This window comes from Ochotona curzoniae, unplaced genomic scaffold (genome assembly GCF_017591425.1).
Source record: "Ochotona curzoniae isolate NIBS_2020 unplaced genomic scaffold, NIBS_Ocur_1.0 contig_2318, whole genome shotgun sequence".
NCBI classification, from domain to species: domain Eukaryota; kingdom Metazoa; phylum Chordata; class Mammalia; order Lagomorpha; family Ochotonidae; genus Ochotona; species Ochotona curzoniae.
Genome location: NW_024465419.1, coordinates 15,603,879 through 15,719,240, shown reverse-complemented (window position 1 = coordinate 15,719,240; position 115,362 = coordinate 15,603,879). Strand labels below are relative to the sequence as shown.

General features: G+C 45.7%; 1 protein-coding gene across 1 annotated transcript; it reads right to left on the bottom strand.

Annotated features, from left to right (window-relative positions):
- Positions 1-48,070: 48,070 nt before the first annotated feature.
- Positions 48,071-98,540, bottom strand: BAALC (BAALC binder of MAP3K1 and KLF4). The gene is made up of 3 exons (XM_040972738.1): positions 98,381-98,540; positions 61,032-61,198; positions 48,071-48,398 (listed from the first exon to the last, which is right to left on the bottom strand). Exons 1-3 carry the CDS (start codon positions 98,538-98,540, stop codon positions 48,288-48,290), a joined length of 438 nt encoding a protein of 145 aa, XP_040828672.1. The 3' UTR covers positions 48,071-48,287.
- Positions 98,541-115,362: the final 16,822 nt, after the last annotated feature.

Sequence of the window (115,362 nt, the reverse complement as noted above, 5' to 3'; positions counted from 1 at the left end):
CCCACATGGGATCCTGGTGCTTTCAATACCAGGACTTGAGCCGCTAAGCCACAGTGCTGGGCCCAGCAGGCTAATTTTTTTAAAAAAGATTTATTTATTTATTAGAACGTCAGGTATAGAGAGAGGAGGAAAGACAGAGAGGAAGATCTTCTGTCCGATAATTCACTCCCCAAGTGAGTGCAACGGCTGATGCCATGCCAATCCGAAGCCAGGATCCAGGAAATTTTTCCGGGCATCCCACACAGGTGCAGGGTCCCAAAGCTTTGGGCTGTCCTCGACTGCATTCCCAGGCCACAAGCAGGGAGCTGGATGGGAAGTGGAGCTGCCTGGATTAGAACCGGCACGCATATGGGATCCTGGCACATTCAAGGTGAGGAGTTTAGCCGCTAGGCCACGCCGCTGGGCCCAGGCTAATTTTTAAGTTGAGAATTTTGCATGCTTCTACTCTCCTCCATGATGTCATAAATATCCAAGTGATCCTTGACAGAGAAAAGGTTCCCCAACCCTGAAGCCTGTTGCTCCCACACCACAAACCTATGCAATGTATTACTTTTCTTTAGGCAACTGTACCACAAAGGAGATAAAGATACTACTTGAATAGGGCACTTGCCACAGATGGAGCTTGAAGACAGGACGTTGCTCTGAATGAGTGAGTGGGGAGTGCGTATGACTGTAGACTTTTATACACATGGGACACTTAGGGTTTATTCAGTAAATACAGTTAAACTTTATATAGTTTTCAACTCATAACAGCTTCAAATGAAAACATTGTACAACTGTACAATATCTTTACCCTTATTTTACAAACATCTTCTGTATCAGTTTTTCTTTTACTTTTAGATTTTTTCATTGAAGCTAAAACATATGTGAAATTGCTGCAAGTGAGTTTCCAGAGTGAAAAAGACAAAACTAAGATACGCCCTCACACATACACACTCAAAAACACAGACACATACACATCGGCCTTGGTCTACATAGGGCCAAGCTATTCAGCCCCTGTCTTCCATGGTACCTTTTGTCCTGCTGGAAGGCCTCCAGTCAGTAACCTGCAGGGAACTGTCATCTCCTGGGATAACTTCTGTCCTGAGGCTTTTGATCAGGTGTCACTTTTTTCAGAAATGTCTATGAAGGTCTGTTTGTTTTGTTTCTTGTCCTTCCTTTGCCTCCTATGTGAGCAGGTTATGCACCATAAACATTCTTCTCAGTTTATGGAAACCTTTCAGAATCGGAGTTCATGTTTTTAGACTTTCCAAGAAGCGTGTGCTCTGGTTTGGATATGATTTAAGTGCAAAGGTTTGTGTTGGAAATCAATCCCCATTGGTGTAATAAGAGGTTCACCCTTAGCTCAGACTATGATGTTAGAGGTGGGGTGGTTGGAAAGTGGTTAGGATTAGATAAATCCATCATGGTGGAGTCCCCAGGATTGAATACTGGATGCCACATAAGAAGGGAAAAAGATCAGAAGGAGATAACAGGTGATGCCTTTCTCTTTCTATGGGATATCCTGTACCACCTCAGAACTGAGACAGCAACGATCCAGTAAGACAACACCCTTGGTTCTCGCACCTGCAAAAGTGGGAGCCAAAGCAAACCTCTTTTCTTTATAAGGTTGTCCAGCCTTGGTCATTTTGTTACAGTAACAAAAAAACAAGGGAAAAGCATGTTCACTGTGAATTGTGTTTTGGAGGGATCTTCTTTTCCCTCTTGCGGTTTCCTATTCTCATGTCTCTTCTTTAGCTTCTTAGTCCTGTCTCAATTCCTCTATAATCATACGGGATCGTCATAATATATGTGATTTATCATTGACCAAAATGTCATTATGCAGCACATGATTGTGGTTAAAATTACGGTTCACATTTATCAAGCACCGACTAGGTTAGCATAGGGCTAAATCCTTTAAATGCATACATCTAATTTACGGGACCTTCCTATGAGGTAGGTAGAATTCTACGTGAAGCAAGTAAACCTGTGGAAGTGCTTCACTTAGAAAAAAATGCTACTACATTTTACATAAAAGCTATTCTCATCTCAAAAATCATCCTGCAGCACAAAATAAAAGTGATATTTGAGTACCTGGGATGAAGGACCTCAGAAGTCAGAGTATTAAAATTTACTAAACATCAACATGGGGGAAAAGGCTTGAATCTGGAGCTGTTAATTCCTCTTCATTTTTACCAACAGTTTGGGACTGATGTTAGGAGAAAGTTAGTGCTGAAGACATGTTAGCACCATTTAGAACTGGACAAGTTATGTGTGGCACAACACATTTCTATTTGGGAAGAATATTTCTCCTTAGGTTTCTACATAGGAAGAGCATTTCCACTTCTTACTTAAGTCACAAAACATTCTGTGATCAACCTTGTGTATTTGAATTTTGAGATGACATTTTAAAGTGATACTGGTTGAAACTCAAATTAACTCATGTTATTTGATTTGGGAGGGCAAAATGGCAAAAGCTGACTCATGCAGAAGTAGTCCTGTCTTTAATTTGCATTTGCTCCTGTAGGCAGTAGTGATGAATTACAATGATTTTGTGTCCAGGTGTTTGGACTCTAAGCAATTATCCACATCACCACTTTCTTCTAAAAAGTTTGTCTCAATAGCATAAACATAACAACACAGGCTCCAGCATTCCAGACTTAGCTGTAACAGTTACTAGCTGTGTGGACTCATGTCTGACACTAATTTGGGGGACATTCTCAGCTATTATTGTTTCAAGTATTTTTCCTGTTCCATTTTTGTCTTTTCTCTTCTACTGAGATTACCATTATGTATGACTACACTTTTTAAATTATCCCTCAGTCCTTGGGTCTTCCGTTTCCTTGGTCCAGTCTTCTTTCTGCTTTTTAGCTTTGGAAGTTCCTGTTAACCTAGTCCCAAACTCAGAGACTCTCCACTCAGCCAGGACCAATCTGGTAATGAGCCTTGCAAAAGCATTTCCCATTTTGGTTACGAGGTTTTTATGCCCTGAACCTCTTAACAGTTCCCTCTGATCATTTCCATATCTCTGCTTGCATTACCCATCTATTCTTGCATGTTGTCTGCTTTGTCCTTTATCACTCTTTCCCAAAGGAATCGTACTTATTTTAAATGTCCGATCTGAAAGTCTAAATTTAGTTCTGAAGTGTTTTTCTGTCTCTTCAGGCAGTAAATTTAGTTCTGATGTGCTCTGTAGTATGCCTTGTGAATTTGCTTTTGTTGTTGCTGTTAAGATCTGAGCATGATACAGGGAGTGAAAGCAATGATGGTGGATAGGATGTTAAAGCTGGGGTGGGAATATGGGGGCTGGGAACCATTCTAGAGAACTTCAGTTAGGTCTCAGTCTTCTGGAACCTGTGTCCTGTGCTGTGAACTTGGCTTCTCAATTTTCCCCATCCTTACGTGAGGCAAGATGGCTATCAGGAGCTGTGGCTGGATATTTCCTTTCTTCTGGGATAATAGACTCTGATAAAACACAAATAGGTGGGGCTCTGTTAAAGCAGTTTTCCTGGGATCAGGCAGCTGGTGTTAGTAGCAGAATGTGCTGGACTGGCACAATTGCTCAATTGGCTAATCCTCCCCCTTCAAGCACTGCCGTCCCATATGGACGCCAGTTTGTGTCCTGCTCCACTTCCCATCCAGCTCCCTGCTTGTGGCTTGGGAAAGCAGTTGAGGTCAGCCCAAAGCCTTGGTACCCTGCACCTGTGTGAGAGACCTGGAGGAAGTTCCTGGCTCCTGGCTTCGGATTGGCGCAGAACCGACCATTGCAATCAGTTGGGGAGTGAATCATTGGACGAAAGATCTTCCTCTCTGTCTCTCCTCCTCTCTATATATACCTGACTTTGTAATAAAAATAAATAAATACATAAGAAGAATAAATCTTAAAAACACACACACAGAATCAACAGAATGTGTTACCCTACTTCAAAACAGTTCCTATTCCCTTTGGAGAGAAACCAAATGTCATCCTATTGTTAAATCTCAGAGAAGTGTCTCTGGTTCCCAAAGCCTACGCCTAGAGGGAGCTTTAACTTCCAGACTTGTCTATGTTGAGCCTCTAGCAATTCATCAGGAAAGTGTGAGTTTTTCCCCAGCAGTGATTTCCTTGGTGGCTGTTGTGGGTGGACTTTTCCTCTGGAAAGTTTGGAAAGGATCTTTCTTTACGTCTCTCCAATCTGGGGAGCAGAAATTGGCTTTCAGCTTGTGCAATGTTCTGCTTATTGTTAGGATAGAGTCACAACTTCCAAGGCCTTTACACACCGAAGTAAAGGGAATCCCAACTGATGCTTGTGACCACTGATCTAGTGTTTAGACTCTAAGGAGCTTGCAGAGCAGACAACAAGTAGAGAAATGCCAACTGGAGAAGGCTGGGCTGACCCAAAGTGCAGAAGAGAACAAGGGAAAATAGAGAACTTATGGAGAAAGCTCTTCAGCCAGGTCAGCCCCTCCCCTGCTGGTGTTCTCTCCAGAGCCTTTCTATGTTTAAACCTTGGAAGCTCTCCCCAAAGCTCCAGGTCCCCCAGGTGACATGTGTGAATTAGTCACACATTGAGTTAATTTAGGGAAGTCTTTAAACATGACATGGAGAACAGCCTTTATTTAAAAAAAAAAACAAACAAAAAAACAAAGAAAAACCTCACTTTGAAATGCATTATCATTTGCTCCCTACTTTAGTGGCTGCTGTGCTTGTGGTATACCAATTAACCTTTGAGTTGTGGCTGTTGTGGCTGGCTAGAAATATACTTTCTAATTATCACCACTGGTTTTACTGGAAAAGTAATAAAAAAAAATTCAGCATAGTAGTAACATGACACTGAAGGAAAGAGCCACATATTTTAATGACAGTTTGATGTGTAAGATTGCCTCTTTGGAGCTCTGGTATTGTCATTTGCAAATAGGGACATTCACAATGATAAGAAAAAATAGCTTCCGCATGGCTAATGCCTTGCCTTGGCTTGTTCATGTGAGCTTACCTTGCTGGGTTTGTTTGTAGTGACTTCAATACCTACCATCTGCTCATCTTCAATATTTAATATCCTTCCTTCTAGCATTATATCATGTTAGGTTAAATTATTATCTGGAAAAGAGTTTCTTGCCTCAAATGTAGTAGTTTAGATGACAGCTAAATTTTAGTTGACATACACAGTCAATTTCACATATGGGCTGATAGTGACTATACGTGATCTTCAACATTGCTTTAAAAATGAAAACACATAGGAGAAATTAATATTTCTGAAATATTCATACAACCCAAAGTTATCTATATATTCAATGCTATTTCTATCCAATTTTCAAAAAGCATTTTTTTCAGACACAGAAAAGAAATTCTAAAACTTGCATGAAACCACAAAAAACCCAGAGTACACAAGTCTTAAGAAAGAGAAATTGGATACACCACACTTTCTGGTTTCAAACCATACTACTATAGTATGGTGCAGTGCTAAAAGCAGACACACAAACCAACAGAACAGTGCAGAAAGCCTAGAAATAGGCCCATGAATGTACACTCAGCTGGTCTTTGACAAAGGCACCAACAACACACAATAGTGAAACCACAGACTTTTATAAGTGGTGTTGGGGAAAATGCATGCAAAAGGACAAAAGCGGATGCTTAGCATTCACCACAAATAAAGTCCAAATTGAAGGTCAGGTCTAGTGGTACAGTGGGTAAAGTTGCTGCTTGGGATACCCACATTCTATGTTGGAGTGCCTGCTTAAAATCCCAGCTCTCTGACTTCAGACTTAGCTTCCTGCTAACTTAGCTTCCTGATAATGCCAATGGTGCGTCCCTGCCAGCTACGTGGCAGACCTAGAAGGGGTTTTGGAGCTGCCAGCTTCAGCCTGACCCAGTCATGGATGTTGTGGGTGTTTGGAGAAGCAAGCACTGGCACGTGTTACTGTCTCAAGTCAGTGGCATCTGAGGCACAATCTGACGTGCCAAGGAGACTCATATTTCACCTCCTCTTCCCTCATATCAAGTATGTTACTTAAAAAAAATTTCTTTTTTGAAAATACAAATCCCATAGTATAGGACTATAAAATGGCAAAAATGAAACAAAAACAGCTAGGGGAAAAGACAATATGTTACTCCTAGACACTTTATTAGATTGACCAAAATCAAAACTTAACAGCACCAAAAGCTGGAAGGGATGTGCAGCGAAAGGTACTCTCACTCATTGTTCCTGGGAATATAAAACAGCTACTTTGAAAGAGGAAATGACAATTTCCTGTACTCTCACATAAGCCAGCAAATGTACTCCTTGGTATTTACCAAAAGGAATAGAAAACTTATGACCATACAAAAACTTGCACACATTATTTATATCAGCTTTATTCTTTTTAATTTTTTTAAAATTTTATTTGAAAAGCAGATTTACAGAGACAGAGAGAAGAGCGAGAGAGATATATCTTCCATCTGCTGGTTCACTCCCACAATGGCCAGAGCTGGGTTTATCAGAAGCCAGGAGCTTCTTCCAGGTCTCCCACGTGAGTGCAGGGGTCCAAGGAGTTGGGACATCTTTTGCTGCTTTCCCAGGTCATTAGCAGGAAGATGGATGACAAGTGAAGCATCGAGAACTGGAATTTGTGCCCATGTTGGATGTTAACTCCACAGATGGAAGCTTAATCTACCATGCTATGGCACTGGTCCACAGCTTTATTGTTAATTGCTAAAAAATAGATGGGATATCCTTCATTAGGTGACTGTATAAATCAATGATGATACATCCAGATGATAGAATATTTTTCAGTGCTAAAGAAAAATGAGCTCCCAGGCCACAAGACGCCAAGGAGGAAATTTAAAGGCATATTACTCAATGAAAAAAGGCAATCTGACAACTCTACATACTAAATGACCTTTTGGAAAATGCGTATTTATCACATTCTGGGACATGCAAAACTATGGAAGCAGTATATAATCTGTAGTTTCCAAGGATTGGAGGATAAAATGGAGGAATAAGCAAAGTACATACTTTTATTATAGTGAATTTACTCTGTGTGAGAATATAGTGACAGGTACAGATCCCTCTGCAGCTGTCAAAACCCACAGCATGCATGGGGCCAAGAAGGATTCTTACTCTAATGGAAAAATAGGCAAGGCAGAGGAAATTTCTAGAAAATGATATGTATCTCCACCATATTTCATCTGATTTGACAAAAGGAATTCCCATTTAAGAGACCTCACAGCAGAGCAGGATAAACCGTTAGACTGTGTGGAAAATATAGAAATGGACACATTCCTTGGCTTTTGTCTGTTGGATTAATTATGGTAGAAGTGTTGGCAGTCCAGTGTTTTCAATAAGAAAACCAGTGATTTGAAACATTTCAATAACTATTCCAAGCTGTAGGGAAACTCTGAGAAAAAGAAGAAAGAATCATCTTAGATATTAGGAATGTTTATTCAATCTGTTCTGATGAATTTATTCAGCATTAACCTGCGTAAGCCTTTTTCCAAGACTGTTTCATACACATTTCCAACTCTGAGTGGACTGGAAACTCATATTGGAGAATTCATTCTCTTGGAGAAGGAGTGTGTCTTCGCCTTGCTCCCATGCTTTTTGGTAAATGTTTTCAAAACTTTTTTTCCCCCTGATCACAGGTTCCAAGTTTCAGAAAACATCAGAAAATACTTTACAGCTATCAAGTCTAAGAATAGTTGCTGTAGACTATCTTCTTTTTACTTCAGAGAGCAAGAGGCAGTGTAGGGTGGCTGAAAGCAAGAGACGTGGTCACAGTGTTTCTGGGTTCAAATTGATAGCTGCCCCGGGCACTGGAGGCTAGGGGCTGGTCTGCTCCGAACCCAGCTTGTCTCCCAGGCTTCAGCCTGGAACATGGGTTGGGGGTGGTGGGTGCAGGAGCCAGTTACGTCACCGACCTGGTGGGATTCCAGTTGGCCAATGGTACACCTGAATGGACATTCCTTACATAGTTGGGGCACAGACAGCCCCTTTGCCTGCCCACGTGTCTAGAGGAGTATAAAACTCCTCAACACGTATCTCAGAGGCCCTTTTAGCCTCCATCTTCCTTCCCCTCTGTGAGAAGGGGGCCCAGGAACGGATTTTCCAATAAAGCTTCCATTACTACTCTGAACAACTTGCCGATATTATTCCACCAGCGGGCGGGCAGTCAGTGGTCACCACCTAACACAAATCCAAGGCTGGATTTTCTCCCAGCTCTGTACCTTAAACTCTCTGCCGTGGTTTATATGTCTGCAATTAGTTGTATAAAAAATCATGCATATCTCACTAGCTGTGAGGTTTAAGAAGTAGTATAGTAAGATGTCCAGTTTATGTTGCTAAGTCTATGGCACAAACTTCCTGAATACCTTCTCAGATGCAGGCAGATGAGTGATGTGATCTATTCTTATTGGAGCATGAGGCACACCCCGTTATCTTACTTTCATCTCAGAGTGGGTCTTTGAAAATCGCACAACAACTAGTTGTGATTGTTGATGAGCTTAAGGTCATCTTGGTGATTCCTCTGGCTGCAGTTTAACTCCCTTGTGAACCTGCGTCAGCTTTTGGTTGGCTAGGTGGAGGATATTGGATGGGGTGCTGTTCACCCTCCAGTGAGCTGGTCTATCAAGGGTTGTTTGCTTAGTAGTTAAACCCAGGGTTTGGGGAGAGAGATCAAAATTATGCAAAGCTTTTTGAAGCCTAAATTCAGACCTGGTATACTATTGCTCTTACTACCTCCTTTTGGGCCAAGCAAGTCACAGGCCAACCCAGTTCCAAGGAGTGGGGGTGGGAGGTTGGGAATTGGGGGTTGGAGGCCAGGAATGCCAGCTCTTAAGAAAAAGGAATTCCTGGAAAGGGTCTAATTTCAGCCATTTTTGGAAACTATCTTTGACATTAACCAGCATAATAATTTCATCCTTGGTGGTCAGTCAGTGTTTTACTAGGCAGCCTTCATGGGTGGGATGTTCTTCCTAATTATGACTCTATAGGCATTAATGCTCATAGAATCTTTAAATAATAGATTTGAAGGTCATTCAGGCAATGAACTTTTGCAACCAGATTTTTATACAGGAAACCGCAGGAAGTCTGCAATTTCCACTGGTTTATCTCAGGCCTACCTTTTGGAATAAAACAAAAAAGATTTTTTGTTTGTTTCTCACTTGTTTTTAAGAGCCTAATCAAGACCTACTTATGCAGCAGGCACATACTCCCTTCTAACCCCTATTCATTGAAAATTTCACCCATTTTTATTATTATTTTTTTAAGACTTATTTATTTAGTTTCATTGGAAAGTCAGATATACAGAAAGGAGAGACAGAGAGGAAGATCTTCCACTAGCTAATTCACTTCCAAAGTGGCCGCTATGGCTGGAGCTGAACTAATTTGAAGCCAGGAGCCTCCGCCTGGTCTCCCACGCAGGTGCAGGGTTCCCAAAGCTTTGGACCGTCCTTGACTGCTTTCCCAGGACACAAGCAGGGAGCTGGATGGGAAGAGGAACCGCCAGGACACAAACTGGTGCCCATATGGGATCCCAGTGTATACAAGGTGCATGCACACAGACACGCACAAATAATTCCTCCAAATTTTAGCAAACAATTCATTTCAACTTAATTTCCCCTGACACAACAAATAGGCCTGACAGTAGAAGGGGAAGGTGGCAGAATTTTGCTCTGGTGGGATTTTTTTAATCTAATGTAAACAGCTCCCACTAGTGTTAATAGAAAATCCAGAAGAAAAACTCAGAGTAATCCACAAGCTTGTGGGGTTTTAGTAAACAACTCTGTGTGTTACTGGGCACGTCATCACCTGTTACTGGAAGCACCTTGCTGTAGTTGCCTGCTGGCTAATCTTGTTCATTGTGGGGTTACTCTCCATCTAGGACTCCCCATTCCTTTTATGTTTGCCCTTTCCTCAAAACACTCTCTTGTACATTGTCTAAGAAATGTTCTGTGTCCAATGATGTAGCTGAGCAATGGAAATACCTGGCTGATGCCTTTCCTTTAACCTCTCTGAATAATGTCACTCCCAGGTGTGTCTCATTAACACAGTTTCTGATTTGAACCAAGATAAGATTCTCCTTCAATGTAGTTGCCAAAATGGCTCTGGGTTGTGAAACACCTGCTGCTTCAATTGGAATACTGTTCTCTAAGCAGTTGACAATCTGCCGGCCCGGGCAACATAATTTGTGTAAGAAGTAAGCAGCAAGATGCTAGCCTGCTTTCCTAAGCCATTGAGAGAACAAAAGAGGTTGTGGGAGAGTTGACTAGGTTGGGCACGAAATACCACCTTCCATAATAAATGAAGCCTCTGTTATGTGGTTAGCATAAATGAAAACTCTTATAGAATATTTGTAAGCATGTATGCTTCTTATCTCTAAAAACAGGATAAGGAAAAGTCAGACGTAAGCATACAGTGCCATGTGTTGTGCTAAAAGCCACTTAGCATGTCATAGCTATGGTAGATTTATCACTCTTGGAAGCAAAATGGCAAGAAAATGTATAATTCTTCATCAGATCTAACAAATGCTGTTTTGACTTAATTGTGAACTTGCATCACATATAATAATTATGTAAGTTTTTCATAATAGTATGGCTAGGACTCAGTGCTATGGCCTAGCGGCTAAATCCTCACCTTGCATGCAACAGGATCCCATGCGGGTGCCAGTTTGTGTCCTGGCTGCCCCCTTTCCCATGCAACTCTCTGCTTGTGGCCTGGGAGAGCGGTGGAGGATGGCCCAGGGCCTTGGACCCTGCACCCATGTGTGAGAGAGCTGGCGGCAGCTCCTGGCTCCTGGCTTTGGATCAGCTCAGCTATAACCATTGGTGCCGCTTGCGGAGGGAACCAGCGGAAGGGAGATCTTTCTCTCTGTCTCTGCCTCTCTCTGTAAGTCTGCCTTTCAATAAAAATAAACAAATCTTCACAAAAAATAGTACAGCTATAATAGTATGATAAGTTTAAAAAACTACTGTAAGAAGAATAAGGAGACACTAGCATCACTAGACAAAGAGTAACAGAAAAGAGAGAGAAGAAGGGGAAATGTTAGGAAGTACATCCACGGAATTGTAGGCAAGAGAAACACCAGGAGAGGAATTGCAATTGTCCCTCCGTGTTCAAAATCTTGGCAGGATTTACTGCGGATGACAATGATAGTGGGCATTTATTGGCCACTTTCTATGAGTCAGGCATTGAGTAAGTGGTTGCAACACATCTTATTTAGTTCTGCCAATCACTACAATCCCGGGGTGGGGGGGAGTGAACATTATTATCACTGCTATGTTCACCAGTGACTTCCACCAACGGAGTGACTTGCCCAAGGTTTCTTAACTTGGGAGAGCCAGAGTGGGCCTCCCGCCTGTCCTGACCCTCCACAGTCCTTTGCCTGCTTGCCCCAGTGTAGGCCTTCCTTCCACAATCTGCTCTGCATGGCAGGGGCTGAGCTGGTACTTCCTAATACAGAAATCACCCATCCCATGTGGCTCTTCAAGTTCAATTAATTTAGAATTAAATAAGATTTGAAGTTCAGTTTGCAGTTATTGCAGGCACTCTGTAGCCCCGAGGTGACTAGAAGCTACTGTATCAAGCAGCAGCAATTACAGAATGTTTCTATCACTGTGGAAAGTTCTATGAAATAGCACTGTGTTCTAGACCCTGAAAACAACAGTCCCTCCCCACAGACTGCCAGTGCCTATGAGAAGCATTTAAGGAAAGTGAGAGAAGGCATGGTTCTTCCTCTAACAACCTCTGAATCAGTGGCAGTGGGTGGCAATGTATGACAGCCAAGGCTGCTGGGAGCCCAGTGGTTCTAGCAATAACAAGTAGTAACAGCATTGATAGGCCTGGTGACTTCACTTCCTTCCTTCCTTCCTTCCTTCCTTCCTTTTTGTCTGGCCTTGAGGTGCTAGCCAATTTTCTGGCTGCTAATCTCTAGGGTGTTTATCTCATTGTTTTATTTTTGCTTCCTCTAGAACTTTCATAATTATTCTTTCGTTTAAATCCCCTATCAGAAATATGTAGATCATTTCTTTTTTAAAAATTTGTCTTATTTGTTTATAGTGAAAAGATTTTCTATCTGTTGGTTCACTCCCCAGTTGCCACAAGGGCTAGGGCTGAGCCAGGCTGAAGCCAAGGCTCAGGGGTTTCTTCCAAGACTCCAGTGGTTGTAGGAGCCCAGGCACTTGGCCATCCTCTGATGCTTTCTCAGACATATTAGCAGGGAGCTCAATCAGAAGTGGAGTAGCTGAGGCTTGAATCAGCACCTATATGAGATGCTGGCTTTGCAGGTGGCGTCTTAACCCATAGTACCACAATGCTGGCCTCAGTGTTTCTGAATATACTTCAGCTCTGAGAGCCTAACCAAGCCATGATGAAAAGGAAATGGTATGAATTAAGATCTAACAATAAAAAAGTGACTATTGTCTAGATCCAAATTAGAGTGGTTATTAACTAGAGGAGTAATTATTAACTGGAGTGAATCCCTGACAGAGTCAAAACTACTTTGGGAAGGAGAGATAGAGCCCCCTTTCCTAGGATAGACATTTCTTACTCCATAATCCATAAAATATTTTTGAGACCTGCAGTTAGAGATTTACCCTTGAACTTTACTCCATAAATTTTTGTCTTCCAACTTAGGTTCAGATTTCTGAGGAATGCTAAAGTAACAAAGCAAGTCAATCCTGTGGTTAATCAGCTGATTTTATCCTCCACCAAAGCTGCAACTTATGGTATGGTAAGGTTATCAGAGCAAGACAAAGAGAGGGCAGACCACTGTCAGAACAGGTTTTTTCCTGTGATAAAACCTGAGAGGGACCCACAACCAGGGAGGGCAGAGAAGCTCTGTTCTTTTAGCCTGGGGTTTAAATAGCTAAGGCAGCTGAGGGTCCTGAGTACATGAGCAGTAGGCAGAACTGAGCTAGCCTGGGTGGGCACAGGCTAATAACTGAGGGAAGTTAACAGCTGAAGCAGGGTTGAGGCAGATGTAGAGTTGGGGCCTGCTCTCTAGGCAGGCAAGGAACATGGAATACTTTAGATCTGCTTTTGTTCTCACTGCATCACTTATGCCTACTGTACTGAACAGACTCAAAATTAATATTCCTCTTTAGTGACTAATGAGGGGATCCCAGAATATGCACGTTCCTATTGTCTATTCAGCGCAAAAAAAAAAAAGACATCAGTCCATCTGTTTTCTACTTGCTCATGCCCTTTCTTCCATGAGAAAGTAAAGAGGATGAGATGGGACTTCCAAAATGATGGACTTAGGAGATTGATTTATCCTTTCACCAACAAAGCAACAAAATAGCGTGAAAATGATAGAAATAATTCTTTAAAGTCTTTGCAGATTGTTTGGAGGGTATATGACAATGGGAAGCTATTCATGTGAGAAAATCTATTAATTTTGTTTGTGTGGAAGAATGTCCATTTGTGAGATTTAATCTATAACTGGCTACACTGCTCTCTCTTCTGCCCCAGCTCTGTGTTAGGAGAGCCCTGCATCAGGTGCATGCAACCAACTTAGGAACTGCCTTCCTTACCCACTGTGAGGAGGGAGGGGAAACAGTGGCTGCCATATAGCTGTAATTAATTTGCAGAAGACTCTGTCCTGCAGAACGAGAGCTAAAGTGGAGGCAATTGCATACAGCCCAGACTCTGCTCAACTACTACGAAAAGCATGGCAGCAGGAGTGCCAGCAGGTATGGAGAGAGCAAGCTGACGGGGAGTCTGTCTGAGCCACAGTTCTGCCAACCGTGAGGCTGAGCCCATGAGGACACCTCCACGAACTCTGTTTCCTTATAAAGAACAGCAAGCTATCCATTTCATATAGGATTGATTTTTAAAATCAAATGAACATAGTGGAGGGCTACATGCACGTGCATCTCCAAGCCATCTCCTTAAGAGGCTTGTCACCACTGAGATTTGTTCTCTGTAGTAGATGCTGTCAATTACCCCCCTCCCCCGCCCTTAGCCTTTCCATAGTCACCCATTGTTCCTTTACATATCAATGACCTCCTACTGCCAGCACCTGTGACTCTATGAGGGCTTTCTGTTGGCCCAAGGTTTGGCAGGCTGGCAGCTTTGGGAAGTTAACAGTTCTGAAAGCAGTCCCCAACCAAAGGCCAGGGGGAGATGCCAGATAAACACCAGTTTCCTTGCTCCTGGGAGGGGCCAACTCTGTAGCAGGTGTTTCTCACCTCTGAGCAGTCCCCAAGGCTTTGAGCACAGTTGTTCATGGCACTAAGTTGATCATGAATGCATTCTATGTTGACTAACTCTTGAGTGATCTGGCAAATTCCCAAACAGTGGCAAAGGGAAAAATCAGATACAAAATTTTATCTATGAATTTCTTTCAGATACAGGCATATGTGCATATCACATATATCAGATGAAATAAGGAAGACACCAAGTGTCTATTTTAGTGGTTATTTCTAAATGATGAAATTTTAGGTGATTTGTATTTTCTTTCTCATAATTTGATATTTCAAAAATTTTTAATATATCTTTATTGCTTTTAAGTCAAAACAAGTCATCATATATTATTTAAAAATACTTGTAAAACTGATGCAAGATTTGCCTTTACTCTGTTTAGTTCATGCTGTCTGGGCAGTGTTTCTGCAGAGTGAAGCCTGGACCAGTAGCATCTGCATCTCTGCATGCCTGTTAGAAATGCAGATTCTCAGACTCTGCCTGGGACCTTCTGAATAAGATACCCTGCAGGTGGGATCTGTGATGTGTGTTTGCAGAAGCCCTGCAGGTGATTTTGAGGCACACTAAACTCTGAGAACTCTTGGTTTGAAGACAGTTCTTGTTAGACAAGTTCTTACCTGTTAATTCCCCACTAAGTTTCTGTAAGTGGAATCTTAATATTTTAGTCACGTAAAATACTGTATTGGCTTTTGTGGGGTTAGTGAATATACTGTGATGAGCCCACTGGGGAGGATGACAGTATACCATGTTATGCTGTCTGAATGGACATAGGGAAAACCATTGGGGGTTGAGAAATGTATTGGCTGGCAGAGTATTTGTGCACTCATGGTGAGACAGAAGGCTAGACTAACCTAATCCTACCATCAGGCACAGCACTTGACACTGACATTTCATGGGAAGAACCTTCATGCAGAAGGTTTAGTTTTCTTTTCTCCTACCCTACTTGCCTGATGATGCCTCTTCAAGTTTTAGTTTTCTTCTTTGTAATTGTTTTTTCCTCTGCTTCCATAAAGATGGTACATTTCAGGGGCTGGTGCTATGGTGTAGTAAGTTGGGCCTCTGTTGTACCATCATCCCACCATTCATGTCCCAGGCTGCTCCACTTTCAATTCAGCTCCCTGCTAATGTGCCTGGGAAAGCAGCGGAGGATGGCTCAAGCCCTTGCATCACTGTACCCACATGGGAGACCCAAAAGAACCACCTGGCTCCTGGTTTTAGATCAGCTTAGCTCTAGCTGTTGTAACCATTTGGGGAGTGAACCAATTACGGAATATCTCTCTGTGTCTCCTTCTGTAACTCTTTCAAATAAAAACAAAATTAAAAGAAAGATGGTGGGTTTAAAGATGGTAAGTTTCAATATTTTGCGGAAAAGGCCAGCACCTACTGGGATTTGAAGGACCCTGTTTGATTTCCCCATGGAGTTTTTTTGTTTATTCCAATGCATGCCATTTCGTTGTTTATGGGCCTCTCATCTTCCCCAACAAATGCAGGACTCAGGCCCTGCAGGCGATAGGACTGTTATACTTTCTTGCATGCCTGATAGAAAGACACCATAAGGTCAAAATGTATTGACTGGATGACTGAATGAATGAATAACTTATGAAACATTCAGTTATTCAGTATCAAGTTTTTATATAGCAAATTTTAATTCAAAAAGTTTATGCCAGGAACCTAAATTAATTTTAATATGTGATGAATACATGTACTTAGAATAAAATGTGCCATCTTATTTATCTTTTTGTTCATCAATTTTTCAGAAACTTCCAGCAGATGGCACCAATAAATACTATCAGGGGACTGAATTGGAAATTGCCTGATATTTTCCAGCATAAACCTGAATACAGCTTCCTTGGTTTAAGTAATAATAATAACTGTCACTTATTTGGCATTTCCCCATTTATTCAGTGTTCATAAATCCTTGTTTCAAAACTGTCTCAAATTCTATTAGTATATTAAGAAAGTTTTATTATGGACTTCAAACTTGTTGACATGTCACTTAGTCACAGTGGTAAGGTAGGCTATGCTAGCTAACAGCAATGCTGTACTCCTGTATTGTCAATATTTTAGAGAACAAAACTCTATGAGGAAAATTTGGGCATGACCTCACATGTGAGATCTGAACAGGAACTCAGACCACTAATAATTCAGTGAGCTGTTTCTACGGCTCATTAAACAGTAATGATTCCTCCCGTGTGTATGGCGTGCTGTGTATACAAAGTACTTGCACAGACACACCAGGCTTTGATCCTTGCCACAGCCCGGTGATGGGAGCCAAACAAAAATTATTTGGTGCACAAGAAGAGGTAAATCGTTTCCTCTCCTTCTCCTGTCCCCCTTCCTCTGCCTGGAACCCATCACCAATCTCCCCAGGTTGGCTGACTCAGGCCTAATTATTTGTAAGTCTCAACAAAAGTTCAGGTGATGTTTGAGTGGCAAATAATATTAGTTTAACGTTACCAATGACAAGGAACCACCCCAAATTTTCCACTCCCCATGACTCCTAGAAACCATGAGCCTACGTTTTTGTGTGTATGAATTTGCCTGTTCTGAACAATGATGTAAATGAAATAACCCAATATGGCATTTTTCACAGCCTTTTAACTTCATTTAATGTAGTATTTTCAAGACATTTCTATGTGTGTTGGGTTTAGTTGGTTTACAGTGTTAAGGATTATTTGGGTTAATAGATATCAACATAGAAGCTAATCACACTAACTGAGCTTTGCTTAATTGCAGAAGGCTCTGTAGCCAGTTAATTAATGGAGTAGAAAATAATTTTCTAGTTAAGCTGTAATCAACCAACTGATTGATTAACTAGGTTGTAGTCAATAAAGCTGTCTTCTATTTCACAGACCTGTTATTCTTTAAATATAGTCTAATCCCATGGCTGCCTAGAATTTACAAAACTTTTCTGGTTCTGGGAGCTGCTTCATTTGTGAATTATTTTTGTTTTGCTTTGCTTTGCCTACATAAAATCTAATAAGTATAATTAATCTAGGTTATTTTCTTTCTTTTTTAAAAAAGGAACGGTTGAGACATAAACAAAGGGGGAGAGAGAGAGAGAGAGAGAGAGAGAGATCAATCTTTCACGTGCAAGCTCACTCCCTAAATGACTACAACAATCAGGGCTGCACCAAGCTGAAGCCAGAAGCCAAGGGTTTCATCCAGGTCTTCCACATGGGTGCAGGGACCCAAGTCCTTGGACCTTCTCCCACTGCCTTCATAAGTGGGCCTGGTGCAATGGCTAAATCCTCTTTGCAAGTGCCAGGATTCCCTATGGGCAACAGTTCTTGGGTTTGTGGCCCAGGTGCTCTACCTCCCATCCAGCTCCCTGCCTGTGGTCTGGGAAAGCAGTAGAGGATGGCCCAAGACACTGGGGTCCTGTAGCTGTGTGGGAGACCCGGAGGCAGCTCCTGGCTCCTGACTTTGAATCAGCTCAGCTCTGGCCATTGCAGCCATATGGGGAATGACCCAGGGATGAAGGATCTTTCTTTCTATCTTACCTCTCTGTTAATATGATCTGCCTTTTCAATAAAAATATTTTAAAACAAAAACAGTGCATTGCAGGGAACTGGCTCAGAAGTGGAGCAGCCAAGACATGAACTAGAGTATGTATGGCATATCAGCCTCTCAGGCAGTGGCTTAACCTACCACACCACAACACCAACCCCAGGAATTTTCCTCTTAACAAGAGTGAAGTTCAAGTATTTCCTTGTTGATTTTCTTCCAGGTTGAACTGTTACTAAAAGTGAGGTATGATCTCCACCGCATTCCTGAATTATTTTTTTCCTTTCAATTTGATCAAATCTTGCTTCTTTTGGGGTCCATTGTAAGGTGCATATATTAAAAAAAATTTTTTTTTGCTGCATTGATTCTTTTACCATTAAACAGTATCATGATTTGCCTCTAGTAAAAATTCCTTCTTAAAATTTATTTATTTGAAAGGCATAATAGAAGAGAGAGAGAGAGAAAGATGTGGGCCAGGCTGAAGCCAGGAGATAGAAGAGTTCTGCAGGTCTCTCACGTGGATGGCAGGGGCCCAAGTACTTGGGCTGACACCTGTTACCTTCCCAGGCATATTATCAGCAGCTAGACTAAAGTACAGCAGCCCCCTAGTAGCAATTCTTCATTTCTGCGTAATATCAACATATTGACTTCAGCACTCTTTTGCTTACTGTTAATATAAAATCTTTTTATTTTTTAAACTTTCTACCTAGTGTATTTGTGCATTTAATTCTTTATCATCATCATCATCATCATCATTTTATGATACAGTTCCATAGGTCCTGGGATTTCCCTTATCTGCTCCCCAATTCCCTCCCCCATCTCTGAGTTCTTTATATCATTACTATAGTATAGTTCTTCATACACAGTCATATGTCCATCATTGCGGGCATGGACAATGGCAGAGAGTCCAGCATCCTATTAACAAGATATAGTAAACAGTTTCACTGGGAGTCCATCTTTGTCTGGAAGTAGAGATGCATACTGCATTGTATCCTCACATCTAGATATGATAGTTTCCATTACAAAATTACTATTCATCCTTTTAGATGAAAAGCCACAAAAACAAAATCAACAACAGGAAGAAAAAAGAAATTAACAATACCATGAAGTTAAATAACATGCTACTGAATGACTAATGTGTTGCTGAAGAAATGCAAAAGAAAATCAAGAACCTTTTTGAAGAAAATGATGCTACTGTATAATCTATGAGTCACTGAAGAATTTAATCAGAAGAAAGTGTTTTGAAGAAATGAAACTGACAAAAAAAAATAAAAATTCATGAGATATAGTTTCCGCTGATCTTCATTAGTGAAATATGTTTCCTGTAGGCTACAAATAGATGGGTTTTGTTTTTAAAATCCAGTCTATAAATCTATGGCATTTGATTGATACGTTTAAGCCATTTACATTCAGGGTTAATGTGAATGGGCGGTAATTTGGTCCTGTCATTTTAGCAATGGGTTGTTCACTGATTTAATCTTCTGTTGTTATTTTACTGGGATGTTCTTCTCGTTTGCCTTTGGTTTTGGTAGGTGCTATTCCTTTTCTCTGTCAAGAGAATATCTTTAAGTATCATTTGTAGAGCAATTTTGGAAGAGGCATATTGTTTTAACTTTTCTTTACTGTAGAAGAATTTTATTTCATTTTCAAAGACAAAGGAAAGTTTTGCTGGGTACATTATCCTGGGCTGACAATTCTTTTGCTTTTAGAATCTGGAATATGTATCTCCATTCTCTTCTGGCCTGTAGAGTTTCCTGTGAGAGGTCTCCTGTGAGTTTAATTGGCATTCCTTTATATGTCAATTGATTTTTTTCACTTGCACATTTAAGGATCCTTTCTTTATGTTCAGTTGAAGAGAGCTTGATGATCATGTGTTGTGATGAAGATTGTGCATTTAAATTCTAATATAAACCTCTCATAGATAGATGTAAGCCAGATCATGACTTTAAAAAAAATTCTGAGTGAGGGAGGGCTGGAGGGTGGAGTCGGTTGGTTTGAGTTCGACTTCAATGCCCAATGATGTATACGAGAGTAGAATGGGCTGTGAGACAGACTGGACCAGTCCACTGTACATGCTGGCAGGCACAGAAACCAGGGCTGGGGTCTAATCACACTGGGCCAGAGATTATTTTCTTTAAAAAAAAATTGTATATTTATTTATTTTAAAGGCAGAATGACAGAGAAAGATGGATAGAGTTAGGAAGACCTTCCATTTCTTTGGTTCACTCCTAAAATGGATGTTACAGCCAGGGCTGAGCCCAGCTGAAGTGAGCAGGCTGGAACTCCACCAAGGTCTCCCCCACGGGAGGCAGGTGCCTGAGTGCTTGGGCCATCATCTGCTGTCTTCCAAGGTACGTTAACAGGAATCTGCATTGGGAGCAGAACAGATGGGACATGGGATGCCAGTGTCACATTGCCAGCCCCAGAGTATTTTCTGTTCAATACTATTACCTATTGAAGAAATGATCTTTAACATTGAATTTGTGTTTTGTTTGTAGCACTTCTTCATCACTTTCTCCTACCGCAGCAGAAAACTACAACTTTAATTTAGATGATAGTAGAGAAGTCTGTGGTTTACTTGATGTTCAGATACAAAACTATTAGAGTCCATGGAGAGTGGAGACTCATCTACCTTTCTCTATGCAACATCTTAGACATCTCAATGACCTAAGTATTTAAAATAATGAAAAGTAGACCCTTTTCATTGCATTGATTTTGAAGTGTTCTTTCCTAAAACTTTCTTTTTTTTGAAGTTAAAAAAGTTTCAACCATAAGAAAAAAAGGACTCTGACTGCACCAGCAAAACTGATACTGAAACCCTATGTCCCCAAGTATTTGGACTGGTGTCCATACGGGATGCTGGCATCTCAAGTGGCTTTACCTACATACCACAACACCAATCCAATTGAGTTTTTGTTTTGTTTTATTTTATTAGTTTTACTTTTTAACTCAAGAATTTTTTATTAGCACATTTTGATGATCTATCTCTTAGACACTCTTTATTGGTAAACTGTCCTCAAGTTTTCCTTTAAATCTTTAGACTTAGTTTCAGGAAAACATTTAAATAGGTTTTAAAGTCTTCATCTAGTAAGTCTAATTTTAAGGCTTCCTTGGGAGATGCTGCCAAAGACCATCTCTGAAGAATTCTTAATGACACATTTTTATTTGAAAAGAGAGAGAGATCTCCTGTTTACTTCTGGAATGCTTTCAATGGCTTCGGCTGGGCCATGACAAACTCCAGGAACTCAGGCTCAGTTTCCCACAGGAGTGACAGAGATCCAGCTGCCTGAGCTGTTTCTGCTGGTTCCCGTTAGCAGGAAGCTGGCTTAGGGAGCAGAGCCCGACTGAAACTCTAGCACCCATACAGAATGTGAATATCCCAAGCAGCACCTTAACCACTGCACAAAAACCCGCCCCCTCCATGACTGTTTTTACTTCTCTTTTGTATAGGGGCTATATATTCTTGTTTCCTTGTACCATACTTTCTCTTGTTGAAAACTGGAACTTTTGGACCTGGCACAATGGCTCAGTAGCTAAAATCCTTGCCTTGCAAGCACCAGGATCCCATATGGGTGCTGGTTTGTGTCCCAGCTGCTCCACTTCCCATAAAGCTCCTTGCTGGAAAAGCAACAGAGGATAGCCCAAAGCGTTGGGACCCTGTACCCATGTGGGAGACTCAGAGGAGTCTCCTGGCTCCTGGCTCCAGTTTAGCTCAGCTCCAGCTGTTGCAGCCACTTAGGGAATAAGCCAGTGGATGGAGGATCTTTCTGTCTCCTTCTCTCTGTAAATCTGCCTTTCCAATAAAAATAAAAATAAATCTGAAAGAAGGAAAGAGAGAAGAGAAAGAGAGAAAGAAAGAAAGAAAGAAAGAAAGAAAGACAGAAAGAAAGAAAGAAAGAAAGAAAGAAAGAAAGAAAGAAAGAAAGAAAGAAAGAAAGAAAGAGAATAAGGAAGAACAGAAAAAAGATAATAAAGAAAAGGAAGGAAGGAAATCGGATATCTTCGGTCAAGCGTTGTCGGTCAAGCGTTGTGGCACTGTAGGTTAACCTACCACTCGGGAGGGAGTCCAGTTCAGCTTCCTGCTGGCACACCTAGGAGGCAGCTGATGAAGGCCCAAATGACTGGGCTCCTGCCTGTGAGAGACCCAACGGAGTTCCAGGCTCCTAGCTCAGCCCTTGCTATCATGAGCATTTGGGAAGTGAACCAGAGAATGGAAGGTTCTCTCTCTGACTTTCATACAACAAAACAAACAAACAAAACAAAACCCCCAAAAACAAAAACAACAACACTGGACAGATTATGGAGATTCTCAAATGGGAAAAGCAGGTGTCTGGAAGATGCCCCGTGTTTTGAATGCTGCACACAGGAGAGGGATGTGGCTGAAAGCAAACCTGGGCGAGCAGGCGAGATCCAGGGAAGCTGTGTTGTATACCAGGGAGAAAGAGGGAGAAGCTGAGAAGGGAAGGGGAAGGACAGCTAAGATTTGCCAAGTGCCAGGCATCAATCTGAGGAGTTTATATTTATAGACTCAGGTTCAACTGTAAAGGGGCTTGTTTCTCTTCTGATTGCAGCAGAAACAATGGGGGTCTGAAGCAGGGAATGAATGCCCTTTCATCTCCAAAAGGGCCTCCTGCTGTGTTGAGGAAAGATTGGAGTGTGCAAGGTACAGATAAGGCATCCCACTCCCAACTACCCTTTGCTCTTAGCTCCACCACTGGAAGATTTGTAGTAACTGTACAAATCCCGTTCCCCTACTTAAATGTGGTACATAAATTTCCCCTGATAAAGGGATAAAGTGATTCCAGTAAGCTCATGGCTAATGCAGCAAGGAAGAGAAACAGAAATAATTACATAAAAAGAATGATCTTATATTTTGCATGTGGCACTATGGGTGGAAGTTTCAGCTAGGATAAGTGTTCAAGTTTTGCAAGGAAAGAAAAAGCAAAGCAAAATGAAACAATAAACAGAATGCTGACTCCTTGGCCTTACAAAAAGGGGAGTTGATGGAGTAGTCATCAGGTTCACTCCAACAAGAACAGTTGTAATTATCCAATAAGTCAACATAGCCTTCTTTTTCAGTTTCATTTTATATTTGACAAATCACAAAATGTGCTTATCTGTGGGATTTTAAAATGAGCCGGGGCCCAGTGCAGTAGCCTAGTGGCCTTCCATGCGCCAGGATCCCATATGGACATCGGTTCGTATCCTGGCCCGTGTCCACTTCCCTTCCAGTTTCTTGCTTGTGGCCTGGGAAAACAGTAGAGGGCAGCCCAAAGCCTTGGGACCCTGCACCCACGTGGGAAACCTGGAATAAGCTCCCAGTTGTTGCTCCCAAGGATTTTTTTCCCTTCTCTCGGCAAAATCAGACTCTGCAATAAAAATAAATCTTAAAAAAACAAAAAAAACCAGAGGTGACATAACTTGGAATAATGGCCTAAGAGAATCAGTCCAACATAGCATGCTATACCTCTCTTGCTGCTTTGGGATGGGACGCCCAAAGCGTGTGTACCAACTCCCCAAGACTGGCTAGACACGCTGCTTAATAAGGTGAAATATTAGTTGTAAGATACAACACTGACTCCTTACAGACACATAACCCAATTTCCAAGGTATAATTGGTATGTCTGACTTAAGCAATTTCATGGCTTACTCCTTCCCTTTCCACTCGCTCGATTAAGCATTTAGTGACCTTGCAATCACAGCAGGTGTTCCTTTTTTTTTTTTTCTTAAAGAAAAATTCTACAGGGACCAGCACCATGACTTACAATGCTAATCCTCTGCCTGCACTGCCAGCATCCCTTATGAGCATCAGTCCTAGTCCTAGCTGCTCCACTTCTAATCCAGATCCCTACTTATGATCTGGACAGCAGCAGGGATGGTCCAAGTCTTGGAGCCCTGCATACATGTGGGGGACCTGGAAGAAGCTTCTGGCTTCCAGCTTAGGACTGGCTCAGCTGTAGCTGTTGTGTCCATTTGGAGACTAAACCAGCAAATGGAAGCTCTCTTTCTATCTCTCTGTATTTTCTCTCAATATAATTCTGATTTTAAAATTTAAAAAAAAACAAATCTTGTCAGAAAGAAAGAAGAAAGAAATAAAGAGGAAGGAAGGAAGGAATGGAAAGGAAAGGCAAGGGAAGGAAAGGAAAAAGAAAAGAAAATATGAAAAGAAAAGAAAAGAAAAAAAGAAAAGAAAAGAAAAGAAAAGAAAAGAAAAGAAAAGAAAAGAAAAGAAGAAAAATTCTGGTCCCAGCATAATGGCTCAATTGGTAAATCCTCCCCTTACAAGGATCCTATTTGGGCACCAGTTGGTCTCCTTGCTGCTCTACTTCCCATCCAGCTCCCTGCTTATGGGAAAGCAACAGAGGATGACCCAAAGCCATGGGACCCTGTAGTCATGTGGAGACCCAGAAGAAGCTCCTGGCTCCTGGCTTCGGATCAACTCAGCTCCAGCCATTGTGGCCATTTGAGTGAAACAGTGGATGGAAGATCTTTGTGCCTCTCCTTCTTTCTGTAAATTTGCCTTTCTAATAAAAAAAAAAGTAAATCTTTTAGGAAAAAGAAGAAGAAATTCATAGAGATATCTTGGAAGTGGATGTCTTAGAGATAAGTGAGAATTTGGGGACTTTTCTTCCTGACAGTGCTTAACCTCCCTGGGGGCCAGGACATGGGTCTCTGCTCTTCATGCCACTATGTGGATTTTACTGTATCTGGTAATGTTCAAAATTGTTACTCTCTTTCTAAAATTTTTATTTATTTATCTGAGAGAGCAATAGAGGGCAGGAGGGAGGAAGGAAAGGAGGGAGAGAGAGGGAGAGAGACACACAGAGAGAAAGAAAGTGTTCCCTTCTGCTGACTCCTTCCTGAAATGTCCACCCTTTTGGCTGGAGCTGGGCTGGGCAGAAGTAGGAGCCCAGAGTTTGAACCAGTGTTGCTGCACGGTGGCAATGGCCCAACCACTTGAGCTGTGACTTCCTTCCTTCCAGGGTCTTCATTGGTTAGGAGGCGGAGTCAGCTGCCTGAGGCAGGAACAGAATTCACTCTCATGGGGTGCGTTTCCATTGGCATAGTGCGAACCAAGCCAAATGCTCCTCCCGTATTTCTAAGTTTTTAGGGTAAGATATTTGCATAGATGGAGGCTCACTGGAGCCCAAAAAGGTCAGTATCAGCTTCAAGTCCATTCACTTCAGCTCGTTAGAGAAACACGTTTTACTTCTGCTGTTTACAAAATACAGGCCAGGCTTATTGTTCTCACGGGGAGGCGGATGAGGTCATCTGCCGCTGGCGGCGGTCACTGTTCAGGAATGCATTGATGCGGTTTCCAACAGCTGGGTTTGTGAGTGTTTTTCCTGTAAATGGCCAAGGTGGACAAGGGTATCTTTGCCTAGTCAGGCCTATGCACTCACAGGAAATCTCTTTTTCCTTTTCTAATCCCTGAAATGTGCATAAGCTCCCCTCCCTTTTCCTCTCCCGTTTCTGTGGCCTGGGATCCTATGATGTGCCAGTCAGAGTTTAGCTATCTTTATAGAACATTTTTTTCCCTTTGCTGGCTTCAGCAGAGATGAATTTACTATTTTTAAAAGTTCTATAGGAGTTTTCTAGAAGGGTTGGAGAGGCAGGATATAGGCTTGACCTCGCAGGTCAAGTGCAAGGGACTGGCCTGACCAAGAAGCACTTGGGGAGGAGGAAGGCTTCATTTTGGCCAAAATTTCCTTTGGTCTTGTCATTGACTAAGTATGTGAGTCAACATAATCATTTTATTATGTCAATGCTTGGGGGGAAAAAACAGCTGTCTTAGGTCAATAAAGCATGATCCACCCGTGGGTAGCAATGTACCCCCTGGGGGTTTATTATAAAGGTAACCTGTTGAGTCCCCACCCTCACCCTCACTGAATTAGAAGTTCCAGCAATGGTTTGGATACAGTGGTGGTGACCAGTTAGCCTAGTTTGCCTGCTACTGTTGAAAAGACTCCCGGGATACTAAGACCAGAGAGGTTCTGAACAAGCCACAGCAAATTTTTTACCTTCAGTGCAGGGAAAGTTGGGAAAAGCAGATGCTCGTTGGCAGGGATGGGAGAGTGTGTGAGTCACCCACAGGAGGTACAATATTATCACTGCCCTTTGGTTGGACCTGCAAAATGTTTGTTTGCATCCCATTGAAGAAAGAAGGTCTAGTGTTTGCAGCTGAAGGGCTTTGTAAAGTGAGATCTGACACATTGAGCGAGCTTGTTTTGCTGACGAGTTTTCGTAAGTCATGCACCCAGTTGTGCAGAGGAAATTTTCTCTAGCAGAGCTTGAATCACAAACCCACGTTCTGCCTGGTAGCATGACTAGAGCCCAGCCTTTTTAAAGAAAATTCCATTCAATGTGAATTTCCTTATTCATCTCAGGGCCTTTTTTCCCCTTGATCTATTTAGGGTTCTCACCACCTGCTGTTCCCTGGGCTCTGTCTAAATTCTGGGGAGTGTGTTCTTCCCCCATGGTGTTGGGGGAAGGGGAGCATCTGTCCCCGCAGGCATTGGGCATCACTGGAGACATGCCGCATCTCTGCAGGACATATCTAAGACGTCTGGTTTCTCCATCTGGTCCCTAAGAAGAGGTCTTGGGAAGGTCACCCTTCATCTCCATTTCAGAGCACCTGCTGTCCCTCCACGCAGCTCTTGAGCCCCTCCTACAGGAGGAGAGTGCAGGGCTTGGGACATATGGTCCCGCTGCCCTTGCACACCTCTCATGGTCAAAGCAACTCTTGTACTGCCTTGGGCTCTGTCTGCCTAGACATTTCTACTGTGACTGTCTCACCAGGAAGGTCCTTGGTAAGGCTATGAGGCTTAGCACTCCCGGATCCTCTCCTGGGAGCAAGGCCCTGCTCTTCTCTACCATAGTACCCTCTGATGTATTGGAGGTTTCCTGTACCCCCTGGACAATGCAGTGATGAACTGCAGGGCCTAAGGACCTGCTTGGGGTCCCACACCAACTACCTTCTCACTTCCTTTCTCCTATTCGCTTCATCCCTCAGTCCAAAGAATGTTTATCTCATCTGAAGGTGCTCTTACCTAATTGAGGATTGTTCTCAATTACCACTTATGATATCTACTTTATGTCTGCAGTCCTTTATCTATGAAGCAGAAATTGATATTTGCAGTCCTATACCCACGATCTCTTTCTGCTTCAGCAAGCAAGTGACTCATTGAGATCAGCTGTGTACTCTACTAAAAGATTATTTTTTTTCTGGTTCCCTTGCAGCTATACATGATTGTCCAACCACATTCTGACACAGATGAAATATAAATATTAATGAGAAGATTATAACTGGCCTGTCTCCAAGGGAAGGGGGACTGTTGTCTCTCCTTAGTTCCTATAGCCTCATATATGCAAATAATGGCTGGATCTCTAGCAACCATCTTGTAGCAGGAGGGAATCTTGAGGCTTAGAACAAAACAAAATGCAGATCAAGTCTGTCTCATGACTGCACCTGCATGAGCCTGTCCACCAGACTTCTCACATAAGGAAACTATTTTCAAGTCTTTCCATTTTTTAAAAATATAACTCTATCAAAAACTTTAGTTACTTCTCAGAAACCCTTTTGTCTTCAGTGATTTTTCTTGCCAGCAGTTTCAAAGCTCTACATTAAAGCTCAAAAAGCTAATATATCTTTGCACTGATATTATAAAAATCCACTTCTGAGAGCCAGGACAAGGAGCACCTGTTATTGCCTGGAAGGATAAGGAAAAATAAACAAATGTTAGTATTCAAACTGATCTATCTTCACACATGAAATTTATCAAGCAGCTCCCAGGTCTTAGATTAAAGCCTGGAATTTAGAGTTTCAAAGATCTAAGATAAGCCACATTAAAAAGGCGAAGACTTTAACCACTACGCTATCACGCAGACCCCATGTTTGTTTACTAATCTGGAGTCTGTCACGTTCACCTTTCAATAAGTGCCGCAAGTCTATTTATTTATGAAAAACTTTATGAATTACACAGCTCTCTGTGTTGACTGGTGGAACAAGTTCTATTCCTTCTTAAGGAAATGACAGTCACAGCTAATTATCTCAAACTTACTGAAATAGTTATATTTCAATACGGCTTGTCCTTCTTAATTAATTAAGTTCTTTTTGGTAAGGTTATGACTAATTTGGTTACCACGTTTGGTGTTCTAAACATTGGTTTACTGTTGGGAACCTAGGCAAGCAGAATTAATCCCAAGAAAAATCATTTAGGTTCTGTTTCCAAGAATGTATTCACCCCTCTCATTGGAAGATAGACACTCCTCTTTTTATTAGATAATCTTAAGCCTCAAATTATAAGCTTTATTGTATCAACTTTAAAACATCAAATTAATGCTTTGATCAGATCCCATAGGCGCAGCCGATTTTGTTTCATTTATTTGCTTGTCCTGCATTGGAAAAACAATACAGAATCATTCATCAGAATATACATCATAATTTCATATAAAATTCAAATATAGGATTAGAGAATGGCAAATTAAACACACAAAAAGACACATACACACAAATATTTCAAACTCAGGAACCTGTTTTAGTAGTTGTTTATCAACTGTCTCAAAGCTTCCTCAAGGCCAAACAAGGGGGAGGCATGGGGGTCACACAAGTGTCCAGGTGTCATTGTTAGAAAAAGGAAGCAGATAACTTCCTCAAGAGGTGTGCATTTTATCCTGGCACTAAATTCTCAAAAAAAACAAAAAACAAAAAACATCATGTAAGACTTTGTAGAGGCCCCTGAATTGCCTAGTGGCCAAAATTGTGACTCATTTTTCTTATACTTTCTTTTTTTTTTTTTAAGATTTATTTATTTTTATTACAAAGTCAAATATATAGAGAGGAGGAGAGACAGAGAGGAAGAGCTTCCATCCGATGATTCACTCCCCAAGTGAGTCCAACGGCCAGAGCTGTGCCGATTTGGAGCCAGGAGCCAGGAGCTTCCTCTAGGTCTCCCACATGGGTGCAGGATCCCAAAGCTTTGGGCCTCGACTGCTTTCCCAGGCCACAAGCAGGGAGCTGGATGGGAAGTGGAGCTGCCGGGATTAGAAACAGCACCCATATGGGATCCTGGTGCGTTCAAGGCGAGGACTCTAGCCACTAGGCCACGCCACCGAGCCCATTTTTCTTATACATTCATCAAGCAAAAGAGCAATTTTTCTGAAAGATATTAATAGGAATGTCATGGAAGAAAGTTCCTTCCTCAAGTAAGTTTAAGAACCACTGAGTTTACCAAAATCAAGCAGGTTTCTTTCTTTTAAATTTTCTTTATTTTTACTTGAAAGGGAGATTTACAAAGAGAAGGAGAGACAGAAAGAGATCTTCCCTCTGCTAGCTTACTTTCCAAATGGCCAATGGCCACAGTTGGACTGATCTGAAGTCAAGAGCTTCTTCTAGGTCTCCCAAGTGCATTCAAGGGCCCAAAGACTTGAACAATCCGCTACTGCTTTCCCAGGCCATTAGCAGGAAGCTGGATCAGAAGTGGAATAGCCAGGGCTAGAACTGGTACCCATATAGGATGTCGGTACTTGGAGGGGGAGGAATAGTCTACTATGCCACAGAGGTGTGGGTATGGAAGAGGATAAGGGATAAACAGTGTTCGTTGTGGTAGGATCTCTCAGAAACTTTTGACATGCTGATGTGCATAACGATTCTTGACCAAAAGGTGTTACACAATTCAATGTTTCTAGAACTAACTTTTATCATGAAAGCCTTTATTCTGGGGTTCATTCATTGATAATCTCTGAGTTTCATGATACAGGACATGGAAAGAGCATGATAAACTGAGGCACATACAATGATGTAAGGACTGTGCAGCTGCCTTTGTGGTTAAGGGCATACTTGGCTCTACTAGCCCCTACTGCTTCAATGAGTTTGGAAAACCTACTCAAGTTTAGCTTTTTTCATTCATAAAACAAATTGTATCAATGAGAAATGTGTTTGGCTTAAGAAAAAAAGAAAGAAATATATCAGAGTGCTCGTAAAGGTTATGTTTCTGATATAACAGAAGCTGCGGTTGGGTTATTCAGGGCCAATGCAGCTCTTCATGGATGTTGTCTTGGTCCAGGATTATCTTGTCTTTCTTATTTGACATCCTTAGCATGGAGGCCTCTGTCTTCATGCTTGTTGATGTGTGATTACAAAAGAACTGCTATGCCCTTATGCTTACATGAACATTTTAGTTTTAAAGAAGGAGAAAAGTGATATGAACTACTTTTGAGTGGCCAATGCAAAGCATGAGCCATAAGGAGATCATAAAAGAATCTCACCAGTTACTTTAAGGATTAAGTGAAATAATAAAAGTGGAGTGCTTACTAGCACTAATGACTACCGAGTAAACTTTAGTTATTAATATACATATGTAGCCTTGGATTCAGTGCTTTTAAGTCTAGCATTTGGAGTACCTAGAGGGAACAGCACCGCACATTCTTTGGTCAGTGAACAGCCTTTTCTTTTCAGTGGGGCTCTTTTCTTTCAGTGGGGCTTTGGATAGAAGCAGAAAGTTCCACTGTTTGGTGCTCCCCTCTCATGCAACCTTCTAGGATACTGGAGACAGCGTCGCTGTTGCAGAGGAGATGCCCTAGAGGCAGGGGAGTAGGAGGAAGGCTGACACCTGCTGCACCAAGGAAAAATCCATCCCGACTCCCTCCAAGCAGAGATTCACCTGAACTCTGCATGGAGGCACACTATGGGCTTCCTAGGCCGGCACTGTTCAGGAGGCAATGTTGATGACTAAGCTCGGTCAAGACATACATCCCTGTATCACAAAACGTGGTCCAGGTGATTTGAGGAAGTCTCAGTTCTAAATGTTCTGTCAAGTCATCAGACCATGGATATGACGCTGGTTATAAAACATAATAGCTGTGTAGAATAAAGATGTTACTTTAAAATGTCAAGTAAAACATATCAAGTGTCTACTGGGAATCCAATATTTTCTCATGGTTGTGTGGAGCTGGTGAATATGTTTTTGAGTTACCTGGGGGAATATTATGATAGCTATCATTCCTATTAGGAATTTATTGGTAATTAGAAGTTAAAGAACATAAGGAATCTCAAAAGCTACTAGGACCAAGCATCATCATAGATAATGACAACCAGGTTGATGAGGATGAGAATGAAGGCAAATGGATGGTGATGGTTATATCCTATTCAGCACCTGTTATGTGCCAGGCACCATTCAAAGTGTTTTGCATAGCATATGTCCTCAGCTGAAATATGCAACGTTTCCCTGTTTTTATCCCCTAGTGAGTTCACTTGGAGTGACTGTCCAACACAAGTGCTTTGTTTTCACAGCAAATTTATAAGGGAAACATGGTTATTACACTTGTTCCTTAGAGGAGAAAAGCATAATTTAACAAGACAGTATGTAACTAGCAAAGGCAGAATTGAGATTTGAATAGACATCTATCCTGCTCCTGGGGCCAAGCTCTCAGACCACACTAGATAACAACAAATGCTGTACTTTTATTGACACAGTAACATTATAATTTCAATCTATTTTCTATTAAAGATGTAAGAGGATACTTCAAAAGCTAATGACAATGGAAATAAAAAAATAAAATTACACGGTCACAAAAAAACCTCTTCTGGGCTTGGCGGCGTGGCCTAGTGGCTAGAGTCCTCGTCTTGAATACACCAGGATCCCATATGGGCGCCAGTTTTAATCCTGGCAGCTCCACTTCCCATCCAGCTCCCTGCCTGCGGTCTGGGAAAGCAGTCGAGGACGGCCCAAAGCCTTGGGACACTGCACCCATGTGGGATGCCTGGAAGAAGTTCCTGGCTCCTGCCTTCGGATCGGACGTTGGGCTCACTTGGGGAGTGAATCATCGGATGGAAGATCTTCCTCTCTGTCTGTCTCTCCTTCTCTGCCTTTCCAAAAAAAGATAAATAAATCTTAAAAAAAAAAAAAAACTTCTCCTGAAATCCATGCATAAAAGAAATCATTAAAAGTTCATGGGCAATGGGTATTTTAGAAAAATAAAATTATGCATGGATTTCAAAATTGGTTGTACCAACAGAAACTTGGGCTTTAATTCTGCTTTCCAGGAGCTTTTCTAAGTACATGTGTTGACGAGTTGGGGATTTATTTAGAAGTTGAGTATTTCTCTGCTCAGAGGCAAAGTCAGACTAAATGGCCTAGGTTTCCTTCTCTAGCCACATGATTTTTTTCTCTGGCTGGGTACCTGATATCTACATTCTTAAGACAAGAGGAAGCAAAAGCAATGAGGAGGCATCCCCAGTGCTAGTGCCAAGAGGAAAAATGTGATCCAAATCATCAGAGTGTTAGACTCAATTCTGCAAAATTTTTACAAAAGCAGTTCATTGGGTCGTGTTTTACATTGCCTGATTTATCGGCCTTCTTTTTTTTTTTTTTAACCCCCTACTCTCACCAAACATGCCCTCCTTTGCCCTCTGTCCTTTGGATGCTCAACTGTGCAGGGTTTTTCTGGCATCTCTAGTTTATTACCAGGCGAGGTCACGTTGAGTCATGTTCTTGCTCACAGTTTTCTGTTGTTTACTGATGGCCTGAATGGCAGCATTTCCTCTGTAGCTTTCACTTCAGGACATCCAGGGAGCAATCCTAGGGCTATTTCTAGCTAGACAAAACAGGAGCTTAGGTATCTTTTGCCAAAGTAGCAGAGTCGAACTCATCTTGTTCTGCTGGAGATTTCATTTTAAATTACTGTCAAGTCATACAGTTCCTGAGACAGCCACCATTCAAGAGACAGCAAATTACAAAGTACATGGAGCAGCATGTTCAAGTCGCCTGTGATGTCAAAAACCACCTCAAAAAAGTGTATTAGAGACTTCATACAAAATACAGATTCTAGAGGATGGTACCAAAGGCTGAAGGAAGCAGACAAACCATCCCAGGACATCTTGAGGGCTGGGATTACATAGCTGTCATTTACAAGCCTCAGGTGATTACCCAAAGCGGCAAATTTCAATTGGACCTAATCCTCCTTACCATCTGTTCTGATCAGTAGTCAATCTGTCTCCATGTCTATTCTACATTAGAACATCTGTGGGGTTGGCTCCTCATTCACTAAAGGATTATCCCTTGAATATATTTTTTGAAGATTTTTTTTTTAATTGGAAAGGCAAATCCACAGAAAGAAAGAGAGACAAAGAGAAAGATCTTCCATTCATTAGTTCACTCTGCAAGTGGCTGCAATGGCTAGAACTGAGACAATCAGAAGCCAGGAGTCAGGAGTTTCTTCTGGGTCTCCCACACAGGTGCAGGGTCCCAAGGCTTTTGGCTGTCCTCCACTGCTTTCTCAGGCCACAAACAGGGAGTTGGATGGGAAGTGGAGCAGCCAGGATATGAACCAGTGTCCACATGGGATCCCAGCACATTCAGGCAAGAATTTAGCCATTAGGTTATTGTGCCAGGCCCTCTTCCTTGAATCTTAAGAACCCTCACTGTCGAAGGGGAAGACCTGCACAGGTATTTGAAGCATTGCTGTTCTGTGTCAGCCAATTCACACTTTATATAGACTGGTTAGTTCATTTCTTCTCGACCGCATGTCCATTATATTTTACTCCATATTCCCTTGACAAAGAAAAATAGGCCTAAAATCACTAAGTAATCTATCCCAAATCACATAACCAGTGGCTAGGATTCCTGTGTCTTCTCTACCAATGCTTCCATTAGGACCCCACTTGATTTTAATCACCTGGGAAATTTTTCAAACAATGCTGATATTAACTCCTACTCCAAAGCAGTTGAGTCAGAATCTCTAAGAGTTATGCTTGGTTGTTTTTTTTTTATTTTTAACTCTGCAGATTATTCTGCAACTAGAGTTGAAAGATCTCTCTGCTACACCAAACTTCACATTAAATGTCAAGGGTGGAGAATGAGCAAATTGCTACAGACTCAATGCTTATCGGTGATTTATGTATGACAACCCTACTGATTACGATTAAAAACTATTTTGACATTTGTACCAGAAGCATCCCAATTTTACTTGCTGTCTCTGAAAATATAACCTATAATGTTCTCACTGATTTGAATCAAGAAGAAGAAACTGAATCCAGAAACTCAAATTATTTTCCCCGTTTTGCTTTAGTGACAAATGAGAACTTGGCAGCAGCAGAAGCTTTTCAGTCTACAATTAGTTAAAGAGGATGGTGTCCCTTGCAAAACTAATCCTGAAAGATAATCCAAAAGCAACACTATTAGCGGGTGTGGCCTTTGGGATAAGACTAAATCTGGAAGATAGAGCCCTCACCTAGACTAGCATCTTAATGCCAGAACTTGAGGTTGAAGAAAGTGCTCTCTTGTTTGCTGTGAGAACTCAGCAGCAAGGTGCCATCTTGGCAACAAGGAGAGCAGTGTTGGTAGGGAGCTACACATGGCAACTCTCACTTTTGAATTTCCAGCCTCTAGAACTGTGAAAAGCAGGGCTTTTTGGTGTTTTTTGTTGTTGTTGTTGGTGGTGGTGGTGGTGGTTTTTGTTTGTTTGTGTTGTTTTGTCTTGTTTTTAGAATTTAGCTGGTCTGTGCTGTTATTAAAGCAGCACAAATGGCTTGAGACATGGCCTTTGGTGCAATCCCCAGCATCTCCAATTTTTCTGCTATCAGGGGCCCAGTGTATACTAGTACCTCAATTTCAAAGCCCTGGTTGGCAAATATATCTGAAAATTGGAGTAAGACCAAAATCAACTCCCAAAGAATGCAGCAAATATATCTACCACTTAATTTCAGCACCCATAGCTCTGAAAGACTTTTAAAAGGCTATGAAAATTATGCCTCAGCCTGTTACAAAGGAGGAAAGAGCTAAGAAGTTTTATCAGTTTTGAATGCGGAGTTGAAAGTTCTACCATGCATGAATCACCAGAATCAGCAAGGTACTGAAGTTTCTCGTGCGTCATCCTTCAAATTCAGAATCTTCCAACCCTCTTAGAACATAGGTACCAAAGACCCTTGCCATGATTTGAACTCTGCAGCATGGAGAGGAGATCAATGAAAGCCGGAGAGAGAAATTACAGAGGGAGAGAGGGAAACGAGCATCCTGGTTCCTTTGTTCAGCAGGTGCCAAGGAGAGATGGAGAGCATCTCCAGATTAAAAATTAGCACTTGAAACTGTCAGAAATAAGAGAAATGACAAAAGCTAAATGAATTGGACTATGAATATTGTGAAATATGTCTCAGTAATACTGTTTTTTAGTCTGTTTTTGAAAGAGAAAGTCACTTAGATGCAACAACAGAGTGTCATCCACCAGTCCATGAGCTCCTCCTCCCCTCAAGTCATGTGGAATTTTCCTGCCTTTGGAGTTTTAAAGGTATAGGTCTCTGAAAGGAAAAAAGGTCAAGAGAACCCTAAGATAAATTTATAGGATTGGAGTAAGATATATGGGGATATATATGGTTTGACTATCAGTTTGGATGTTGGGAGATGATCTCCTAAAACCCACGTGTTAAATGTTTCATGCCCAAAGTCTTATGCTAATGGTGCTAAGAGGATAGAAACAGTCCAATTGTGGCGGTTACACACAAGGTCTAAGAAACGATTGGGTTGGGGCATTAAGGAGATCCTGTGATGACATTCTTAAAGCTTACTAAGAGGCAATATATAAATAACTAGACATGAGGGTTCATATGTATTGCTCTGTGTCATTACAGGACCCTGTCAATCACACCAAATCCAAGATTCTTGCCAGTCTTGGACTGCAAACTTCTAGCATCTTATGCCTGGCATATCCAGGACTGGGCTGGGCATACACCAGGCACCTGGGAACTCCATCCAGGTCTCCAACATGGGTGGTAGGGACCCAAATTCTTGAGCCATCTTCTGCTGATTTATAGGGTATGCCTCAGCAGGAAGCTGGATCAGAAGCAACGTAGCAAGGATTCAAACCAAGAACTCTGATATAGGCCACAGGGCTCTTAAGCAGTGTTCTAACCTCTGAGCCAAATGCCTGCCTCTAGCCTTCCACAACTCTTTCTAACTGCTTGAGAACCATAGCCTAGTAGGTTTACCGACAGTACAAGCACATTCACCACCCAGTGCTTACAGTTCTCTGTACCACAGTGTATTGAAATGGTTGGATGAAACCTAATGTCAGTGGATCGATACAGGCCAGTCACTGGCCTTGGCTCCTTTCTCAAGGCCCCTGGTTGGGGCTTCAAAAGGGAATGGCATTTTCAAAAGTAGGATTTCAGGGTGAGCATTTTGTGTTTAGACTTCAAAGTAGACATCCTCTCCTGGATTGTCACCAGGAACATCTTACCAAGTTTCCTGGTTGAATCACTCCTCCAAATGTTATCCTTTCCCAGATTCCTTTGATGTTGGTCTTCTGCCTGGGAGGCAAATTCCCACAGCTCCAGATCAATAGATCAAGTTCCTGGAATACATACCTGCACAACAGATTGCTGCCTGATTGACATCTGAAAAGTTGCTATCACAACAAGTTAATATCTGACAGTTCTGAGTTTAAAGACTGCCTCAGAATTTCTAATGAGATGACATTACGCAAGTTCTGTAACAACTCCCAAGTTTCCTCACCCATAAGTAGGGATTAGGCTGATATCTCACAGTAACTGACAGTGCAATAGTGTGTATACATTGCTGATCAACAAATAAACACTTCAACAAATAATGATTCCTTGCTACTTTCCCCCCAAGTTATGGCTGGGTTTCTGTACCTGAGCTGTGGGATTTTAAAAGGATTTTAGTGGACTCTTTCATCATTGTCAGTAATAATAAGGTATTTTTACTCATTCATTTATCTGTTGATTTTATTTTTTCTATCACATTATAGTTTAGCTTTCTGGCTCTATTACAAGATCATTCACACCTAAAATTCTCTCTATATCTTCTGCAGGCACTGTAGCATGGCAGTTACAATGCCTGTGTTCTATATCAGGGTGCATGGGTTTAAATCAGCTGCTCTGCTTCCAACTGCCTACTAACACACCCCATGGGAGGCAGCAGGTGGTAGTGAATCGAGCACCAGGGTCCATATCATGCATATGGGAGACACAGATGGAGTTCTGGGCTCCTAGATTTGCCCTGCCCAGGTGTCCCCCTTGGCCACTTCACCCTAGTGTTTAAATCTTGAGGGTGTAAGGGTTATGGTTAGGCTTATTTTTCATTCTGGAAACATAACCTCAAAAGAATGCAGAGCCAGCATTGGAGATGCAGGAAGGCTGAGCAGTGAAGAGATTCTGCAGACATCTCGGGGATGTGGAGGCCTGATTTAAGGTGGCGGCTGAGAGGAAAGAAAATGTGTGAGAGGCATCTAGGGAGTGTGTGAGGCTAGGCATGGCAACCAAAGAGATGGGACGATCAACGGTGTCCTGCTAAAGTTCTGTTTTGAGCAATGTTGCATATGGAGGATCCCTGACAGTCAGACACAAAGCATGATGGTGAGGACCGATTACAGGGCTGAGTCACTGCAGTGGTGTCAGTAGGGAAAGATAAAAGCAAAGGGGCAGGAGAGAAGGGGCATGATGGCATCGGAAGCGGGAGAGTCTGGAGGAGCAGATGCTGACCTAAGTTTGGGGCACTTTACTGTCTCCTGTCTTTTTCCCACCAGCTTCAATTTCAACTTCCTCTTAAGAGTTAATCATGTGAGGGCCCAACATGTTGGCCTAGTGGCTAAATCTTCACCTTACATGTGCTGGGAATTGCATATGGGTACAGGTCTGTGTCCTTGCTGCTGTACTTCCCATCCAGTTCCCTGTTTGTGGCCTGGGGAAGCAGGAGAGGATGGCCCAAAGCCTTGGCATCCTGAATCCATGTGGGAGACCCAGAAGAAGCTTCTAGCTCCCAGCTTTGGAGTGGCTCAGTTCAGCGGTTGCAGCCACTTCAGGCGGTGACCCAATGGACAGAAGATCTCTCTGTAAGTCTACATTTCCAATAAATAAAAAAATCTTAAAAAGAGTTAGTCATGTGACACCATCAGAGAGATGTCTTTTCTATCATGTTGATCCCCAAAAGAGCAGAAACATGTGATCATCACTACCCTGTCATTTCTTCTTGGGAAAACTAAACTTTCTTCAGAATGAATATAACAGTTCATTGACATAGGAAAAAAAATTGAAGAACAGAATGAAAACCCTCTTCTCTTGCAACTGAGAATACACAAAGTCACTCACTATAATCACTTGTCTCACCTGCTTGTCACCAAAAGAGCAAATAGTTGGATGATCATTGTTCTAGGAACAAGGTGACCAGATTTTCCTGGGTTGCCTGGGCTTGGCATGGTTTTGGCATGCAACACCCCTGAAACATCATAGGAGGATGCGTGTAGGTGCTTCTGCCAGGGCCTAGGAAGGTGGTTGTGTGGGCAGCAGTACTGGCAGGTGGTGAAGGGAAGCATCACAGACGTGGTCCAGGGCTGTGCTCGGCAGTGATGAGGTACCTGGAACTCATTCAAGATCTCTCCTGTGTGTGGTAGGGACACAAGTCCTTGGAGCCAACATCTGGTGCCAAGGATATCTCTGAGTCCAGAACAGTAGCATCCCTCCGGCCTGGGCCGTAGTCTCCCTGACAACATCTCTCTAGCCCAAGCTTCTGGCTAGGGTATCCCTGGCAACAAACCTCCCCGCCACTCCCTTCTCTAAATATCTGGCTGAACGTTCCCTACAAATTAAACTTGGGCACTGAGCTAGCTGAAGCCTGCTCCTACCATCTCAGGGTGTGCATTGGCTTTGTGGTTCCGGGGTGCAGGCTGTGAGTTGAGTCTTAGATTCCAAGCTGAGATCCCAGGCCTGTCCCAATCTACTTGTGAAGTGTACTTTGCTCTAATAAATTTCTGTTGCCTATAAAGACAAAGGGGGGCATTGAAGCTGTGGGCTCTGATGTGGGCAAGGAAGTGTGTTCACTTCACTCCAGGTGCTTATTATGTACAGACACGCAGTCTAAGTGCTAACATGTACAAGGTACACAAAGGAGTAACATTTTATTGAAAAGGGGAGAGTGTGCACACACACACATTGAGCTTAAGTTGCCCACATAGCGACATAGTCATCATGAGTGAGAAGACCACATGACAGGAGATGCCGTCGGGGAGGGGGGACAGAGAGCTCCCAAGCAGCACCTCCAGCCTGGGTTGATGGTGCAAAGGAACCCCTCCCTGTTACTGACTATTTTACGAGGTGATGCCCCAGGTGTGATTCCATCTGGGAATTCCAGGGTGAGAACCTTCACAAATTCTACAAGCAGCTTCATATCCACATTTTCATAGTATCCCCTTTTTCGGTCTCAGATGAAAAAAATGCATCCTGGGCCTGGCACAGTAGCCTAGTAGCTAAAGTCTTCACCTTGTATGTGCTAGGATCCCATATGGGTGCCAGTGCATGTTCCAGTAGCCTCACTTCCCATCGAGCTCCTGGCTTGCGGCCTGGGAAAGCAGTTGAAGATTGCCCAAGCCTGCACCGGCTTGGGAGACCTGGAAGAAGTCCCTGGCTCCTGGCTTTGGATCAGGTCAGCTCTGGCCATTGTGGTCACTTGGGGAATGAAACAGTGGACAGAAGATCTTCTCTCTCCCCTCTTTCCCCATCTTTGTATATCTGCCTTTCCAGTAAAAATAAATAATCTTTTAAAATCTTAAAGAAAATGCATCCTAGGAAAGGGTGCGTTCAGATTGACAAGTCGGAGAGAGTGACGTAGGGCAGGGGGCAGGGAGGGTAGCTGGCAGGTGCTTCCAGCTCAGGAGACACTGTCTAGCTGTCCAGGTGGTTTTACCAGCTTGGCTTTAGTTTTGGCACTGAAAGTCCCACACCTTAGAGTTGCATTTGGATCCCAATCTTGACTGTCTTAACAGGGAAATCTTGGTACACACTTTCCGGAGTAGCAAGGAGGGCCTCACATGGAACATTCTCTCCCATGACAAGCTCATGAGGCCCTACGAATTTAAATGTATGTTGACAGGGGCTTCAAACCATGTATCTTCACACAATGTGTTTCTTCAAAATGCCTGACCATCTTGCTCACTCCTGACCTGCAGATTTGAGCTTCCAACTGCCTACTCCACATCTCCACTCATGTGGCTTGTAAGCACTGAACAATTTAATACCAAAACAGAACTCTCAATTTTCTCTCCCAAATCTGCTCACATCCAACCTCTTTTTCTCTATAAATGATGCTATCAACCTGCCATCCCCTTGAGCCAAATATCTAGGAATCATCTTTGATTTCCTAATGTGTTCTCTGTGTAAATCCCAAGCTAAAAATGTTCCGTAGGCCGAACCTCTAAAATGTGTTCCAAATACATCTGCTTCTCCAAATAGTAGCCACAGGGATTGTAGAAAGAGTCCTGGTAACCATCCTGGATAAATCTACCTTTTCCTTTCTATATCCTCAGTGAGTGACCAACCTATACATTTGGCACTATACAGAAAGTACATCTTTCTTTCCTTGTTACATCCTAATTGATAGAAGTTACCCACTAATCTTGAGATGGATGTGGATATTTGTTGAGCAGATGCAGGCCCAAGAACTCCAGGGATTAACCTTAGGAAAGGAAGCCATGTATAACCACGGGCCATGAACGGCCAAGCATCCTATTAGAGAATCCTGCAGCTGGTTGGCATCAAGATGGCTACCAGATCAAGAAACCTCTCTGACAACAGCCCCCACCCCCAACTTCCCTTTTTTCTTTTAAAAGTTTCCTACTACTTTGCAAATTGGGAAAAGTGCTTCTGAGACTGAAGGGGTTTGTTCTTCCTGTAACACTGCTACTAGCCCCTTGAGTCTGCCTGTTCTCTCGCATCAGCTCTCACCTCCAGTGAACTGGCTGTGTCGAGTAGCCCAGGGTTAGTTTTAACCTATACCATAAACTCTTTGCTGCACCCCCCAATTGCCTCCCTCTTCCATCTCCCCTGCCTCTCTGGTCCTTCTCTTTTTCAACCCTAACCACACTGGTTTTCCCTGGTGTTTAGTTGTCTCTCTCTTTTTCTGGGTAGGTGAGAACATACACTAACATGCTTCTCACAGGCCAATTCTCATTGCATATATACATCTCTCCTTCCATGGCCAAATCCAGACAGGGACCAAAGCCCATAGCCAGGAACTCAGAGCAGGTCCCCTGTGCAGGTGGCAGAAATGCATCCATGTGTGCCTCTCAGGGTCTCTATTGATGAAGATGGAATCAGAAGTCAGAGCTGATTCCAGGCCCTCCAACATGGGCTATGGGTGTTTCAACTGCTAGACAAGCACCTGTTCCAGGATGTTTCATTTTGTTTTGCTTTAAAATTTATCTCATTGATTTGAAAGGTAGTTTACAGAAAAAAGAAGAAAGAGGAGGTGGAGGAGAACAAGAAGATGAGGTGGAGGAAGAAAGGCAGCGGGGGAAAGATCTGAAAGATCGTCCATCTACTGGTTCACTTCCAAAATGGCTGTAATGACTAGGGCTGGGCTGGCCAAAGCCAGGAGCCGAGAACTCCATGCAGATCTCCAATATAAGTAGCAGGGGTCCAAGCACATGGGTCATTTCCACTTCTTAGCCTGACACATTAACAAGGAGTTGGATCGGAAGTGAAATGGCCTGGAGTTAGAACCAGCATCCCAGGTGGTGACTTAACCTGTTGCACAGTAATGGTGGCCCCAGGATGTCTTCTTAAAGAAATTTAATTTCCAGTGCCTATTTACATGACATATTTGAACTTGGGTCTTCTCTGAATCTGTGGGGAGATTTTCTGACCTTGTCATACTGCCTGTGTTTTGATGTCAGTTCTGTACCATTTATTGGTGCTAAAGAAAAATGTGAAAGCCTCAAATCCGTTGCTCTGTAATTCTTTGCATAAGATTCTTTTACATTCAAATTCATATCTCCTTGCTAATCACCCATTTGGGAAAGTTCTCTTCCAGAGTGCTTGCAAATTAAAGATCTGTTAAGCTTGAAGGGAGAACGCAAATTCTTGAGCCTCCAGAATCTTCCAAGGAGTTATCTTTCACACATTATCCTGAGCCAAGGCGTTTGCCCAGAGCCGAGAAGAAACACCCTCCTTCAGACGACTGCTTGAAAGTGTTGATTTTTCTCATCCCAGGGATGCCCAAGGTACATTTTGTACCAGAGAAGAAGTGCTTATCTGGAGAGTTGTTGCTTGTGTGAGCACAAAAAGCTTCACTAAAGAGCCAGTCTTGTGCAATGCTTATCCTGGCAGCTGGATTTTGTAGGTCAGATCTTGCTCATGTTCCAGAGATTTCAGAGCTGGATCACAGTTCAATATCAAACATTTTGTGTTTGCATTCCTATGCTAGGGACCAAGCTAAGTGTTCTTTCCCTACCTCCTTAAGCAGCCTCCCGATGCTCTCAGGCGCTAATAGTCCCATGGGTAAGCAGGGACTGCTGGCAGCTAAACAATCATCTCAGAACTAACACACATGTAGCAGGGCATCAGCTCAGCCCCGCACAGGGCATTTCTGAGACATCAATTATGTCAGCGATTCACAACCCTGGCGATCCAGCAGAACCCTCTGCAGGAGTACTTGATGTCCAAGTTGTACCTCACGCCAATTACATCAGAATCTCTGGGTGGGGAGGACAGAATCCAGGCAGGACAGAATCCTCCAAGCTCCCCAGGTGATCCCAGTGTGCAGCCATACTGACAATCTGTTGCTTAGCAACCACAGCTCTCACTATCTGTTAATTTTTTAAAATGAGAAACTAGCTCTATTCCATTTCCATCAGCAAAGGTGGAGGAAGTCCTGATGTGCAGGCATGCAGCTGCTCTCTGAACCCTGGAATCTCCTTTTTCCAGGGGATCCAGAAAGCCCAGGCCTTTACCTTCTCATTCTTGGAACACAAAGAGAGGAAGGAGGAATTGTCGTGGTCCTTCTGTCATGTTTAGGTTTGCAAGACATTTTTGAAGACTCCCTAAACAAAGGTGAAACTTCACAGATTTGCATTTATGGTGCTGAAAAAGATCCTGGGTTGTTGCTAACACCTTGTGGGTGCTGAGATACTGGTCCTGTTAAAAGACCTGAGAGGTGGCTTGCCCACTGTCAGGACAGGAAACCAATAAGCATTTATTGAGCACCTGCAGGGCAATGGACAGGGACCTCAGGTCTGCAGTTGCGAAGCTACATGGGTTGTTTCCCCATCTGTAATGTGGAGTTGATACAGCTCCCCCGGTTGGACTATCCTACCTATTAGGGACTATAGGAACACCTGCTGTATACTTGACACATGTGATCATAGTTTTCATTTGCGGACACCATGACAGCTACACTGATTATGTCATGTGACCTAGGCAAGGCACCCTCAGAAAGATGCTGTTGTTTCCAAGGAAAGGAAATGAGTCCCTGGGAGGCCCCACCATGGGCTCCAGGCAAACCATGGAGGACTTCAAATTAGGATTTGTCTTCTGCACCTAAAGCCTACACTCTCTTTTTCAGGCCACGGGCATGCCACCTCTGCTTTCAATCTGCTTCAGCAAATCTTGGCTGATTTGTCTATTAGAGCAGGAGGAGCGAGTGTTTGACCTAGTGGTGAAGATGCCACATCCCACATCAGAGCACGTAGGTTTGATTCTAGGCTCAGGCTCCTGATTGCAGCTTCCCGCCCATGAAGACCTTGGGAGGAGATGGTGATGACTCAAGTAATTGGGTTCCTGTCACTCATGGGAGACCCAGAAGCTATTTCTAGCTTTGTCTCCAGGTTTAGCCTTTGCGGACATTTGCAGGGGAAATCAGCAGATGTGAGCTTTATCTCTCAGCCTTCCAAAGAGGAGGGGGAAATGAAGCAGAGGAAAAACAGGAAGATGGGGAGAAAGAACTAATATATACATCCATCCCTGCAATGTCTTACCCTGTCTTCCCAAGAACCAAACAAAAACCAAAAACTTAAGAATTCTCCTGATTTCACATTGTCTTCACTTCCAAAACCCTAGTGTTTCCACTTTCAGAATGTGCTTAGCAGCCACACACTTGGACTCGTCTTTACACGGCCCATCACAGGCATCTCTCGTCTGGGCAAGAGGTGTAGACTCTAAAGTTCTGTCCTCCTTCTGAACCTGTCTCCCTCCTGACCCTTCTGCTAACAGGCTTTCCAGCATTCTTCACTATCTGAAGTCACTGTGATTTCTTTATGTTGCTGCTACCTCTCCTACTAGCACACCAACTCCATACAGACAAGGCCAAGTCTGATTCATTCCCAACTCCTGGCACATGGAAGCTTCTCAGTAAATATGTCTGGAATAAAGGAAAGAGTGGGTGAATTAATGTTTTTAAATATTGGGTCATGTTTGTCATTTGCCTGCTCAGAAACTTCTCTTGAGATGGGCTACTTCTAAGACAGGTAGGCTGGCGTGAAAGGACATCGTTTTGATGATTCCTAAGAAGAAAATGAAAATGAGTTACCCGGGGACACAGTTGAGAGCAGGGGCTGCAAACTCAAATCTCTCAGGCTTGGGTGAGTGACAAAAATGAGCTTGTGACTATATGTAAGCCACAATGAGTGGTAGGCACTATCACAATGTGTAGACCCTGCTCCAGCCAAACAGATTAACCTGCTCCAGCTGACTATGGCCAAGTAGCAATGAGGACAGAAGAGCTAGAAATCTTCTAAGAAGAAGATGGGAAGTTTGTATATCAATGACAGTTATGTTCGACGGTAATCATTTGAAACATTCTAAATGAAATAGGATTATTAAAGGAGGTCTTGGTAGGGACACAATCTAGGTTCACAGATGCTCAGTGGGATTAGGGACCCAGGCTCCTTCTAATTTGTGGTTTAACTGGCATGATGTCTGGTATGAATGGAACAAGATCTGGCTTCCCAAACTCCTGCAGGAATTTGAGTCCTGTTATGTTAACAGTTGATGAAGTAGCACGGAGTCTCGGTGTAATCATGGCACCCAGCAGTGGGCCTGGGGCTTATCCTCAGAAGGCAGTTCTCAGCAGGTTGGTGAAACAAACTTGCTGTACTTCTTAATGTCTCTCAGGGTCTCTCTGGGCTTCTGTGATTTCCTCAGCACATTCCCTTCATGGTTAGCCTCTACCAGCTAGACTACTGGGGCTGTCTGATGTTAAACTTTGAACCCCCAAATTACAAACTGAAATAAACCTTTCCCTTCCCAAGAAGCCTCACTCAGGTATCAGCTGATCAATGTAGCTACCATTGCCAAGTTAATTCATGGATCAATGGACTAATGTCGCTCCAGCTGTTTCCTCCTCATTCAGAGGAGCGAAGACAACAAAAAGAAAGATCCAGACTACTGTCTTACAAAGAGCCTTCCAGGAAGCTTCCAGGTATCACTTCTATTTCATTTCTTTGGCCAGAACTTAGTCCTTAGCTAGTCATAGCTACAAGGGAGGCTGGGCAATACACTTTTTATTCTTAATGGATATGCACCTAGCTTTAGAAGAAACCAAGTTCTAAATGAGGGGTCCTCTGTTAGAGCTGGCTTTCCATTTGAAATTCCAAATATTTACACCACGACAAAGCATGCCTGTTATCTGGATTCAGGAATGTGTTCAGGTAGCCTGGGAAGTGGAAGTGGGGTGTGAATGTGGGCAGTGGGGGAGGCAGAACAATCCACCTGTGACCAGCAGTGGGGCCCTGGCACTAATGAGGATGTCTGAGGCTTCCCTCCAAGGAATACAATTTCCATCTCCTCTAATTGTGACCCTCATCAAGTATGCCCTCCCACTCATGCCAGGCAACCCTCTGGAAGCACAAGCAATCCTGGGCCGGACCCAATCACCAGCTCTTCCCAATCACCTAAATCACTGTGTTTGGCTTGCACTGAGCCCAGTTTCAGGCTTGGTGGCAAATCCTTCCCAAGTCACTGAGTCTTCCAATCATGTTAGGGTCTCTTGTGGAAGGCACCATACTATGATGCAAAAAGTCCTGGATTCACGAGCAGACTTGAAATTAGTGGACCATCACTCACCAGTTCAACGACCTGTTACCTGCATAGTGGGGCCAACAGCATTCTCCTTACTTACTCCATAGGCTTTTTTGAAAGAGTGACAGGGATCACTTTTTTATTTATTCTTTTTGCTAAAATAATAATAATAATAAAGTCTAAACAGCTCTACACACAAATGCAGGGCTCCAGTAAAGACTTTCTGTAACCACCCGTATGTTTGAAATTAACAATTTTATTGACACAAACTTTGCAATGGAAAAGATTTTCCTAATAGAATAACAAGAATCCATGCCTGTCTCATACACACATGAAGAAATTGCCAGATGAATTTCTAGTAACACAATTTAACCCCTGGTCACTATCTCAGATAGATCAAGATAATTTTGGGGACAGCTTCTTCAAATGTCTTTCATTACCATCTCCCTGGAGGTGAGAAAGCTGTTTCTGGATCAGCAGAGGCACCTTCTCAAGCTGGTAAATTCCAAATAATATGCAGCAGGAAAGCAAGGTGAAAACAAAGTGTTAAGGAGAAGCTCGGCTTAGCCCATGGCTCACAGAACACTGACTGGTGAAAGAATGCTTTACACAGAGCAAAACACATATATGCCTTGGGAGAACAAGCCCTTGAACTGGCAGGACCATTGCCAACCTTTAGAGTTGGGGACTCCTGCTGAATAATGCCATTAGGACTTAGGAGTCACAGCTTTTGCTTGAAAAGAATGAGAGTTACAAATTGTTTTAGAATGTTAAGTCCTTAAAAGCCCTTTCTCAAGGAAGCAAAGCAATGGATAATCAGGAAAACTGTGGTTGCGGGTATGGTGAAGGCTTGTACAAAGATGATAAGAACACCCAGATCTGCCATTTAGTACACACCTGCCCTTCATATGAAAGTCAGACACTACTGCAGAGTAATTCACAACACACATTGCATCTTGGTGTCTATGTCAGTAGCCTCTTGTTAAGCCCACTGGTAGATTCAGAATATATGGTCATGACAAGCCAGAGCACAACTCACTCAGTATATGTACATTAACTGGCATAGGCTTAGCACTGAATATGTAATGAATTAAGTATACAATCCATTAACAGAAGGAAGGCAGGAGGGAAGGAAGGAAGGAGGGAGGGGAAAAAGGAAGGAAGGAAGACTTGGGACAACAGTAAAGAATGATTCAAAGGAAAAGAGGGAGGAGCAAAGGAAGGAAAGTAGGAGGAAGGGAGGGTGGGAGCAGGGAGGAAAGAAGATACTACCCTCTTGTGTTTGAGGAATAGCAGAGTTAGCAGATACAGGATTGAGTAACTGAATTTTCTAAAAAAAAAAAAAAAAAAGATATTTATTTATTTTTATTGGAAGTTAGACCTAGAGAGAGGAGAGACAGAAAGATCCTCCATCCACTGATTTACTCCCCAAGCAGCCACAATGGCTGGAGCTGAGCCGATCCAAAGCCAGGAGCCAGGAGCTTCTTCCCTGTCTCCCATGCTAGTACAGGACCCCGAGGCTTTGGGCTGTCCTCTACTACTCTCCCAGGCCACAAGCAGGGAGCTGGGTGGGAAGTGGGGCAGCTGGAGCACGAACCAGCATCCACATGGGATCTTAGTGCATGCAAAATGAAGACTTTAGCCTACTGAGGTCAGTTTTCAGGACTCTAATGTAACACACACCAAAGTTGGAATCTGGTGCAACTTTAGTCCTATCTTTCCCAGTCCCAGATGTTGTTAACAATTCTTGAATAGTCATGCTACTTTACTATGGAAGAAAATACTTCCAACTGAACATACTTAAAGAAATTCTAGACAGTTACCTCTACCAAAGCATCACTTTGCTGTGTCAACTACACAGTGTACATCAGTCTAATGTCAGTGTGAATACACATCAACCAGGCATTAGCTCTCTAAAGTAGTTCCTTTGCAAATACCAAAACACCATAGTCCTGGGCCAGAAGACAAGATTTGTGTGCTGCCACAGGTTCCTAGACTAGCTCTTGTGAGCAGCATCCTGTGCTGGATGAATAATTCCAAGTGACCCTCAACTGGAAAAACTACTGGAGAAACTACTAAGAAGACAAGCAAAGAGAACAAGGGAGCTAGGAGATATGCAATGTCTGGCTAAGCCCTGAGGGGTGCCCCAGGTCAGATGGACAGTCACCTTACACGACATGATGCCACCAACTGATAGAATGGGTTGGTGCCATCAGAGGAACAGGTGTGACAGCATCACAGAGAATTCTCAAGGACACCACATGGGCCTTGCTTGGTAGAGTCAGGGTGTGAGATGTGGGGCCTGATCTGTCTGATTTCGAGCTAAGGAAATGAAGAGTAGTGGGGAGTTGTCCTGTTTCCTTATTTCCCATCAATCTGGGTGTATAGTTGGAGGAAAGCCAGCTTTTAGGTGAACATGGTAATGTTTTGTGACGGTGACTCTGAACAAGAAGGAACAAAAGGATAAGGGGTAAGCTTGCCTGAAACTATGCACTCCCACAGCCAAAAAGATCTTGGTAACAATGGGCAACTCTGTCATCCGAGAGATCCACTGCTTTCCTGTTTCACAAACTTGGACTCCAGCGCACCACATTATACCACTCCCAGCAACAGGAGTCGTAAAGAGGCACACTGAATGGCACATTTACCATTTATTAACAAAGGTGAGGACTGCCAACGTGATCATGTGCTTAACAAGGGGCTCAGTCAGGCGCTTGCTGTGGGGTCCGTCAGTCTCACAAGGCCTTTATGTCAGCAAGTGGCCCCCACTTCTTCCAGTCTCTTGGACAGACACCAGCATCACAAAGGTCACCCAAGAAGTCCATCCACGCTTGAGTTTGGATGTTTGGCTAGTTGACGCAGTTCTTTGTGATTCTTTTACTCCTGTCCACCTGCCGGATGCTGTCTGTAACGTTGATGGTGACTTCTTTTGCAGACATTCGTTTAGTATCTCGTTTAGCCTGTTCAAAAGTTTAAAACACTGAATTGAGTGACTTGAAACCATCCAGAGCCTTTGAATTTGCATTTATTCCTTGAGATTCTTACACACAAACACACACGAAAAGGGAGACACAGAAGACATGCACATCAGCACTGCAGAGGTTTTCCTGTTGGAGCCTCGGTACCAACCCAGCTGGGCAGGCAGAAGACATGTTTGGGAAAACCTCGTGGAATGAGTTAGCAAAGATCAAAGAGCAACAGGAAAACCTTCACAATGGGCCTATAACAGAGTGGGTAAGTAGTTGAGCTTTGGAGTCAGACAGACTTGGGTTCAAACTTAATTTCTCCATGAGTAAGTTTTTTCTAGCTACTCTAACCTTTAGTTTCCTAACCTACAAAATGGGGAACACAATATTACCTACCAGATAAAGTTTTTGTGAGTAACAAAGAAGGTAACGAATATAAGATACTTAGCATGATATTTGTCACCAAATACAAATAAGAAAAAAATTAGAGCTTTAAAAGTGTGATAGATGGGGGCCAGTGTGATGGCATATCAGGCTGACCAGCATCTTATATAGGGATGGTTCAAGTCCCAGCTGCTTCACTTTCAATCCAGCTCTCTGTTTATGGACTGGGAAAGTAGTGCAGCTCAAGTCTTTGGGCCCCTGCACCCATGTGGGAGACCCATAAGAAGCTCCTGGCTCCTGCCTTTGGACTGGCCCAGCTCTGGCTGTTACAGCCATTTGGGGAATGAGCCAGCAGATGGAAAACCTCTCTCTGTCTCTCCTCCCTCTGTAAAATCTCCCTTTCAACTAAAAATACATAAATCTTTTTAAAAAAAGGGTGTGTGTATGTGGAATTTTGGCACAGTCGTTAATTGCTTAGGGCACCTGGGCCCTATACCAGATGCCTGGCTTTGAGTTCTGACTCCACTCTCAATTGCAGCTTCTTGCTGGTACTCACCCTGGAAGGCAGCGGGATTGGCTCAATACTTAAGTCTCTGAAAACCAATGGGAAACCTGGATGGAGTTAAGAGCTTCTAACTTTGGACCAGTCCAGTCCTCGTTCCTGTGGCCATTCAGATCTCTCTCTCCTTTTTTTGTGTTTCTAATAAACAGCAATAAGAAAAATTTAAAGTACAAATTCAAGATAAGGATAAGGCCAATGAAAAAGTCCAGTATTAAGATGAAATTCTAAAGCACCATCTAAAATATAGATGCTCCGGCAAAACATACCTAGTACCCCATCCAATATCCCCAAAGAGAAAGTAACTTTAGCTATTGGGTTGGGGCTGTTGCACCTCAGCCTCCATGCTTACAACAAGCATGGGGGGAGTTTCTGCCAGCGAGTGGGAACAGCGATGTGCTGCCCAGGTCTTGTTCCAGGAAAGACCTACAGCCTGTCTGCAGGGAGCATGTCTGCAAACAGACTTTACAAGTCCCTGTAGCAGTGACTTCACCTGCAGTGAGTCACCTCACTCCAAGTTGTGCCCTTTCTAGGGGACTCCACGTTGGAGTGAATGGAGGAGTGGAAAGGGCTGGCTATTTGGGACCAAAGCATGCTCTGCCTTGGTGACTCATTTAGTTCTAAGGTACTCCCCAGGGCACAGTGAGCAGAGGCTACTATCATCCTGCATTGTGGATATCTGCTTCTCCCTCAGGCCACCCCTGCCTCCTTCTCTCCCTTCCCCATGTGTGCACCTCAAGTGTACTTCTTTTTTTCTTTTCTTTTTTTTTTTTTTATTATTTTTTATTGGAAAGGCGGATATACAGAGAGGAGAGAGAGAGAGGAAGATCTTCCGTCCGATGATTCACTCCCCAAGTGAGCTGCAACGGCCGATGCTATGCCGATCCGAAGCCAGGAGCCTCTTCCAGGTCTCCCACGCGGGTGCAGGGTCCCAAAGCTTTGGGCCGTCCTCGACTGCTTTCCCAGGCCACAGGCAGGGAGCTGGATGGGAAGCGGGGCTGCCAGGATTAGAATAGGCGCCCATATGGGATCCCGGGTGTGCAAGGCGAGGACCTTAACCACTGTGCCACCGCGCCGGGCCCTCAAGTGTACTTCTTAATGGACATCCTGTTTAATGATATCCCAAGAGCTGCTTCCTAGAAAACACAGTCTCTGGGTCTGTGGGAGTCTCTCACCGGGTATGAGCAGCTCCCTGCGCCGGGTGTGAGTCCAGTGCCAATAGATGCATGTGTTTCATGCAACACGGCCCCGCACCCAAGCCAACTGTATCATCTGTACTGCATCCAGAGAAATGGTGGACTCTTTGTTCCACTGGCTATCTTTCCTAGCAAGTGATATGTAGGTTTCTAACAAGTCAACATTTAACAATGCCAAGTACTGGAGCAGCCACTGGTGTTGCCAGTCTCCAATTTGCCTTTATGTGGCTGTGCATTTGTCCTCCCCCGCCCCTCTGTCCCAAGCTGCTGGCAGTGCTGTCAGCTGGCTACTTACAGCATTGTCCTCCTGGGAGTTGGCCTCATCTGACTGCACCCAGCACACTCCCACACATTAGAATGCCAAAGAAGTTAAGCTCCAACTCCTCTAAAAGGTCTAGAGCCAGGAATTTCCGCTGGATCTCCTATGTGGGTGCAGGGACCCAAGAACTTGAGCCATCCTTTTCTGCTTTCCCAGGTCATAAGCAGGGAGCTGGACTTGAAGTGGAGCAGCCAGAACTAGAACCAGCACCCACATGGGATGCTGAGGCTAGCGGGTGGAGGAGTCGCCTGTTAAGCCACCAGGCTGATCCCAAGAACAATTTCATTTCTCTGTGTTTAGCCATATCCGTTCCTTTCCTTTTATGCTCCCAGTGCCCAGCACAGTTTTCAGAGACAGGAAGCTCTGAATTTAACTTTGGTTGAATAAATGAGTGAGCAACCTCAGAGCCTTAGGACAACATCCTCTTACTCTGACAACTGGTCGTGCACAGTAACTAGGGTTCAGTTGTTCTGTTAGGTTCTCAGAGCCTGAACCAACATCAGAGTGAGCAGAAATTTGTGTGGGTTTATTTTTGCCCAAAAGCAGAGAACTCACAAAATGACAAAGCAATTGACAAATTGAACACCTCTTGGTATTTACCTGTAACTCCTCCTGTTACACACACACACACACACACACACACACACACACAAATATACAAATACACACAGCAAAGAGAAAGGCAACAATTCTATCCTAAAGAAATGTGCACTGATTAGATCAACCCCATCTGATTTCCAATTCTGGTGTTATTACAGAAAAGCTGTGGAAACTGGGACATGGAATACAGACACAGAGGCTGTTTTTGAAACGAGCCAAGTTGAATGGCAGCATTTCTTTCAAACTCGTGGGAAGTGAGAGTTTTCCAGAATGGAAATGTAAACTTTCTGAACTCTGAAAGTGTTTTTCTTTAGAAGAGGTTATTGGCAAGATTTCACAAAAGGTTATTAAAGTTTACCCACAGAAAATGCGTTGCTCACTAGTCCTGCCTGCATTTCCAGGCTCAAAAGAAGAAAATCTAAGTAAAAATCCAGTAGTTCAGTAATTCTTCATTTCTGAGCCCAAGTCAAAAGTTACAAAAGAGCCATTCTTAGAAGAACCTCAAAATGACTGTGATTGTAACTGTACTTACAATGGGAAAACTTTTAAATTTTGTTTACTATTTGAGGGACGGAGAGGGAAGAGGGAGGGAGGGACAGGAAAAGGGAGTGAGAGAGAACATACAAGACAGCACTGTCTTCTATAGGTTCATTCCCCAAACAGCTAAAACAGACCAAAGACAACAGCTGGTCTCCCATGTGACTCCTGGGATCTGCATTGACAGGAAGTTGGAGTTAGGAGCCCAAACCAAGAATTGAACATAGGGGGGCCAGTGCTTGTGGTGCAGCAGGTAAAGCTGCCTGCAGCACTGGCACACCATTTGGGCGCTGGTTCAAGTCCCAGCTGTCCCACTTCTGATCAGGCTCCCTGCTCATGTGTGACGCCTGGAAAAAGCTCCTAGCTCAAAGATTCTGACCCAGCTCTATTGTGGCCTTTTATGGGAGTTATCCAGTGAATGGAAGATCGATCTCTCTCTCTCTCTCTCTCTCTCTCTCTCTTTGTGTGTGTGTGTGTAACCCTGCCTTTCAAATACATAAATAAATAACTATTTTAAAACACACACACACTAGAGCACAGGCACACTGATATGAGAGGCAGGCTAAATGACTAGTCCAAGGCTAGTCATCAAGCCTGAATTGTCATCACAAACTTGCAGGAAATAAATGCTTCGAGCACAGCTCTGGGACCACAGATAACTGGATTGAGCACCTTGCTTTGCCACCCATGGGCTATAATAAGCAATGCCTGCTAGATTCAGTTCCTGACCCTGGAAAATGGGGAAATAATATTGTTTCTTAAGTTCTTTCAGAATTGAGTGCATTGCTTAACGCTGGTAAGTTGGTGAACATCTCTCTGTTCGCTGCAGACAAATCTATTTTCAAAAGTCCTACATACCTAAAAGCTCCTTAGGCCCTAGCAAAATAGGAAGATTACTCAGCCCTGTTACACCCATTACACATCTATTTCATTTGCAAAATGGTGGTTGTCAGTCAAACATTTCAAATGGGAAATCTTATTTTCCTAAAACTATTGCTATGACCTGTAACTAGCAGACCGGACAAGAGAAATCACAGACATCTAATGGGTATGCTTTTGCCTGAATAGTACACTGGACTCCTTTATTCCTGTCACAAGACCAGAAACTTCCAAGCCAAACACTATGGCCCTGTATCACGTTCAGCAAATGAAACCAAGAGAACAACAGCATGTTTTCTTGGAAATGTTTTAGGAGAGAGGAACTTTCGAGTCTGGAGCATCAACTGAAAAAGACCCGTCTTTTGTCCTTTGAGCAGCTGTGAGGACACACAGGAGGCCAGTAGTAGCTGCAGGCCCCTTACAACTTAGAAACATTCCATAGGCTAATAAGAGGTGGGGGGTGGGTTGAGGAGGAGATCAGAAAGACAACTACAATGTCAGGTATTTTCTCCAGAAATTTTGAGAAGTCCGTTGCTTTGCCCAAACAGCTTATTAGACACAAAAGACAATTGTACTATTTCATCCCTCCTGACACTTCATACCATGTAGGTTTTTCCTCCCCCAAGATTTGGTTTCAGCCAACCAAAGCTTTTTCTTTTTCATCCCTCCCCCTTTTTTAATAACAGGAAAAGAGAATGTATCCCTATGATAATTACTGGCTTAAAGACAAAACACAACTCGGGTTCCCAACGCCATGATGAGATAAAGCCATGGGCTCCTTCTTTGCGGATGTCTGCTGCTAATTTAACCTTTCTTCTACTGCCAGTACTCTTGTTTTATCACCACCAACCCACTTCACTTGCTCCCATGTCGTTTTGTTACAGCTGTTCCATTCTTCCCTTGCCTCCTGTTAATTTCTGCAGGTTTAGTGCCCTGTGAATTGTAGATTGGAGTCCTCTTGATAGTGCCTCTTTAATTAGAAGTAATTTATTGGCTGTCATCTCTCAAGAAGAACCAGATTGGCTGTGATAGCTTCTTGGCAGTCTCCAACCAGATGGACTTGTTTCCCTTGGGTGCTCAGATGCCAACAATCTAGTTCATTCCCTGCGGAGGTAGGGACAGCTTGGCTCCTCCCAGGAGACCAGGACTGAGGTAGGACTGTAGCTAAATCTGCTTACTTTCTCTCCAGATGGAAATGAGAAATGTTTTTGGCACTGCTTGAACTCTAAGAATATATCTGTACTCAACCTGGGATGATGCGAACCTTCTCAAAGTTTTTCACAGACAACAAAGAAAAACCAGGATGACTAGGCTCATGGATCTCAGACACCAATTTTTTTTTTTTTGCATAACTATTATTTTACAACTGTAAAAGCAACATATAATCACAACCAACAGACGCAAGCTAGTGGAGGTGAACACACTGACAGTATCATTTGGCTCCTCACTCTGGGTCTTCCCTAGCAATAACCACAGCTAATAATTTTCCAGCACAGCACAGCAGGAACTTTCTAAGTACATATAAGCTTTGGATGCTGCTATTCGTTGCTTTTCTCTCTTCCTATACTCTTTTCTTCCTTCCTGGCTTGTAGCCACAGTTAAAATTATGTATTTGCTTTCCTGTTTATTTATTTTTTTCTTTCTCAGCAGATTATGAACTTCAGGAAGGTAGAGAAAGTCTGTTTTGTTCACAGTGGTAGCCTTATAATCTCAGTGTCTGTTACATGTTAGACAGACAATTAATACCTTCATTAAGAATACACACATGAAAGTAACTCTTCAGAGAGAAAGAAAGCTAGAGAAAAATCCCTGGGAGCAAGGTCTGTTTGCATTTCCCTGCCAGAATGTTCTACAACTGTCCTCTGGGATTTCAATTACGTGCATAATCAATTGTTCCTTGCACCATCCCTGGGAGACAGGTGGGAATGTTACTGTATTCACTTTCCCACTGAGGCAACTGAAGTCACTCAGGCTAATGCAATTTGCCCAAGGCCAATGTCAATATAGGTGCTGAGTCAAGCTGAAGACCGGTGGCCCCAGGTCCCACATCCAGTCTCTCACAATCAGGTTCTTTCCCATTATGCTTCAGGCATCAGGAAGGATGAACATGGGGTCTAGAGGCAGACAGACCTGGGTTTGAATTCCAACACAGCCCAATCACCACTCTTCGGAACACGCTATCCAATACTGACTTTCTAAGCTTCTGCTTCCCCACGTGGGGCATGACACTACTCCCCCTTCAGGGCTGTGCGAGCTATAGTGTGTCTGGTACAGAACAGGTCTTCCAAAATATTAGTTTTCTGCATCTCTCCTTCCCAAAATATTAAAGACTAGAGCTTTGTCAATTGCAATTTAAGACATCTGGATTCTTTTTAGAAGTGTCTCTTTGAAAAGGAGCTAGATAATAACAAGTGTCTAGTGGTTCCCAGATTCCATTAATTTATTTGCTTCTGCTTCATGAATTTTTATGGCATTAATGCAAGGTCAGTCAGGGAACTTCTGATCTCAACAGCTCCACCAAGAGGGCCAGCTGGATCTCAGAAGGCAGGGATCAGAGCATCCTTCACACAAAACTATGATGAATTCCTCCAAGCCTGCAGCAAAGCCTGTGTGGACCACAGTGCATGCCCAGCTCTCACTCAGACTGGCTTGGCCTAAGGGTTTTCACTGAGTGCCAAAAGGAGCTATTGCTTTCCAACTTGAACCTCAGAGGGAAGATCAAACACAGGGAAGGCAGCAGAACCTGCTTTAGAAAAGCAGTGAGGCTACTTCAGAGTAGTCATCAAGTGATGGCGGGTGAGTGCAGCAGGGATGGGTGGGGTAGAACCCATGGGAAACCTTCTCTAATCTGAGTGAGTTACAAGGCTGTCTCACTCAATCAGCATGTAGTCACTGAGCATCTATCTACTCGGTGCAAAACCCTTAAGTAGCTCAGGGAGTCTGGACAAGAATGTAAAGACAAAATAAGATCTGTGTCTGGACAGCTTCTGCTCGAACTGGTTGTACTGCAGATCCTACTTGAACACTGAGTCTTAGAGACCTCTACAAAGGGAGACTCCAATACTAAGGAATGCATCCCCAGAGTGCGAATCCCTTCCTTTCTCTCAGGTGTGAGCTAGTGATTGCCCAAAAGTGCCCTGACAATTTGCCCTTTCTTTGGCTTTCTGCAATGGTTCCTTTGGTTCTCTCTATCCCTTTAATATCCTACTTCTGTTTTTCCAGCAGAGATCCCTATTTACTTCCCAAGCTTATCCCTGACATATCTCACATTCCTGTTGTCCAGGAAAAATTCTGGGGGACTCAAATCTTCTTTTTTCCGGATACAGTCTCTTTGGGGTTTCATTCTTCCTTCTTGGATTATTGACTAGACACTGGGAGTTGGGACAGAGTGAGGGAGGGGATGCGGCAGAAGAGGCAAATTCCTCTGCCAAGCCTCAGTCCAGGCATCAGGAAATTCCCCCAGCATGGGCTGCTTTCTTGGCCAAGGACAGTAAAAGCACTTGGAAACAGGCAGCTGCTGGAAACCTGAAGGTATCTTGGGAGGCCAGCTGCATGTTCAAAGTCTACAAAGGGCTGTATCCACAAACACACTGCTTCTGCAGCTGAAGCCTTAGTGGATGGTTTGTATTGTGTGTGTGTTGAGGGGTGGTAGAGGGCAGCAGGAGGTTGCACCAAAGTTTCAGGGGGATGGTGTGACAAAGACGGCTTACAATGTTAGGGAGTTAGTATTTGGAAGCAGCCCAGAGTGCAATTCATGAGCACAGGAAGACAAGAGGCTACAGGACAGTCACTTGTGCTGTTGGTAGGAGCTGGAGATGCAGCCCAGGATGTGTCTGACCCTCCAGGGTCAAAAGGTATCAAGGACAGAGGACACTGAGGCGCCACCAGGAAAGAGCACCTCACTGAGACTGTTCCAAGTTCAAGGAGGAGGTGGGGTTTGAGAGGAGGTGTAGGGAGGAAGGTCTCGGGATGTGGGATACTCTGACTCATGGTCATTAGTAATGTGAGCTGCTCCCATAACCTTTAGGCAGCTATGCTACCATGGGGCTAGCATTGGTGGTCCATAGAGCAGTTGTGGCCATCAGCAACTTTCACAGCATCATTCACAGTCTATATTGGCTTCAATTATTTTTTCTCTGCCAAATGACACCATATCCTCATCCCATGGCAGTTGCTTCAGAGCAGACACCATGCCTGCTGTGGTCACACCTGGATGGCTGGCACTGACTGGAACATTGCCTGGCATCTGGACAGCCCTCCATGGATACTTGATGAATGAATCTTAAGAGCAGTTACAGGAATAGAGCAGGACCTCTTCCAGCTCTAACCAGTATTGCTTTAACACACAAATGGAAATTAGAGTGGGAAAATGGCCGTGGCCTTATGGAGGAGGATGGGTGCTTCATCAAAGGGGTCTTTTGGAAAAAGAAAGGTTTTGTTTTTTTGTTTGTTTGTTTTACATTGAAATTTTTTTTCTTTTTTTTAAGATTTACTTTATTTTTATTGGAAAGGCAAATATACAGAGAGGAGAGACAGAGAGGAAGATCTTCCATCCGATGATTCACTCCTCCCGGGCCACAGGCAGGGAGCTGGATGGGAAGCGGGGCCCATATGGGATCCCAGGCATGCAAGGCGAGGACCTTAACCACTGCGCCATCGCGCCGGGCCCATAAAAGGAAAGGTTTTTAAAACCAACCACCACAACAACAACAACAAAAATCAGCCTGGCAGCCTAGTGACACACAAGGGGACACTGTGAAATATGAATACACATGATCCTTGATTCAGGACGGAGTCTTGCCTTGCCCTGCTAGCCCATTGTAAAGTGAAACCTATAAATCAAAAATGCACTTAATATACCTAACCTATGAGCATGCGAGCTTAGCAGCCTAGTCTATGGTATGATAATGGTGGCTTCTGCTTTTAATCCTGAGGCTGTCCAGGCCTGCTGCCACTTCCCAGAGTCACGAGAGAAGAGCCTACCATGTACCATTAGCCAGGGCAAACCCCAAATCCAAAGTTTGAAATTGCTTCATTGAATACATATTGCTTTCACACCATTGTTAAGCTGCACAATTATAACTTGGAGTACCACCAACAGGTCATATTGGGGATGCAAAGGAAGACCAAAGGGAACCAAAGTGGATGCTATCTGAGTCAGATACTGAGTATGCTCAATGCTTTTGCCCAGAGCCTAAGAGATAAACTAGGAATAGACAGCACATCAAAGGCCAGGGAGGGACCAGGAAGAAAAGTTATTTCTTTGGGGGTGATCTTAGGCAGTTGAGAGCCTGCCTGGGTGTTGATATCAGACAGCTGTGCCCCAGCAAGCTTGAATCAGAGGTAAATGTCTTTGTAAGCAGACACCTAAGACAGAGAAACGTGTGCCTTAGCCTTTGGGGGACTGGGTCTGGGACTACTGAGGGCCCTGAACATGAAGATCACTGATGAACTTGAGCAAGTGTCTGAACACTTCAAACTAAAGCTGTCGGCTCCCTGATCTTACTTCAGGAATGGTTGCAACCTGGCCATTGTTCACTGAATTACGACAACAGAAGCTGCCTGGACTGTTACTGACAAGCATCATCTGCCTCTAGTTGTGTTGGTCAGGAATGTGTGGCCATCACTCCCCTGCCACAGTGCCCATGGCTGCTGGGGCCTTGTGGGGACTGCCTCGACCTAGCTCCACTTTAACAGCCACATAGGTATGCAGAAAGTACAAGATGCTTGGAATTTAAAAAATATGTTTATCTTGGTGCAAAAAAAAAATTTCTTTGGGAGGATGGGCATTGTAGTATACCAAGTTGAGTCACTGTTTTACATGGAATACAGATACCATTATTCCATGCTAGAGTGTCAATCTAGGTCCCAGTTACTCCTTATTTCTGATCTACCTCCTGTTAATGTGCCTGGGAGGCAGCAGATGATGTCCCAAGCACTTGGGTCCCTACCACCTACGTAGGAGACATGAAAGGAGTTCCTGGCTCCTGGCTCCTGGCTCCTGGCTCTAGCCTGGTCAAGCCCTGAATTTTTCAGACATTTGGGAAATGAGCCAGTAGATGAAAGATTTCTCTGTCTCTCTATCTGTCTGTCTCTCTCTCTCTCTCCCTTTCAAATAAAATAAATAAAAAGAAAACTAAAATCCATGCAAAGTTTTTTCATAATACATATTTTCAGGAATTTTAGGAACTTTTAGAAAATCCCTTGTAGACATGCATTTTAAAACTTTTTTGTACAAAAATAAACTCATTTAAAAATTTGCTTCTTTTTATTGGAAAAGTAGAGCTACAGAGATAAACAGAGAGAGAGAGAGATCTTCCATCTACTGGTTCACTCCCCAAATGTCCACAATGGCCAGAACTGGGCCATTCTGAAACTGGGAGCCAGGATTTTCCTCGGAGTCTCCCATGTGGGTGCAGGGCCTCAATGCCTTGGGTCATTCTCCACCACTTTTCCAGACCATTAGCATGGAGCTGTATCAGAAGTGCAGCATCCAGGACTCAAACCAGAGTATTTATAGGCTGTTGGAACCAACAGCAGAAGTTTAGCCTGCTATGTCACTATGCCAACCCCTCAAATAAACTCATCCTTAATATCACTTTGCATGGACTTTCTGAAGTACCTTGCATGCATGTGTGTGTGGTACTGGGGAGTGTTTTCTTTAGCTATAGCCGAATCTCAATTCTTAGCTATAAACTGGAGACAACAGTGGCAACATTTGAAAGTTATTGTGACAGTTAAGTGATATAATATAACACAGTGCTTAGCCTCTTGGGTTGCAGCAGAGGCCATCTAGTACCTTGGCAGAGGAAGGAGGGAATAACAAATTGGACAACCCTCCTGGCCAAACTTTGACAGCAAGTACCTGGGTGAGTGTATACTCTAAGTTAGACCTTGGAAGGATTTCCTCAACCTTGGAGCACGAAATCAACAGCGTCTCAGGACTATCTAAACCACTTAAACAGTACCATTGGAACACGCTCCACATCGGGGACCCTGGGATGACATGAAGTGGCCATTCCCCATCTCTGGGTACGGATGTGGTTGGGCTGCTGGGAGGGGCTCTCTCCCCTTCTTTCCTCCCTTCCCCTAGATACAGCAAGAAAAAAATTGGAAGCAATTATATCATTCACTTTCCCCCATTTCTTGACCCTCCTCACCTTAATTAATGGCCCATATGGGTATGTATCCTTCTCAACTATGTAAACATCATCAAAAATAAAATAAATTTCCTAAAAACCAAAATTTTTAAAAATCCACACAAATAGTTACTATGATAAACCTAGGGAAGACTAAGCACAATGTGCTGATTTTTAAATATTTGTTAAATGAACAATTCCTTCTTTTTCCAAAAATTTACTTGAATGGCAGAGATTCAGAAACAGGTAGAGATCTTCCACCCACTGGTTCAACACCCTCAAAAGTCCACAAAAAGCAAAGCCAGGCCAGACTAAAGTTAGAAGCTTAGAACTCAATCCAGGTCTCCCCCATGGGTAGTAGGACCCCAGGTACCTGGGCCAGCACCTGCTGCCTCAGAAGGTGTTTATCAACAGGAAGCTGGAAGCAGAAGCAAAATCAGGTTTCAAACTCAAGCACTTTGATACAGCATGTGGGTATCCCAAATGGCATCTTATCCACATGCCAAATGCCCACCAGTGATTTTTAAATTCTTGTATTCTAACCACAGAACACATCCTCTGCTGACTGGAGTATAAAGTGGTACCATCACTTTGGAAAGTGATGGAAAAAATCAAATACACCCCTATCCTGAGCCCTGGCAATTCCACTCCTAGTTATATACCCCTCCCCTCAAAAAAATGGATGCCTCCCAAAAGGTATGGTGCAAATGTTAATTGCTCTGTTGTACACAATGGCCCAAACTGGAAAGGATCCAAAATGTCCATCAAGTAGAATGACAGTACACTATACATGACAATGAAAACAAAATATTTCAGCTCACAACAACATGGATGATTTGCACAAGGATTATGTTAAGCAAAAGAAGCCAGACACAAAATCTGCACTTAAGCAAACACACTTTCTGTACAAGGTCAATAGCAAAGTCCCATTCCTGCTGATTCAGCAAAACGCCCTGCAGCAACCTCCACCCTCCCACTCTCCGGTTCCTGGTAGATTCTGTTGTTCAACCTTACCTCTCCAGTTCGAAGGCCATTCTGCTTCTGGGGCTGAGGGCCTGAGCCAAGGCTCTGGGGATTTGGGCACTGGGTCCCACAGCTCATCTTCTTCTCTGGATTGGATATTCCACCTGGTGCTGAAGATCGGGGTACACCATTGGAGGGCAGGCCATCTTCCAGCGCACCTGCAGGAGGGAAGCAGAGGGTGGCACTGGAGCCTTGCACTTGGTGCTTATTGCAAACAAGTCCAGAATTGTGGAGGAAAAGACAGAGAAATTCAGCATCATCAGAAACCCCACCGCACAGAGCTCTCCTTTTCTACTAGAACGTGTGTGCTTTTTCATAAACATGAAATTTTAAAAATAATTTTGTAACCTGACAGGTTTGCTTAATCATACATGGAGTGTCTGTCTGTGCCATCAAATGTTTCACCATGCTACTTTCTACGCGTGTTTGTCAGTTTGTGGATGCATCCCATCGACCTAACCAACCTCCTTTGGTTGGATATCTGTCTGCACCTCTTAATAGTGAATGGCATGCAGTGAAAGCTTAATTCATAATTACTTCCTTGGGACAAATTCCTAGAAGTGAAGTTGCTGGCAGGAAGGTTGTGGAGAGATCTTTGCATAGTTGCACCTCAAAGCGTGGGGCTGCATGTGTTTCCCTTGTAACAAACACTAAGAAATGATAGAGAAAAATTTCTAATTAACCAGTCATGCCGAAAAGCAACAGGAGGGCTACACTACACTGAGGAATTCACAGGGATGACAAGTATCTATCTGGAAAGAGGAAATGCAACCCACGAAGCATAAGCAAGGATGCTGAGTGGGAAGCATGAAGCCGACAGAGGCCCTGCAACTGCCACAGGGAGGTCAGAAGTGGCCAGGTGCAGCTGCCATTCTACTCTCCACATGCTGGAGACCAGACTGCAATGACAGAAAAGTCTGTTAAGGGAACTGACTCAGAGAGGGGTGGTGCGCTTAAGGGCATGGGACATCAGAGAGAAAGAGAAAACCCAGGGAAGAAGACCATGCGGCTCCCTGGAAACAATGCCGAGAACTAGGCCAAGAGCTTCCTCCCCTCTCTGCCCTCGCATGGGCTCTTCAAGAGCTGCAGCTGACAATTCCAGCAGGAAGCTTCGGATCTGAAACCTAGCAGAAAAAGCAGGATATGAAAGAGTTGGGCAGCTGCAGCCCTAACATAGGGATACATTGAACTGCAGAAGGTGGGCATGCCAAAAGGAAAGGTAGCTAATAAGAAAAGCAAAAAAGAAAGAAAAAAATTTTAAATAAACATGACAGATCAAAAAATAAAGATTTATTTAGACACATATTGGAATTAATCCTGACTATTAAGATGGAAGCAGCAAACCTCAACAGAAAAGCTATGTAGCAAGGTGGCTAAAGAGCAGTTGAGTGAGTTGGAGAGGGGAATTAAGGAATTCTCCTGGAGGACAGCTCCAAGGAGCAGTGGGATAATGAACAACACAGTAGGAAACTCACATGATAGAAGTCCAGCAACCTTGATGTAATAGGAGTTTTAAGAAGCAAGGGCAGAGAAAGAAGATTGAGGGGGCCAAAGAGTAGCAGAAGCAGTAGGTCAGGAATTCTCAGAACTGAGGAGAGACAAGAAATACCAGTCTAAAATCCCTGCGAGGCCCTTGACAAGATAAAAAAAAATGGAAACCAAAATGTACAGTTCTTGGTGACATTTCAGAATATCAGCAATAACAGGAACATTCCCAGAAGGAGAACGATGCCAGTCTCTCATCAACAACCCTTAGAACCACATCACCACGACTTCAAAGACTTCATAGTCTTGCAATGTATTCCCAGATTCACCTCCATCAATCTTTCTCCCTGTTGTCTTTTGGCCAACAGAACAGGAAGGAGTAACACTCCCTAAATCCTCACCAATGGGGAGTATTCTCTTTTTCTGTTTTTCATCTTTGCTGATTTAATAAACAAAATAAAGGATCTCATTGCTTGAGTTCATGCGTTTTGATTTAGTACAGATATTATATTACTAACTGCTTATTAAATAATGGTATAGCTTTTTATAATTATTGAATCATCTACCTTTCCTTTTGGGTCTTTGCCTTGGTTTGCTTTTAACCAGACTTGAAACAAAGCAGATCCTCTCCTTGGGCACTGAGCAATGAGCTGCCATGAGGCAGGTATCAGAGATCCGGTGTACTTAATACTCCAAGGGTGGGGAGAAGGATTGGCTGAGCAGGCCTGATAAGGCTGCAGTTCCCACACAGTTAGGACAGCAGAGTCCATAGGACACACATATCTCTGTGTCACCTGCACTGCCATATGCTAAAAGGCTATTAAGATCTAGAAATCAAAGTTTAGGGGCTGACACTGTGGTATAGCATATTAAGCTACTATCTGCAATGCTGGCATCCCATATGGGTGCCAGTTCAACTTCCACCTGGCTTTAAATTCAGCTCCCTGCTAGTGCTCCTGGGAAAACAGAGGAAGGGTTCTTGGGTTCCTGCACTCATGTAGGAAACTTGGAAGAAGTTCTGGGCTCCTAACTTCAGCCTGACATAGCTCTGACATTGGAAGTGAACCAGTGGATGGAAAATCTTTTTTTTTTTCTCTCTCTCTCTCCTTCACCTTTCAAGTAATAATAATAAAAACTTAAAGAAATTAAAACTTAATACATTGAAAATCACAATAGAAAATACCTGGTCCACAGCTTCTTAACTAGCAGGTCCCCCCCATTCCAGATGCCAGAGAACTGGATGCCTTCTCTTCTTATCCTTTGTGGTCTCCTTCTTCCACCAGCCACAGTCTACCTCCCCTTTCTTCCCATCCCCTCTCTATCCTGTTCCAAAAGAGGTCAGCATTGCACAGGCATGAGTACCCCAGCACAAGGGTCAAATCTCTAACTCCCTCTTCCCTGCAAGTAATTGCTTCTTGGCCATCTCTTGGACCTAAGAGAGTGCACACTTGCAGTATGGATCAGGAGATGAACCCCATAAAGACTCTGGAAGCAGGCTTGAAGTGAACCGGATTAGGGTCCCAGCAGCTGCAAAAGAGCTTGGTGTTATTAATTAGCCATGGAATAAGTGTTAAAACTGTGTGCAAGCATTCAGAAATTTCTGTGCAACTTGACATTGCTGAACATCCAAGCTTGAACTTGTTGGATTGGACAAGGTATAAGGTTATCTCAGGTGCTATCAAATTCATGTGCTATGTCACAAGTGGTATTACAGTACAGTTATACATTTGTCTGTTCTGGATTTCAGGATGGCAGTTGGAGGGGAAGGAACCAGTCCTAAGGGAGGGTTAGGAACTTTGGTAGGGATCCCAACGGTCCCTGGATAACTTGTCTGTAGGGGAAGGGTGTAGCTAATCGGGTGAGAAGGGCAGCTGTTCCTCTTAGCTAAGCCAACAGTGGAACTGCCTTCAGTACTTGGGGCTGGGAAGTGGGACTCAAGGCTGGCCAGTACTGCCTTTGCCATTCACTACAGTGTACCAGACTTGGGTTGAACATGGGTGAGAGGCCCCCACCACTATAGTTTGGATGTTGAAGGTTCATTAAAGGCCCAGGTGCTAGAATGTTGGTCTCCAAGTGGCACTGTTTGGAGCTGGTAGAACATTTAGGAGGTGGCTCCTGGTGCAGGGTCCTTAGGTCATCAGTTGTGTAGCCTTGGAAGGTGCTTCTCATGTGACCTCTTATTGCCAAAGTCCAAATTTGGGCCCCTCTACTCTCTCTCTTCTTCTTGGCTCAGTATGTGATCTTTCCTCTCCGCTAGCTCTGTCACCTGCCACAGGCACCTGGACTTTTAACTTCCCAAACTGTGAGCTAAATAAACTTCTCTTTTCTTGGTAAGTAACTTGCCTCCAGGTTTTTGAGGCAGTGATGTAAAACTAAGGAGTGTGCCTACTGAGTCATCCATTAAATGCACCCAGATCATTTTGGATATTCTCAAACCTCTCTTTGTCCAGAGAGACAAAGGTTGATCACTGAGACAACTTTAGATCCTCACCAGCCCAGAGACAGACAGCACCAGATGACATGGGATTAGGAAGTGCCACTAACTAGTCTTTCTCCACAATGCCTTCACTTTCCCTCAGTGCGCAGCCTCAAAAATCCTTCTCCTTTGCTCTGTGATGTCCCTAAACCTGCACTTCCCTTGTGAAAGATGCTGTATGAGTTGGAGTTCTCAACCCCATCGTTGGATTTACTCATTCTCCGGGGATCTCCCAATTCTGTGTGAAATATACATATCTGTTAATTTTTCTCTTATTTTGTCTTTCCTTATAGGGAGTCCATCCCAGCTGGGAATTAAGGATGCAGGGAAAGATTAATTAGTGACTGGCCAGACCCTGCCACTCTGCTCTCACTCTTCCCCGAACTGCAGCAGTTGCTGGCTTCTAATGACTCACCCAGCCCCCTTCTCCTGATGCTGGCCACTTGTATCAGCATCAGCCGATGGCCAATGGCAAAGATCATCAGAAAGTGTGTGTGTGTGTGTGTGTGTGATAATACAGGGTTAATAGTCTTTTGCCTCTGAGCAATCCCTGCTCCTTAATTCTAAAGCACCCCATGGGATCAGGCTGAGACTTTGACTTACCCTGAAACCTTGTCACTGGTCAGTTCCTGCTCCCACCCCTTCCTGCTTCCTTTGCACTCTTCCTTACATGGGTCTCCTGCCAGGAATCCCTGGTGCCAAATTCCCATCTCGGGCTCTGTTTCCAGTAGAATGAACTCAAGACAGAATCTGCACCCTGCTTGCTGGATTTCTTCTGCCCCTCCAGACTTCTCTTCCTGTTCTATCCCCCAGGAGACAGATCAGTTTGTACATTGCAAAAAGCTGTTTTCCCAGGAGTTTCTAGCTGGGTTGGCCAATTGGAGGCAATAGTGAGTGAAGTGCTGGGTTGAGATGAGGTCTTTATTCCCCTAGCTCCTCCCCTACAAGTTGTCCTCTATACACTTCTACAGCAGAAGAGGTTACAGAACCAAGAAAAGCCCAAGACATTATGCAGCTGGAAGTTTCTTGATGACTCCAGCTTAGGGAAGAAGGGGTGACAGAAGAGAGGGATCCACTTTGGGGAGTTCAGAAACTGTGTCAGAGCTCTTAACTGCCAGTGACAGAAATTGGCTGGTAAGTGAAAGCAGAAAAGGGATTCATGGAGGCAGTCTGGGGGGCTGACAGAATTTGTGGGCAGGCTGAGACACAGAGAACACCCAGACCTGCAGAATGCTCTTATGAAAGCTGCAGTGTCAGACCCTGGGTTCCAACTTGATGTCCACACCCAAGCACATAGTAAACCTGGAAAGTCAGAATAATTACACTTAATTCCTTCAAGAAATTGAAATTTAAATCAGGCTCTGTTTTCAAAGCCATGGTACTAACAAATATTTCCTTCCAAGAAAAACACCCAGGTAAACAAGGCTCAAATTTTAGTTAGAATGAGACCACCCAGAATGTTAAAATGTGGATCCCTATGCCCACTACGCCAGAACTTCCCATTCAGTGGGGTCCCAGGAATAAAAACTGCAACAAGTTTCCCCACACTGACACTGGAGATGTAGAGGTGTGCCTATAGTATACAAATATAGATATGTACAAACCTAGCTCTACCTCCATCCATCAATCAATCATTTAAATGTTGGGCATAGAGCAACATCCATGCTAGTTTTGAGTTGCACACAGAATGCTTGTTATGGTTTGAATGTGTCCTCCAGGAGTTCATGTGCTGAATCCCCATTGGGAGGTATTGAGAGTGTAGATTTAATCCAACTATGGTGCTTAGAGGTGGGGCCTTGGGACGTAAGATTTGATAAGATCATTAGACTGGAACCCAGTGATTCAATACTGGTGGCTTCATAAGAGGGAAAAAAAACCCAGAAGGAATACACACACATACATGCATACACACACACACCCATGTGTGTACATGTGGATGTTCCCTGTCTCTTGTCATGCGATGTCCTGTGTCACCCTTGGCATCTTATCAACCAAAACAACCATTACAGTCCCTTGATCTTGGACCATGAGCCAAAATAAACCTTTCTTCTTTACAAAGTGACCTGGCCTCAGATAGGTCATTATAATAATAGAAACAGGACTAATACAATGTTTATATATTTTCACAGGAACTTCTGGAACAGTATACTAAGAGACATCTGTGTGCCCCTAGAGAATGTCTTTTATTAACACTCCTCAAAATTTTCTTTGCATCCCAATGAAAAGCCAAATCATGGACTGCCTGAAAATAGAAAAGAAGCTCTGCCCAAAGCTTGCTGATGAACTGCAACCACTGACTTCTTGCCAGCACTCCTTGCTAATTTAGAACTGCAACTGCGCAGGCGAGCAGAGTACAGGTATTAATAATGGCAGTAGGAAGCCATATGGAGAGCAGACCAAGGGGCAGGTCCTCCTTAACCCAAGCACCTGGCTTTTCTTAGTGAAGGTGACCATGGAGTCTTGGCCAAAGTCATCAGAAACCACCTCTAGAGCACTCCTCTCAATGACAAGAAACCAAACTATTCGATATTAGCCCTGTATTTGGGGGCACATGTTCTAGTCAAGTAAATTCAAATTTTGATTTGCCAAATGCTGTCTGAGTTCAGATCTGATCACATGGTTGATGACAATTCTGTCTGAACTGAGGTTACAAATTAAATAAAAATGATTACTCACCCACTGAGAATTTGTCTCTTCATCTTTTAAAATTCATGAGCACAGAAAGGTGTCTGTCATTTCTTTAATCATATGAATAATTTGTCTAGCACATACCCTGTAGACTATGAACGTGACCTTTGCATGCTTATTTTTAATCATTTTAGAAAATAGGAAGTAACCTTTACATTTATGCTAAGTGGATTTTTAGACAAAATTCAACGAGGAAAGAATAACTTTTCAAAAATTGTTCTGAGAAACGTGAACATGTAAAAGAATGAAGTGGAATGCAATCTTGACTTAAGAAAATAAGGCTGCAGCAGCGTTGGACTTGGGCGAGACTGACTAGTGTGTGCTTGTGCGACTCTTGACAACTGCAGTCACATTAACAAGGAGGCAGCTGTTCCCATGATGGACCACCAGCCTGGCAGCTGTGCTCTTGGCCCAATAAGTTCTTTTAAAAAGGTATTTGTGTCCATTTCAATTAGAAGGATTCAATCAAAGTGTTTTAATTTTTCAAATGTTAGGAAAAAATTAAAGCAAGCCATCAACTCTCTAGCATCTCTTGGATATTAAACCTAACTCTATGCTACAATTTGGGCATATGAAACATTTACCTACCCAAACCCTTTATTCTTCTAAAATTTAATCAGGAGCTTGTAGCTTATTAAACAATTACTCAAACACAGAGCCATGCAGAATTAAATCATAATGCATAATTGCTTAGCCATTAGAATATTAAGAGCTGGGATATCTGGCAATATTAAATGTTCAAAGAGCGTTCTCTCCCATATTGCCGGTAGGAATACAAATACAACTATTTGTTCAGGCAACTGGCAGAATCTAATCAAGTTTGAAATGGGCACACCATTATGACTCAGCAATCTCAGTCCTTGGTATCCATACAGACTCCTCACCATCACACAAGCAGGCGTGTTGAGGATGTTCTTTATACTGCCAACCTGGGGGAAATGCACTCAGCCCACACATTCAGCAGCTGGATAACTACTAAACCAACTACGGCTTGCCTGGTCTATGAAACTCCATACAACCACTTAAAAATATGCAGCAGACTTAGAAAGATGGAAGCTGATTGTATAATGATTATAGACATGTACAGCATAGAGTACAAGTACATAGACAAACGACAGTTTTTATGCTGAAAACAACATTATATCTTAGGTTGTTATTGTTCTTTCTTTTAAAACAAAGTACATATATGCACACACGTGATATATATACATATATATATAGTGTGTGTGTGTGCACATACCCTGCAAGGCTCTTAGTGGGCTCTCCTGCCCCTTGTGGCCTCATAGCTTCATTCTCTGTCATCTGCGCTCCAGTCTTACAGGACATCCAAGTCACCCACTGCCTTTATGATGGAGTCCCAGCTATTCAGACGTTCTGCCTTAGGCCTTGCTAATTCTCCATGTGACCTCTTAGGAGGGGCCCTCTCACTGTAGGCCTCATTTTTCAGAGTTCTCGTGAGCTTCTTGAAGACCTGTTGCATCTCTGTGAAACCTCTCTCCACTTCCCCCAGTCTTTTAAAAGCATGGGTTGAAGAACCCAGGGAATTAACCCGGTGGGGAGGAAGTCATTAACAGGATTGATTTCATTGGGCTTGTGGGGAGAAGGGATGGAAGCAGCCACAGAGCCCTATAAGGCAGAAAAGGAGAGAGATCTGGGGAAATCTCTACCTGCGTTAGAAGAAAGTTCAAAAGTAAAATGTTTCAAAGAGGTGTTGTTGTGCCATCAAAATAAAACGCCTTAGAAATTTCTTTTGTGACATTTTTTCTTATAGGACGCAGTAGGATTGTAGTTCCTTTTGTTCTTCACTGTCCCATCTCTGAATGTGGACTCCACTTATGACAGGATCTCTGGGGTTCTGGGCGTCTGTGAGTTCATTCTGAAACTCATGTTCATTGGACATGCATCATCGGTGGCAGGCTTGCAGTGGGGCATGCTTTTGGAGCTGGGCATGCCTGGGTTCAACTACCAGCTTCACCCCTTGAAAACTCTACTATCCTCCCCTAAACTGCCGGTTTGAGCCCTGGCTGCTCGACTTCCTACCCAGTTCTGCATACAGCCTGGGAAAGCAGCAGAAATGGCTCACTGTACCCCATGGGTAACCTGGAGGAAGCTATTGACTCCTGGCCCCAGAACAGCCCAAATCTAGTTATTGTGGCCATTTAGAGGATGAACCAGCAGATGGAAGATCTCTCTCTGTTTCTCTCTCTGTGTCTCTCTCTCTGTCTCTTCCTCTCTTGGTAACTCTGCCTTTCAAATTAAAAAATTTAAAATAGGAAATTTTAAAATACATATTATAAATAAAAAATAGTCTTAAGTTCCATACTACATGCAGCGTCTACTTCTGCAAGTGCGTATTATAACACCCATTTTAGCCCCGAGGATACAGTGGCTCAGAGAGCCCAAGAACTTGCTCAAAAACAAGCCACCAGGCCAGTGGTAGAGCCAGGATGGAAAGCCCAGCTCTGTGTGATTCCAATGTCTTGCATCTCACTCCCATCTACTTAGCAGCACAAGGCTTCGCTATTATGATCTCCATTTCTTTGGCTACAAACAGAATTGTGTTACCTACATCAAAGATCGTTGATCAAAGAGGAAAGAAAGGAGGTGAGCTGGCACAAAGGGTGAATTTCACAACTTCACACCCTCAGGTACAACAACATGTTGAATTCAGGGCAAAGATGGGGCACTTAGTGGGTGGAAGAATGGAGAAAAGGGGTTGGGACGGGAGAAGACCAGCCCTGCCAAGTTCACCACTCTGCCCCGATCCAGTCAAGCTGTAGCAAGCCCAAAACTGAGACTAGAGATGAAGGGGGTTGGGATGCCAATCAGGAAGTCTGACACCGAACTGGAGATGCAGAATGACAGTGTAGCAAGCTGTCACCTCAAGGTGTGTCACATGCAGTTACAGGGCTGAGGGAAACAAATAACAAAATGGAGCCAATGTTGTGGCGCAGTGGGCTAAGCTGTCACTTGTGTGACACCTACAACTCTTATCAGAGTGCCAGTTCAAGTCCCAGTGTCTCTGCTTACACTCATTCCCTACTAATGCTCCTGGGAAAGCAGCAGAAGACAGCTCAAGTGCTTGGGCCCCTGCTACTTATGTGGGAGACCTAGATGGAGTTCCAGGTTCCTGGTTTTGGCTTAGCTCAGGCATAGCTATTGTAGATAACTTGGAGAGTGGACCCAAAGATGGAAGTGCTCTCTCTCCCTCTCCCAGCTCCCTTCCTCTTTCTCTCCTTTTCCCCTACCCCACTCAGCACTCCTTCAAATAAATAAATATTTAAATAACAGTGATAATAAAGCGTCATGTGCCCAAGTACTCTCCCTCTGTGCCTCCTCACCTTTTCCTGAAGGACAAGTCACCGGGCTTGGCTAGCTGCAGGACTTTGTCATTATGAAGAAAAATGGGCAGAGCCAGAGATACTGACCACGGCTGGGGAACTAACAGAGGCTGGATTATGTAGCTCTGTGCCAAGTCATTATAGTGCCTCTCTGATGTGCCAGGTCTGATCTAAGGCTTGGCATGCAAAGGTGACAGGTTTGTGTCCTTTGGTGATGACATGTATGATGCTGGGAAGAGAGAAGTCAATTGCTTACAGGCCAAAGGGAGGTACGGGCCAGGCCATGCATGGTCACTTGTAGCCTGTGAAACAGTCCGGAGGACATCCTACAGGTAATGACAACTTTGGGACTGCATAGAGGACCCATGTGAAGGACTCAAGCCTGACGCCAGGGAGTCAGCCAGAGCAGGTCTTGCTTTGGACTTTACCATCTCCTAAAGCTGCCTTTACCACTTCAGTGTATGTTGGAGAGGATTATCTTCCCAACTGGACTCATCAAATGGGAAAGAACTCGGAGAAGGCTGTAAGGAAATTATGCAACTGCACAAAAATGGCTTTGTCCCAAAAGCTCTCCTGATAAAAGGAATGAAACATCCAGGAAGAAAGAGGGGGAGGGAAACAAAGCAACAGCCAATCCATCAGGATATTCATCCACAACCTGACTCAGAGAAACAGGTTTCCAGTAACAACTTCAAAAGGACACAGAAGGAACAAGATTATACTACTTACTATAATGCTTCCTGTTGGTGCTATAGTAGCTGGGAATGCCCCCAGATCACTTTTCTTTCTTAAAAACCTTTGTTTGGGCCCAGCGTGGTAGCCTAGTAGCTAAAGTCCTCACCTTGTATGCACCAGGATCCCATAGGGATGCCGGTGCATGTCCCAGCTGCTCCACTTTCCATCCAGCTCCCTGCTTGTGGCCTGGAAAAGCAGTCGAGGGCGGCCCAATGCCTTGGAACCCTCTACCCACATGAGAGACCAGGAGGAGGCTCCTGGCTCCTGGCCAGATCAGCTCAGCTCTAGCTGTTGCAGCCATTTGGGGAGTGAACCAGTGGATGGAAGATTTTTCTGTATTTTCTTCTTTCTGTAGCTCTGCCTTTCCAACAAAAACAAATAAATCTTTTTTTTAAAAAAAAAAAAACCTTTGTTTATTATCTTTATTTAAAAAGTGGTGAGACAGAGACAGATAAAGGAAGTTCTTCCTTTCCTTACTCCCCTCACCCCCCCCACACACACACCTGCCCCTATCCCAAATGCTCAGAGGTGATGCTGAGGGTTCAACATTGGAGGTACAGGGTAGAAGCGCCCCCTGGTGGGTGGGAGGATGAGTATGGGGTAGACTGGGTTAAACTGCTTGATGATGGCACACAATATCACAGTATCTAGGATCAAGTCCAGCCTCTACTTTAGATACAGCTTCCTGCTAATACACGTACAAGACAGATCATGGTCCTAACAGCTGAGTGTTCCTGCCACTCACATGGTGGAACAGGATGTTGCTCCTAGCCCCTGGCATCAGCCTTCCTCAGCCCCATCTACTGTGGGCATCTGGGGAGTGAGCTGATGAAAGATCCCTCTTCTTTCCTTTCTCTTTCTCTCTGCCTTTCAAATAAAGAAAACTTAAAGCAAAACACTATCACTCTGCTGATTTGACTTTATATTTCTGAAACATAGGATCGACTCACAAATGCCCAGTTCCTGTCCCTCCAGGTTTTTCTTTTATGATTTATTTGTTTATTTTGTAAATCATAATTACAGACAGAAATATAAAGACAGAAATCTTCTATCTTCTGGTTCACTCCCCAGATAACCACAATGGCTAACTATGGGCCAAGCCAAAGTTAAGGGCTTCGTCTGGGTACTCCACGTCCAACAGTTCAGCTCTGAACAATTCCCTGCTCCTTCTAAGTGCCCAAGGTTTCCGACCCAGGCCAGGCTGTTCGTTTCCTGGGAGCAAAGGCTCTCAGCCAGCCCAGCTGCCTGTCCACTGCTCTCCAGGGAGCCTTGGTATTTCAGCTGACCATCTCATTTATACCGTGTTTTTCTCAGTCATAGTCTTAGAAAAAAATCTCCTATTATTGATTCTTGAACTAATTTATATTATTAAGCTGTATTTATTAAGTTACATATTTTAACATGAAAACTTAAGGTGAAACTATAATAGTTTGACATGAACAAATATGAACATTCCATGTCTACATGAGGGACCTTGCAAAAAGCGCTAGTGTACTGAGAGATCAAGTGGCAGCCAGGAACAGTGAAATCAGCTCATTGTTTCCCTGTAAGCCCTTTCACAGCCAGAGACCAGTGAGACCTGAGCTAGACTAAGCTTGGAAAATTCCACAACAGCGAGGCCCAACATCATTCACAACCCTCCAATCACACATGAGGATATCTGCTGACAGGCATGGGGCTGGGAACCCCAGAAAGTACAGGCACAGCTCTATGTTCTCGGTTGCTGGGGCTTGGGCACTGTCCCACATGTCCCGGAAGAGCAGAGAGGGGGCGTTCCAGGCAACTTCACTCAGGGGTCTCCGAGGCAGCAGAAAGAAGAGCTTGGGTGAGGAAAATGCCTTGAGGTAGGCAGAAAACCAGCCCATGGCAATGGGCTGGAGCCTGGTGACAAGAAACAGAGTCTGGGGCCCGGGACGGTAGCCTATCACCTAAAGTCCTTGCCTTGAACTTGCCAGGATCCCATATGGGTTCCAGTTCATTTCCTGGCAGCTCTGCTTCTTATCCAGCTCCCTGCTTGTGGCATGGGAAAGCAGTCAAGGGCAGCCCAAAGCCCTGGGACTCTGCACCCATATGGGAGATATGAAACAGGTTCTGGGCTCCTGGCTTTGGATCAGCTCAGCTCTGGTCGTTGCAGCCACTTGGGAAGTGAATCATCGGACAGAAGATCTCTGTCTCTCCTCCTCTCTGTGTATCTAACTTTCCAATAAAAAGAAATATAATTCCTAAAAAAGAGAGAGAGAGTCTGAATTTTTCAAAAGGAACCAAATTGACCCACCACATCCTCAGGGGCCCTGCATATCTGATATCAAGGCACTGTGGTTTGAGGAGCTGGCCTGGCTGGCATACAGAGCTGTCTTCTCAGCCCTCCATGCCATCTCTGCATTACCTGACCTCTGCCAGCAAGGAACCTCCCCAAGACTCAGTTTTCTCATGAATGAAACAGACCCAAGTTCCTACTTCACAGGGTGCCTGAGCAGGCTTCATGCTTAGTAGATGCCTTACCACATGCCAGGAACCACTTAAAACGGAGCAGGAAGTGCCTCTTGCACTTCCACTCTTATTGGGTGCTGTGACATGATGGGCCCTGGTGTGGGGGCAACTTACAGATGATTGAAGCACGGCTTCTGCCCTGAAGGGGCATGGCATCTCATTCTTCAGTTCCATTCCACAAATGCTCACATTGTGTGGAACTGGGTGTGGGGGCATTACAATGAGGACCAACAGGAGACCCTGGAGACAAGTAGAGAGCAGAGGAGGATGACTCTGGGTCCCCAGGCAGTACCGGGTGGCTAAGGAGACAGAGCATAATCTTATGTCCCCATAGGTGTTCATGCCATGGTGCTTTATGTTTCAAGTTCAAAGCCCTCTGCACACTGCGACTGTAGTACCAGTGATTTGGCTGCTGCTTGTCTTCAGTGCTAGATGGTCACCCCTGGAAGTTAGGTGCCATGGCTGACTTGCTCTCCACTACATTCTTAGCACCAGTTCTTAGAAGAAACACTCTACAAAAGGGCTTGCTGTGAATGTAGGCAGCATCTGTTCATGATCCTGAACTCAGGAGATGAGTATTTCAGTCTGCTCGGTACTGTTCCCTCCTAATGCTGTTACGAAAACAATTTGCAATCTGCAAAGTTCCTGGAACTGCAGAAAGGCCATTTCCAGCTAATGCACATTGTGAGTGAGGAGTCATCAATTGTGCCTGTCTGTTGTCCTCCTTTTGGAGATAAATGATGGGTTTGCTTTCATCCTGGGACCCAAGAAACTCAGAACATGTCTGACACTGGTCAATGCCCCAATCACCTGGCCATTTCTAAGGAACACAGTTTGCTTACAGGGTATTTGGAAAAGCAAAGGAAGCAAGCCCAGCTTCAAGGCAGGTGCAGGCAGTGAGTGTGTCTAGCATCCATGGCCTGTAGCATGGAGCTCCCCACTGGAGGAAGGACGCTGCCTGTGGAAATGCAGCCAACCTTCCAGAACAGGTGCCCAGCACAAGGGAGCACACCTGGCTCCTGAAGGAGGCAACTGTGACCAACATTAAGATGAGGCCACTAGGGTAAGCCCTAATCCAGTGTGACAGCCTCCTAAGAGGGGGAATGTGGGCAGAGATCCCATATGGGCATCTACAAGCCAAGGCACACAGAAGATCATGGCCAACCATGGGACACAGAGGCTGAGACAGACCATCCCCAAGCATGCCAGAAACCAATCTTGCCAGCACCTGATCTCAAACTCAACCACTGGATGCAGACCATCCATCTCTGCTATCCAGACTGCCCAGCTGATAGAACCTAACCACGGTGGCTCTAGCAGCTGTGTACCTGTTTCCCACAGGGAAGAGAGCAGCAGGAATCAAAGGCAATGGCAGGTGGCCAAGGCTTCTCTCAAGTGAAGAATAGCCCTGATAGGGGAGGAAATAAATTATTCCAGTTTCCAGCGCCAGGCCCTCTAACTGGCCAAGACCACTCACTTAGGGGTCATTGACCAGTGTCAAATGTGTCACTGAGCTTTGAACCATGCGTGTCACCCCCAAGCCCTGGGTGTCTTTCCTTGGGAAGAAATTAAGTTGACAATGGTACAAGGGCTTGTTTAGACTTGGATAAACTTTGTGTAAAAACCTAAAATAAATCTTTTTTAAAAAGATGACATGGAGAGGGAAAATACAACCGGTGAAGGAGAAAGCATGAAGAATAGCATGGGACCCTGTCTCTGCAAAAGTAACCAATATGCTGTGTGGAGTGGGTGGGGCTGGTGATGGGAGTAACCTCGGGAATGAGAAGGGTTCAATCTAGGCTGAATCAAATAATCATCGTGCGCACTCAGGTCTGCAACAGACCAGTCCGTCAGCTGTAAGACAGCAGATCCAGCAGGAGGCTGCTTGGCACACAAGAATCAGAGCACTGAGCAGCAGGTTCCATGGCATCAATGCCCATGCTTCAGGAGTGAGATGCAGAGCACAGGGCATGGCCCCTGCACCCACATGGGAGGCCCAGCTTTGGACTTCCTGCTGTGGTCATGAAGGTCATTTGAGGTGTGAGTCACCAGATAGAAGACTACTCTCTATGTCACTCTGCCTTTCAAATAAAAAACAATAATAAGAAGAAATAAATTTTTAAATAGACGTAAAAGAAACCAGGCTGCACAATCTGAGGCGGCAGGAGGCAGGGTCTGGAATGCCTCTTTCTGTCGATCCTTCTTTCATATACATACAGTCCTTGCTATTACACCTCAAACTAATTTGCTCCTTGCCCAGAAGAGTTTTCTGAGGAAACTACTGAATCCCAAAGAACTGCCTGGCAGTCTTGCACCTGGCTCTCACCCTTATTTGGTCTAATCCTTTTCCAAAGTCCCTCTGGTCCTGACTTTCCAGTTACCCTTCCCTAGGCCCTGCGCTGGATCTTAGGGAAGGGGCTGGCAGGATGCTGAAGGTGGAAGCCTCCTTCTTTTCATGGCCACAGTGCATCAGCTCGGTGGGCACTTGGCGTGTACATTTCTTAGAAAATTCAGACTCGGGCCCGGCGCGGTGGCGCAAGTGATTAAAGGTCCTCGCCTTGCACGCCCGGGATCCCATATGGGCGCCGGTTCTAATCCCGGCAGCCCCGCTTCCCTTCCAGCTCCCTGCCTGTGGCCTGGGAAAGCAGTCGAGGACGGCCCAAAGCTTTGGGAACCTGCACCCGCGTGGGAGACCCAGAAGAGGCTCCTGGCTTCGGATCGGCATAGCATCGGCCCGTTGCGTTCACTTGGGGAGTGAATCATCGGACGGAAGATCTTCCTCTCTGTCTCTCCTCTCTGTATATCCGCCTTTCCAATGAAAAAAAATAATAAAAAATAAATCTTTAAAAAAAAAAAAAAAAGAAAATTCAGACTCAAGTTCTGCTACATTTTGGATCAAAGATCATCTGCATCTGAGTCCCAAGAGGCCGACCCCTCCCTCCGGCCTAGCCAAGGTGCAGCCAACCTAGAAGCTCCCCCTTCAGATTCCCGTGTGCTGCCATGCACTCAGCTCCCCAGAGCATGCGACCACCAGAAGCACAGCCACCATCTGTTCTGAACACTGCCCTGTTCTCTTGCTTCCTCTGGGGCCTTCACTGCTTCCGTTTCCATCACTCCTCTCACTCAGTGAAGAATTTCAGAGGGCTGGGACTCCATGATCTCAGGGGTGAATCTGAGAGTAAAGCAGCTGGGCTGGGGTCTGGAGGCACCAGCTGCCTGCCCTGGGCAAGCTCTGGCATACCTCTCAGCCTGAGTGTGCCCACCTACAAAGCAAGAACAGGAACACTAACCTCTGAGGCTGTGCTCCTGCTCGGAATTAGCTGGGAGGCAGCTGGGTGGGAGAAGGGGCCCAGGTCACAGGGCAGCTGGATGAGTAAATGATGCTGCTCCCCTGCTCTGCTCTCGCCTGGGCAGGACCACTCCTCACAGGGCTTGTCCAAGCTCCTCACTGCCCCTCACACTCTCCACAGCTGAGTTAAAGGCAGACAAAGCCACCCCTCCCATCAGCATTCAAAGGAGCTGCTCCCAATCCAATTCTGTTTCAAAGTGGACTCCCTTGCTTTGAAAATGAATGGTGACATCTAAAGGTCAAGCCGGGCAGTGATGATCTCTAAGAGCTAAGGTGATAGGTTTCTACGGGAACTCCTCTTCCTCTCTACCTGGCAAAAGCCAGAAAGCTCCATCCTAGCTGTCACGCGAAATAATGACCACTCTCTCTCCACCACTCCCTACCCCACCCAATGCAAAAAAATCCTGAAACCAGACGCAAAGAGTTGGATGCCCAGGAACTCCTGCACAGCTATTGGATGGCATATGTTTTCAGTTGTTCATGTTTATCTTCTTTTCACAATCTTGCCTCGTGTTGCAATCCAGGCTCTAGGAGAACAGTACGTGTAAAGCTGGAGGCTGGGATGCAAGAGGCAAGGTGAGAACACAGCTTAGGTCTCTGTCGCTTGACCTTGCATTAGAACTCAGTGAAAATAGAGACCTGGGAGAAGTCCCAGACTTTCAACCATGCAGGGCAGGTGGAGCAGAGGCACCTGAGGCAGGAGCGAGCGGCAGTTCCACCATTCGCCAGCCGGCTCTGTCCTGCAAGCTTTTCCAGATCTGATTGCATGCAGCAGAGATAGAGGAGGGCTTCCTGTATTTTTTAAATTAACACCACATCCCAAATCTGGGGACTGCTACAAGACTGTGGGCTGCTTTCCAATATTCAGTCCATGCTTTCACTTTTGTGAATAGTCTTGGTTTTCAGCTTGGTGTGTTTACTGCTCAGCTGAAAGACACTTCTGAACACTTCCGAGCCTCCCTTGCAGCCGGATGCAGCGATTCCAGCCAGTGGCAGCGAAGTGATGCAGGACACCTCCGGTTCCCTGCAAGGGAGGAGGCGGGCTCTCTTCCTTCTCTTCTGTCTTGACTCCTGCAACGTGGACTTGGAGCTTGTGTTGTTAAGTTCAAGTGCCACCTGCATCATGGAGAAGTCTGTAAACAGCCGTCCACATCAGGCATTGCCTGTGGGCTGCATGAGCACATGTCTCCCAGGTAACTATTGCTCTTCAGAGACACAAATGAGGACATCATTTAAAAACATGAAGCCCTGACTTCATAACAACTTGTGGTCTATTTGTTTTTTCCTGTTAAGTCAAATTGCCCTGTTCCACTTCCAACTTCCACTAATGGGATTAGAGAACTTTGACGTCATCAGCTTCAAGGACCAAGAAAAGAGACATCACCCTCTTCCAGAGGCTGAAACAAATAGGCATGAGTTTACTATCTTAGCAGTCCAAAGAAGTGGGATCCAAGCAGGAATGGCAAAGCTGAGATGCGACACGGTTTATATCCCTGTATTCTCTGGGAACTCACAAGCAGAAGGCAAGGGGTTGTGTGGTCAACACGCGTAAAAGCAATTGGAATCCCAGATTCCCTCCCCAACAGCAAATCTAGGTCCCTGTCCCCTCCTTGGCCTGAAATTTGTAGTTTTATTTTCCAGTGAAAATGTCTGGACCAAGGGTCACTGGGAACAGGTGAGGTCAGGGCTCATGTACTGGGAGTGTGGAGCCCTGAGACCCCAGGCTTGTCCTCCTCCTCACACAAACATGCGCCCTCCAGCCAGGAAACTGGGAGAACCTAATCAATGGGGGAAAAAAAAACAAAGCTGAAGAAATGGAAAAAAACAAAGAAGAGGTAAGGAAATTAGAGGACCCATCTAGAAGGAAAAAAAAAACCTGGAAATGCGTTGCCATAAATAAAGGCTACAAGATACAAAAACCAAAAAAAAGTCTCACTGGGGCAAACTCAATGAATTAGGTATTAGAACCCAATTGCTACCATTCGCTCAGGAATTCATTTGGATTTAAAGCATCCTAAGTTGTCCTTTCACCGTGCCAAACTAAGTCACTTTGGTCACTGTGGATCTAAATCAAGTTTAGATGCTATGTTTGACAGTACATGTGAAGAAAGAGATTAAGTAGCTATGCTTTTAAGAGGACCAGCAGACAAGAGGCACAGCGCCACATTGACGGTTAACATGGTCACCATAACAACCCAGATATCCAATTAAACATAGTTTTAAAGCACTCTGGAGATAAAGAAAAAAAAGAATAAAATCGGGTTTCTGAGGAAGATGGTGAGATCACTACTTCTCTCTGCGCAGCATGCCGGCCATAGGAAAGGTACCTTACCAGGGTCCCTGTTTGATCCAGAATCAGTATCTGCCCAAAGCTCCTTGCCTTCCCTACCATTCCTCCTCCTTGTGAATCTCTCATTTCACCTGCCTCCAGGGGTCCCTGGAGACAAAACAAGACAACACTCCTGAGGCCTGAGCACAGCAGTCTGGGGGAGCAGGGCTCCCAGCTCTTTTCTCAGCAGTGAATCTTCAGCTTCCTTCGTTGAGTCTCTGGCTCCCTTCCCTCTGGCTCTCCCACTCTGCAACAAAACTGCCCAAGGGCAGGCTTAGAGCCTCCCAAGAACAGAGACTGACAGGAATGAAAGCTACCAAAACAAAGCGGACTCCCAGCATCAGATGCAAAAAGTTAAATCCGGGGATGCCATGCACAGATGGCTTCCTGTCCCCAAGATGTTCTCAGCCAGCACTTAATACATGTGGGGAAATGCAGGCCATAGGGAACCTGCTCAGTGGTTGAATTTTAAGCATCCTCATGCAAATAGGTGCAAGGAATGGTTGGGAGGAGCCCAGGGAGTGCAGTCACAGTCATCATGGCTGAGGTTTGTGTTGGTCAAGCACAGGCTGAGCCCACATGCCTCCACCTAAATGCTGGTACTTTGGGGGTATGAAAACTATGGCACAGAGCAGACATCCTTCCATCCATGCAGCCTCATCTTTAAAGCCATGGAGGTGGGAGGTCTCCTGAGCAGGTGGGAACCAAAGGCTCAGGCTGGGTGGTTATGAGCCTGGGATGCCACACCAAGGGTGTCACCCTTGTCTGGGTCAGAGGTGTTCTGGGCATGAGAGTGACAGGATCCAAGCTTCAGGAAGACAGTCTGGCAGCAATGATGACGGAGTGGACTGAAGACAAGAAAGGTCAGGAGTGAATGAGGGGTTGAGAGGTTCCATCATGGGCACCTGGTCCTATCCCTGCTCCCCTGGAATCTACACGCCTCAGTGTTTGATGTTGCCAAGTTCTTTCCCAGCCTCCTTCAAGAAGTAGAGTCTAACTCCTCCCTGCACACCTGAGCAGAATCCAGCCTCATGTGTTATCCGGTAAAATGTGGAAGTGGCACAGCATGACCTCCAAGATCAGGTAAGACAAAGCAAGGAGCCTTCTGCCGTGCTACCTGGGATGCACAATAGGGTTGTTTTTTTTTTCTTTTTAAGATTTATTTATTTTTATTGGAAAGGCAGATATACAGAGAGGAGAAGAGACAGAGACGAAGATCTTCTGTCCACTGATTCACTCCCCAAGTAGCTGCTACAGCTAGAGTCGTGCCAATCCAAAACTAGGAGTCAGGAGTCTCCTCTGGGTCTCCCATGCAGGTACAGAGTCCCAAGGCTTTGGACTGTCTTCAACTGCCTCCCAGGCCAAAAACAGGGACCTGGATGGAAAGCATGGCTGCCAGGATTAGAACTGGCGCCCATATGGGATCCTGGCCTTGCAAGGTGAAGACTTTAGCTGTTAGGCTACTGCGACAGGCCTGCACAATAAGGTTTTGAGTGGTTTCGTAAATTAATGGTCTGACTTCCCTGGCATCAAACAGCCTTAACAAGCCCCTTGCAGGGAACCCATATGTGGAAGGGTCTTTCAGAGAAAAATCCCAGCCCAGCTAGATCAGGCCAGCTGCTCCACCTGAGCGCAAGCACCCAGCAACTTCATTCACCAAATAACTTCAGAGATTTCAAGCTTTGCAAAATCTCCCCATCATCTTCAAAGATGAATGCTACTCGTTAAGCTAACAAGGTGCAGAACAGGCCTAGAGACGTGAACAGATCGCACAAGACTACCAAAGGCAGTGATCTTGCTCACAGAAACGGCCACTAATGGAACCACAATTTCTCACCTATTACATTGACAACAATCCTGAAAATGAACAATATCTACACTCTGGTCCAAGGTTGCAGGGCTCCAGGCACCCTCACACCCTGCAAAGTGACAACAAGCCCTGGGGAGCAGAATCCGGTACCATTTAACAAAACTGTGCCTGCATTCAGACCTCAGCGCAGCCATTATTTTTCCAGAAATCTATCTAAATGAACACTGGCAAAAATTAAAAGACACATGGACAAGACTCTTTGGAAAAAACCCACGACCATCAGCAGGAGGCTAGTTTAACAAACTGGGACACAGCTGCACAACCAAGCACTCTGTAGATATAAGAGAGAAGGATGAGTTTGTCTATACAATGTTTGGAGGACACCTCCAGGATAAATCATTAAATGAAAAAGCCAGGTTCTAGACCAACCATACAGAGCACTAGGGGAGAGGCAGCTTAAAGGAGAACATTTGAATGCTTGTGTATGGGCATGTCTGTGACTGTGTGTGTGTGTGCGCGCACGCGCGCGCAAAACAAATACAACAGAATGAAGGGATGGAGGGGTCAGAGATGAAAGTTATGATTCTTAAACGTAGTTTATTGTGTAGGTTTGCTATCAGAACCATAAAAGCAGACGACCAATATGGAACAAAAGTAAACTCACATGATAGAAACAGAAATGGGGGGCCTGCACTGTGGCATAGTAGGGTAAACCAGCACCTGTAGTGCCAGCATCTGAGATGGCCATGGGTTCTAGTCCCTGCTGCTCCACTTTCAATTCAGGTCCTACTAATGTGAAAAGCAGCAAAAGATGACCCAAATGCTTAGGGCCCTGCACTCATGTGGGAGACCCAGATGAAGCTCCTGGCTCCTGGCTTCAGTTGCAGCCATTTGGGGAATGAACCAGCAGATGGGAGACCTCTCTATGTCTCTTCCTCTCTCTCTCTCTGTAACTCCATCTTTCAAACAAGGAAAATAAATCTTAAAAACAAACAAATACTTTTATAGGAAAAGCAAAAGAAAGGGCGATGAATGAATCTACCTATACGGCAAGTTGGTAGATTAATCACAGAGCAAGAAACTATTTCAAATAACTTTAAGGCAATGGAATATGTTTGTCCCTGGTAGGATGTAACCCAAGGACACAACAGAAAAAAATGACCCTCCAAAATCTTTAAAAATATGTTTGTAATCATACATTGAGATGTAGAATACAAAGTAAATAAGCATTTACCATGTTGTAAGGTACTGAGAGCTTCAACATTAAAAAAAAAAAAGCATGTACCATGGGAGAAGATGGAGGACAGATCAAATTGATCAATTACCCCAGCAATCATTGGCAGTGAAGATCTGGGCAGATGGAGACACTAAGGTGGACTATAGCAGCCAGTGGATTCAGGAATTCAGGACTGTTGAACTATCAAAACCTCTTGAGAAATTTCTATTTCTCTTCCTGTTGTTGATTTTGTATTGTGGCTTGTCATTTAAAAGGGGTGTATGGAGCCTGGCGTGGTGATGATCTAGCAGCTAAAATCCTCGTCTTGAACGCACCAGGATCCCATATGGGCACCAGTTCATGTCCTGGTAGCTCCACTTCCCATCTACCTCCCTGCTTAAGGCCTGGGAAAGCAGTCAAGGACAGCCCAAAGCCTTGGAACCCTACACCTGCGTGGGAGACCCGGAGGAAGTTCCTGGCTCCTGGCTTTTGAGCAGTGCAGCACCGGCCATTGCAGTCACTTGGGGAGTGAATCATCAGACAGAAGATCTTCCTCTCTGTCTCTTCTCCTCTCTGTATATCTGACTTTGCAATAAAAATAAATAAGTCTTTAAAAAAAAAAAGAGGGATGTGTAGTGACTGTGTAATGGAGACTATCAAGTCCAGATGTGAGGATGCAGTGCAGTGTGCATCTCTACTTCCAGATCAAAGATGGACTACTAACGAAACTATTAGCTGTACCTTGACAATGGGAGGCTGGACTCTGTCATTGTCCATGCCCACAATGTTGAACATGTGACTGTTTATGAAGAGCTATGCTATAGTAATAATACAGGGGAATTGGAGGGGGGGAGGGGATTTAGGGAGAGGACAGGGGAAATCTCAGGGCCTATGGAACTGTATTATAGAATGATGATAATAATTTAAAAATAAATTAAAAATTTTAAAATGTAACCATTAAAAAATAAAGCTTAAGACTCTCAAACTATAGCCAACAGGATGAAAATCCCAATTTTATCCTTTATTAAAGGACTGGCAGTTTATTTTCATTTATGCTTTTGATGTTGCTTTCATGAATATTTTGTAAATTGAAACAAATCAATAACAAAAAAATTGTATAAAGCACTAAAATAATTAAACAATAGTTTAAAAAAATAATATAAAAGTTAAAACATGGAAACAGATTGTCTCTTTGAAAAAGAAATTCACTCCGTGATCAGGCTGTTGGGAAGGGGTATGGAAAACAAGCAGCCCAGCAGGCCCCTGAGTCATGGGCTCACATTTCAACCTGGAGAGCCAGAGCACCTTAGAGAGATGACTAACTCCAAGTCCAGCTCAGGAGAAACCCAAAAGAAGCCTAGAAAAGCACATCATGTCAGAAAGCAAGGACCATAAAAGATCATTGAAGGGGCCGCAGCAAGTTAAACTGTTGCCTGTGACACCAGCATCTGCTCTGGTTCGAGTCCTGACTATTGTACTTCAACTTCCTGCTAATGCACGTGGGAAGGCAGAAGGGGGCCCAGGCTCTTGGGCCCCTGCCACTCACATGGAGACCAGGGGTTCCTGGCTCCTGACTCTGGCCTGTTGTAGTCATTTAGGGAATGAACCAAAAGATGGAAAACTTCTCTCAAAATTAATAATCTTTTTCAAAAAAAGATAAAAGAGTGTTGGAATTATGTGAGAAGAATTTAGAGTGCAGTTGAGGGGTTCCCACTAGCTAAACACTGATCTATTTGATTTTTTTATACAACACACAGAACAAGTGCAATGAATTAAAACTTACCAAATTTACCAAAAATCTAGAAATTCATAATGATGATACTTTAAAAAAAAAGAATGACTTGAGCATTTATCCAGCCTCTTCAGGGAAACCAAATGGGCAGAGGACAAATTATCCTTTATAACAGATTTTCAGCAAATCAATGTTTAAAAAAGATGTTGGGTGTATCACTACCTTGTGATTCCTAATAATTGACGTAGACAATGGTTACCAACAGCTGCTAAAACTATTAGCAGAAGACTGACGAGAAATTTCATAGTGAACGGATAAGGTTTACTAAGCTAATCTTAATCACAAAGAAAGATGACCAGATATTATAAGGCTCCTGGTGTGATTCAATAGAAACCGCACATCATTAATGAAGCATTCTGCCCACTCCCTGAAAAGTTGAATTTGAACCCCAGTAAATCTTCAGTTCTAATGACCTGTTTGCAGCAAATACAGGAATATTTTATTTAGCTATTTCTTGTAAACTTCTTTTTTTGAGAGAGAGGCAAACAGAACTTCCATCTGCTAGTTTACTCGCCTCCTGTCCGAAGCAGCCCGGGCTGGGCCAGGCTGAAGCCTGTGAGCAGGAACTCCATCCACGTCTCCCGTGGAGATGCAGGAACACACACAATTACTGATGCCTCACAGAGTCTACACTGGAAAGAATCTGGAATATGGAGCCAGGGCTGGGAATCGAACCCAAGTACTCAGAAGCAGAAGGCAGGCGTCTCAGCCACACCAACTTCTTCAGTTTTTAAATTGACAAAATGATATGAGTTTATGAGGTACAACACGATGTTTTAATATATGTATATATTGTGGAGTAGCTAAATCATGTTAATATTTTAACATACATATACACTGTTTATAATAATCCTAATTGACACATCTGTTGCCTTAAATGCTTACAACTTTTATGATGAGATTAAGTCCATTTACTAGGCAGTTTTCAAGTATAATGTGTTGTTAACAACCACAGTCATGATCTCATACAATGGATTTCCTGAACTTTCTCCTCTGAGTACAAGAACATTGAAAATGATACTATAGAATTTCAAGCAGCATAACCTACAAAATACGACAGAAAATATAAGACAACAAATGTTTCATCAACAAACTGAAGGAAGGAGAGAAGAAATGGGAAACCCATAAATTAAAAGAAACGAATACATTATCAGCCAACACTAAATGGATGCTATTTATATCCTGATTTAAACAAACCAATTCATTTATTTTATTTATTTGAGACATTGAGAGAGAGTGCTCCCATCTGTTGTTCACTACCCAAATGCCTGCTAAGGCCCGAGGCGAGGGGCTGAAGCCAGCAGCAAGGAGCTCTGTCCAGGCGCCAGGCACCCTCATCATTGGCTGCATGCTAGGATATGCATTAGTGAGAATGCAATGTCAGAAGTCAGACCCAGGAATCAAACCCAGACACTCCCACGTGGGATGCAGGTGTTCCTGGCGACAGCTTCACTTCTAGGCCAAACACCCGCCCTCTCAAACAAACCACTCGTAGAAAAAACATGGATGATGCTTTCAGAGAAATCTGGACGCTGATTTGAATTTCTATTACATTAGAAAAATAAGAGCAATTTCTTCTCAATTTTAGGTGCGATAATGATAATGGTGAATATATCCCAGGCAGCAGCAAATGGAATTGCTCATTCTGCATTATTTCAACCTACATCAATGACCATGTCTAACAGTACAAACTAGCATCTTTTTAAAGAATCCTTATCTCTGGGAGGTTCACACTACAGTATTTATTGATGAAGTTACTTTGGAATTTACTTTGAAATTCTCCAACATGAGGGAAATGGAAGTAAAAACAAAGTAAGATTTGCAATGAACTCATAATTATTGAAGCTGAATGATGAATGAATGTGTCAGTATTCAAGTCATCCCCAAATTGCATGTGTGTATATATGTTTTGCATGTGTATTTTTGAAACAGGTGTATATTGAATTGAACTTTTATCTGTGTTTGAACAAGTACCTGGAAAGCAATATGCCTGAGGCTACAATTAAGGGCCCCAGGATCGTTTGGAGTAATGACAATGGGATAGCATCTGCTGCTCAACTGAAGATGAAATGACAGCGGGAGGGGATGCTTGGGCATGAGCATGCACGAGTTTGTGCACCTGCACAAATACTGAATTCCCCCTGACTTCCTGGTTTTGGCTACAGGGTTTTGCAGTCCCAAAGAGGGACAGCTTTTGAAATTTTTAATTCACATGCAGAAGGGAAAAAAGTGGGAAAAGGGCATGAGTACAAAATCTCTGGGATCCTTCGTTAACATCCTAAGTAACTTCCATGTCCCTGGTGCCTTTTCTAGGACGTTGATCGTGTGTTTCCTGAAGCCCTTACAGTAGCCCATTCAGCACCGTCCAGACTCACGGATAACTAGTTGGGCAGGGAGTTTCTAAACCCCCACCACCACCCTGCCTAGTCAAGGTCCATGGCAGGAACTAAAATACTATGAGCAAAGCTCACACTACCTAGACAGGGTCGGTGGAGAAAGTAGCTCTGGTCACAGCAGCCGCTACTGTGGGAACTCTAACTATCCCCGCTGCCTGTGCTGAGGGGGATAGAATATTTGCCACTTGCTGGAACTCCAAGGCAGGGCCAGCACCTTCTGTGAGGCTAAAAGGAGATGAGACTAACTTTAGACCTCACCCTCAGGCCAGCCTTAGCGTGGGAGACACCAGGATATTCTTTCCAACCAACACCCAACTCAGGATTGTGACTTATGTAATAATATCTGAATGTCAGCAGAAGAGATCGTTTGGTCGACATTAAAACCTGCGACTTCTGCAAGCAGGCAGTTAGCCTAATGGTTAACACACTCACATCCCACATCAGAGTACCTGCACTCAATTCCGATTGAGTACCTTAGCTCCAGTTCCGATTCCAGCTTCCTGCCAGTGCAGATCCTAGAAGGTGGTGGTGATGAGCTAAGTCTTTGGGTACCTGATATTTACATGGGAGTCCTCTGGTTTCCACAAATGGTCTGCATTACTTGGGGGCATTGTTAGAAATGCAGAACTCCAAGGCCCATCTGAGACCTATGAAACTCCACAGCACACTGACTGGCCTAGAGAACTGGTTAAACATGCAGCTTTTCCGATTCCAACCTGCCTTAAGCCCCAAACCAGGCCAGATTCACCTTCTATCAGATGCGTAAGGTGATCATGGATGCTGCCTGTAGGGGGCGCTGTGGCAGATCCTCTGCAGGACTGGGAAACCAGGTGCATTGGCAGAAGGAGCTCACAGCTGAGAGGGTAGTGGCCTACCCCAAGTCATGTCCCTCTTGCTTAGGGCAGTCTGCATCCAAAAGATCCACCTTCTCATCTCAAGGGCCATCCAGCTCCAGAACTACCCAGGGGTCAGCTGAGTCCTCTGCAGCCACAACCATTCCACCCCCTCTACAATGATTGCATCTTTAACACCCTCCAGTCCCAGCAGGGACATTGGCCCCCCCGTGATGTCAGCAAATGGGAAGTCAGGGAAAGGCAAGCAGAAGACTGGCACAGGAACAATCCAGCCACAAGTCTGAGTAATAGTACAAAAGGGACTGGAGTGAGGGTCCCTGGGGGGCAGGAGGAGCAGTCCAGAAGCTGCAAGTGTCTGAGCAAAGGACAGCAAAGACCAGAGCCAGCATTTAGGGAAAGAGCTGGCATGAGGAAAGGTCACAGTGTTAGAGTATTGGTACAATGTTACTATGTTAAAATGTTAAGAATATTAGTGTTAGGTGATATTAGGCCCTTTTGGGTGAGAAGCCACTACTTTGCTAGGTCAGAAGGCGCCTGCACTGTGAGAAAGCTCCACTTTAGTGATCAATCTGTCTCCCTTGTTTCTTTATCTACCATCTAACCGGGGTGCAGGAAGGCAGGGGCACAGTTCCCCCGGCCCCAGGGACGGGAGGAGCCATAAAAGACTGGAGGAGCCATAAAGACAAGGGTGTCAAGATGGGATGAGCCGTAAATAATAAGTGTGGGAATGTAAACAATAAGTGTGGGAACATAAATAATGAGTGTGAGAATGGAACAGACTGCTTGCACCTAAATTTGTTACTTTCAAGTTGACTTTGGTATATGTTACAGCCAAGACGGGGTATATAATCTCCAGCCTTATGTTAAGTCGGGGTCCGATCCACTTGGCTGGCCTGTGTGCCCCAAGTACGATCTGACCCCAGCATGCTGGCACAATAAACTCTGTTTGCTTTTTGCATTACCAGCGAGGCTCTTTGTCGTTTTCTGGGGGTTGACTAGCTCGCACCCTAATGTCCGGGCGGGGAGCTCTGGCCCGGACTCTAACAACAGGTGCTGGGGTCTGTGCGGTGGGTGTGGAAGACACGAAGGTGTGAAGAGAACTGTTCCATTGCAGGCAAAGCCACAAGGAATTTGCCGCTGCATGGCAAGGCCCAGTGGATGTCTCTACAACCACCTGTAGGCATTTCCACCTCCCTTTGCATGGACATTGGACACCCCACTGAGATTTCTGTAACCTATTTAGGCATTGTCTGCACTGCAAGTTGGTCTTCACTATCAGTGTGAACTTGGAAGTTGATGTTGCTGTTAACGTCTTAGCAAAAGGGTCTTTTACTATTCATGCTGTCCCAGCTGCCCCCATTGACCATATGCTAAATCAAGGTTGTGGTGGGAACCTATGCTTAGTGTTTTCCTCCCATTGACCAATCAAGGGTGTTAAGTCCCTAGGTAAAGTGGGAATCTATTCTTTCCCTCTTTCCTTGATCTTTAGGTCCCTCCTTCTGTGATGCAATTCCTCCCTTAACTGATTCAAGACTAAGTTGTAGAATGAGAATTGTAATAGGAATGTATTACTGATTGATATATGCCATCTATTGAGAACTTCCTGACCACAGGATTAGGACGGCTGACATCCTGCCTCAAGGTGAAACAACTGGCAGAACTATCCTTAGGAATGCCCGCTTGACCAGGTGTGAAAAGTCTGGTCCAGCCTTTGTGACAGCTTCTGTATAAATAAAGTGGGCAGTTTTCTCACTTTGTCCATTATGATCTTGAAATTGTAGTGATCCATTTCTTTTCTACACCTACTCCACGCACCCTTCTCAAGTTCCAAATTCGGCTGGAGCTAGACTCCAGCACACAGGGTTCAGAAGGAGAAAGACCTGGGTTCTGCCCTTCACCCAGCCAACTGACAAACTTGGGCATCTGACTTCCCCCATCTGGAAGTGACACCAGCGTTGGGTCATGCCTAGGTAATGCTTGGCATGTGTTGGGCACCCCTTAATGGAAGCCATGCTTGCACACTCAGCACAGCACCCCAGCAAGCCTGCCTAAGCCCAGCTGTTCTGCAGATTACCCAGGCTGTTCACAGGAGTGATCATGTAAGGAGGCCTCAGCTTCAAACCTGCCTGTTGTTTATGGAGATGCTGAGCCCTGAATCCTGCCTCATGTGAGGGGTACATAGTCAATTGCGGCTGTGACTGCTCTGTTGTTATGGCAACTGGTTTCCCGACAGCTCTTCTCTACAAACCTTTTTGGTTTCCTCAAGCCCTGAAGCCTGCCAGCCTGAGACAGCCAGCAGAATGATTCAGCTTCCGCAGGCAGTGCTGGGAACCCTCCGGATATGCTGGCTGCTCAAACCTGTATTCCTGAGGCAGAAGCCCCAGGCTCTGAGCTGCAACAAAATCCCACCAAGGTCTCTCCACAGATGTCTCCACTGACCAGAAATGGGCACCAAGGAATACCAGCCGGGGCAGGAAAGTGAGGCAGAATACAGGAATGCCTACCACATGTAGCTCAGAGCCCCACCTCCAATGTAAAAGACTGACATGTCAGGTATTGTTGCACAACTGTAAAAAGTATTTCAATATTAACACTTTTCCAAGTGATTTCAGCAGGTGTTCCACTTACAGACTCACTTGATGAGAAAACACTGAAGCCATTATCATTAGTATTATTAGGGCAAAATCTAAACACCATCAATCATGTTGCCTGGGTTTATCTCCTCACCTCCTTCTTTAGTCTCCTCTTCCTTGCTCTGCTCATCCTCTCTGTCCACAGCCCCAGGAAGAGGCAGCAGCCTTGCAGTGGCCTGCTCAAGCTCTGGTATACTCACACATGGTACAGCAAGTGCCTGGCTAAAAAAAAAACTTCCTTGCAGCCAGGGCTGCCCGCGTCCCAGAGTTCTGAGCCCCAGACCCCAGCAAACTTTCCTGAGACTTGGAAAGCTATTGCTTTCTGGATGAAGAACAGGCTCCAATGGGCAGACCTCTGGGGACTCCTCGGATATTAATAACATCATGCATGGGCCACACAAATTATCAACTTAGAAATAAGGCTGCTATAGATGCATTGAATTTCAAGCCCCATCTCAGATACAAATGGTTCTTTTGACCTCATAAAGCCTGTAGGCCGGATATTCCCCACCCCTGTATCAACAGTGCGACTTGCCCTTTGGTGCAGTCACCAACCTTCACAGCTTTCTGCAGTTCATTACAGGTTATAAGGTACAGCGTGGAAGGGTGACTCAGGAGGGATAAGAGAAGTCCACGCAGGCTTGAGGAGGTGAGGGGGACCTGGCGGGGGGACAGGTGACACTGAAACACTAGGCTCTTCTTGTTTGCTCATGCATCAGTTCTTCAATGATTCCCATCCTGCCAGGTAGAAACAGAAACCCAAAAGCCACAGCATTTTCTCAAAGCCACACAGCGAATAAAGGTCTGCTGTTCAAGTTAAATTCTGCAGCCACTTAACCACACTACTAATTTCCAGCCATAACAGGAAGGTGTCAGTTGAAGAGAGCAGGAGGAGGTCATGACAACGATCCAAACAGAACTCTCCCCATGAGGAGGAAGTGAGCAAAACACAGAGACCAGATCTGGCTGCCTGGCCTTGCAGGAATGGCCAGGTCAAAGCACTGGGCAGTGGCTGAACAAGGTCAAGAAGCTCTACCTCAGGCTTCCAGGCCAAAGGGCATCTGGCCACTGACTCAGTTTCACCCAAGTGCCCACTAAGATCTTTGCAGGCAAAGATAGGGTGGGGGAAATGTGGGGGAAAACTCAAAAGGTCACCATCCGTGAAGGCTGGCTCATTCATTTTTAGAAGTCATTCAATTCACCTGTGTGAGAGGCAGCCCTAAGAACTCAAGTCACGTGGTCCCAAGCCTGGAAGAGCAAACTAGAGAAAAGGCATGAACAAGTCTGGGAATACAGTGCGGCCAGCATGGTTATTGGACTTGCAGAGTGCTTGGAGAGCTTACAGCCAAACCTGACAGCTGTAAGACAAGACAAGAAAATGCGAGATGCCCTGAGTCTCCAGGTTCCACCCACATTTATGCCCACCTGTTTCTTGTGATTTTTGCAAAAGTGACCCCTATAACACATTGAGGCTTCTAGTTGGCAAAAGTATCTAAGAAGGTGCGGATATTTTCTTACCTTACAACCAAGCAGGTAAATAAGAGCCTAAATATACGAGCAGGTAGAATCACTGAGGAAGGAGATTGTCTCTGAAGTCCATAGAAAGGAAGATAAAGACGCACAGATGTGGGCCCAGCACAGTAGCCCAGTGGCTACAGTTCTCACCTTGCACGCACTGGGATCCCATATGGGTGCAGTTCATATCCCAGGCTCCACTTCCCATCCAGCTCCCTGCTTGTGGCCTGGGAAAGCAGTGGAGAATGGCCCAAAGCCTTGGGACCCTGCAGCCATGTGGGACACCTGGAAGAAGCTTCTGGCTCCTGGCTTCCAATCAGCTAAGCTCTGGCCATTGCAGCCATTTGGGGAATGAGCCACCAGATGGAACATCTTTCTCTCTGTGTCTCTTTCTCTCTGTAAATACGACTTGCCAATAAAAATAAAATCTTAAAAAAAGGATGCATGGACATTTTAAGAGACTCATCCCATCAAGAGTGGTCATAATAGGCCCTACTAGAGACAGGCACAATGTTGGACACAGAGACACAGTGGGGAAAGCAAAGACCTGGTTCCTAACCTAACAGGCACCTTCCCTAACTTCATGGTCTTCTTTGGAGGTAGCAAGCAGCAGTTCGGAATTACTGGAAAATACCACTGTGAACAGGAACACATGGGAAAGTGGAAGGGGCCCTCCCCCAGGAAGCGCGCAGCTGCTCCCCTTCCTAGGGGAGGACTCAGTTCAATCACTCTGCCTTCTACGCCTGTACCTGCACCGAGGCCTGATGGGACCATTCCACAGGGCTCTGGGCAGAACCAAAAGCTAGCTCCCTGGATCCCTTTCCTTCGTGCTGCCCTATAAGTGTATCCACCTGCACTTCTGTCTCCTGGACAGAAAACTAAACCTGACCTTATCTGCTTGAAGTCAAGCAACACATCTCAGTCATCTTTACACTGAATGTCTATTGAATGAACAAAGGAATGAAGACTGTTTTATCTTTACTCTGTCCACACAGGGAAATAAAGTGCCAGGATGGTCACATCCTTGCAACGGGAATCAAGACCAGCAAACCAAAAACATTTAGCAAAACTATCACGGGAAAAAATGTGAACAGACCAAACCTGGGGGTTACTGAAATCAATGGTGCAAACGCAGGATTTATGAAAGAACAAACCCATTCACTGAATAGACAAGGACCACCCATGTTCCAGCCACCGGCTGCTAGGTATTTAGCAAAGAAAATATGAGCAATGCCACTGAACTTAAACTTGATTAGAAACAAAGGTCTAAGAGTTTTCACTAATCACAGGTTTCGTGTGCGTCATCAAGGTCACGGCCAACAGCAGCAGGAAAACAAACAATTCCTGTTCCCCACCGGGACTTCATCACAATGTGCCACACAATGCCCTCTGCTGCTTCAGGAGCCTGAGACTATACATGGATTTCAAGTTTCAAGAAGGACATTGGGGCATGGCTTTGTGGTGCAGCAGCGGAAACCATCGCTGACAAAACTGGCATCCCATATCAGAGAACTGGTCCCAGCTGCTCTGGTTCCAGTCCAGGCTCCCGCTCACATGCTTGGAAAGACGCTAAAAGGTGGCCCAAGCACGTGACCCCATACACCCACATGGGAGAGCTAGACAGAGTTCCTGGCTTCTGACTTTGGACTGGATCAACCTCAGCCATCGTGGTCCTCAGGGGAGTGAACTGGCGGAAGGAAGGTCTCTGTCTCTGTCACTCTGCCTTTCAATTAAATAAACAGAAAGGTTCTGACAGACCACAAAGCATCGGCAGGCAGGCATGGCTGAAAGAAGCTGGCTGGAATGCTCGTGCTGGTACGAGGTAGTGGACACCGTCTATCCCACACGGATAAAGCCGTCTGCCAGGGTGCCCAGTAGAAGCCACCAAGGACTTTCTCCCAGGGAAGTTGCCCTCAGTGGTATCAGGGAAGCCTCCTGGGAAAGATCCAGAGGAGATTCCCATCGAGATGGGATTAGAACATCCAGCGATGTGACAGCCCGAGCATCGCCAGCTGGAAATGCAGAACTCTGGGGTTAAGCCCACCATAAGGAAAGTGTTTAGGGGTCAGAGCTGAACTCCAGTCCTGGGCTAGGAAAAGTCACTGGCACCCCCTCAGTCACCCCAGCCTGGTAAGAAAAGGGCCAAGACAGCCCCACTTCATCCTAGCTGCCGTGGCTAGGTGAGATGATTGGCATTAACTGCCCAGGCCTGGGTGAACTCTCCTGAAGGTTCATTCCTGATCATTTTCCTTGTGTTTAGCTGCCTTTAGTTTCCTTGGGGGAGTCTAATTCTTTGTGCGAAGGGGTGTAGCCAATTGATGGTTAGCATTGGCTTGTCAGGTTAATTGACAGCAGACAGCATACGGAAACAGTTTCCACATTCAGCCCTTCCTACCTCCTCTCTCGCCATTCAAGCTAATTGAAGGTGCAAACAGCTTCAGAGGCTCCTTGTACACACTCCACCTCTCCTGTCCTTCGTACCATTCAGGACAACTGACAGGCTGGAAATGACCCCGGAGGCACCATGCACTGGGCCCTCCTGCCTCCTGTTGTGTTAGGTTAGGTTAGTTAACTACAGGAAAACTTTGGGCTCCAGCAGCTCCCTTCCTGCCTCCTGAACATGGGAACTTTGTTCTGTACAGTCCTCAATCTGATTGGAGGATCACAGCTTAAAACCCTCTGACCTCTGCTGTACGGTGCACACGGTGCAATGGCTCCTGGAGCCACAGTAACAGGAGCTGCTGTCACCAAGCTTGGGCAATAAAGACGCCTCCTAACATCCTAACACTTGGGTCTGGTGTGATCTCTCTCTCACACTCTAACATTTGCACTGCCATTTACTAAGGCAATTATTGCAGCAAGGCCAAAACACAGAGAAGCACTCTAGAGAAATCTGCAGCAGTGCATTCTCTAGAGAAATAAAAATAAGTGAATAAAACCCACCCAGCCGTGCACAGAGGGCAATTAGAGAGATTGCAATTCCGTGGAGAAGGAGCTGGGAAATTCTTCCTGCTCTGAAGGGCTGGGGGAGGGGAGAGGGGAAAGTCAAGGTTACCTCAGGCCCCTCTTCTCCCTGGGGCCTCCTCGGACCACAGAAGTAGAAATCCATCCAGTGAAGAGACGCACTGAGGAGAAAGTCGCGCCTGGCTGACTTGTGTCAGTCTACTCAGGCAGAGCCAGCACCCCCGAACACTTCTGGCCATCCCAGAAGCCACGGACGTCCAAGCCAGGGACTCGGGCCGTGCCTTCATCTCCAGCCTACAGAACCGGCCAGCCGGTGGTGGCGAGGGCCTCCAACAGCTGGAGCTCGCCTTCTGACTAACAGTGAGTTCAAGGACCCCTATTCTCGAACCCAAGAGAAAGCATGCCTCACCCCTACGGCCGGGAGTGAGCGGCAGAACTCCCCCTAGGGGCGCTGTTGAGTATGGCCTGCTCTCAGAGCGAATCCCCGGTTCGGAAACGCCAGGGAGCACCCAGGCAGCTGGGCTGACCGTCCCGTGTGCGTGGGCCCCACGCGGGGCTGAGCCATGGGAGGCCCACAGGGGAGACAAGCCTTCCTGCCCGGCGTATGTTTCCCACGGAAGAGAGCCAAGTTGGAGAGGGGCTCCTGGTGAGGGAAACCGGGTTGGGTGGGCGGGAGGTTGGGGGGGCGGTCCTAAAGATCTGGGGAGGAGCTGGGGGGAGCTGTGTGCAGATGGCGGGCGTTTGGGGCCTCAGCAGCGAGGGCGACAGGAAGACAGGCCCAGAGGGCCCCAGGTGAGACATGAACAGTCAACAAGAACAGACAGGGTGAGTCCATTCAGGAAAACAAGTGTCCGCTCGTCCAACCTTGGGCCACATATAGCTGCACCGGGGCAGTCCAGGAGAAAAACCCAGGCCTTGCGCTGCAGGGCACTAAGGTGAAGGGGGCCAGAATCCTGAGGGAGGCAATGGGGGCTTGTCCCTTAGCAGGGAGGTTGAGCTGAACCCCCGCGTACCTGGCAGAGCCTGCCTGCAGAGCTCCTCCCCAACTCTGGGTTCCAGAAAGAGGCCTTTGTGTTGAAGAGCCCTCTAGATTCTGCCTCCAGCTCTTCCTCTCCCCCTCTGACGGTAAGGAAAGGATTGCTGGAAACTGGTTCTTGTTACTGCCCAGCTATAGCGCCCCTGAGTGTCCCCCAGAGGTGGGCTTGGATTCGAGGGTGAAGCAGGGCAAGCAAGAGGAAGCCAAGAAAAAAGGGTCTGGAAAAGCCTCAGGAGGACGGTGGCCCAGGCTGGCCGCACATGACCAGGTTCCAGCCAGAGAAGTCCCCCGGCACCAAGTCCCCTCCCCTCCACAGGAGTACCAGCTCCAAGAGGAACTCCAGTTCTGCCTCTGTCCCTGGAAACGCCATACTCCTCCAGGGCTGACAGAAGGTTCCAGAGAGTTGAAACCTTGATGTCCATCTCAGAGTCCCGTCAGTGTCAGGAGCCGACCTGGGGCTGAGCCCGGTGCACAGGGTAGGGCTGCAGTCACACCTGCCTGCCCACGATAGCCAGGTACCACTCCTACCCAGGGAGCCACCTGCTGTGGGAGTCAGATCCATGAGGCTGGGACACATGGCAGAGTGACACCTGTGAGGAATGGCCTGAGGACCAGCACGTGCACATTAGGCATCCTGTAACTCCCCCACTCCTACACTGTGCACACACCCAGGTCCTCCCAGTCACCAAGACTACCATCCTCCAGAGCTGTACTTTCTCATCAAGAAGGATTTATTTATTTTTATTTATTGATGGGAAAGGCAGAGGTAGATGGAAGGACCAGGTAGAGGGAGAGGCTCACTCCCCAGAAGGCTGCAGCAGCCAGAGCTAGACCAGTCTGAAGCCAGGAGCCCAGAGCTGCTCCCAGGTCTTCTGTGTGGGTGCAAGGACCCAGATACTGTTGCTTTCCCAGGCGCATTCACAGGGAGCTAGGCAGAAAGCAGAGCAGTGGGACTCAAACTGACACCTATATAGGATGCTGGCACTGCAGGTGGCAGCTTTACGCGCTACACCACAGTGTCAGCCCCCCATTTTGATTCGATTTCACCTTCACTGTGACCCTGAATTCAGCTAACACATCATCAGGTGACCTCTGAGAGCACCTGCAATGCAGAATAACTGCTATGACAGCTGCCAGGAGTCAGAGCAGCTGGAGGCAGCCCCTGGCTTTGGGTGCAGAAGCTCACAGCCCTCCCTCTACCAGAAAGAAGATGCCCCAGAGTCTGTCTGACAGCACCGCCTTCCTGAGACCCTGAAGGCCAAGAGGTGGCTCTCCCCACAGGGAGTTTGGGGGAGTAGCCTAGGGTTGTGGATCTGCTATAGGCAGTTCCCACTTCCTGCTTCCAGCACGTGTTACCCATTACACTTCACAGGAGCCCTGTTTCCTATTTCAGATGTCATTATTCAAAACTGCTAACAGCAGAAGGGCTGGGAAACTCCCCTCCCCCCAGTACTTATCTGGTTTTTGACAACACCCATGTAGTAGGTAGTGGGAATTTTCCTTTTAATATCACCAAAGCACTTAGGATGAACTGAGAATCTATGGTAACAATTTCCATCTTTGTGCTGCAACCATTGGTGTTGTTTTCATAAAGAAAGGATTCTGCGACCGGCCAGACAGAATTCTTTGCATGTTTTCTATCCGATTTCCACTGCACCGGAACGACTTGGGGAAGGGTATTTATAGTCAAAATCCACCTCCCGGTCCTCCCTCAGGGAAAGCCCTCTGCGGGGACAGCGGCGGGAAAGGACGCACACGTGTGGCACGCCGGGCAGGTGCGCCGCAGCTGCGCCCTGGACTTAGACCAGGCTGGAACCTGGGAGCGGGGAACACTCCTGAGGGGTGAGAAAAGGGCACTACAGAACGAGAGAGGGGGGCCAGGCGGCCACGGATGTCCTCGCCTGGGTACGCAGATGGCGGGAGGGGACCCCAAGTGGATCCGGACCCCAGGTGGACGCGCGGCTAGATGGGCTGCCCTTCTCTCAGCAACCGCCTCCGGTGACGCCCTAGTACCGGCCCCGCATTAATCCCTCAAGCTCCAGAGAGGGGGCTCGGTGGTTTTCCGCCGGGTCTCTCGGTGCACGCCAGCTGGGCCCGGGTCTGCAGCAGTCAGTGCGCTGGGGTCCGACTGACTCGCACCTGCCGCCATCGATTTCCTAGGGGCCCAGGCTGCGGGGGCGCCCACGGCTCCTCTGGCGGCGACCCGGGGACCGTGGGCCCGACGCACTCACCCGCATGCAGGCCGCCCGCCTCGGGGCCGCTGTCCGGACCGGCGACGCTGGGCGGAGCGTCCGAGTCGGTGTAAGTAAGCCAGGTGGACTCGGTCTCCCGGGTCCAACTCTCGTAGTAGCGAGGCTCGATGGCGTCTGCCCGGCTCCCGCCGCAGCCCATCCTCCCGCGCTGCGGGCGCGCCCGGCAGACGTTCTGCTCAGCTCCGACAACGGCGTAACCCCGGCCCGCGAGGTGGCGGCGGCAACATCGCGTCCCCGCGACCGCCCGCCTGCCCGCCCGCGCCGCAGCCGGCGCCGAGCTCCCGCCGCGCCCGCCCCTCTTCTCCGCCTCCCAGGCTCTCCCTCTCTCTTCCCCTTCCCCACCTCCCCTCGGGCTCCCCTCTGGCCCAATCGGGCCCGATTACCTCACCCACCTCCACCCTCTCTTAGCACCCAGGAATGGGCTGCGGCACAGGAACCATGCCTTGAAGTGAGAGGTGGGAGGGATGTGAGGGTCCCCAGGGGCTCAACCTTGCTGACCCAGATTCTGAAGTTCCAGGTCTCTGGTCCATCCATCCTGTTATTCCCCCATTTACCCCATCCATCCATCATCCACCTAACTGCCTATCCACCCATCCACCCACCTACATTCATTCATCCACTTACCCTCCCTGCCTCCTTCCTTGCTTTGTCCATTCTGGGGAAAACTGAAAAGTTCAGGGGGAAAAAAGTCCCAAGCTCTGTGTCCACTTGTTCCAAGAGCAGTGGAGCTGGGGGGCAGTGTGGTCATTTGGGCACCAAGAGGCAGTTGACAGTTGGAGCCCTGGGTTTCTCAGGGAGAAGAGGGAGAAGGGCTTGACATTTTCTTTGAGACTCAGGCTACTCACCCCTCCCATCACCCTCTTCAGTTTTTCAACTTTACAACCCTCTGAACTTTGTCTTCAAATATGCCGAGGATCACCAGGAACCTGAAACACCCAGGATCCAGCCTATGGAGTGGGGTGGGGTGGGGACTGGGAAGCAGGCTTCCCTCCCAGTCCTAGGAGGTCCTGACATTCCCATGTAGGTCTCCAATAAGGGTTCAGGGTGGAGATAGCCAGCAGCAAGATTGGATGGAATAGGGAGTGGAACCCCAGGTGGCTGTGGATGTGGATGTCTGAGTACGGGGAGAAAAAAAGGGGGCCCAGAGTGGGATCCTGAGGCAAACGCCCCGTGTGGGGACCCTCGGGCCAGGTACTGACTGCAGAGGTGAATGGAGTTGTGAGCTTTCTCCAGTCCCAGGAGGTAACCAAGCACTGTTCACACAGGCTGAGAGCCACTGCTCAGTCTACGTGCCTTATCTGAGCAGCTACCATGTGAGAGGGCTCTTCAGAAAGTTCATGCAGGGCCCAGTGTGATGGCTCAGTGGCTAAATCCTTGCCTTGCATATGCCAAGATCCCATATGGGTGCCAGTTCATGTCCTGGCACCTTAACTCATCTGTTCAGAATTTGATCTTGACTGGTATAAATTAGACATCAAGTTTGAAAGTAGCAGAAGCAGGGAGTGTGGCAAAAGGGGATCCAGAACAATGAAGCCAACGGTCCCTCTAAAAGCTCACTGATTCTCAGAATAAAGTGCCTGTGGCTGTAAGACCCGGCATGGTGGGGGCCACCTCAGGTTCATTTCTGAGGCAGCTAGCACAGAAGGCTTTAGGAGGCAGGACCCCTTCTGTGGTCCAGGTTCCCAGGGCTTAGCCCCACTGTTGGGAACCATGGAAAGGAAATTGTCAGGCAGGCAGGCAAGCAGACAGCCCCAAAGGCTCAGCAGGACCCCACCACCTGCCTTCAGCATCCAGCGTCTGAAAGTGAGCAGGGACAATTTTTTGCTCAGAAGGTTCCACTTCACCAAGTGTGCAAGTAGCAACTATGAGGTGCAGTGGCAGCAAACATTCTGGACCAACAGGGGTCATAGCTGTGCCGAACTCCAGTCAGTGCTCGTGCCCATCCTAAAACTGGAGTCCCCACAGATCACCCCTACAGGATTCAGTATTGGCCGAGCTGACGCTTCGTCATTGAGTACAAACCGTAATTCACTTACTAGGAAATAATATGTTAATGGCATTAATAGAGTTAACCCAAAGCACAAAATCTGTGTCCAGGTGCTACACTTGCAGAGAAGTCAGGAAGTACCATTTGCCATGAGCTGGTGTATGTGCCTTGTTTTGAAGAATGACTGCATCCCCAAGGAAACAAATGGTACACCTGGAATCCAGGTGCGGCAGACAGATGGGGGGCAGGTCATGATGGTGTGAAAACGGGTAAAGGAAACTGAATAACAAGAGAACAAATAAGTGCTTACTTTGTTTTAAATGGTTAGAAATGTCCTCCACCCCTATTCACTGGGGCCTGGCATGGTGGTGGCAAGTAGCTTAATCCTCCACCTGAGGTGCTGTCTTCACAAATGGGCACCAGCTCATGGCTCAGCTGCTCCACCTCCTATCCAACTCCCTGCTTATAGCCTGGAAACCAGTAGAGGAGGATAGCCCAAGGCCTTGGGCTCCTGCACTCAAGTGATAGACCTGGAAGAAGCTCCAGGCTCCTGGATTTAGATTGGCTCAGCTCCACCTGTCATAGCATTTGGGAATTAAACCAGCAGATGAGAGATTTCTCTCTCTTTGTCTTCACATAATTTTCGCTTCATGTCAAATAAATACATCTCTAAAAAAAAAAAAGGAAAGATGAAGCAGCATGGGTGCAAGAGTTATGCTGCCACCTGTGATACCAGCATGTCATATGTGTACTCATTTGAGTCTTGGCTGTTCCACTTCCAATCCAGCCTGGGAAAGCAGCAGAGGATGACCCAAGCACTTGGGCCCCTGCCATTTACATTGAAGACCTGGGTGGAGTCCCTGCTGGCTGTTGCAACATTTGGTTAAATAAGAAAATGAAAGATCTCTCTTTGTCTCAAATAAATAAAAGCTTTTATTTTAAAAAATAACATGGGGATTTTACAAAAGGAAGCAATTAGGCCATCATAAGACATCTTCAGAAAGAATGAAATATAAACATGAAGCTATACACAGGAGAGTTCAATCTGCTTCCACTAATGTTGAAACCAAATAGTTCTCAAGGGAAGAGACGCCAGCTCCTTTGGGTTACTTCTGAAGACATCCAGCAGGTTCTTGGAATGCCTGTAAAGTGTTCTGTGGTCCTATATCACACCCCACCTCGAAATTCAGAACACTGCTTTGTCACTGCTTTGACCAGTACCTGGTCCCATTGTACTTCCCGGTAGTGTAGTACCTGCTCATTCATGACATGTGATGGATAACTAATTTGTTCTCTCACAGGGAGAACTAAGTGACATTCTACAGGAAAAGCCTGGACAGGAGGAGGGTCTGTGGAGGAGGCAGGTGGCTGATGTTTGTAAAGGACAGGACAAGTAGCTGCTTTCAGCACAAAATACACCCGCTCTGGCAGCTGCAAGCTATGGCCCATGTAAGTCTCAGGAGGCGAACCTGCAGAAGCCCTGCTGCACCTTTCCGGGGAATGCAGAAGGCACGGCAGGAGTCCCAGGAACATATGAGAGCTCCAGGGCTTATGGCCGGAGATAGAGGTCTGCTCTGTGGATCCTTCAACAAGGAGGAAGAATTTTGGAAATTCTTTAATAAACTTGCATAAGCGGGAAAAGGCTGGCACTGAGCACTGTCATGTGATGTTTGAGCTGCAGCGTACACATTTTGCAGGGACACACACATCCAGACCACAACAGTACGTGAAACTGGAGAGAAGTGTGAGAGAATGGGTGGGCACCGGAAAGAGCAGAACTTGGACAGGACAGGTGTGGGTGGATGCTTCCGACGGTAGACTGTCAGAGCAATGATGTCCAAGACAAACCTACAGCACATGACCAGGATGCTCGCCTCAGCCCTGACCATGTCCTGGAGCAAGAGGGACACTGTTCCCTGGAGCCCTGAAAGTCCCCAGAAATTGTCACATTGCGCAAAATGGGTCATGGCATTGAGATTCCTTCTCTGGGAGGAAAGAAATATAGTCAGAACATTTATTCTACCATTTCTTAGAATGGGGCAGGCTATTCCTTGTGTCTTATGTATAAATGTGTCTGAGAAAGGCAGGTGACAACTTGTACTCAGCATTTCCCAGGAAAGGGAAAGGGAAAGGGATCCCAACTATTTACTTCATCAATGCCAAATTGTTTCTACTGCAATCAAGGCATCACTCAGCTAAGATACAGACATGGCGGGGGGTTGGCAATGGGGCAGGTGTTGGTGTAGCAGACAAGACACCACTTGGGATGCCAAATCCCAGATCAAATGGTCTGTGTCTCAGTCTTACCTCTGTCTCTGATGCAGCTTCCTGCTCCCAGTGTCTCCTGGGATGCAGCAGATGGTGGTCCAAGTCCTTGGGTTCCTTGCCACCCATGTGGGAGACTCAGTTTGAGTTCCAGGCTCCTGGCTTCTGCCTGGTTCAGCCCCCTCCCTGTGGCTGACATTTTGGGGAGTAAGCAGGGACATGGGAGGGAAATGAGTGGGGCAGATAACCAGGTCATGGACTATAACTGCCTGGTGGGAACCTTGGCTCCGCAGAGCGCTGGAGCATAGGCAGATGGAGAAGTTGGGCAGCCCACCACCTGAGTATGCACAGCTCTATCCATGGCCTGTTGTGGAGATGGATGACCTAGCTCTACCTGAATGGGGGGTGATTAAATCAAGGAACCTGCACTCCCCACCTCAATATGTGCTCAGATAATCGAGGTACCTGCCTCATGGTGTGTTAGGAGGAAAGAGTGTAACGGAAGTTGTCACACAGGACAGGTGCTTCAGCAGATGGAGCTGGCATTTTAACCTTAAAAATGTTTTTTTCTTCTTGCTCTCCCTTGATTAAGCTGGGGTATTGAGGTCTTCTTTCTGTCCTGCCTTTGCACACCTGCAGATGGCATGAGTAAAGCAGATAACCTACAGGGCAGGGCACAGAGTTGCGGTTCTGCACAGGCACCACCACTGCCTTGCACTGGAGACGACCCCAGGACAATTCCAGCAAGCACCCCTTCTGAGAAACCCTGGGCTTGTGGTGCGCACCGGCAGGCTTTCTGCACCCAGCCCTTGGGATTCATAATAGCTGCCATTTAAGCAGCGTTGCATGCCACAGTCCCTGTGTAGTGACAGTATTCAGCCTGGATCATTTTTATTGAATTCCCACAGCAATGCAATGCCAGGAGGTAGGAACTATTAAGAGGCCAGGTTTGGTGGGGAGGTGACTGATTGCTCTAGCATTTAATGCACCACCTGGGATGTCTCATCTGTATTGGAGTGCCTAAGTGGGAGTGCTGGTTCCTGCTTCCTGGGAGACAGCAGGTGATGGGTCCCTGCTGTGGAAGATGGGATTGAGTTTGTACTCCTGGCTTTGGCCTGGCCCAGCCCCAACTATTGTGGGTATTGGGGGTAGGGAGTGAAACAGTAGATGGAAGATCTCTGTCTTTCTCTCTGCCTTTCAAATTAATAAAAATGAAAATTTAAGAACTTTGTAAGGGCCCTATTGTCATCACGAGACTTAAGGAGGGTAAATGATTTGGCCAACATCAATGACAAATATCAAGGTCAAGATTTAAACCCAGGTCTATAAAGGCCATTCAACCAGTTCTTGAAAAAATGCCTATTTAGGGGAAAAAAAAGTATGGATTTCATTTTTGAGGTAGACACAAAAATAAACTTTTGATTCTATTTTTCAGAATTTGTCTAATGTGACACCGAAGTGCACACCCTGATCAACACGCCAGCCTCCAGTTTAAGGTCTGCTGGTGGGGGCTGGCCATCTACAGGCACACCTACCTGCCAAGCTGCCGAGGTCAGTTTCCTGGATGCGGGGGTCTGTGAGGGTCTCTCAGTGGTGGCACTGCATAGTGTGTGTGTGGAGGAGGGGAGCTGTATGTCCCCCTCCTCCAGGTAGTGGGAGGGAAAGTGAAGAGGATTAAGGGCCTGGGAGGAATTTTCCATTTCCAGGCAGTATCTGGTACTGTGAGTAATCCTGTTCAGAATGGAAACGAACAGAACCATGACTGAAAATAGGGTGAAAAGATGTTCCCTCCTCAGCCGAGAAGTCCCTCATGCACAGGCAGAAGGTGGAAACCAGGGACAAGCCAGGAATATGAAACTGATGATGTGGTTTTGCTTAGGATCTGTGCTGCCTGGGTGCTGTCCCGGCTGAGGCAGCACAGCTAGGGGGGTGAGGATGAGCTGCTGCACGGGCATGCTAAGTGGAGAGGGAGGGGTGCCTGCAGGAACCATGGCTGCTGGTGCATAGAACATCTCCAAAGACTGAAACTTGAGGCCGTCACCGGAGATGAACCCCAACAATAATACCCTCTGACTGCATAAGCCCTGTCCTTGAATAGTGTCACTTTGGTTCCTAGGGAATGGAGGCAGCCATGTCATGGGAGAAGGGAAAGGGGATTAGAGAATTACAGCAGCAGCCATGGGGAAGCTCTCCTCTGCCAGGGAAGAGAAGAGACATAGGACATCAGGCATGGGGCCGCACAACATCACTGCCTTGCAAATGAGCCTGCATTTGCTGAATTTCGAGTCCTGCCTACAGATGCCTTGTTAGAGCTGGCCCAAAGAATGTTGGGGATGTTAGTTGGCTACGGGCCAGCCATTCCCCACCCCAGCACAGTCCCCCACCTCAGCACTCTGCAGGCAGAGGCTCACATGGTCCTAAGAAGCAACCTGAAAGGGAATCACCAGAAAGCAAGCTTGTGCACAGAACGGGGCCAAGCAGGTCCCTGGAGGGAAGGTTCTCCGTGCGGCTGGTGCTACTACTTAGATCTGCCTCCTGCCCCACTTGCATAGCCTATCCCCCAATCACCAGTCCTCTCCATGCTGTGCCCAGGCCTGCAGAAAAACAGCTGTGAGCAAAACACTTAGAGACTAATTCCTCTCAAAGCTGTCTGAGGTTTGGGGCTGTAATTTCTCCCCAGTTCTGTTCTTCTTCTTGGTGCGAAATAGGAGCCAGGGTCCAGTGCAATGGATCAATAGGCTAATCCTCTACCTCCAAGATCTGGCATCCCATATAAGCACCAGTTTGTGCCTTGGCTGCTCCACTTCCATTACAGCTCCCTGCTTGTGGCCTAGAAAAGCAATGGAGGATGGCCCAAGACCTTGGGACCCTGCACCTAGGTGGGAGACATGGAAGAAGCTCCTGGCTCCTGGCTTTGGATCAGCTCAACTCCAGCTACTGCAGCCATTTGGGGAGTAAACCAACAGATGGAAGATCTTTTGTTCGCTGTCTCCCCTTCTCTGTAAATCTGACTTTCCAATATAAATAAATAGATCTTAAAGGCGGAAAAAGCCTAACAAACCAGAAGTGATCCTTGCCTTTACTTTTGCAGAGTTCTGGGTCCTAGCAGGAGACCATGGTGTCCACAGGAAGGACTGGCACCCAGGGAAACAAGAATGGCTCCACAGCATCTGGCGCAGGCCATGGTGACAATGCAGAGTGTGGTATATATATATAGTTGTTGCTGAAAAGGCAGATTTACAGAGAGAAGGAGAAAAGATCTTCCATCCTCTGGTTCACTCCCCAAGTGGCTTAAATGGCCAGAGCTGTCAATTCAAAGCCAGGAGCCGGGAGCTTCTTCTGGGTCTCCCATATGGGTACAGGGTCCCAAAGCTTTGGGCCATCCTCTACCGCTTTCCCATGCCACAAGGTAGGAAATTGAATGGGAAATGGAGCAGCTGGGACATGAACCAGCACCCATACGGGATCCTGGCACATGTAAGGTGAAGATTTAGCCACTAGCTCAATAAAGAGTGTTTTTTTTAACAGAAGAGAAATGGGGCTGGTTTTCAGTTCTCAAAAGCTTACTGGTGGCCACAACTGGTTTTTGGAAGCCAGGAGAAAAGGCAGGGAGGCTGTGTGGTGGTTGTGGCCACAGCAGGAGGAGATGACAGTGGTTGGCAGGCTAAGATGGTGGCAGTGATAGGGAAGGAATGGGGACAGATGCAAGGAGATAGAGTCCAGCAGGCTTGCTGACATTTTGGGTGTCAAGGATAAGGCAGCAAGCAAGACCATGACTTTCTGAGCCCCAGGTGGGTGAGGAAGGCTGAATGGACAAGAAGTTTGGAAGAAGAACAAATTATGCTTTCTGCTTGAGATGCTTTGAGGTGAACACACCTGGAAGACAAGGAGGCAGTTGGTCAGGGAAGCTGGGACAGCAAAGGAAGGTGGGTTTGGGAGCCAAGAGGACAGCATGAGATTCCTGATGGATAGAGTGGTGCCTGGAGAAAGCTTGCAGGAGGGCAACCTGGGATCGGCTCTGGGGAAGCCCTTCTTGATGGGGCAGGAAGACAGTGAATTTGGGAAGAAAACCTAGAAGTGAGATGGAAAAACCCAAATAGGTGTGGTGCCTTGGAAGCCTGGAGGAAAAAGATGACAAGATGCGAGCAGGCACTATGGAGCAACAGCTTGAGCCCCAGCTTGGGACACCGGCATCCCGTAACGGGGCCCCTCATCTAAATCCTTCTCTAAATTAAGCCCTGCTTCCGGCTAATGCACTGGGAGGCAGCAGAAGGTGGTTCGAATATTTGGGTTCCTGCCACCAGTGTGGGAGACCTGGATCGAGCTCTTGGCTTCTGAACTAGACTCCACTGATGCAGGTGTTTGTAGGAGAACCAGCAGATAGCAGAGCTTTCTTTCTGCCACTCCACTTTTCAAATAAATAAATAAGCCCTTTAGGGAAAAAAGGAATAGAAAAATATTTAGAGTGGGTATTTGGCACAGTAGTTAAGATATCACCCACATGGAAGACCTAGATTGAGTTCCCAGCTCTTGGCTGTGGTGCTGACCCAACCCTGGCAGCTGTGGACATTTGGGGAAGTGAATAAACAGGTGGTAGTCTTCTTGCTGGCTGTCTGACTCTGGCTCTCAAATAAATGTATGTATATCCTCTTACACATTTCTCAAGGAGTAACCGGAAGATATATTTTACCATAATAGAAAAGAAGAATTTTCAGCCAAAGCCAATGAAAAGGATTTAATGATCCCCCAGGATGGTGGTGAGGGATCTAAGAAATAGGCCTGGGGCCCGGTGCGGTGGCCTAGCAGCTACAGTCCTCGCCTTGAACGTGCTGCGAGTCCATATGGGTGCTGATTCATATACTGGCAACCCCACTTCCTATCCAGCTCCCTGCTTGTGGCCTGGGAAAGCTGTCAAGGATGGCCCAAAGCCTTGGAACTCTGTATCCGCATGGGAAACCCTGAGGAAGTTCCAGGCTCCTGGTTTCAGATCAGCTCAGCTCTGGCTGTTGCAGTCACTTGGGGAGTGAATCAGCAGATGGAAGATCTTCCTCTCTGTCTCTCTTCCTCTCTGTATGTCAGACTTTGCAATAAAAATAAATAAACCATAAAAAAATAGACCTGAAATGCAGGGGAGATAGCCAAAGAGGAAAAGCCAGAAAGTTCTGGAAGAGGCTTCTTCTTCTCTCCTTTTCTATTTGTTTGTTTGAAAGATAGAATCACAGATAGAGAAGCAGAAAGAAAGAGATCTTCCATCCAATGGTTTATGTCTCAAAATGGCCACAATCAGCGATCAGATGTCATCAAAGCCAGGAACTTCATCCAGGTCTCCTAGGTGGGTGCCAGGGCTCAAGCCCTTGGGCCATTCTCTGCTGCTTAAAAGGTGCATTAGCAGGGAACTGCATCAGAAGTGGAGCAAAGACACAAACTGGTTCCCATATGGGTTACAGGCATTGTGGGTGATAGCTTAACCCATTAAGCCACAATGCTGGCTCCAAGAGGAGATTTAAGAAGATAAAATTGAGAGCATAAATCCGGATATTTTGAGAAGGGCAAATAGTGACCATCTGAGATTGAATTAGTAATAAATAAACTACAAAAAAATTTTTTAAAGTTACTTTCAAGGAAAATGAAAACGTGTAAAGGTGGGGTAGATGTAGGACAGACGGTTCAGCTACCACTTGAGTCATCCCATCCTGTACTGGAGTGTCCGGTCCTGAGTGCCAGCTCTTCTATTTCTGATGAAACTTCTTGCTAATGTGCCCCCTGAGAGGCAGCTACTGATAGCTAAAGAACTTGGATTCCCCTAAGCCATGCAGGAAACCTAGATGGGACTCCTGACTCCTAGTTTGGACCTGGCCTAGCTCTAGCTCTTATGGGCACCTGGGGACTGAACCAGCAGATAGAAGACATCCCAAGACACATGAAGGACACATTCGTTATCCACTCAGAGAACTTAAACTGCAGTGAGCCTGACGATTGAAAAACCAAAACAAAAGTCAGAAAACAACTACACTAACAGCATTCCTAGGGCCATGACAACACAGAGACCTTCCTGGCTTGGGTGCTGCCTGTCCCCTGTCATGGGGTCCTCGACTACTGGACCCTGGGCCCCAGGGCCATCTCTGTGCCCAAGTGACTGCAATACACAAAATCCAAGGACTGATGCTGACGGCAGTGCGAGTGTAGCAGCAGCCAATGTCACAACAGGTAAGCTGTGTTCACCAGGAATTTAGAGGTCGCGGGGAGCCCAGAGAACTGACTGTCCAGAGGCTCTGCAGGAGGGAGCACCAGGGGCTAGGAAAAGGGCTCATTCTGTAGGAGATTCAGGCACAGGCAGTGACCGAAAAACACTGGGCTTGCAGAGGCCAGTTGCAACTGACCAAGCCCAGCCCCAAGGCCCTGATACCCAGGAAGCAGGGGCACAAGACACAAGGAGTAATAGAAGAGAAAACAGCAACACTTAGAACAAAACATAGCATTGCTCTGCAAGCTTTTAACTTACAGAACAGGAGACAAGCTAAGGGACAAATGGTGAATGTTATGGAAAAGCTAGTGATGGCAACAGTGGCTCAACAGCAGCTGAGAGTAGCTCCTGGGGTCTAGTGGGCAGACCTTGCTGCTCTTAGAGTCTCTGTTTTCACAAACCTTGGAATAAACCCAGCTGGGGAACCAGTTCAGCCCACAATGAAACCCATGGAGCCTTCAAATCTTGGCCTCTGAATCCCCAAAACTGTAGGCTAAATAAGCCTTCCTCTTTACAAAGTGTGGTTGTCTCCAGTGCTTCATTATGTGAGAGAAGAGTGGACCAATCTGCCCTCCCTGCCAGTTGCACTCCTGTTTCTCAGGCCGTGCCTTCTCTGAATGCCTACTTTTGCATGATTAGATTAGCTGTATCATCAGTTACTTTGTTTCTGACAACCTCTGCTTCAAATCCTCTCTCCCTGTGAATGAGTTTACTAAAAAACAAACACACACACACACACACACACACAAAAACCCTTTATTCACTTATTTGAATTAGAGATTCACTTATTTGAATTAGAATCACCAGTTGGTTCACTCCCAGATGCCCGCCACAGCAGGAACTGGGCCAGTCTGAACCCAGGAACTTAATCTGGATTTCCCATGTGGCTGAAGAGTTCCAAGCGCTTGTTCATCTTTGCTGCTTTCCCAGATGCTTTGGCAGAGCGCTGGATCCGAAGTGTAGCAGCCAGGAATGGAACCAACACCATCGGGGAGCCAGCGGTGTGGGTGATGAGTGCTGTACGCTCTCCAAATGAGCTTCTCATAGCACATCTGATCATTGCATTCCCTCGGAGTCCCTAAGGGTCTCTATCACTCCTCCGGGACAAATTCCAACCCCCTGAGTCTGCTCTAGCCACTTCCCACTAGGTCTCTGCAAATGCCTGTGTGACTCATTAGGAAAAATGGGCCATGTGGAAAGGCTGAATTCTGCAAGAACTCCAGAGAAGTCGACAATCCTCCATCCAGCGATTGTTCAACTAATAAGTCGTGTTCCCTTCGGTTTTCTACCACAGAATTTGCTTTGAGAACAGTTTAGACATCCACAGCAAGGTCTGTTACTGAATCGCGCATTAATCCACATCCCACTGACAAGGACATGGAATAGACTCTGCAGAACAGTTCAACAGAGAGCACGGAACCTGTGCCCAGAAGACAAAGGGCCTGCTCCTGTCTGCGGTTAACTTCTTCGAGGCTCAGAGAGAGCCAGCCACGCAAAAACCAGAGCAACTTCCTCCTCAGGAGACAGTGCTCTCTCTCTGCACGTGTGTCTGCTAACACGTTCCGAAAGAGTTTCCCACAATGAAAGTGCTGGAATGGAGCACAAGAAGCTCTGGAAGCTTCTGGAATCTCACGTTCAGTGACATTAAGTGATGCCCCAACAGACCTGCTACTTGATGCCTGAAACATCTGTGATTGACCCCTGCTGGTCTCTCAAGACTCAGTGCAGGTGGCACTTCCTCCTAGTGTCCTCTCACACACACACACACACCACTTCTCTTTCACATTACCTCATTGCATTTTCCGTTGGTTGATAGAAAATTCAGACTGAGCTGACCGGAGCTAGAGGGGATTCACAGCTTAGGCATCTGAGCTTTGCTCCTGCGGCCCATGATTTGGGTCCCTGCCACCCATCTGGAGAACTGGATTGAGTTCCTGACTTTGGACTTTGGCCTGACCCAGCCTTAGTTGGTTTTGGGCATTTGATGAACAAATCAGTAGCTTAGAGGTCTTTTTCCTGCCTGTCTGTTCCTCTGCTTCTCTAATATATAAAATAAAATTTTAAATGTAAGTGATATTATAAAGAGTGCAAATTCAATACTGGGGGCTCCCACAGGAATGGGTGACGTGACAACAGGCTGGAGTGCCCTGGAGTGCAGGGATTGAATTCTTGCTTTTCTGTTGATTTCCTGAATGAGGACAAGCCTTTTGTAGAAGCCACCACAAGATGAGAGTGGTACTATCGGATCCTTACTTTGCAGGCTTTAAGGTCACCTCTCGGAGGCCATCATTGTGGCATAGTGTGATGCCAACATCCCCATGAGTCCTGGCTGCTCCACTTCCAATCCCGCTCCCTGCTGATAAACTGGGGAAGGTGGTAGAAGATGGCCTAAGTGCTGTCACCCACATGGGAGACCCAGAGAGGATTCTGGGCTCCTGTCTTTGGCCTGGCCCAACCCTGGTTGTGTGGCTATCTTGGGAGATGAAACAGTACATGGTGATAAATAAATCCTTAAAAAGAAAAATAAGTTATTGAATTTACAAATACGGATTGCACATGGAAGGTCAGGGACTGAATAGGCATGCAGGGAAAACTACTGGGGAAATAGAATTAACGACAATTTTTTCCAACCCAGAGAGTCTTTCTACCAAGGCAGGAAAGGACGAAACACTTCCTTTTTGCATAAGCACTAAACCAGAATGCACACATGTCACACGTGACCAGATAGAAATCTCACCTATTACTGATGTTTTCAAGTTCAACAGTGCAGCTAATCCTCAAAGAGGACTGGACAGTGGCACTGGTCACACAGAGTTCAACTTGGCTTCACCCGGTAATTGGGGTAGGATTACCTGCCTTAGATAAGTGGCTTTAACCAGACACCAAGCCAGCTTCCTGTGTCTTGCTGAGAGAATGTAGTTTTGTATTTTGGGGGAGATTCCCACTCCCCCAGGAAATGGGAGACGTGCAGCACGGAGGGGGCACCATCCACCTTGGTGTTTGTGCCCGAAGAGAGGGCATTTCTAGCTCATAGAGCCCACAAAGTGCCCATCTGAATGTTTCTGGAATTTATAAACATTTCACAGAGAGAAGAAAGCATTTCCAAGATCGCTTTTTTTTCTTTTCTAAAGAATTTAAAAAAGAGCAGGGGAGAATCTCTTTCAACCGGGAGAATGTTCATTTTTAAATTTCTCTCTGCCTTTGGGAAACCACAGTAATTTTTCTCAAAAAGATGCACATAAAATAAATCAGTGTCGGTCCCAACACTCATTGTGGAGCTTCAGGCTGGGAGACCAGTCAAGATGAGGGCTGGGACCAAACCCTTGACCTCCACAACCTGTATCTGCCAGAATTTAGCACTCCGGGTCTCCTTTCTCAAGCAACCCGTTTGGTCTTTGCCTCATCTTTATTCATAAGGGGGCTGCTCCTAGGAAACCACTCTTCTCCCTCCTCCCAAGCAGCTCCTGCCTTTGATTTGTGCCTGGCTCGGCGCTGGAATCCTCCACAGGCCCAGCGGAGTCCCTAAGTGACCCCTGGCCCCTGGAGGCCCCTGGAGTCAGGCAGGCCCTGGGAGCCTCCGGCACTCGCCAGTTACAGCCATTAGTCGCCAGTACAGCCAGGGTCCGCCCCCTCACCCTCTTTCCTGGGCTGATTTCCTCCGTTGTTCTGTTTGAATAGAGACATCTGCAAGCTCTCCACAATGTTACCAGCTTTTAAGTGTATTTTTGCACTGAAATTGGGTGGCTTCTCTTCCTCATGAGTTCAAATGGCTTCTCTCCTGCTGGCGATGGCTATAATTACGCCTCACTTAACTCTGACCGGGCTGTTGAAAAGCGACAGGGTGAAGGGAGGAATGGTAGCCAAGGTGACCTTTCTTCCACCCCTTGTTTATCTGACCTTGGGTAAATCGTTTCTGGGCCAGAGACAATCTCACCGCCTAGAGATACTAACTCTCCCTGGAGCTCGGAGAGCACCTGCCGGCTTCAGCCCCAGCGAAGCCAAATCCGTGGGTTCAGCCAGGGAGCGCCTGTGTGCTGACGGGTGGCAGCGTAGGAGGAGGGAGCCGGTGATACTGTCATTATTTAGAATCACTGCCACCCACTGGGCTGAGTCACAAGGACGTCACTGCCTGTGTGTGTTCTACAGCAGTCTCAGGGATGTGCCTGTGTGAAGCCTGGTATCTCACAGCCTGCCCGCCGCCCTCCCGTCTCCTCCTCCGGAGCAAGCTGCATGTGGCTCCTGTAGTGAGTGTCTGATGCTGCGCTGGTTCATCCTGGCCACTGGATGTGGCTGGTTAGACATTTTCCACGGGAGCACCGAAAGAGGCCGTGATCATCTGGCCTGACTGGCCGGGACATAGGAGGTCCCAGGTGGCTTGACTCCAGTCGAAGACAGGAGCCTGGCCCAAAGCTGGGTCTCTTGCCTCTTAGCCTAACACTGAATCCCCCAAAAGAGGGGAAAGTTCTCTGGGCCTGAATCCATGGGCTTCTCCAAAGGTACCAGCTGGTACCAGGCCCAAGTGATCAAAACCTTCTGAGGTAACTGATTCTGCCACCTGACATTGCGTCAGATTTCAATACAAATCAAATTGCTTCTGTTTTTCCTCTTTTTAGTTCAGATCAGAATAAATATTCTCGCCTTGCCCCTCAAAAGTCCCAAACAAAGCCTCTCTTAGGAAGGACTGACTTGGACACCTGCGTGGTAGTGCAGCACACTAAGCTGCTGCTTGCATCGCTGGCATCCTACAAGGGTGCCAGTTCAAGTCCCACTTGTCCTGCTTCCAATCAGGTTCCCTGCTAATGAACCCAGGAAAGCAGTGGAAGATGGCCCAAGTGCTTGGGCTCCTGTATCCATGTGGGACACCTGGGCGGATTCTGCCTCCCAGCTTTGGCCTGGCTTTGGCAGTTGCAGCCATTTGCACAACACTGTCATTCTATCTCTCTTTCAAATAAATAAATCTTAAAAAGAAAGAAGGCTCCTCAGGCCCCAAATGGACAAAGTCTGAGTTCCTTTCAGTAGCATCCAGGTGACAGACAGGAAAGGAAGCACAGCTGTAGGCAGGGCTCCCTGCTGAGCACCTCCAGGCCGGCTGAGCACCCAGCTGCTACTGCAAACTGCTTAGCAGCAAGGCGCCCCTCACCCTCTCTGCAAACACACCCCTCACCCTGCCAGGAACCTCCCCAACCCTGCCCAGACTTGCCCAGTAGAAGGGATCTGGGCCCTTCCTGGGGTGGCAGCCTTGAGCAACGTGAGGTGAGCATGGGTGTGTGGACTGTAAGAGAAGGAACCACACCTTCTCAGAATCCTGAGCCAGGTGCAAGCCCACGTGCTGGCGGATGAACCAGAACCCCGGGCCAGGTGTAGATCAAAGTGCATAGGAGGAACCACCACCTCCCCTCCATCTCCTCCATAAAATCCCCAGTGCAGTACCCGGCTCGGAGGCAGCACCGGGGCCCTTCCCATCTTGCTGTGTCCCTCCAGCTCCAACACCAGCCCCCAGTAACTTTGGCTGGGTTTTGTGCTGGCCTCTGTAACATGAGAGCCCCTTGGGCTCACCCCAGGCTTATAGGGGCTCACCCCAGCCATGCAGAAAATTACCCCAGCCCTATAGGCTCACCCAAGTCCTGTAGGCTCACTCCAGCCCTGTTGGGGCTCATCCAGCCCCATGGGCTCACCCTAGTCTCGTGGTCTCATCCCATCCCTTTAGGGGCTCACCCAGCCCTGTTGGGGGTCACCTCAGTCTCCTCCTGGCCTGGAACCTACCTCTGCATCCACCATCCCCAAGGACAGTCTCCTTGTAGCAACTTGCAAAGAGAGAGCTGAACCAGTGCAGCTGAAGAGAGTGACCTGCTAAGTGTGTCCTTCTGAAGACAAGGACACACATCACCCAGAGTGGAGCTCACGCACATCACGTCGGTGTTGCAGCAAAGGCTAGAAAGCTGAAGGTGCTGCAGGGCCCAACTGGACAAGGACACATGCATCGCCCCCACATTTTTGTTATTTTCATGTTATTTGAAAACAGAGGGCTCTCAGCGGCTGGTTTGCCTCCAAATGCTCCTCACAGTGAGGGCTGGCTGGGCCAGGCTGAAGCCAAGAGCTGGAACTGAATCCTGTTCTACCACGAGGGAGGCAGGGCCCCACACCTGGGCCCCGCCCTGCTGCTTCCCCAGGGGCCCATCAGCAGGAGGCTGGGACTGAGCGCACACAGAGCCAGGCCTGGAACCGGGAACCTTGACACGGGAGCACCCTAAGCGGCACCTGCACCCCTAACCAAAGGCTCGCCCAGGAGGCATTTCTCTAAGCTCCCCATGCAAGGTGAGGCCCTCGGCCATCTGACCACTCATGCATGAGCTCTGGAACCTGCTCTCCTGGCTTCCCTGGCTTGCTCCACCTCAGCCTCCCCAACAGACACTACTGTCCATGCCGGGTCACCTGTCTTAGAGCTCTGTACAGCTGGCGCCTCTG

Coding starts and splice junctions, on each gene's coding strand:
- BAALC (XM_040972738.1), bottom strand. CDS start 98,540: ATGGGCTGCGGCGGGAGCCGGGCAGACGCCATCGAGCCTCGCTACTAC. Junction 61,199..98,380: donor GGCGGGCGGCCTGCATGCGG/GTGAGTGCGTCG, acceptor TCCCTCCTGCAG/GTGCGCTGGAAGATGGCCTG. Junction 48,399..61,031: donor ATGGCCTTCGAACTGGAGAG/GTAAGGTTGAAC, acceptor ACTTTTGAACAG/GCTAAACGAGATACTAAACG.